The sequence below is a fragment of the Microcebus murinus genome, chromosome 17, assembly GCF_040939455.1.
Source record: "Microcebus murinus isolate Inina chromosome 17, M.murinus_Inina_mat1.0, whole genome shotgun sequence".
NCBI classification, from domain to species: domain Eukaryota; kingdom Metazoa; phylum Chordata; class Mammalia; order Primates; family Cheirogaleidae; genus Microcebus; species Microcebus murinus.
The window spans coordinates 55,895,729-56,039,907 of record NC_134120.1 but is presented as its reverse complement, the minus strand read 5'-3'; the positions used below and the strand labels follow the sequence as shown (position 1 = coordinate 56,039,907).

Here is a 144,179-nt window from a genome sequence, read left to right as displayed (position 1 = left end):
GTAGCGGTCACCAACCTTTTTGGCAACAGAGACCAGTTTCATGAACAATTTTTCCATGGACCCGGGGTTGGGGACTGCAGCCATAGGGTAAATAAAGTCAACATTAATATATTGTATCTTTCCAAAAGCTAGAGAGAGGATTTGAATGTTCTCTCCACAAAGAAATGATAACTGTGCTCGGTGTGGATACGCTAATTACACTGATTTGATCACCATACATTGTATACATGCATGAAAATATCAGTCTGTATCACACAAATGTGTGCAGTCATATCATGTCAACTAAAAGCAAAAGAATAAAAAGACTACTGGTGAGTTCTAAACCATTTAAATATAAAAATAAGACTAAAAGACTAGGAAATTGTGGCAAAAGAAGAGAAATGTTATAAAGCTTGAAAATGGAAAGTTAATAATACAACTTTAAAAAAGCCAGGCTATATTAGGAAAAATGATGCAAGGACAGAAGTTTGTGCCAATTTTTCCATATTTCAGAGCAAGGAATAAACAGAAAGTGTCTAAAAATGCTTGAAATACTTATATGTAAAAGCACAAATAATTCAATCTACTTTAAATTTGAGATGAATCTTATAGTAATGATCTCTTGTGAAGAAACATTTATCTGAATTTCAACAATTCCTTTAGTTTTTTGGTTTTTTTTTCAGAATATTATAGGGGTACAAATATTTTGGGTACATATAATGCCTTTGCTTCGCCCAAGCCAAGGCTTCAAGCATGCCCTTCCCCATACAATGTGCTCTGTATCCATTAGTTGTGAGTTTACCCCTCCCTGCACACCCCTTCCACCTGATGGACATCCAGTGAATATTACTACCAGGTGAGCACCTTAGTGTTAATCAGTTAGTACCAATTTGCTGGTGAGTACATGTGGTGCTTATTTTTTCATTCTTGTGATACCTCACTTCAAAGGATGGGCTCAAGCTCTATCCAGGATAATATAAGAGGTGCTAGATCACCATTATTTTTTGTAGTTGAGTAGTATTCCATGGTATACATATACCACATTTTATTAATCCACTCATGTATTGATGGGCACTATAGTTGTTTCCACATCTTTGCAATTGTGAATTGTGCTGTGATAAACATTTGAGTGCAGGTATCTTTTCTTATACCCAGTAGTGGTATTTCTGGATCAAATGGTAGTTCTACTTTTAGTTCTTTGAGGTATCGCCATACTACTTTCCATAGAGATTGTACTAGTTTTCAGTCCCTCCAGCAGTGTATGAGTATTCCTATCACTCCACATCCATGCCAATATTTGTTGTTTTGAGATTTTTTGATAAAGGCCATTCTCACTGGAGTTAGGTGATATCTCATTGTGGTTTTGATTTATATTTTCCTAATGATAGAGATGTTGAGCACTTTTTTATATGTTTGCTGGCCATTATTCGTCTTCTTTTGAAAAGTTTCTGCTCATGTCCTTTGCCCATTTATTGATGGGATTCTTTGATTTGTTTCTTATTAATTTTCTTAAGTTCTGTATAGATTCTTGTTATCAGCCCTTTATCAGATGCATAGAAAGCAAATATTTTTTCCTATTCTATAGGTTGTCTATTTTTGCTCCAATCCTAGTTTCCTTGGCTGTGCAGAAGATTTTTAATTTGATCAGATCCCATTTATTTGTTTTTGTTGCTACTGTGATTGCTTTGGGGGTCTTCTTCATAAATTCATTGCCTAGGGCAATGTCTATAAGAGTTTTCCCAACATTTTCTTCTAGAATTCTTAAGGTTTCACACCTTAGGTTTATGTCTGTTATCCATAGTGAGTTGATTTTTATGAGAGGTGAGAGGTGGGGATCCAGTTTCAATGTTCTGCATGTGGTTATCAAGTTTTCCCAGCACCATTTTATTGAATAGAGATTGTTTTCTGCAATGTATATTTTTGTCTGCTTTGTCGAAAATTAGTTGACAATATGAGGATGGTTTTATATCTGGGTTCTCAGCCCTGTTCCCAAGGTCTACATCTCTGTTCTTGTGCTTGTACCATGATGTTTTCTTTACTGTAGCCTTGTAGTAAAGCTTGAAGTCTGGTAGACTGATGTCTCCCAATTTGTTCTTTTTGCTTAAGATTGCTTTGGCTATACAAGGTCTTCTTTGGTTCCTTATGAAGCATAGAATTATTTTTTCTAGATCTGCAAAGAATGATGATGGTATTTTGATAGGGATTACATTAGTTCTGTAGATCACTTTAGGTAGTATGGACATTTTAACAATACTGGTTCTGCCAATCCATGAGCATGGTAGGGTTTTCCATCTGTTTACATCTTCTACAATTTCTTTTCTCAATGTTTTGTACTTCTCCCTATATATGTCTCTCATCTCCTTTGTTAAATATATTCCTAAATATTTAATTTTCTTTTATGATATTTTGAATGGTGTTGCATCTTTGATTTGATTTTCAGCTTGACTGTTATTGATATATGTGAATGCCACTGATTTGTGTGTATTAATTTTGTATCCTGAGACTTTACTGAATTCATTTATCAAATCCAGGAATCTCTTAGTTGAATCCTTGGGATTTTTCTAAATATAATATCATATCATCAGCAAAGAGTGAGAATTTGACCTCTTCTGCCCCCATATGGACACCCTTAACTTCCCTCTTTTGTCTGATTGCTCTGGCAACAACTTCCAGCACTATGTTGAATAGAAGTGGAGATAGCAAGCAACCTTGCCTGGTTCCAGTTCTAAGCAGGAATGCTTTTAATTTTTCCCCATTCAGTATGATACTGGCTGTGGGTTTATCATATATGGGTTTAATAATTTTAAGGTATGTCCCATCTATGCCTATTTTGTTAAGAGTTTTTATCATAAAAGTGTGCTGGATTTTGTCAGATGCTTTTCTGCGTCTATTGAGAGAATCATTTGGTCTTTGTTCTTGCTTTTATTTATGTGGTGAATTGCATTTATAGATTTGTGTATGTTGAACCAAACTTATATCTCTGGGATAAAGCCCACCTGATCACGATGAATTATTTTTTTGATGTGCTTTTGGATTCAGTTTGCTAAGATTTTGTTGAGGATTTTTGCATCTATATTCATGAGGGATATTGGTCTGTAGTTTTCTTTTTTTGTTGTGTCCTTTCCTGGCTTTGGTATCAAGATGATATTGGCTTCATAGAATGAGTTGGGGAGGACACCATCCTTCTCAATGCTGTGGAATAATTTCTGCAGTATATGTATGAATTCTTCTTTGTAAGTTTGGTAAAAATCAAGTGTGAACCCATCTGGTCAAGGACTTTTTTTTGTTGGAAGATTTTTAATTGCTACTTCAATTTCTGTGATACTGGTCTGTTCAGGAATTCTATTTCTTCATGATTGAGCCTAGGGAGTTGGCAGTGACCTCTCCTTTTTCATTTCTAATTGAGTTTATTAGAGTCCTTTCCTTTCTAGCTCTTGTCAGTCTAGCAAGAAGCCTGTAAATTTTGTTTATCTTTTCAAAAAACCTTTTGGTTTTATTAATCTTCTGTATAGTTCTTTTGTTCTCAATTTCAATTAGTTCTGTTCTGATCTTAGTTATTTTTTTTATTCTGCTAGGTTTAGGATTAATTTGCTCTTCCTTTTCCAGTTCCTTGAGATAGTTTATTAGTTTGTTGATTTGTCACCTTTCTGTCTTTTGGATGTGAGCATTTAATTCTATTAGTTTTCCTTTCAGGAATGCTTTTGCTATATCCCACATATTTTCATAACTTGTGTCCCTGTTATTTAATATGAAGAATCTTTTGATTTCCATCTGGAACTCCTCCTTGACCCAATAGTCATTCAGCCATAGATTGTTTAATTTCCATGACTTTGTGAAGTGGTGAGTGTTTCTGTTGGAATTGATCTCTAATTTTATATCACTGTGGTCTGAGAAGATACATGGTATAATTTCTATTTTTAAAAAATTTGTTGAGATATGATTTGTGGCCTAAGATGTGATTGATGTTAGAGAAAGTTCCATGAGCTGGTGAGAAAAATCTATATTTGGTTTTATTTGGGTAGAATGTTCTGTAGATGTTTGTTATACCCATTTTTTCTAGAGCTCTGTTTAAGTCCATTGTTTCTTTGCTTACTTTCTTCTTGGAGGATCTGTCCAGTTCAGTCAGTGGGGTATTGAAAGCCCCAGCTACTATGGTATTACTGTTTATCATGTTATTTAGATCAAACAGGTTTTGCTTTGTGTATCTGGGTGCTCCTGTATTGGGTGCATAAATATTAGGAATTGTTAAGTATTCTTGTTGGATTTTTCCTTTCACCATTATATAGTGACCATCTTTGTCTTTCTTTACTCTTGCTATTTTAAAGTTTATGTTATCTGATATAAGAATAGCTACCCATGCTTTTTTGGTTTCCCTTTGCCTGAAAGTTTGTTTTCCAACTCTTGACTTTGATTCTGAAAGCATCTTTGTGGGTATGATGCATTTCCTGGAGCCAGCAGATACTTGGCTTGTGATTTTTTATCTACATATCTATATACAGTCTCTGTCTCTTCAGTGGACAATTCAAGCCATTCACATTTATTGAGATAAATGATATTTAGGGTAGATTTCTGTTCATATTGTTGGGTAAATTCTTATTGTTTTGTTTTACCTCTTGGGCCATTGTGGAATCCAGGTTCTGGACTTTTACTCTTGAGTGATTTTACTTTAATGGGCGTCTTGCACAGTTCAGTGTATAACACAGGTCTGAGTACTTCCTGCAAGGCAGGTCTGATCTTTGCAAATTCCATCAGTGATTGCTTGTCTGGGAAAGTTTTTATTTCTCCCTCATAGATGAAGGTTAGTTTTGCCGGGTAAAGAATTCTAGGTTGACCATTATTCTGTTTTAGAAGATTGAGGATGAGTCCCCAGTTCCTTCTGGCTTGTAAGGTCTCAGTTGACAAGTCTGCAGTTAGTCTGATAGATTTTCCTTTTTAGGTTATCTGCTGTTTTCATCTTAGTACTCAAAGGATTGCCTTTTTCATGTTTACTTTAGCCAGCCTAATAACTATGTGACATGGTGATTGCCTTTTCACATTGAGTCTCCCGGGAGTTCTGTGTGCTTCTTGTACCTGGATGTCTAGATTTCTGGCCAGGCAGGTTTTCCTCCAGTATTCCAAGAAATAGATTTTCCAGGCTTTGTGTATTTTATTCTTTTCTCTCTTGGATGTCTATAATTCTTATATTTGGTTTCTTTAAATAATGCTACATTTATTGTATGTTTTGTTTTGTCTCTTGCTTTCTCTTCATCTGATTTGTTTAGCACATAGGCATTATCTTCAGCCTCTAAGATTGTTTCCTCTGTCTGATCCGTCCTATTCTAAAGGCTTTACACTATGTTTTGTAGTTCCTTGAATGCCCCTTTCATTTCTAATATTTCAGTTTGCTTCTTTCATAATATTTCAATTTCTTTAGATAATTTTTCATTCATTTCCTGTATTGTTCTTGTGGCTTCATTGTGTTGGGTTTCTGTTTTCTCTGCAATTCCATTGAGTTTTCATAAAAATCCATATTCAGAATTCTTCCTCTGTCATTTCAATCATTTCACATAAGTTGGTATCCATTGTTGACATATCCATTGTCGAGGATCTAATGATTTCTTTTGGAGGGGGTGACTTTTCTCTTTGATCTTTCATGTTTCCTGTGTTCCTTTGCTGATTCTTTCTCATCAGGCTACTTGGTCAAGAACTGAGGGTGCTAGGACTCATTTTTGGCCCTATTTCCAAATCCCTAGGTGTTGTTCCTTGACAGTGTTAGAGACAGGCACATTGTCCCTGTATTGCCTTAGAGGTATTTTACCAAGTTGGGTTACCTCTGACCTGCTGTTTTCACCTCTTGCCAATGGAGATTAGTGAGTTTGGTCCCCCAGCTTAAGCTCCTAGGTGGTGGATTGTACTTGTGTGTATGACTCCACTGCCCTCTAATAACTTGATATGTAAAGCAGTGTGTTAAGCTATGGGGTTACCCTCTCTGTCGTTGATTGTTGTTTGCATGGAGTAGCCAGTTATCAAGGTAATCTAATGTCTCTGTGTTAGGTTTTGGTCCCCTGGATGGGGTATCCAAATGCCCCAATCTTTGGGAAGGGTCTTTTCACTCCTGAGGGTTACTTGGACCCTATTCCCCCTTAAGTTGGGGTTAAGGACAAGATAGATCACAGCTGGTGCCTGCAAACCTGGGCGGGTTTGCTTCTATGGTTGCTTGATCTGCTGCTAGGGGAAGCTGCTAATATGTTATTCAGTGCTCTTTCACCATGTTTGGGAGACTGCTTGTGATGGGAGAGGTCAATTAGTGCAATTGCTGAAATCTCTGGCCAGGCTTTTCCTTCCCTGTCCACAAACCCTAATGTTGGCAGCTGCCCTAACGTTGAAAGTGAGCTCTAGAGTTACAATCTTATTAGATGACCTAGGCTGGTCTGGTGAGCTGAATCAACAGGCCACCAACTATTGTTCAGTACCAAAGCCCTGCAGATTGACACCAGTCACACAGAGAAAGTGGCTTTTCTTGCTTCTCCACACCTCTAAGGGTGGAGCCCACCATGCCCAGCACAAAAGTTGCTGGGCTGGGGGAGGGGTGTTGCCTAAGACCTCCATGTGCCCAGTGTTGCCTTGCTGGGGATCCCACAGACGGTGGCCACTCACCCCTGGAGGACTAGCCTTGTGGGGAACTACTCAAGATTCACCCACCAACACTACCCAGGCTAGCCAAATCAACGGGTTGTGGATGATTTTTCAGCACCAAAGTCCCCCAGATTCATGCCAGTGGCACAGAGAAAGCCACTTTTCTTGCTTCTCCCCACCTCCAAGGGTGGAGTCCGCCATGCCTGGTGGGAAAGTCCTGGACTGGGGGCCGGGGGGGGGGTTGCTGCCAGAAACCGCAGCTCACCACAGCGTCTCCATGGCGGCCACCCACCCCTGGACAGCTAGTGCTAGGGGCAACTACTTGGGAGTTGGCAGACACCATTCAGTGAGTTAATTAACAGACCGCCAGCTGTTCCATCTGTATCACAATCCGCAGACTGACGTCTGCCTAGCAGAGCATCCTGCTCTTTCTGTGTTGCCCTGAGCTGACCCAATCTTCAGCAGTTTCCAGGGACAGGGCCCCCTTTTCAGCATTCACCTTCTTTGTTCTGGTCCCACTGACCACCAGAGGCGAGGTGCCTGTCTCCAAACTCTCTCCTGTGGTCACAGGAAGTAAACACTCAGACCAGTCCCTTCCCGCCCAGCCCAGTCCCAGCACAGAGCACTGTGGACTTCAAAATGGTTTCCACTATTGTCTCCTGTCCACAGACCTGTCACCCCGTGCTGTGACTTCGCAATGATTTCAGGTGTGTCCCTGTCTGAGTGGGCGTGAGAGGTCATGGGGGGTGAGAGGTCACTGAGAGGTCATTGGGGGAGCCAGCATCCTCCTGTGGGTCAGACCACACTGCACTGACTGGCTGGGCATGGCCAGCCCACGCTCTATTCTCTGTTGTATTTCTCACACTCTCTAGTCTTTGCCATAGTATGTCTCATTCACCTTGTTTTTTTCCAGTGCTGCTTGTCCCACGCTGTTTCTTTGCAGATTGCAATGCTCAGCATTCTCTGCAATGCTGTTCTAGTGAAGGAGCGATCCACTCATGTGTGGCCATCGAGTTGTTCACCTCCCTCTCTGGGAGAAGAGGGCAAGGAGGTCACTGCTAAGCCACCATTGTTTTTGTCAGTTTTGCTTTTCTTTTGTTAAAGTCAATGGAAATTAAACAGCACAATTGTTTTTTAAATTGGTGAATAGGATCTCATTCTATAAAATGCCTCGTGTGTCTATTGATTCTTTTACCAGTATGCACATAGAAGATTACAGTGACAGTCAAAAAGGTGCCTATTTCTGAATAATGAGATTTGAAAGAACTTTTCATTGTACTTTTTGGGTTGCTTGATACGCTTTCCTTTTTAAATAAACAAACAATTATATAGTTTCTATAAGACACAAACCAACAACAAATATTTACTGAATAGTAGTTATTTTGTGTGTGACACAGAGTGTGCTTAAGGACTGTGGAAAATACTGACGTTAACTACACACAGACTTCTAATTAGAAAGACAAAATTGATGGTGATGGTGATGATGAAGATGATGGAATAACTATAGAGAGATAAATAGATGATAAATAATATAGGTAGACGATGGACAAAAAGATAACCGCCGAATAGATGTAGAAATACATAATGGTTCAGCAGCACTGGACCAGGACGCCTTGCATTTGTATCCAAGTTTAACCTCCCTTGATTTGCTCAGTGAGGAAAACAAAAGCAGAAAGACTTCCTGGGAGTTACTGTTTTCATTCACTAAGGAAGAAGTGAAACATCCCACATGGTGCTGTTATTTATTAAAATACCTTTCTAATTCCTTCCTCTATAATGCCATGTGCTATATGCATCAAACGTCATGCTAATATTTGGGTTGGATATCCTGGATCACTGTGATAAAGAGGGTTTGTTGTTAAGACTGTGACATTTACACGTGGAAGGGGAGATAGCCACTGTTCTTGGAGCTTAGGTACAACTGCAGAAAGGAAGCCTCATTTTCCGGCCAAGAGCAGAGCGAGGGACGGAGGCCGGGGCGCAGGGCAGCCGCTGCCTACAAGGGCCCAGCGGCCTCCGGGCGACTCTTGCTCCCGCCTGGCGCGGAGGTGCTCAGGAAGTTAAAGAAATGAGAGGAGCATTTTTCCTGTGCCTCGGTTCATCTGCGTTCCACTTTGTTCCTTGAATTTTGAGTTGTTCAAAACGAAGAGGCTTCCCTATGCATGAGGAAAACATCATTCTCCTCAGTGAGCGCGTGAGGGCGGCAGGCAACCGGGCACCGAAAGCCGCCCTTGGTCTCCGGGCATGTTTGCTTCCCCGGGCAGGATGAGCAGGCGAAAGGCCGCGGGAGGAGCCTTCTCTCGCGAGTGGGCCGTGCCGGCCGCCTCCCTGCGTCCTCGTCTTCAAACACAGAGACCCCGTGCGTCTGCACCAGCAGGGAAGGCTGCCCCCCTGAAATGGAAACCCAAGTGGACGAATTATAGAAAAGCCAGCATACAGACCTGCTTCCACAACGCCACTTTGAGAGCACATTTGTCTTCTCTTTCTAAGCCCCTCGAGCAACTTTCTGTGGAATTCTGGAAAAGACAAAGTGCTCTCCAAAACCTAGTGCTTTATAACAAAATGCTATCTTTTCTTTCTCAAGGTTTCTGTAGGTCAGGAATTTGGGGACAGCTTGGCAGGGTGGTCCTGGCTCTGAGTTTCTGATTAAGCTGCAGTGACAATATCAGCTGGGCCTGTAGATCTGAAGGCCCAGTTGGAGCTGAAGGACCCACTTCCAGGTGGCTCAGTCATATAGCTGGTGAGCTGTGCCAGCTGTTGGTGCCACCAGCACTTCTTTGCATGTGAACCTCTTCAGGAATCCATTCATGTGTCTTTGGAACCTGGCAGCTGGTTTAGCCCCGGATGATCGATCAGCAGACAGAGCTGGGAGCCGTGTGCCTGCAGACCTCGCTTCCGGAGGTGGACGCCATTGCTTCCATGATCTACTGGTCATACAGGTAAGATTCTTTGTGGGAAAGGACTATGGAAAGGCATGAACACCAAGAGGCAAGGCCACTGGGAGACATCTTGGAGGCTGGTGACCCCAGCATAGAAACCAGAACTATCTGGGAGTGTGGCGAGAGCAGGAAGCTGTGCCCTGGGAGTGTGCAGAAGTAATGGTGAGTGGGAGGGGCTGGCTGGAGAAAGGCCTAAGATTTTGCAGTCATGCAGGTACCATCTAAGAGTCATGGTGGCTTGGACGTTAGAACAATGTGATGTCATTTGTACCCCAAAGCCAGAGAGAGCTGGGACGATCCATTTACATTATTTACAAGTCGGCCTCCTCTGAAGACCATGAGATCCGCAGGCAAAGTCCTCACGGTGTTATTGATCTTGGAATCCCCAAATGGAAAACATTGCCTGGTGCGCAGCGCTGTGCACCAGAGGCTGGTCGCGGGAGGCCCCGCGGTGGAAACGTCCACCAGCCCCACATGTGTCCCCATGGCCAGTTCCAACAGAGAGCCCACACCTAGTTCTCCAGACTCACGTCTTGATCTGGTGAGACTGAGCTAAGCTTGGAGGGGAGACTGTGTCCTGCGTGGGTTGGGAGCGCAGGTACAAGCCGGCAGGGTTGTTCTGACCACTGCCCAGCTTTGCAGCCACCTGTTGGCTTTTCTTTGCCTGGTGAATGGATAGGAACAAAACGGTCCCCAAGTGGGCCAGAGGTCCATTCTTGTCCTGAGAGGTGTGTGTGCACAGAAGGTAGTGGCTAGGCCACCCTGTGGGGTCCCCACCCCTCCGCAGAGCTGGCCCCATTATGCTGCAAGAAGCAGCTTCCTGTGCCCCTGTCTCTGGCCTGATTCCTCATTTGCAGTTATGTAAAACTCACTACGAATAGATGATAGACACACCTGAATTCCTTAAAGAAAGTCTCTTTAGAAATGCTGTCACCCCTCTTGCTTTCCTGCCTCACACCTTGTGACCAAAACAGCCAGGCCCAGAGGGCCAAGCTCCCTCCAGTAACAGAGCTGGCTGGGAGACCTCCAAGGGGAGCCCTTTGGGTGACCTTAGGCAATTCCACACTTCCAGGGCCTGGGCTGAAGCCCCACTGTGTCGCTGCGCAGGGCTGCCTGCTCAGGACCCTAGTGGCGGCGATTCCAGGAACCCTGAATGGGCCACAGACCTGAGGCCATGATGTCTGGAGGTTGAAAAATAATTGAGAAGAAATTTAAAAATGTGTTGCATCTAAACTACACAGTGGCTACATTAATGTGTAGGAGAGTGGCAAGGCCAGGGAAATGCTTAGGAGGTGGGAAATGCATCTCTAATCCGAAGGCCAGGAAACCGTGGCACCGCCACGCCGTCTCCCGTGGGTCGTGGGGTCCTGGCTGAGCCCAGAGCCGCGTCTGCCAGGTCACCAGCGCAGCACGCCCGCGCCGAGCTCTCACTCCTTCGCATCTGCTGCTGCCAGAAGTTTCAAAACGAAGAAAACCGACTCCCCCATCTGCCCGAGACTGTCCTGGTTTTAGAACTGAAAGTCTCGGGTCCCAGGAAACCTCAGACCAGGCAAGCCAAGATGTTTGGTCACCCCAGCTCTTCGGTTGGTTCCAACAGCATCTGCGGCTGTTCCTTTCTTTTCCTGCGAAACTCTTTGTCAATGATATGTAATATTAAAAGTGTAAAAGCAGTGAGAACAGTCTTTAATCCATTTGATCGAGAGATAGAAGCACAGCTTGCTAAGTAATGGAATTTGTAATGACAACGAAACTGCCACAGGCCTTCTCGGTGTTCCCGGGGAAGCCAATGAGTTACGTGGAAACGGCCTCAGGGAAGCTCCCAGACTGCCTCAGTTAGGCATGAGCGTCCCTCTGTATGCTTTCTGGGGAGTCGCAATACAGTTCAAGGTGAGTCGAAGTTCTCTTTCTGAAATGATGATCAACCAATCAGTAAGGAATGGGTAGGCCGAGGGTCTCGGGCCGCTGCTTCCTCCTCACACACGCTGCGTGAGGAGCCTGCTTGCCGAATAAATATAACGAGGGCTGAGAGTATGTTTGACCCTCTCTTTAACATAGGCCAAGACTTACACCAAGACAAATAAAGTCGAATTTTCTCTTCATATACGATTTCTTTAAAGGCTGAAGTTTCTCCATTCACGGCAGTTTGGGTTCACACACAGCTGGGCCTCGCGCCGCTCTGAGCGAGCAGAGATGCCGGGTCGGCGCGGCGCCGGGCGTTTCCCATGATTCGACCTCCGCTGCTCACCTAAGGACGTCAAGGACTCTGCCGCTCCCCTCTGTTCTTCCAGAACTGGGTGTCTGAACTCCCTTTATATGAAAGAGTTTGCTCGGTCGGTCGTACCGGCGGCTATAACTTAGGAGGGGAGATACTAGAAGCTCCTGGAAACAAGCACAGTCCAGACAGAAGTGACAAACAAGTGAGTCCCTGTCTCCTGGGGTCTCTGTGTGCTCAGCCCCCAGTAAATGGGGCGAAATGGACCAGCTCCCAGAGGGCCACGCAGCGTGTGGGGGAGGGGTAGGAGGGGCCCCTGGGCAGGGCACTGGGAGGGGGGGAGCCAGGGGTTTGAGCAAAGCACGTGGGGTAGTGAGAAGATATTTGATGCATGCTGGCACGAAAGCGCTACTCGGGGCGACCTCAGGAACAGCTACATCTTCCCGGACAGGAAGCAGGATTTTAGCACAGGATCTGGTTCTGAAACAGTGCCAAATACACATTGTCCACACCACAGTGACCATGATACACACTGTCCACACCACAGTGACCATGATACACATTGGCCACACTACAGTGACCAGAATACACATTGTCCACACCACAGTGACCATGATACACATTGTCCACACCACAGTGACCAGAATACACATTGTCCACTCCACAGTGACCAGGATACACATTGTCCACACCACAGTGACCATGATACACATTGTCCACACCACAGTGACCAGGATACACGTTGTCCATGCCACAGTGACCAGGATATACATTGTCCAGGCCACAGTGACCAGGATACACATTGGCCACACCACAGTGACCATGATACACATTGCCCACACCACAGTGACCAGGATACACATTGGCCACACCACAGTGACCATGATATACATTGTCCACTCCACAGTGACCAGGATACACATTGTCCACGGCACAGTGACCAGGATACACATTGTCCACTCCACACTGACCATGATACACATTGTCCACTCCGCAGTGACCATGATACACATTGGCCACAGCACAGTGACCATGATACACATTGTCCACACCACAGTGACCATGATACACATTGTCCACACCACAGTGACCATGATCCACATTGTCCACGCCACAGTGACCATGATACACATTGGCCACGCCACAGTGACCATGATACACATTGCACACACCACAGTGACCATGATACACATTGTCCACGCCACAGTGACCAGGATACACATTGTCCACGCCAAGTGACCATGATACACATTGGCCACGCGACAGTGACCATGATACACATTGTCCACGCCACAGTGACCATGATACACATTGGCCACGCCACAGTGACCATGATACACATTGTCCATACCACAGTGACCAGGATACACATTGTCCACGCCACAGTAACCATGATACACATTGGCCACGCCACAATGACCATGATACACATTGGCCAAGCCACAGTGACCAAGATACACATTGGCCACGCCACAGTGACCAGAATACAGATTGTCCATGCCACAGTGACCAAGATACACATTGTCCACGCCACAGTGACGATGATACACATTGTCCACACCACAGTGACCATGATACACATTGTCCACTCCACAGTGACCATTATATACATTGTCCACTCCACAGTGACCATGATACACATTGTCCACACCACAGTGACCATGATACACATTGTCCACACCACAGTGACCAGGATACACATTGTCCACGGCACAGTGACCATGATATACATTGTTCACGCCACAGTGACCAGAATACACATTGTCCACACCACAGTGACCATGATATACATTGTTCATGCCACAGTGACCATGATACACATTGGCCACACCACAGTGACCATGATATACATTGGCCATGCCACAGTGACCAAGATACACATTGGCCACGCCACAGTGACCAGAATACACATTGTCCATGGCACAGTGACCATGATATACATTGTCCACGCCACAGTGACCAGAATACACTTTGTCCACGCCACAGTGACCAAGATACACATTGGCCACGTGACAGTGACCAGAATACACATTGTCCACGCCACAGTGACCATGATATACATTGTTCACGCCACAGTGACCAGAATACACATTGTCCACGCCACAGTGACCATGATACACATTGTCCATGCCACAGTGACCATGATACACATTGTTGATGCCACAGTGACCATGATACACATTGTCCACGCCACAGTGACCATGATACACATTGCCACTCCACAGTGACCATGATACACATTGACCACGCCACAGTGACCATGATACACATTGCCCACTCCACAGTGACCATGATACACATTGCCCACACCACAGTGACCATGATACACATTTCCCACACCACAGTGACCATGATACACATTGGCCACGCCACAGTGACCATGATACACATTGTTCACGCCACAGTGACCATGATACACATTGTCCACGCCACAGTGACCATGATACACATTGCCACTCCACAGTGACCATGATACACATTGACCACTCCACAGTGACCATGATACACATTGTCCACTCCACAGTGACCATGATACACATTGTCCACACCACTGTGACCATGTTACACATTGCCCACACCACAGTGACCAGGATACACATTGTCCACGCCACAGTGACCATGATACACATTGTCCACACCACAGTGACCATGATACACATTGGCCACGCCACAGTGACCAGAATACACATTGTCCACGGCACAGTGACCAGGATACACATTGGCCATGCCACAGTGACCAGGATTCACATTGGCCATGCCACAGTGACCAGAATACACATTGTCCACAGCACAGTGACCATGATATACATTGTTCACACCACAGTGACCAGAATACACATTGTCCACACCACAGTGACCATGATATACATTGTTCATGCCACAGTGACCAGCATACACATTGTCCACACCACAGTGACCATGATACACACTGTCCACACCACAGTGACCATGATACACATTGGCCACACTACAGTGACCAGAATCCACACCACAGTGACCATGATACACATTGTCCACACCACAGTGACCATGATACACATTGTCCACGGCACAGTGACCAGGATATACATTGTCCACGGCACAGTGACCATGATACACATTGGCCACGCCACAGTGACCATGATACACATTGTCCACGCTACAGGGACCATGATACATATTGTCCACGCCACAATGACCATGATACACATTGTCCACGGCACAGTGAGCATGATACACATTGGCCACACCACAGTGACCATGATACACATTGTCCACGGCACAGTGACCATGATACGCATTTGCCACACCACGGTGACCATGAGAAAAATGATTTTCACGATGACAGAGATGGTGGTAATAATCAAGATTTGCAACAAGGAAAGATTGGGAGAACCACACACGGGGTGAAGAAATAGGACTGAGAAGAAATAGGAGGGAGTGGGCCTGGGTCTGGGAGCTTCGTGCCAATGGGATAACAGACAGGCCAGTGCGGCTGAGGTTTTGGAGAAGAGTCACAACTGAAGATGAAGATTTTAAAAGGCACCAATCCTAGGGCTGGAAAAGAAAGCCACAGAACTAACCACGGTTACAGGAGGCATGGAGAGAGATAGAGCCCTGAGGCTGAGTCCCATGGGGGGCGAAGGGGGCAGGTGACCCCAGCCCCTGGCATCAAGGTCCAGGTCTCTGATGACTGTCATGCCATGCCCATCCCTGAGCCCCAGCCTGCACACCCTGATGGTGAATTGTCAACATCTCAGACCCCACTTCTGATCCACTTCCTGGGGTCAAACTGTGGGGGCCAGATGATGGTGTGAGGTGTCCCTGTGCTTGTGACTGGCCAGTGCCTCTGGGTAGGTTGACACCAGCTGGAATTGGGCTGCCATAGGAGAAAATACCTGAAAGAAGGTGCTGCTCAGTGTCCCTCCAGCGCCACCCCCAGGCCTGGATAAAGCCTTCCTGGAAGGGCCGAGCAGGAGAACCTGGGACTCAGCTGCCTGTGTCCTGCCCCTGCCACAGCCAGGTGGAGGAGGGACAGAGCTGCCAAGGTAAGATGGAGGCTTCCAGAGCCCAGGGGACCCTGGACACTGGCCTTCTGTGGTGTGTCCTGAGCCCGGAGCTGGTAACTTTGCTGTAAAACAAACACGAGTCGTCTAGGGGGACAGTGAGACAACAGCCTCCTGTCTCCAGGGAGAGCAGCAAGGGGCTTCCGAGCAGGGAAGCCTGGCTATGACTTGCGGGAGCGGCCTGTGAGCCCGACCCAGGAGCAGGGCGAGAGCCTGGACTGCTCCTGAAAGCCCAGGCACAGGGCAAAGGCGAAATCCAAGGCAGGGTAATCCTGCATGTCGGGAATGCCAGTGTGGACGGAGGACGGCCCCAGGGCCCGCTGGATCAGCATATGTTATCTGGAGCAGCATATGTCGGGTTGAAGAACACATCCTACTAAAGTCGATTTCACCTGTTTCTCTTTTTTAAAAGTAAAAAGTCACTTTTAAAAATCTGATTGCTAGAAAATTTTAAATTACCCGTGACTCACATTTATTAACATATTTTAATTAATCTCGTTCTGCAAGACACAGACGTAGCCGTGCTCAGCCCAGAAGTGGGGGCAGTGGCATCTATACAACACGTACATCGCCACCCACTCGCCTGGCAAAACCTGTTCCCACCCGGGCCTGGCGGGGCCTCACATTTGGAAGAAGGTGGCACAAAATGGGGCTGAAGATGGATTACCCTTGGAAACCTCAATAAGAGGTTGGATTTGTTCCCAAGTTCAAGGAGAGGCTGTCAAGAGAGGGCATAAAGTGATTTCACCCATATTTCCCAAACCCATTTTTTGTTGTTGGGTGGAAGATGGATTGGGGTAGGGAGCTGGGAGGCTATGGCTTTCACATGGGAAAAAGTGGGAGCAGTAGACGGTTAGCAACCAGCCCTTTGGAGGGCCAAAAGAAGAAGAAAAGAAAAAAGACAAGTCCCTGATCTGTAGTCTTTGTCACCTCCATGGTATAGATACCCCCAGCACGGTTGGTTTCAGGCAGAGTTATCCGTGTGGAAAGGCGGATTACGGATGTCAGAGTGGGGAGAGGTGTTCACTGTTGGCTCTCAGGACCCAGAACCCGGTCTCACGTGGCCTGGGCCGGACTGGGGTGGGGACCCGCAGGCAGGGAGGGTGTGCTCTGAAGATGCAGTGGGCAGGACTCACCAAGGGCCTGGTGGGGGAGTGAGGGAAAGTCTTCAGTGGGTGATGTGGGCAGCCGGATGGCAGGGCCGCTGCTGGCTAGGGTGGCAGAGGGTGACACGTGGCAGGTGCTTGGCAGGTTGTCGGAAGGGGACTCTGCTCCACATCTCACCCCAGGGGCACAGAGCGGGGCCCAGCAGAAGACATGAAGGTTTCAGGGCGAAGGGGCGCTGTCGAGTCAGAGTTGGCACAGCTGGACCTCAGATTTTCACCCTTGCCACTGTCCTCTGGGGTAGATGCCAGCTGTTTCTCCATCATCAGTTCCTTTGAGGGAACAGATGTTTTTCTTTGGAATCTGAGATGTGAAACTGCAAGAGCAGTTTTAGCCTCTCCATAAACCTGGTCCCTGCTGTCCTGAACCTGCCAAACCACCACCCAACTTCGGCCCTGCCAATTCGCTTGAAAAGGTCAGGGTTTGGTTCACCTTCCACAGCCTTTCCCGGCCAACCACTTCAGCTCACTGCAACGTGCCAGTGTCACCCAAAGTGAGTCACATGTTTCCTCATTCGAGTCTCCCGACAGCTCGTGGTTGTGAGGACTGATAGGAGCCCCATTGACAAGGGAGGAAACAGAGGCCCAGAGAGGGAAAGCTAGTGGCCAGAGGCCACCCAGCCAGTGGCCCAGCAGGACACCTCCAGAGTCTTTACTCGTAGCCACCGTGTACACTGCCTGTTGAGGACGCATCAGTCTCATTCCCTTTTGGGCTTTTAAGCTCCTTGAAGTACGGACCGTGTCCTGCCCTCTTCCATTCTAACACATCCTGACCACTCTCCTAAATAGGAATTAATCACCAATGTGTAAGTTGAAGCACAGAGAGGTTTATAACTTTTTCAAGGTCACATAACTATGACAAATTTAGAATTTAAATCTTTGTCTATTTAATTCCAAATCTTTTGCTTTTAACCACAGCGACAGAAATAGATTTTCTGTAAATCCAGAGAGCAGAACTAGAGCACAGGACGGAGGAGACCTGACAGCCAGTGCCATCTGCCACCTCGCAGAACAGGTTAGCAGAGAAAAACACCAAGGACTTAGAAGCAAAAGATTTGGATCTGAAATTCTACTCCACCAACTCAATGATCTAAGGCAAATTGCTTAATTCTTTGGATTCCCCTTTTACCTAACTATGAAATGCATGAAAATGTCCTTCTTACCACTCAGGATTATTAGACATTAAAAACAGAGGAAATCCTTTGTAGATAGGAAAGTGCTGTACCGTTGCTATTGCTGACATGGTTGTCAATGATATGATGCCTTCCGTCACCAGAGCGGTGGGGGTTATGAAATGGCCGCTTCTCCCTGCAGTCAAAATTGCTTCTGTTGGCCCCTCTCAGATAGGCCATAGCCCACTGTTGTTACCGAGGGACATGAGAACTCAGAAACGTATCACAAAATTGCCTCTGAGTTCTCGGGTGACGACCTGTGGATAACTGTGTGCATCGTGGTGGTGTCTTCCTGGACTTCATCTGCGGGGTGTGAATGGGTGTTTTATGAGAGGTCATTACACTAGGGAAATGCTGAGTTCTACGATACGCGACTGTGTTCTTGTCCACAGAACGCCTCAGAACCTTTGGTGTGCTCTAGTGTGTTGCGCAGTTCCAGAAATATTACATAAGACTTTCCTAAACATTTTCAGCTGGAGTTTTTGGAATTATTTTTTTAAGGAGCATCTTGTGAGAGTAATGGTCTGTGACTCACCCTGGGACATGCTGCCTGCTGGCAAGACGTAAGAAACGTAGAGTTGAGGTGAAAAGAGCATCGGGTGGGCCCTCAAGCCTTCAGCAGGTTCCTGTCCTCACCAGCGGAGCTTCTAGTGCAAATCTCTCCCTCTCTCTCAGTCTATCTTTCTCTCTCCCCCACCCCCAATTGTTCAGGTATCATTGTACTTGGAAGAGCAAAGCCTGTCTGGGTGGAAGTGCTTTCGTGGATGCTCTGAAGCCAACTCACACAGGATTTTACTGAGCAATGGCCACGTGTCCCCGCCCCCAAGCCCTCACTGCCAAGCGCTCTCTGCAAACTCAATCCCCATCTCCGCTGTCTTCCCCGGCAGGGTAGGGCGATGTCTGTCAGAGAACGTTGAATGCCTCTGGAATGCTAAACTGGAAAACTTTCCTCTACTCCAGTAACCCAGGCTGAAAGAGAAGAGAGAGAAGGAGCCCAGGACTTCGCATTTCGGTGGCATTGTGAACTCTCATGAGGTAAAGAATAAATCCAGTGAAGTCAGAGGAAAAAAAAATCAAAGGTTTCTTGGAGCCCGGACAGTGTGTACCTGAACCAGGTGCGCGTTAGAGACAAGGCTCAGACAGACGGAGCCAAAAGGAAGGCGATCAGCAAGACTCGGCTGCAGCGCTTGAGCGATGGCGCTCAGCCCCGGCCTGTGCGTCGGCCTGCCTGGGAGGCAGGTGCTCGTCCACAGAAGCTACTGGATCACCAGGTTGATTTGGTGGACACTCGGCACTGGATCCCCTAGTGCAAAAGTCTATGGCTTGGAGCTAAATCAGTGCTTAGATGCGCTTCAAAAGAGTGTGCTAGACCAGCACTGTCCAGTAGAACTCTTTGCAGTGACAAATTCTCTCTGTGTGCACTGTCCAATGTGGTAGCTGCTAGCCTTGTGGGGCTATTGAGCATTTGAAGTGTGACTAGTGTGACCAAAGATGTGAATTTTCATTTCACTTTAATTTATTGAAATTGTTATAGTTGGCTGTCCCACAGCTCAGCACAAGTTGGGATCCATGCTGGCCTTGTTGTGACACTACCTGAGTTTAGACGGCAGGGCAGAGGGGTGAAGGGGAGGAATATTGTATTCTCAAATCATTATGGAGGTAGATATTGTTCCCCAAAAGGGGACAATTCCTCAAACCTAGGTGAGACACTTGCATATGTGTGAGGATATTTTTGAATTAACATAATTCTGGGGGGACACACAAGCGTTTCCCTGGCAAGGCCAGGGACGCTAAATGACGGGCAGCAAGAGGAAGATCTGCACAGACAACCGCCCTTGAGACCCACTGCCCAGGGCAGAGCCCAAACCATGGCCCATACTGATTTGTATCTACCACGTGATTTTATTTTGGGCTTAGGGCTGGGAAAGTGACAGCAGGTAAACATAAGGAGGCATCTGCGCGTGGAGTGCACGTGTGCATGCATGTGACTCAGAGACAGCATGGCTACACGTTTTTAAGTATAAATCCTATGCACTCATGCTACAGTTTGTTCTCAGTCTCTGTCAGTAGTGGGTTTGGGATTGGTCTGTGCAGAGTGAGGCCTGCCCTGGGTCACAGTTCCAGCGTCCCCCTCCCCACCCCAGCCTGGGCTCGAAGCTTGCTTCGCAGCGCCACCTGGGGGTGGGAAACGTCCTGAAGCTTGCTTCGCAGCGCCACCTGGGGTGGGAAACGTCCTGAAGCTTGCTTCGCAGCGCCACCTGGTGGTGGGAAACGTCCTGAAGCTTGCTTCGCAGCGCCACCTGGTCACGGTGGGAAGCATTCTGATCCTGAAGTCCCGAGCCCCTTAATAAACCTGAATTCTTTATGGCTCCAAACTGGGGGTGGGGGTGGGGGACGGAGGGGTAACAAAGAGTAAGTAAAAGTGTTCATTACATTTCAATTCCGAAGACGTTGGCCCGGTGGAGCAGAGCATGCAGTGGGGCGGTGAGCTCTGTCGCTAAGAGCTCCGGGGAGGGTCTGAGGAAGGAGGGGTCGCAGGCGCCTAGGAGGCGCCCCAGCCCCGCTGCCGCTCAGGAGAGCCGGTGTCCGGGCTGTGGGACCGCGCTGACGTGGGCCACCAGCTCTCCTCCCCCGCGCCTTCTCCCTCCCGCCTGCCCCTGCTGGGACGTTCTGCGTCGGTCCCGTCTCCTCTGTCGGTGACTGTGGGTCACCACACCTAGGTTTCAGGCAGGGCAGGCTGAGGGGAGCGTGGGTCACCACACCTAGGTTTCAGGCAGGGCGGGCTGAGAGGAGCGTGGGTCACCACACCTAGGTTTCAGGCAGGGCGGGCTGAGGGGAGCGTGGGTCACCACACCTAGGTTTCCGGCAGGGCGGGCTGAGGGGAGCGTGGGTCACCACACCTAGGTTTCAGGCAGGGCGGGCTGAGGGGAGAGTGGGTCACCACACCTAGGTTTCCGGCAGGGCGGGCTGAGGGGAGCGTGGGTCACCACACCTAGGTTTCCGGCAGGGCGGGCTGAGGGGAGCGTGGGTCACCACACCTAGGTTTCCGGCAGGGCGGGCTGAGGGGAGCGTGGGTCACCACACCTAGGTTTCCGGGAGGGCGGGCTGAGGGGACATTTCAAGAGGGCACCCCAGAGAGCCTGCGGCGTCACCAGCAAGCCGCAGGGGCCCCGCACTTTAGAAAGCAAAGGATGAACCAGGACACAGGCGGCTCAACCCGCAGCTCTGAGGCCGGGGCATCAGCTGACGAATGAACGCCTGTCCTGCGCCTGCGCGTTGGGTCTGCGGGCTCGCTACCCGAGCCAGGTAAGACTCCAGGATTCCTCAAACCCTCCTTCTTCTCCCGTAGTTGTATTGTCCCCTCACTCCCAGGGGTGTCCTTAGCCTAATAATCCAAAGGGATCGGTGCTAGTGTGGGGGATGGCATCTGTGTGTGCTGACGCCACAGTGAAGGGCGGGAACCGCCTCAGCCTGCTTGGGGGTGGCGCGGGCACTGAGAGGACCTGAGGGCCCCAGAGCCCAGACCTGCATGGTGCAGGGTGAGCTCCTCTGGGATGGAATAAAAGCCAGCATGGGGTGACAGGGACTCCCAGGTGCACATCCAGACGTGCAAGAGGCACACCGGGGGGCGGGGCTGGCACAGCTCACCTAAAGCCCCCACCACCTGGGGCCACCTGCCAGGGGGTGGCTCAAACACTGCTGGAGCCAGGGTGGCTCTGCAGGCAGGCGGCCAGCGCAGTGGCACAAGGCCCACTCTCGGAAGGGCCGGAACATGGGGGTGGCTTAGATTTATTACTTTATGGGGAATTTGTGTTTTGAAAGCTAAGTCCCCTGGGACGGTGGAGGCTGCATCCTCCTCTGGGGTCCAGGCCTCGCCTGGCCCCAGGGAGGGCCAGGGGCAGGTGCACACCCTCTGCCAAGGTGCAAGGCCAGGCTCCAAGTATCCACAAAAGTCTGCTAGGCATTGCCTAGCAAATGAAGAACTCCATGCAGATCAAGAGAGACTGCAGAAGGAGGACACACTTTCTTCCTGCATTTTCATTTCGCAATGGCCCTGCAAACCACGCAGCCAGCCCTGGCTGGATAGCCCCCAGACGCCAGGGTCACTGCTGGCTGGAGCAGGGTATGAGTCACCAGCACCAGGGATGGATCGCCAGCAGCTGCCTGGAAACCCCTGGCAGCCCCGACATTCCAGGTCATTTGGGGAATGGTGTCTCCACACATCCAGGAGCATGATGCTGTGCGACCCAGAGACGTCAGGGAACTTCCTCCACATGTCCAGGTCACTCTGACTTCCACTGGGTCCCATTTGCACTTGAGTTTGTGGTGAGCATCAGAGCAATCTGTGCCCACAGACTTTCGGTCTCTTCTGCAGCTGTCCACAGGTACACGGATGATGCCAGGGGTGAGGGGACAGGGAGCAGGGCCAGAGTCCGGTACACAGTGGGCCCTTCAGGCCAGGGGCCGCAGCTGGCCACTGTCTATGTCCATATGGAAACGTCTTGGCACACACTCACCAGATGAACAAGGACTGTGGTGTGAGGAGCCTGTGTCTCAGTGGCGGCCGTGTCTCCATGAATCACAACACTTCTGTTCCACTCCTGCCTTCTACACTCTTCTCTGGTAACCCGGATATATCATTGTGAGAATATTCAAGAGTATTCAGGATAATAGCATTAGGTTATTTAAGACAATGTTCAGATCTGAAAAGAAAAGTCTTGGTGTGAGCACTCTTAACAAATGGCCTTTCATCAGTAACCCTGAAACTTTATTGGTGCCACTTTAATTTGATCCTGTCATTCAGATCAACAAGAGAAAAGCATAAGCACCTAGACCTGGTATAGGAAAACAGGCCAGGTGCTCAGAGAATTCTGGACTTTCTCCTGTGAAGACGCTGCAGGACAGGTAGGCGGGTGGGCGAGGTGAGAGATCTGCCATCCCATTCTGGAGGGGGCGCCACCAGACATACGGACAAGAGCACTGTGTTGTTCCAGATAGCTTTGTTCTCAATTATTTAATATGTGACCAAAAATATTCCAAATACTGACAAGATCATGATTCTAGAATGAAAGACTGTTCTTCATTTAGGAGCCTGGAGTAACAGGAGTGGTTGTGGTTTCGTGGTTCTCCTGAATCTACAGTTAAGGACACCTGGCTCAGATACTGCGCAACAAAGCACAGATGCCTGTTTTATTTCCCTTATGTGCTAGAGACTGATGTCTTGAATTCAGACAGAATTCTGAACAATGAAGTTTGTAAAACAGTGCCCACTACTCAAAAGTGTCTCAATAGTTAACAATATTATACTTGATAATAATATAGTTAAGCTACAACAATGACTTCCATTTAAAAATATTATTATTTGTCTACTTTACCACAGAGAAGACTCTTTTATGACCAAAGTCTCTTTTCTGTGGCTGAATTAAAAGCCGAATTATTATAAAGAATCTAAGGAATGCAGTGACACCACGTCCATCCTCCGCCACCCTGGAACACGCTTGCACCCGAAGGTCTAATTGCAAGTCTCCTCAAAGCTTGCCAGTGGTCTGTACCAAGGTGTCTGTGGGGCCCTGTGATGTGATTCTCTCCACATCCTACCTCTCCACCTAAGGAGGCACAGATTTCCTCAGAACGAAGAGCCAAAGTCTGTGGCAATGAGCATTGATACACCAACTTTTCTCCAAGTTTCACGGGATAATCAGCTTCCAGCTATTACGAAAGAAACCTGAAGGGAACATTAGACTTTGAATTGAACTTGAATGACCTAACACATAGCATCCTTGAACTTTCCTCGGATTATTATAAATGTACCTGACTTAATAAAGTTTTCTATAGCCAGAAATTAGAAAAACCACTCAATACAAATATTAGGTACATGCTGTACAGGAACAGGTAAAATGAACAAATAACTTATCTCAGACTTATTCTTAATTATGATAAAACAGGAATGCGGGTGTGGGGCAACAAGAGAGCCATGGAAGGATCCTGTTGCAGTTATGTGTTGTTCTTGATCTTGGTAACCTCGTCCAAACTTGAACACTGGGTCAGGTGTGTTGAAGAGTGGGGCAGGGACTGGATGCAAAGTTTTTTTAAAAACCAGATCTAGGCCGGGCATGGTGGCTCATGCCTGTAATCCTAGCACTCTGGGAGGCCGAGGCGGGAGGATTGCTCAAGGTCAGGAGTTCAAAACCAGCCTGAGCAAGAGCGAGACCCCGTCTCTACTAAAAATAGAAAGAAATGAATTGACCAACTAAAAATATATATACAAAAAATTAGCTGGGCATGGTGGCACATGCCTGTAGTCCCAGCTACTCGGGAGGCTGGGGCAGGAGGATCGCTTGAGCCCAGGAGTTTCAGGATGCTGAGAGCTAGGTTGACGCCACAGCACTCTAGTTTAGGCAACAGAGTGAGACTCTGACTCAAAAAATATATAAATAAATATATAAATAAATAAACAAACAGATGTAGGAGCTCAAAGAATGGGTATAGAGTGATTGCAGCACTACTCTAAACAGGGAGAGGCCCTGAGTCTCTGACTTTTCCCAGCTCCAGAAACCGAGATGTTTCAGCTGAGGAGTTGCTCTGGAAACGGGTCTACTGGGCAGCTGACTAGAAGGAGAGGAGTTGTATAGATTGGCAAAACCCAAAAGATTTATTGGTTACCTTCAACAGCAAAAGACACCAACTTAATCCTACCATATGACAGACTAGGCCTAATTAACATGCCCTAGTTTAATTAGCACATCCCTCTTAAATGTATCTGCAAGACATCAGAATCACTGGACTGCCTTTGCTTCCAGCGGGGTGTGCTGCTGTCGGCATGTACACACATGCCTATGAACACGGACCTCAGGCTGAGCGCTTTTAGAGAGATATGGGTGAAAGAGTCGAGGATATTAAAAAAAAAAAGAAAAAGAAAAACATTTTGAGACTGAGGAAGCTGTTAAAGAAGTTGGAAAAAGCAACTCAGCTATGAATCCGTATCCAAAATCTAAGAACGTATCAAAACATTTCTTGCTAATTCCACAATATTCAAAACATCACAGTCCAATTGTGAGTTCACATAGTAACCTTGACTTTAGCCCTGAAGTTAAAAATATTTATCTTCATGGTTCTGTGAGGGTATAACTCTGCCCAATGAGTTTATAAGGCATCCTTAATTAAAATCATATTTGATCAAATCCTATTTAACATTTGCTAAAACCACAAGAAAAAATCTATTAGCAGCAAGATCGAACCTAAATCAGCTGAAAAAGTGAAGCGCTAGTTCAATTTAGAACAAAATTTTTTCAAAGGGGGGATCCTATAAACGATCTGTGCAATTAGCCATTGTGATGTGCATTGTCCACACTGTCGAGGTCTTCAGTACAGATAATGTAAGCTGAGAATCTTCCACATCCTGAACTGTGAAGCCCAAATTCTAGAAAGGGCTATAGAAGTGCTTTGAGTGAAGAGCAAGTTCTCTATGTATGTATCATTTGAACAGAGTGGTTCAAACCAATTTTGTTTTTGATTTCACTTTCTCTCCTGATCACCACCCTTTCAGTGTATCACTGTTGAAATTACAGCCAAATCTCAGCTTCAGGCAATAAAAGTTTTATTGTTTGGCTCTGAGATTTGGAAAACTTGGAGCCCAAGAGTCATGGCAGAGAGCCACAATGGGCTGTGAGAGCAGGTCGCTGGCCACATTTCCATGTGCTGACACATTTCCCAGAGCACATCTTTCGATCTTAACTGTGTGTTGGCCTGGTGTCTGCCGTGCAGGATTTCTAAGCATCTGCGCAATAGAAGCCCTACTCTGAAAATAAGACTAGTGACGGGCGTGGCTACGAAGCGTATCTGCACAACCCATGCATTTCATCGTGGAGCTGTAAAGAAGACGAGCAGCCCTTCTCATCTGCCCCATGGGAGCTCTATTACTCGACATGAGAGATTGGGGCCAATGGTTCTAAAGTAAATAGAGTCGCAAGAAATTCAGGATGGAATTCGGGGTTTGGAGAGTTATGATGATGTTCCAGAAGATGACTTAACTATATTTGAATAAATGTAGATTGTTGTACCATACTTAAAAAAAATAACACATCCCCTGAAAATAAGCCCTAGGGTGTCTTCTTGAGGAAAAATAAATATAAGACCCTGTCTTATTTTCAGGGAAACGTGGTACTAGGGCATGTGCAGGCTCTAGACTTGGAGGGCTGAGGGAAACAAAGAATTCCGTAAGTTAGATAACATTCTTCATAAACATCTATGTGTTTTTTAAAGTGGTGGATAAATGTTGGTTAACAGATTGAGAGTGGAAGAGCTTTACTAGAGATCTGCCAATTCCAATAAAAATGGACAGAATACCATTTGTTGATTGTTGTTCCTGTGTTTAGTAACAGTTAGTGAATGCCTACTATGTGCTGGGCATCGTTTTGGAAAGAGGAGACCCAGAGCCCTGCCCCAGACACACACCCTAAGGTGGAGGCAGACAATGAACACATGTACACACAGCGTGACTTCCAGTACCGGGTGACCATCCTATCATTGGGAAGTGCCATGAAGTGAAATGAACCAAGAGAACTAGAGAGAGCAACCTGAAGTGGTAGGAGGCAACTGGAGGTAGGGCAGCCAGGGACAGGTGGCATTGGACAAGCAGTCCTGGTGGAGGAAATGGCCAGCACACAGGCCCCTCGGGCACCCTGGCCTTGGCATGTGGCAGAGCGGGGGCGGGCAGGGGAGAGAGAAGGAGGGTGCGAAGGACCTGTAGGCCCAGGGTGGGCGTTGGGCTCCTGTTCCGAGCAGGAGGGGAAGCTGCTGGAGGGTTGGGGTGAGAGCATCCGGTGTGTCTATGGCTCATGTGAGCCACTGTGGCACAGACTGCAGGAGGTGAGAGGAACAGCAAGGAGGTGGGTGCAGAGGCCAGGCCAAAGGTGCTGATGGGACATGGAGGTGACAGGAAGCGCTGGGAGTCACCACCCTCTTGAAGGTGGAGTTGAGAGAATTTGCTCATAGTGGATCAGATATAGCCAGGGAGAAGAGAGGAACTGAGGAGTTTCCTAAGACTTTGCCCTAGGCAACCAGGCAAGCAACACTGCAGTAGGCTACCGCGCTGGGAGGGTGGGGAGGAATGGTTGAAAGGAATCAGGAGTTCCAGTGGGGCAGGTTGACAAAAGGGCAGCCACAGTGGGACACGGGTATGGAGCGCAGGGAAAGGCCAGGGTAGGTGACCAGGGCAGGGCAGGGAGCTTCAGCTGACAGGTTTTCCCCACACCATCCGAGGGCACATGCTCCTGCCCAGCCAGCAGGGTGTGGCGGAGACACAGAGTGACTGCCCAGGCTGAGTCACAAGAGGAGCCACTGGAGCAGCCTGCCTTTCACAGGGGGCACTGCACTGGATGGGTCTCACAGTGCAATCTCTTTAACATCGACCATCTAAAAAAGTAAAATGCTATGGAAAGACTTGAAAGAAATGCAAAGAAGTAACAGGTCCACTTTCTGAAAAACTGATTAATAACCACGGGAATAGGCAGCTGGGGTGGGGAAGGAGGGGAGATATCAGAACACAGACCATCCATTCCCTTGGCCTGAGGAGGTTCCATTCAACAGGTCCAGAGTGAGAAATCACACAAGATTCGGAAACATTCCTTTAGCTCCAGGGTGCTTTACAAAGACCCTAGGACAGGGAGTGTGGGCTTTAGGGTGAGACTGTTGCAGGACTGGAGGGCTAGAGGGGATGGAAGAAACCCAGGCTCCCTGCAGCTTTCTCATTCCCTATGGACAAGAGAGAAACACACCAAGTTTGCAGCTCCTTATCGTCAGCGTGTTCAGGCTGAATCTGGAAAGTGGGAGCAAATCCCACGCTCCCTGGCGGAGCCTTAATCTGCTCAGCTCCAGTCAGAAGCTTATGTGAGCCCAAGTGACTGTGGCCCAGAGGGTGGGGACACACTGTTTAAGCATGACTGCTGGGAGCTCTCCAGGAGCTTTCAACCCACTGCTCCCCACAGGTCCAGAGCCCTTGCCTGTGGTCTAGAGGAAGACAGGTGGAAGCCTCCAAGGAATCCAAGTAGAGGACCCAGACAAAAGTGTGCGAAGGGACCACAGGTGGGGACCTAGACATGCTGCAGTCCCTGAGCAGCACGGGCATCCAACTGGGGAGTACCTTCCAGCATGGGGATAGGCCAGCTCCTAGCAGACTATCCTCAGCTGCCACCATGCCATGATGAAAATAAAATGAAGTCTTAAGACGAAATGACTTGTACTCTGATATGTGTTACGTAGGTTCTCAAGATACTTTGTCAAAACTGAAACTATTAACTGACTTCATACATTTTCTTTCACAAAGTTCAATATCTCAATCACCATCCTATCTAATATTTATTGTCTACTATGTGCCAATCACTCCTTATAAGCTCGTTGCATCGGTGAACTCTGCTGCTCACAGCGCCCGGTAATGGAACCGCTTGTGGGACCCCAGCTGGGAAGCAAAGGCGGGCAGGGCGCCAGGGCCAGGCTCCACAGCACCAGGCAGCACATGGCCACGGCCTTCAGAGAACTCAAACCGTAAGGCCACACATGCCTTTTTAAAGAGCAATTAGAATATTTTACAACAAAATGTCCCTTAATCCAGGTTTATATTACTAAACATGGGAAAAATGAAAAATTTCTTAAGTAGCTAGTAATGGCCAAATTCTGTTCAAATCCTAGGATATTCTTCACACACTAAGGTCACTGGAAGCCATCGTCATTCTATGATGCCCTTCTGCAAAGCCACTACACCCAGCAAAGCACCACATCCTGCCATTTCAGACACTATGGTTTGTTATTGCTTGGATCAGGATTAAGAGAAATGTTAAGATTTGACAGAAAACTTAATGTGAGACATGAAAAAGCAAAGGGAGGAAGGAATCTTAATGACGATAGAGACTCTGCTTTTTAATCTTCTGGATGTTCTGGCCCCTCGGTGCAGGAGCACCTCAGCCCACATAGATCACCCCAGGATGAACATCACAAGCATCTGAGCTAGAAAATCAGCCAGTCCCAACCAAATTGATTGTGGTTTTTAACAACTGATTGTTCATATTCCTATTTAAAAATTAAAAGCTCAAGCTCCAAGTTGTCCTGATGAAGTTGTTTTTCAGCTCAAGTAAATAATAGAAAACCAAGAGGCCAGTTCAAGCAGTATCTTCTGTAGAAATCTTAACACTGAAAACACTGAAAGTATGCCTTTGGATTTGTTCACTCACCTGAAAAGGGGTATAACACAACAGCTGTCAGGGCTAAACGTGACAATTTGAGTGAAATCACCCTGCATAAGTGTGACAGGGTAACAGTGGCTGCTTTAGGATTGAATACATTATTTCCTAATAAAATCCCATCATGAGGGTTAGGAAAAGTTAACCAAAAATAACTTCCAATTTACTGCAAATGCTTTAAGACAGTAGGTTGTGTAGTCCTCAGTATAGCTGCTTTTCCTCTTCCTCTAGGCCCACAGGTGACCAAAGGCTCTGTCCCCTTCATGATTGTGTGAATTCAAGTTAGGTGTCTCATTTCTGGGAAGGGCAGCACGCTGCTGGTGAGACCCTCTCTAGTGTTCCTTTGCCCTGCCCTAAAAGCAGAGCACAAGGGGCAGAGTCCTCAGCTGACCTGTGGTGGACATGTGGCATGAACAGAAAGGAACCTTTTGTCATTTTAAACCACTGAGATTTGGGGGTTGTTACTATAGCATAACATGGTCCTTCCTGACTGACCAACTTTTTATACCTGCCTTCCCTGTAGTCCAGACCACATTATCTGTAATGGCAATTATTTCATTAAGCTTACCAATATAATGCCCTCTGAGTTATGAGTTTATCACCATGACTACTGAATCATGGCCTAAAATCCATGAAATATGAAAAGATGCAGAAATCAACTGAATAGCAAAGATACTTCAATCCAAATCAAGTAGAGGAAGATATTATCTTCAGCTTACTCACAGGGGCAGAATTCTATTAAATATTTACCCAAATCCCATTGAAACAGATTACCAAAACAAAACTCCCGCCTAAGTATGAAGATTTTAAAATGCCATTGTCCACTGTGAAATTAAACTTCAAGCTCAAAGGTAGGAGCTTGGTATCCCCCATTGACACAGTACAAAAACTTGCTCACCTGAGTATGTGTAGAATTATCCTGCAAGTACTTACCACCTGGGGTGCATATCCTAGTCTGTGAATTCTAACTGTATTGTGGTCTTAACAGGATTTGGGCCCTCCTAAGATATATAAGTTTGTGCCCCTTCATTGGGTAAATTAAATGACTTACCCCAGGATGGGTATAAAAATAAGTATTTCATATTGATAAAGTCAGTCAACTTTAGAGATGACAGTAACAATTACGGTGATAAAACTTTCTAGTTAAGTTCAGAAATAAGCTTTACAATCATTGTGACAATCTGTGCTAGTTTATGTTTAAGTTTCTTGAAACATTTAACAAAATCTGACATATCAACCTTTTGATTTTCATTTTAAATGTCTGTGATTAATTTGAGAATTTAAATTCACAAACAGTATTTAAAAATTTGAAAGCTCAATTTACTACATGTGTAAGTTGGATTTATTTAATTTTACAAGAGTTAGTTAAGCACTTACAAAGATTTTAAAAGTTAAGTTTTAGGACTTCCCAAATCAGACCCCTTGAAAGATTTAGGAGAATCAGATACTACAAAAAAAAAAAAAAAAAATCTCTGTAAAGTATTTAAGCCTTAAACTCTGTGGGAATTAACCAAATTTGTTGAGTGGAGCTAATCTAATTATCTAAGGGACTTTTATTCAGTGTTCTTGAATATTAATTAAAAGCCATATAAATTCTATGAACCAAGGTTTCCTGGTGTAAAAACAAACGATCGAATGGAATGTTCGCTCTCATTTCTCAAAACGGATGCTTGCCTTGGCCCTTTTTCCTTTCAAGATATTTTTAATGTCCTTAAAATGTAACTCAGCAAATTAAAGTCAATGTTGACTCTTTTACTGGCACTACCCTGATAAAAACCATGGGGCAGGTTCTAGAAAGATATGGATTTTGTTTATCCTTCCCAACTATCTCATCTTCTGCTACAAATACAACAGTGACCACAGAGTACACTGGGAACACCCCAAGGTCCTGGAAGAAATGCAAAATTGCAAGAGCCACTCTTGGATTCTTTCTTACTCTGACTTCTCCCAAATCCAGGTGTCAAATTATATTATTGATCTCCACCCTATGAAAGACAGGGGTATTACATAGTAAGTATTCAACAAATGTCTGATTAATTACAAGCAAACCCTCCAGTAATTTAGGTACCAATTATGTATAATTGCAAAACAATGCCATTTCACATCAGTTTTCTTAGCTTCCTAATCATATGGTTTTACGTCACTAAACCCAATGCAAGAATTACTCTTTTAGCAGAGAATAGTCTTCCATCTCACCAGGTAGCAGATTTTACAGCAGTACTATAATAACTGAATGACTGATACTTTAAAAAGCTCAAATACTTTAAAGTAATGCCCAAAGGTACCTGATTCCCAAAGAGCAGAAATTACAACTGAAGATAATACACAAAATACTGTTTTTGAGCAATATAGCTGAAATCATATAAATTTAAGAGAATGTATCCTCAGAGAAAAGGAAGTTAACAAGCCAAACAAAATAAATAATAATCATATTTATATAGTTTCAGGTTTTATTTTCATAATTATCTTCCTATAGAAGCAATAATCTGCATTTCTATAACACATTTAATACTCATTAAAGAGCTGAAAAAATAGGAATAGCACAGATTCCATACACAAATACCATACTCTGCATATGTACAAATAAATTCAATATATTAAATATATTTTGTAGACTGATTTCACTTACAATATAAAAGAACATTGACTATTAGATTCTGGGCATATTCATGCAGACTTTCACTTTGGTAAAAGTGATGACACTACAATTCTCGAAAACAATTTTTCTTGCTGTAAACACCAAGTTTTCCACTTTGGTATATACTTTCAGGATAAAAGGCTTACATAAGTGGAAAAATAAAATGTACAAATGTGAAACAAATGTCCTTTACTACACACCACAAACAATAACCCTAACATCAAAGAAATACCCTAGATCCTGCATATTCAATCTTAAATGCAGGCTGGGTGTGGGGGAGGTTGCATTTGTACACAGCCTTTTATGTTGTTTAAAGCTCAGCTGCATTACGGTTACGGAATTCACTGTACTCTTTTGCTTTAAGTTTTCAATATGTAAGAATAAAATTAAAAATTTTCCCCCAAGGCTATAATGGGTAATATGGTCTATAAACAGTCAAAATATCTTTACAGTGCTGCCAAATCTGTATTAATTAGCTCAAGTGAACATTAATGTAAGACTCAGGAAGTTTCTGATGGAATCTAAAGGGTACAAACAGCAATGATGGGATTTTTGAAACATTAATATGTCTTTAAATGCAAACTCCTAAATACAGTTCTATTTAGATTGTTCATAGTTAATCTCAACACAATTAATGAGAATGAACTGTTACCTTCAGAACTACGCAAGTAACTTAAGGAATCAAAACACTAAATTTCCCAGTGTTTTGTATCAGGTCTACAATAAAGACTGTGCACTAACATCCACCCCTCAAAGCACTTGCCAGAGGAGAATGATACTCTGTCTAAGCTCTCCCACAGGACTGAGAATGAATTACTTACTTCTGATTCTACCTTAGTGTTTCTAGGAAGTCTAGCAAAACTAAGCATACTATACTCAAATGAGGTCTGACCCTAAAAGAGATAGAGACAGGGCACGAACAAACAGGAAACTACTTTGCGTAGCAAGTGCCTGTGTAATGCACACTGCTGGTGTTTGTAGGTTCTTTCCAATTACCAGATTATGAAATGAGTCTGAGCCACACAGGATTAAAGGATTAATATACTGGCAGTACAGTGTTTTAAATATATGTCTTTCAAAAATAATTCTTCCCTTTTGGCTAAGTTTTTTTTATAGTATATGGCATTTCCCGTGTAAAGTTATAGCATAGTTGTAACTCAAAATAAATCAGAAAATATTCTAGAGGGAAAAATGTGTATATATATACTAGACTGACAGAAACATCACCTCTTTCTTTGAATGCATAAAAAAGGTCTTCATTAGCTTCCATTTGCTCAAGAACCAAGTAGGTTTGGAGATAGCCACTGTATGTGTTTTTTAGATGGAAGAAATACCCATTATTCAGAGAAGACTGAAGACATTTACAGAATCACTTTAATATGCTACCTTCAAAATTTTGCAAACCTACATATAAAAGCTTAAGTCCATCTTTTATGGGGCTAAATAATATTTTGAGGCTCAAAATAGCTTCCTGTCCCAATCTCATCAATTAAATCTCAAGATTTAATAATTTAAATGTATCTAATAACATGAGGGATAAATTTTCTTTTCAAAACAGAAATTTTTAAAGCAATTTTTTCCCAGTAAACCTTTTAGTAGCAATTATTAAATTAAATGAAAAACAAAATGCTCTAACAATAGATTACAAGAGCCCAAGAGAGAAGACTATCTGCCTATTGCCTCTTTTGTTTAGAATGTAATTTATCTGGAATTTGGCTTGCAAACATCAACTGTATTAAAAGGTGACAGTACATTTTCTGTTAATTCCTACTGGTGTCTTGGGAAAGCTCTTATCATGGAAAGAAACAAAATACTTCACAGATGGTGGATACAATGAGTGATTTGGGGGAAAAGATAACTAAAAATTACTTTTTATTAGTATTTACAATCATGACTGCAACAAACCGTGGATGCCCTTAAACAAGTCCTGAGTCCATGAAATTGCATGTCAGGATTCTCCCTTTTTTCCTTTTCTTTTCTGCAAGCAAAATACTAGCACAGTCCTCCTGAGTACTCATCTTCCTCTTCATCAGCAGCTGCAGCGGTGATGCCATCAGGCTTGGCCTGCGGTGTTGCAGGCGATTTCTTCTTGATTCCCCCTCCTGGAACCATCAAACTCAGGCCCAGCTTAGCATACTGTCAACAGTAGAACATGTTCTCAGAAGCTGGGTAATGAGAATCCTGACATGTTTTAATTAGCTTTAAAAAGACAGAGCCTAGCTCACTACCCTCATGAACACAATACCAACTTTCAAATGGGAAAACAAACCAAGACATGATGTGACACATACACAACTAGTAAAAATATCAATTAGGTCTTAAACTGACCTGATACTATGATAAGACTCTAAAAGTCCTAAGACCAAACAAACAGGTGTTCATAAATCTACTGAAAAAAAATTAGAAAAAAATAGAAACTGACACACAAGGTTCACGTTATGTGTAAGGCATTGTGCGAGGCTATTTCTCATACGCTGACTAATGTATGCTTCACAGCAGTCAAGCAAGATGGGCACCACAGCTCTATTTTTAAGCATAAGTCAACTGAGGCTTAGACACAGTTAATAACCTGCATCACACAGCTAACTGTCACAGAAGTAGGATCCCCACAGGTCTGCTGAATTATGAATGCCACACAATCAACCCCTTTCAGACAGTGAGCCTAAAATAACTTAATAAAATGATCAATCTGCAGAGAACAACAGATGGAAGGGGAAGCCGAGAAATGAGGTTGACTTTAAAAATATGCATGCGGTCCACAGAGTTAGATGGCTGTAAACTCATGTGACATTCAATTATCTAAATCTATGGTGAAATTCAACGCAAGTGGTCAATTTCTTTAAGAGTAGTAGTTTGAGAAGAGAAAGAGGTAGAAAATCTCACGAATCCATGGGAGAAAAACAATCTCACTAGAAGCTTTTCCTTTCAAGAAAGAGGAAAGCTATCCAAATAGGCCCACTTACGTCATTGTCCATGTACTTGAAAAGCGGCGAGTTGCAGACCTCTGACACTTGATCTTGGTCTTGCTGGTCGTAACCTTCAAGAAGCTGTTCGAGTGCAGCACAGTCTTCACTGCCATTGAACCCTGGTATGCTACAGTAAGCACAAAGCACACTTCTTCACTTTTTCCTTAAAAGAATACTTCTCAACCAGGGATGATTCTGCCCTTGGCAGACACCCCACATTGTCTGCAGACATTCTGGTTGTTACAAGTGAGAAAATATACTAGCATCCAGTGGCAGGGACTGGGGATGTTGCTAAAAACCCTGCAGGGCACAGGATAGCCCACACTACAGAGAGTCAGTTATCTAGTCCAGCCTCAATGTCCAGTGTGGAGACTGAGAATGCTCACTTCAATCACCCCTAATGAGATCCTCCTGCAACGTACAATCTAAGAACTTTTATTTTTTTTCCCTTTTTTTGTGTTGTCTTTTCTTAGAAAGCAAATAAAGCAAAATGACTAGTCATTCACTCCTGTGAAGGTTCCCGAGAGAAAAACACAGGAAAGAAAACAACTTGTAAAAATCCTACTGTAAAAGTTAAAATCATAGTTGAGTACTCCTATCACTAATGAAGACTTATTAAAAAACCAGTTTCATGGCCAGGAACATTTGCCTAAGCAGCAATCTTAGCTAAAGAAACATCAATTTCAACTCTGCAAGTCAATACGGCCCAGATGATGCCTTACCTGTAGCTCTCCCGGACACATCTTTCCGCAGCCACATAGTCATTTCTGTGTAGATGAACTAAGACTTGAGCAATTGTTTTCTAAAACAAAAAAGGTGATCATGGTCAAATTTATATCTATTTAATAAAGTCAATTTCCTAGCAATATTAAAAACACCTGGAATTTAACTTTCAGAGTCTTGATTTGTATAACATATAGATAGTAACTTCTACAGGACACTAAGGGAAAATATCCTAAAACAGTACTTCTCAAACTCTGATATCCTAGGATTTGGTTGACATGAAGACTTTGGAGAGGAGAAACTGAGGAGAAGCTTGGGTTCAGCCACTTCTAACAAGTTCTCAAGTGCTGCTGCTATGCTGGTCTGAGGACCACACTTTGAACATAAGCCTCAGAACACAACCACCACGTTTAAGGGAATTTCTTTCAAATATCCATAAAGATTTAATCTTGAAAAGAGAATTTTAAAAAAGGAGGTGGGGACACATAACTCTACAATTATATTTTTGAATTCTTAAGAAGATACTAGGAAAAAAAATGTATGAATGAAAATGTCAGAAAACATAAATGATAATATTTATTAATCAACACAAAAGCAGTAATAAGATCCAGGACATGACTGATAAAAACTTATCAGCTAAATAGCTCTTCATAAAGAACTTTTCAATCTTTTGGATCTCTATTCTTCAGATAACTTTTACTGATCTATCTTCAAGTTCACAAAGTCTTTCCTTTGTCATCTATATTATGAGATTAAGCTCATCCAGTATTTTACTTCGGATAATGTGCATTTCAGTCCTAAAATTACCATTTAGTTCATTTTTAGTTTCTATAAAAATACAATTTTTTTCCTATAAGAAAACAATAGGTCTCCTTTTTTCTTCATTTCAATTGGTTTACCTTTACCTCATGGAGCACCTAAGACAGCCACTCCAAAGTCTCCATGTGATAATTTCAACAACTGGGTCACTTCTGAGTTGGCAACAGTTGTCTTTTCTCCTGAAAACTGGTCAGTTTCCTGGTTCTTGCATGTTGATTAACTTTAAACTGTACTGTGAGTGTTCTGCAGCACAGCCTCTGCTGTGATCTCAGGAGGTGTGGGTGCTTTTAGCAGGCAATCAGCCCCGTTAGGTTCACACTGCATACTATGTCTTACTTTTGGTGGACAGTGGTTCTAATCTTAGTTCAAATCAGCTTTGGGTAGGTCCCTTCAGGGGGCTGGGTGAGACTTGGATAGTGGTTTAAATCTTATTTCAGTTTTCAAAACTCTGCACTCCTACTTTGGGCCTGTCCCCCACACACACAGCTGAGGAGTAAACCCAAGGCTTGTATGGGCCATGCACACACTCAGGGGATTCCTTTTTCTAGCTCTCTCCTTTCTGGGATTTTCTCCTCACTCTCTCAGTTCATCTTCCCAGATCCTCTGGCCAAAGAAACTGGGGTTCTTTTGGAGTTTTCTTGCCTAAGCCACCATTACAGCTGTAGCTCCATGACTAGGGTTCAACCATGGAGCAACACCAAGGGAAGAAAAAGGGAGGAAAACAACGGGACTTCTTTTCCCAGTTCCTCTGGTTAGAAAAATGGGTTTCCCTTTGGAGTTTTCATTGTACTATGGCCTCTGCTACCCAGCTCCACGGCTGGGGGCTTCTCTCAGTAACACTGCAAGAGGAAATAGAAAAAAAAAATGTGGGAAACTCATTCCCATGTTGGTTGTTTCTCCAAGGGCTTGTTCCCCCACTCTATCCATCTGCTTTTATTTACTTTGCAGAGTTTGAGGGTAGCTGTTCTTAAATTTTATCTGGTAAATTAGCTGTAATCAGCAAGACAGACAGGCCTTACTCTGTCTTGGTCAGAAACAGAGATTCATAAATATTATTTTACAAAAACATAGAACTATCCATACAATCCTATCTTAGGTATTTATCTATACCAATATGAAAAATGATATCATGTAAAGCCACAAATGAACACTTTCAAAGAATACCTTATAACAAGTTGGATAATTCTCAATTTCCTTATAAATATTTTTTTCTTTCTGAATAGAGAGGGCCGCCTCATCAAACCTAAAAACAAAACAAAGAAATGTAAAACAAGGCAAATCTAAATGATCTATAGTCAGGTCACCTTTGTAGTGATATTTATAATATTTGATATTTTAGATTTTAGAGAAACAAAGAGGACAGATGTTGCTAGCAACTGCTCTATGAGCCATGTTTCCATGAGCTCTGCTCACGTGGCTTGTCTTTTAAATGCCTAACTCTGCTTTTAGGCATCAAGGTGACAAAAGAACTTAAGGATGGGTGAGTTAAAATGGAGAGTTTTCAGTCTGGTAAAGATTGTCCAATAATAAGAAACAAACTACTTTGTGAAATGTATTAGAGCGACAAGCCTTAATTTCATCATCCCAGATTTCTTTCCCTTCAGCTAAAAGAACATTCAGATGCTCCAAGAGCACCCCCCACCCCCTTCTTGTACTCATTATCACATATTCCTGCTGCTGCCTCAGTAGGCCCTAGTAAACTGCATTCTGCCTAAGAGGGCTACGTAAAGGGGAAGCAAGTTCAAGGGCTAAACAAAATCCTCCCTGCACCTCCCATCTGCAACATTCTTCTTTGTCTTTCCTTCTACTCTCACACATTCTGCTTTTCTTCCATTACACCCAATGGCAGATGAGAAGGATGGAGTGGAAAGGGATCACCAAAAATTTCCCCCAAAACCTTCCAGGCACTTACCTTTTTCTCACTCCCCCTAAATTCATCAAATCCTAATCAGATCCTCCTCTCCCTGAAAAGTTGTAGTATACTCTGAATTCCAGAACTCCTTTAGTAGCACCTAACTAAGGACTGGATGAATTATTCAGTCTTCACCCATTTCTCCCATCCCAACGGAAACCTGAGGTTATAGAAGCAACTACCAGTGGCCTGGCATTGGGAGTTCACACAGCCCAAGATACAAAGGGAGAGATTTGTGATTCAAAATAAAAATGCAAAAATGTTATATTACATGCTCTATTTTTCTGTATGTTAGTTATCTTTTTAAAAAAAATAATTGCATACACACACACACACACACACAGTGGCTTGGTTTATGGTAATATAACCAATACTTATATCATGAGTTAAATTTCTGTTAAATTACACTCTGGCAACTTAGTGTCTCATAAAATAACATTCACTGGAGAAATGCACTCGGAATTTCCAAAGATCAACTTGATAAATTTTTGGAACAAAGCTTATAAGCTGGTTTTACAGTACTAGAATTCTAAAATTGCCTCCAAGATTTTCATCCTCCATATACACTCTCCGTATAATCTCCCTTTGAATGCAGGCAGGACCTCTGACTATGATGGGACATCACTCCTGTGTTTAGGATACTAATCAGTTGACTTTGAGTGAATCACCATCTGTATGAGCCTGACATCAGGTGAGCCCTTACAGGGCCTGGGCCCTTGCTGGAGTTAGAGACTGGAAGTCAGAGATGTGCTCCCGATGCCTTCGATCAGCAGCAAACTACCATGCTGTGAACCACCTATGGGCACACGTCCAGAACTCAAAGTGCACTCTAGAGCTAAAGAGTGGGCAATGGCCGAAGGCAACAAGAAAACAGAGAGCTCTGTCCCACAGCTGCAAGGAAAAAAATTCTGCCAACACCCAGGGAGCTTGGAAAAGGACCCAAGCCTTGGGTGAAATCAGGGCCCCATCAGACCCCTTGATTTCAGCCTGATGAGATCCTGAGCAGAAGAACCAGCTACACTGTGTGTCCAGATTTCTAATCTATAGAAACTGTGAGGCAATCAGTGAGTGTTATTTTAAACTGCTAAGTTTGTGGTAATATATCATGCAGAAATAGAAAATTAATGCAAGGGAGAAGCAAGGGAGACAAATGTATCCATATCATTTGTAATTGTGACCATGAGCTTATCACAGATCCTGTTTCATAAAATAAATTTGTAATTCAAAATAAAAATGCAAAAATGTTATAGTATATGCTCTATTTTTCTGTATGTTAGTTATCTTTTTCTGTATGTTAGTTATCAAAAAACAGTTGCATATACACACACACACACACACACACACACACAGTGGCTTGGTTTATGGTAATATAACCAATACTGATATCATGAGTTAAATTACATTTCTGTGGGCTACACTCTGTGGACTATGTCAGAATATTCTGTGACTGTAATGTCCAGCTTTTATCATTCTAGTAGGAATCTCAGTATTTTAAGCTTTTCATATATTTCACTTTAAAGACTACATTCTTCACACATGGATTATTTATTTCCTTGGCATAAAAATAGCATTCCTATGTGCTAATATCTACCTAACAAAAAAACCAAGAGAAATAGTCTGCATTTATATGGATTTATAGTCAAAAAAATTGATCAACTTTCCTAAAAGTCCATGAAATTGGCATGCAAAGCCATCTGTTTTCAAAATGCATTCAGGAAATTATCCATTACTCATTATAATCAATTACAGATGATCTCAACTTTCCCATCAGGTAGTTCTTAATATTCCTAACAAAATAAAATGTATCTGGTTTTGCTGAAGACAGATACAGTTTTCATCTTCTTGTGATTAAAAAAAGGAGAACCAAATAAAATTAAAAATGTAAACTTCCCAGAAACTATGTACATGTGGCAGGAAACTGTCATAGAATGTCATTCATCAGGTGTCACTCAATAGACACCTCCCTCGCTGTGACTCGAACTCTTGCTCTGGCCCCAACTATTAATATTTCCTGAATGAACTCCAGAATATATGTTTTAAACTATCTACAAAAATCTTTGGCCTGTTTGTCATAGTCCCAACTAAGCCTATAATCATCAGTGATAAGCTTGTTTCTATATTCCTCACCTCAGTTATTAATGGCATCATGGACGGGACAGTTACCCAAGACAGAAACCCAGTGACTCTCTTAACTGTACACACCTCCAAACACATACACACCCAGCCCTCCCTGCGTTTAGGATCCAGTGACTGTCTCAGATGACGGGTGCACTTTTCTTAATGTGTGGGATTTGCTTCATTTAGGAAAAACGCACAATGTGCTGGTCTGCTCCCTGCCCCAGAACTCTGGAAGGTCAAGGGATGTAAGCCCTAAGCCAGGATTAACTTGCTGGAAAGGCCCTTCTAAAAGGCAATGACAGCACTGGTCTTAGACTGACTGAGGCCACCCCAGATGTTACCCAAGTGAAATTCTGAATCACTACTGAGTTATGGCTCTCCAGAATTGAAGGAAAAGCAAGAGACCAATATATTAAATACAATAAGCATAATTGTAAACTTTATGCCACATACTCTATTAACAGATGTTACTTATGTAAAGTATAAAATTGCCACCTGTGTTAGTTAGGAAATTAATGCAATCAGATTATAATCTAAGTATATACTGAAGATATTCAAATAACACTTAAATTTTCTTAATTATCTTTCCATTAGTATAAATTCCCCATGTTTTTTCTTACTCTGCACTACTTAAGTTCCTGATAGAAGTACTATGGCAGTAGACTTTTAATTCTTTCATACGACAGTCACCCGGGAACACTTATCAAAATATCATATTCCTTCATATTCCCAAATAAATTTAAATCAATTTTTATATTGTTATACAACTCAAAAATATTATTTCCATAAAATTTTTGTTCAAACACTGCAGAAACTATTTTAAAATGTGTTTATTAAAAAGAAAAAAATAATAAAACAAAATCATGAAGTAATAAATAAAAGACCCAATTGGTTGCTCTAGATTTATAAATTTCCACTGTCCACCTTTCAAGCATATCCACACAACATTCTCACTTATGCTGCTCATTCAGTTCACACCTTCCCACTCCACTGCAGCTGTAAAGAAAACTCAGTTCTTGTTTTAGAACAATGGTTTTCATTACAACAATGGTTTTCATTACACGTGTCAAAACCAATCTGCAATGTTGTCAGAATGCTGGTGGCTACCAGCCCTAAGGGAGCTCCCTAGAGGAACAAGTACAGGTAGCTGGAGACAGGACTCAGCCGACCTCCAGGGGAGATCCTGGCCCCTCTCTCCTCCTTTGTTCCTCCCCTAAAACGCATTTTTAGATAATCTGTGTTTGGGAAACAAAAGGGCAAAAGACGACATGAAAAGGAGAAATACTTTAGGGTAGCTGAAGCAGAGTGGACCCCACACAGCACTGTCCTCACCTTCTGCAACTTCATGTTTTCCACCTTCCATGGGGTCCTACATGAAAGGCCCTAGTGCTCTATCAAGGCACTGGGAGCCTTAGGGGAGGATCATTAGGAGGTGGAATGGATGGGAAAAGGAGGTAAAGATATGCCACGACTTGACTACTGTCTGCCCTGTAATAGTAACAGTCAAGGACACTATTCTCTGTTTCTACCATGTGGGCCTCTGCTCTCAAGAGTCAGAATCCAGGTAATACCTTACAGTTCAGCTATTCTACAACAGCCTGGGAGCCACCACCAGGAACAGCTTAGTCTCTGTCACAAAACATTTTCAGGGACTAAAATGAACCATTTATAAGTTGGGAATGAGAATGTTTAATAGTTATTTCTAGATTAATGTATTCTCATGTTCCTCTAAACTTATTTTAATTATATTTTAGAATCTGTAGTCTTCACGATGAAAAAATTTAACTGAGTTTCGGAAAGGAAGAGACAGATTCATTAGTCATAAAGTATCTTGGGTCTTTTCTGTCATTTGAAAGCTATGGAAAAATTTCCAATTAAGATACCTACGTCCAGATTTACAGTCTCCTAAAGGTGTTGGACCTTAAATATTATTGAGAATTTGGCAAACAGAATTTTATTAATAAAAGAAATTGTTTACTAAGTATAAATTGAGGTAAAGTAAAAAACAAAAGGAAAATCCAATAGGATTCTAGCTTTCTGGGGTTCACTATCTATGCCTTAATTCATATGTTTAAAGGATAAAAAATGGATAAAAAAAGGATAAAAAATTTAATGACACTATTTGGCTGTCAAGAACTGTCAATTTAATAGGTGAACATTTAGGGCATCTTTGCCATTTATCCTAATATTCTTATTTTTCCTCAAGAGAGACATACTACAGCTGATCTTGGACAAGAAGCAAAGAGGGAGACATTATGATCTAACCAAATAACAGATCAAGAAAACCATTCTCTCTTATGCTGCTGAGCCATGTCTTCATGAATACTGTGAACTAAAATAAAATTTTAAGGCTCACTCCCCCCGCCACCAGCTGACTCAATGGACCTCCTCGTGGCCAAAGGAATATCCTAAACCTAATTGTATGCCAGAAGGGAGGTCAGACAGGCCTCATCATGCCCCCCTCCCTTCTTGGAGACATCCTTTGTAACCCATTAACAGGTCTAAGGGTATGCAAGACAATCCTGCAGGTCCTCAATTTACACAACAAATCTATGTCCAGTGGCTTATCTCCTTATGTTAAAACATTTCAAGCCTTTAGACAAAGCTTCAAGTCTTTAACCAATTACAATCCAAAGAATCTTTAAACCCACCTATAACCTGTAAGCCCCCCCCCCCAGATGTCCCACCTTTTTGGACCAAACCAATGTATGCCTCCCATGTATTGATTTATGACTTTACCTGTAACCCTTGTCTCCCTGAAATGTATAAAAACCAAACTGTAACCCAGTCACATCAAGTCCACTGCTCAAGGCCTCTTGGGAGTGGCTCCAGGTCATGGTCCTCAAATTTGGCTCAGAATAAATCTCTTTAAAATTATTTTACAGAGTTTGGCTTTTTTCCATTGACAATACAAACACAATGCATGATAAACTTTGGTATTACACTTTAGAAAAAAATATCTTTTAACATTTAATTCTATGTGTCTACCGACTAGTAGATGTCAATTTTTCCACTAAGTGGCCTGATGTTGTCTATAGCTCACACCAAAAAGATTAACAAGTTATCCCCCACATTACTCACCAGTCAAATGTGGATTCAAAGTATACACAGACACACAGGAATACAGTTTTGAAAGACATACCTGCGTCCTCGTACTAGCAGTCTGGAGGCTTTTCCTAGTAATTCAACTGCCTGTCGTAAGCGTTCCTCATTCTGAGGCAATCAAAGAAAAAGAAATATTGGCTGCATTAATGCAGAAATCTTTTTATCTCTCAATATTTATTTTATAAAGAAGTAATGGCACTGCATCAAGAGGGAATACCAAAGCTGCTAGTCCACTTCACTATTCTCTAATAGAAAAAAAGAAATATGGTTCAGTTATAAGCATGGAGAAAACATTTCTGTTTCCCTACATATTATGAGTATAAACATTCTAAGTAATTAAAGAAAAAATTAAAATTCCAACTTACTTCAAACACATTAGCTGTCTGTTGATACAACTGTACAGCCTTTTCCGGATTTATATTTTCTATAAGCCTGAATTAGACAAGAAAATTTGACTTATATGAAAAACAGAAAACTTTTTCAAAGGACATTATTAGAACAAAAAGATAATGACTACTATGCAGAGACGGGTGGTTCTAACAGCAGTTCCACACACTCACTTTCCGGCTCGCTCCAACGCCATGGCCGCGGTGTCAGGGGTGCCGTTTTCTAGATACATCATGCTGGCCTTCTCAATGAGCTGAACAGCCTCTGGTAGCTTCTGCATCTCCTTTAGGAAAAGGATACAGCACAGATCAGAAAACGCATCCATTTAAGAAATACAGAGTTAATCTGAAGTGCAATGATTTTATCCCTAATTCATGAAAGTATATGACTCAAAAATGTTACACCACAAGTATATTTAAAATGAAATGCCTTCGCATGGTTACTCTCCCAATCAAGCTTCACTTAACCAAACCAAAAATGTACCAGATAATTTCTACACAGAGTTCATCATCACTTGACAGACTTTCAGAAAAACTATATAAATAGTAGAAACCAAAAACTTGCTCTTTACTGTTTTTTAAGCATTTACAATTCTTTAAACACTTACTGAGCACTACTATATATACAAGGCCTTTGCCCAAAATCACAAACTGGAAACCCAAGGGCTATATCTCATTTCCAAGTGTGTTTTGCTTGAACCATGCAATATTTTTAAATTAGATATTTTTCATAAAAATTCTGTTTTACGGCTTCCTTCAAAAAGATATACAAATCTATGGCAACAGTGGGCATGCATTCCCACATAGCAATCAATAATGAGCTGGGGCTGACCAGTGGCTTTCCCTGTTAGATAAGGCCTCCTGGAATTGGCTGCAATTCTTCCCATTCCCCATTCCCGACTGCCCTACAGCCAGGCCGGCCTCCTTCACCTCAGCTCTCCTCTATGCTCTGAGTCCATCTGAGCTTGCAACCTTCTTCCATGCTGATATAATCAGCAGAATAAATCCTCTATCTTGCCATTATAATTAATCTATTAAGTCTCAGGATCTTATAGTCCAAATATTTAACATCTCTAAATCAAAAAATTTTAAAATAAATTTTAAAAACTTAAAAAAATCATTTAAAAGCAAGTTATAAAGTTTTACAAGAATTACTTATTTAGGGGTGACTTCTGTATTTTAACGCAGGCTCCACACTGACATCTTATGGGTTGTTTTAAAATCTGCCTATTCAGTCCCTTGCTAAGTGACAAATTCATCATGATATCCCTAACAAAACTACTAGTCTCATTCTCACCAACTCCAAAACATAACTTTTGATTATTTAGTTATGGAAATTAACAATAAAACAGACTGAAAGATACTATAGAAAATAAAGTTGCTGTCATTCACCCAAGTGGAATGTGTTTATATATCCAAACTTCAGTGAACAAATAAAAACTTTTTTGTTATAAAACCAAAGGTCAATGAAAAAAATCTAAGTCTGTGGTATTTGTTGGAGGCTATTTTGAGTAAACAGTGAAGGTAAACCTAACAATATCACCCACTTTAGCCATGAGGGACATTTTGGCTTTACAGAATATAGGTGACCCTTGGATGGCATGGGTTTGATCTGTGTGGGTCCAATTATTCACAGATTTTCTTCTGCCTCTGCCACTCCTGACCAGCTTCTCCTCAGCCTACTCAGGGTGAAGAGGATGATGAGGCTGATGACCTTCATGATGATCTACTTCCACTTAATTAATGGTAAATCTGTTTTCTCTTCTTTATGGTTTTCTTAAAATTTTCTTTTCTCTAGCTTACTTTATTGTAAAAATACAGTGTATAATACACATTACACGTAACATACAACATACACATCAATTAACTGTTAATGTTATAGGCAAGGTATCCAGTCAACAGTAGGCCACTGGTAGTTAAATTTTTGAGGAGTAAAAAATTATACATGGATTTGACTGTGCAGGGGGTCAGTACCCCTAAACCTCCCTTTGTTCAAAGGCAAACTGGGTATTTCTTCCCCTGATTCATCTATTCATAATTAAATACATAGTAAGCATCTACAATATGAAAGCATCTGGGGGAATAAAAGAAATAACACACGTACTATCCTTCATGAGTTTTACCTAGTAGGTAAAATGTATAGAACTGTAACTACAATATGCAGTAAGTACTATCTAAGGCCTATGTTTAAAATAGACAACTACATCTCCCTGCTTTTGCATCAAATCAAGTGAGCCTGTGAATAACAGAGGTCCAACCACTATACTGACACTTCTCCACAAAAAACAATGGCCTGCCTACTTAAAAGTTATACCATTCACCGTAAATATGCCTATTTTCAATGGCTTGTGTACCTATGGAGCAAATAGGATACAAAATCACAACAATCATAAAATTACAGAACCAAAGGTTGATCCAACAAGTCCCTGTGGTTTCCGTTATGCCTGTATCTAATGCCACTCCATAAGCCTTACAGGAGGATAAATGTGAAGGATTGTATGACAAATTGTGGACATTTTAGCCCACAGAATTAACTGTAGACCAGGTAGCTCAGGACTCCTAATGCTGCTCAGGATTGTTCAAAGGCATTTAATTTAAATACAAGATCATGCTGAAAGGCAATATCCTTCATGTGTTTCCCTATCAGTTAAGTTTATTTGCCTTCATACAAAGTCATGCCTTTCTAATCCTCTAATTCAGGGGTCCTCAAACGTTTTAAACAGGGGGCCAGTTCACTGTCCCTCAGACCGTTGGAGGGCTGTTGAAAAGTGCGGCACACATTCCACACATGTGCACTGTGGGCCCGGGACAAGTCGGCCACTAAGCAGGACAGGCAGCGGCGGCAAAAACACTGGGCAGGCCAGATAAATGTCCTAGGCGGGCCGTATGTGGTCTGCGGGCTGCAGTTTGAGGACCCCTGCTCTATTTAAACAGATATTTGGGAAATGTTTCTATTGTTCAAATTGATGCCTTAAATAAATGCTCACTGATACCTAAATAACTACTGAAAAAGACTCAAGTCTTAGCACAGCTGTTAGAATATAACTGAAACTGAGAATTATTAGTGTTCTAGCATTGCTATGCTAAGATAATATACCCTAATAATAGCCACCTAGGAGCTTCCTAGTTCTCAGTGGAAACTAAGACAGGAGAAGGTGAGAGCAGATCCCTGGCTTCTTAGGCTATAAGAAAAATTCTAGTTGCCAAGGAATTGCTGTTAATAATCCAACTTGTATCACCTAATATCAATTTAGTTGCATGCTTGGCCAGAAAAGCTTTACCTCAACGGGTTTATCATAGCATGGTTTATCATGCCATCGGGTGATAAACCCATGCTAATGGGTTTATAAAAGCATCATAATTTAAACACTGTCCCATTATTAAAAATTTAGATAATTGCCATTTTTTAAATAAATATCCTTATGTATAAATCTTTGCTATCTCTATTTCTTTATGATAGACTCACAGAATTGGAATTTCTAGGTCAAAGATTATGAAAACTTATAAATTAAGCATGTTAACAGCTGTTACTAGCATTCTTTAGTCTTTCCAATGTTTCTAAATGTTCTACAATAAGCATATAGTCACTGAAAAAAATCAGTTAAGTTCATATTATAAAAGTTGCAGAAATTAAAAAGCTTTACTAAAGTATAAGTTCTTAAAGCAAAGCTATATAATAAATAATTCAATATAACTTTTACCATATTAAAAAACACAAAAATGGCATACTTTGGGAGTGTCATAAATAAAATGTTCCGTCCCACTACAACAGGATATTAACTCCCAACCTGCTTTTAAGCAGAAATATAAAAAGTGGCATAGGTACATTAGTCAGAATATCCCATTTAAAAAGAATCAGTTAAAGTAGCAAAAACTTAAGTCAGTGGTTCTTTTTGCTGCCAACTGATATTTATAAAACAAGCAAAAATCTCTCCTTTTTATAACCCATGAATAAAAAAAACTTGTAAATTTTTACTATATTAAGATGTCCTTAAGTTTTGAAAAGTAGGGAAATCTCTCATATAGGTTTTTTCCGTTTGTTTGTTTGTTTGTTTTTTTAAGCAATACACATCTGTCCTGGATACAGAGCTCAGAACCTTGCTGCAGTTTCCAGTTTCCTCCAAGACATTTTCTCTTAAATTTCACTTTTAATACTCCCTATTTTAAAACACACAGGACATCCCCTATGGGTCCAATTAGTGTTACTCTGGTTTTTTTTTGTGTGTGTGTGTGTTTTTTGGAGACAGAGTCTCACTTTGTTGCCCAGGCTAGAGTGAGTGCCGTGGCATCAGCCTAGCTCACAGCAACCTCGAACTCCTGGGCTCAAACAATCCTACTGCTTCAGCCTCCCAAATAGCTGGGACTACAGGCATGCACCACCATGCCGGGCCAATTTTTTCTATATATATTAGCTGGCCAATTAATTTCTTTCTATTTATAGTAGAGATGGGGTCTCACTCTTGCTCAGGCTGCTTTTGAACTCCTGACCCTTGAGCAATCCTCCCACCTTGGCCTCCCAGAGTGCTAGGATTACAGGCATGAGCCACCGCGCCCAGCCTAGTTAGTGTTACTCTGGACAGGAAGTCTTAACTTAGCATCTCTTGCCTTACAGTTAGGAAGCTTTTCAAGCTCAACATAAATTCTACTTTAACACCTTGTAATGAATTCATTTTACCTACACAACAGCTGTGACACAACACCATCACTGACCTTCAACATCATGCCGGCTTGCTCATAAGCTCTGCAAAGAGAACATAATTTCTCTGATGAGATCTTAATGAAATAAGGGAGAGGACAAACTTTCTGGTGAGGAACTACAATTAAAACTGGTTCATGCACAACATATCACTTTAAACTTGTATAACCACACAACATAATTTTTTCTACATCTTATTTTCATGGACAATAATGCCTTAGGGATCAGACATCTGAGCTGAAGAGATTGTGCAGATGCAAAATTAAGTAAGGCTCAGAAAGGTTAAATCACCTTCCACTTGCCAAACTTAAATCTAAGTTTTAAAACAAATAAATACTCTCCACAAAAGCAGGAGAAAGCAGGCACTATTAACTATCAAGAAAAAGGGGAAAAAAGAGATTCTAACTTACATGTTTTTTATAGGCTACTGAACAAAATAGTCCTGAAAATACTATGCCAAATTTAATTTATACACTGTATATTCCCAGAAGAGTGATTTAGTTTTTAAGGTTCAGGTAAAGACTGAAGCAAATGGAAATGATTATTTTATTTAAATCAATACAAAATTAATTCACTATTACAAATTTATAATTTGAGAAAAATTTACTGACCTACAGAAAAACAGCAACATTTAAAACACAATCTGCAAATACATGAGATCATAGAGAATATTTACTTACTTGGCAGCATGAAAAAGACTGAATGGATGTAATGAAGTCAAAATTAAGGAAAAAAAAGGATATCAATAGTTTCTAAAGATCTGCTATTTAAAAGACAGTTTACTAAATCACTGACCAAGTTGGTTTTAAAGGATAAATCCTACAAACAGGTAAAGAAGAAATAATTCAGTGCCTATTGGTATCTCTTAAAACACCATAATTCACAAAAACACTGACAAAACACCAGATAGATTTTAAACTATATTATGCCTTAATCTGAAGAGTTTTACTAAAATCCAAAGTTATTTGACTATACTCTGTAAGTAAGATAAACATTTCTTAATCACTAAGCTTTAAAATACCTTAGGACAATTTATTGTTTCTAATTACTTATAAATCTTATTTCAAATACCTAAAGAAGACTGTATTTTAAAAATCTGATATAGCAGTGCATGCATTTTCAATACCTGTGCTACTTCTACATTCTTCAGCAAGTCTACAGATTTCCCTCACTTCATCCCAAGTAAAACCATCATAAGGAAAACCAGAAACGATGGAAAATAAATTCCCAAACGTAGCTCTGCAAATCAGTGTGGACCTTATCATCAAACGTCACTATAAATGCTCCTTCAGAGTTTAACATGTAGAATTTTTCTAATCATTTTCTATTTTAAAAACACTTTATTTCACAGGTAGCAAATGTATAGCAAGAGAAAACAGTCTGTCAAAATCATCTGTTTAATTTCTTTTTAATGGCTGAAAAAGATACGCCCTATTATTTTCATGGGCAACAGCTTCCCTCAGGCAGGCATCTTTTGCTTGCTCAAACTGTTTGGCATTTTTAAAAGCAACAGCTGAAATAAAAAAAAAAATAGACTTTCTATTTCCATCATTTAAAACCCTTAAATGAATCATTACTGAAATCTGTGTTTTGATTGAAAGACTGAAATACTTGTTTCAATCAAATACTTATGAAGTTTCATAAAACTATAAAATACTCTTTTTATAAAGTGATTTCTTTACAACTTTTCTGATTATCAATAATTTAAAATTTTCAAGTTTTTCTTTTTTAATTATTGACCATTGGCAAGAAATCAGTGCTATGTCCATTCAAAATCAAGAAGTCTTTCTAACACCAAACAATCCCAAATAATAGATAGGTACTTCACCAGTTTTACATTTAATAGCAAAATTGTGCTTTAGTTATAGCTCATTAAATTATCTAGAAACTGAAAGACCAACCAATAAACACATTAAATAATTCTATAACAAATCTTCCTTTTGGCACAATTTTTAAATGTCTGACAATGCATTTTTTTTTTAAAGCCAAGTTTTTATACTGGTTAGCCATCTATGAAAAAGACATCTCACTGTTCGAAGAGCTAAAGTGCATTGCTAGCTGTTTTAAATGTATAATCATCAAAGCAAAACAATTAGGAGTGGCTGTAAAATATGATCTTACAAATTTTGGAAAACTTACCAAAGGTTGCTTACAAAGAAGTAAAAAGCATAGTGCTATTCGAAAAGTGTTAAGTGTAATTTGTTAAAAATACTTAAAATTCTCTTTAATAAAATGTTGAAAACAAAAGAAGTGAAACTTTCTCCCTGCTTTTCCATCTTAGCTTTATAAAACATTTATTCTACTGATTAAATGTATTTTGCATAAATCCTTAAAGAAAATAAATACAAGATGCTTTAATGAGAAAACCTGATCTAGAATATTTATTTTTGAATGTAGCACATGGTCTAAACAAATACATGTTAAATTTCCTTCATAGAGGAGACTTGCAAAAAGTTGTACACTCCTGTTACAAAAGCATCTTCATATGAAGTATCTATAAAATCTACATAAAGTTTGAACTTTTAGTAATTTTTAAAATGACATGTAAATAATTTACATAATACCAGAGACAGAATTCACTCAGATTTAAAGTGCTAAAGACTCATTTGTCATCATTTATATAGAAAATAAACCCTATATTATGCTGATTAGTTTCAATTGACCTTATTTCTCTTTTCTTTGGTGATATACTAAAACTAACGTCTGTGCAAAAACACTTGTCTTAGGTGATCTCTAAGTTAGGCTAACAAATGGCATCAGGGCTATTGCTGAAAATATGTGTAAGGTACTTCAAAATTGTATTATACTTTATTTATACCCAAAATGAACACAAATATTCTGAGAGCTATCATCCTATAATTATTAATAAAAATGTTAAACTTTTAGTAAATTCCTTTACTGTTACATATTTCAGATTTTTTACATTGTACATACAGATAAATTTATTAAATTATGTATACAGCTTAACGTTTCATGAACATTTAATGTATATCCCGAACACATAATGTGACAAACAAACATGGTTTGCAGATAGGCTTAGGATGAAGCTAAGCTAAAAAAAAATTTAAAAGAAAACTCTTTATTCACTAATAGGAAGTATAATATAGGAATATGGCAAGACTTATGGATGTAGTAAAAAAATGATTGACACTCAAGAATACACAAACAATGCCAAAAATATGCAGCTGTGTACCACCAACCCTAACCATCTCCACTGTTATGAAAGACAGGTGCCAGGATCTACAACTCAGCCCTCAACACATCCAAAAACAAATGGAAAAAAACACAACGGCTTGTGTTGTTTTGTTGCGTGTGTTTGTTTTAACTATTGAAGTCCATAGGAAGCATAAAAGTATCATGCTGAAATGAAGTTGTCAGAACACTTTAAGATTATACGCTGGAGCAACAAGACTATGGTCACAAATACCTGCTTTTCCATATTCAGAAGCAGCACTGTCATAATCTGGCTTCCATTTTAAAAAACCAGTTTTCAGGCTAGAATGAAAGGAAGACAAATTTAACAGAGTTACCAACTACATTTATACGGCAGATCCTTAAAGCCATCAGGCACAAACTCCCCATTTTGCCCACCTACACCCAAATCTATTAATAACAAATACCACCTCACCTCTTCTACCCCATCATGGATGTTGTTTCCTCCTAGAGGTTCTCAATGCATGGTCCCCAGACCAGCAGCATCAGCATTACCTAGGAACTTGCTAGAAATGTAAAGTGTTCACCCCACTCCAGACCTACAGAACCTCTGAGGTTTAACAAGCACAGAGATGCATTAAACTGTGAGAACCTCTGAAGCACACTACTGTTAGCAGTTGTATTCATGAGATTTACGTTCAGAAGAGAGGCTAAAGACATAAATGGAGGACTCACCAGCATATGCCACAACAAGAACACGGATAAGATTCTCTAGGGAGACTGGACACAGGAGAGAAATGCTAAAGAATACAATCATGCCATGGGACCACATAGGAAGTAGGCAATACAGGGTGAGAATTAGCTACCAATGAGCAGGAAGTACCAGAAGCATATTATGAAAACCAAGAGAAACTGCTTTCTAGGATCATTGCCTTCTCAGATGCCAAATCAAAGTATAATCAAATTTGAGTCCCTATCAGGCTTGCTTTTTCTGCAATAATTTATTTATTTTTTTTATTTTAAAGTAATTTCAGATTTAGTTTAAACTAATTCAGAGACTATCAAACTTGGGTTTGCACAGAATTGCTGAATGCCATCTTAAATTTACATAAAACACTGTTTGCTTCAAATGAATCAGGGGAGCAACTTAACTGACAGGGAATCTCCAAGACCCCTCAGGAGTACACCCCTCATTCTGTGACAACTGTGTGAGCTGCCCAGGAGCCCTAACTATTAAGTAACATTTTTTGCCAATTAAATTTAATATGTCTAACATCTAAAATTTGTTTATATCTATACTATTACAAGATTCAAATTTGTAAGCAATTTTTCAAACTTACCAAGCACTGCATTGCTCAGAAAAATAAAATCCTTAAATTGTGGTGTCTATTCTAATCCACAAAATTGAGGAAATATGCAATAAAGCAAAATTCTAACCTTCCAATCCCTATCCCAAAACATTTGTTACATTCTGTATGTTAATGTAATTTTTTAAATCCCACCAAAAACAAGATACATTCAAACATGGAAAGACCCAGATATTTTAAAACACAGCAAATCATCCCCCATCAACTGAGCACCAATAATTAGTAAGAAAGAAGTCAACACAGTTAATTTAGGTTTAGTGGCTATCCCTGTTAGTGTTTTTGACTTTTTGTCCAAAGAGTCAATAAGGAAACTGACCAATTTCCATAGGACAAAAAGAAAACAAAACACAACACAAAACCAAACAATAAAACTACCATCTATGTTAGGGGATTAATTAAACAACTACTTGGCAATATTGAGCTATAATAGAAAATTGAGAAAAATCAACACTTTTCTCCTAAGCTCCTGATCAATTTTTCAACTGCCACCTACTGAGCAACTCTGTCTAGAAAGATTTCAAACTAACACTTCAAGCTTGAACCCAACACCCCTCTGCCCCAGCCTTACCCACCAACCCTGTACATTCACTTACATCCCCTATCTTGGCTGAAGGCCTCTTCCAAGGTAGAAACCCTGGAGTCAAGCCTTTACCTCTAAATCCAGGCAGGTCATTAAAGCATGTCAACCTTATTTGATTAATGTCATTCAATCTGCCCCCTCACTGTTACTTGAATTCAGGCCATCAATACCTCTCCCATGTGGTCAACACCTACTAACCTGTCTCACAGCACCTTCAAGAGAGTGTCACATTTCCTGCTTTACCCTCCCTCTTCCATTCCCCCCACCCTGAAGATACTAATTTTTCCTTGCTTTGTATCTCCACCATGCCCACTGAACACCTTACTTTTACTCATCTGTTCTCATGTGCCCTCCTGTGAGCATGGGACCACTTTTGGTTACTCCAGGCTCCCCAGTGGCTGACACAGGTACACAGCAACAACTTCATAAATCTTTGCTTACTGAAAATGCCAAAGTTCTCCCTGCTCCCCTTCCCCACAGTCCAGTCTCCACATTACTGCCACATTTTATTTCACCAAAAGCAAATCTAATGAGGTCTACTGGTTATTCGATGCCTAAAAAAGCCAACATTCAGGGCCATGTGAGGGGCTACCTCTTCAGTTTGGCTCCATCTTTTCTGCACTCTAGCTCATCCCCAGACACTGCAACTGCACTACTTTCAGTGTTTCCTGAGCATAGAATCTCTCTCATTAGATTCTCCCTCTGTCTAAAAACTAATTATTTTTCAGGCCCTGTTCTGAAATCACCTCTATGAAACCTTCCTAAATTTCCTTAGGACGAATAAACTTCTCCCTCTGTGTTACCAATGCACAGTTGATATATTAATAGCTTTATTTACTCCACACACTATTCTAATTACACTTTTGTGTTTGCTTCCACTAGAAAGTGAGATTGTTTTAGCAATCTCCTGCACCAAGACAGCCCCAGTACCTTACACATTGCCTGGAAGAAATATGGTGTAACAGAAAAAGCTTGAGTTTTTCCACTGTTTGAAAACTGGCTTTGACATCTTTCAACTGTGCAGCCTTGAAGCTCCCCTAAGCCTCATTTCCTCTTATGTAAAATGAGAATCAATCTGTAAAGTTGTTGTGAAGATCTCAGATGATGAAATTACGTATGTGAAGTACCTACCACAGGGCACAATGTGGATGTTTCCTTACCCATAAATGCCAGATAGAAATTTGTTGGAGTAAGAAACTGGGGGAAAGAGGAGGTCAAAAGGATAAATTAAGGAGAAGCAGTTCAGTTTCACAAATATCTGTTGGTGCCTACTACATGCTGTACCAGAAGTTGGCAGAACATAAAAAGGATTAAGGAGGCACACAGCTTCTGCCTACACAAACAGTATGATGGCAGATAAGTGTTCACCGAGCAATTTTCAGAGTAAATCTATAGACCCCCCCCCTCCAAATACAAGGGACTCTTTTAGAGCAGTGGTTCTCAACATGACAAATTTTTTCCCTCAGGAAACATTGGGGTTGTCATAAATGGGGAGTGAGGTGGGGGGTGCGACTGGCATCTAGCAGGTAGAGACCAGGGATGCTGCTAAAGATCCTACAAGGCACAGACAGGACAACCCCCACCACTAGGCGCCATCTGGTCCAGAGCCTAAGTCGACAAACCCTTTGTACAGGAAAACCAACCGAACACTGCGCCGGAACCCCCTTCCCACCGACACCAGATCTGACAGAGACTTCCGGTGGGGCACACGAACTCCGCTTCTCGAGGTGCAGCCGCAGCGCCCCGGCCCCGGCCCTGGGAGTCCGCCGCCTCGGTCCCACAGCCGCGCAGGCGTCAGGGCGCCGCGGCCCCTCACTCCCGGCGCCCTCCCACCGACCCGCCAGGGTGCTGACTAAGACCGGGCCAGGCGGGCCACGGACCCAGCGTCCACACACAGCCCCACGGTAGGCTCCCTTACTCACTATTTCTCTGCTTTGGCCATATGCTCCAGCCCCTCGTTTATCTTCTGAGCCGCCATCTCCACAGCCCGGACCCTGACGTGGGGAGAGAGCGAGGGCGCTACAGTCCAGGAAAGAACCGGGCCGAGTAGGCGTGGGAACGCCGAAAAGGAAGCCGGGACAGCGCAGCAGCCGAACGGCTACGGAGGGCAGGAGGGCGCAAACCTGCTGCGGCGAAGCGGACCCAGAGTTTGCAGGATCATCTCGCTGGAAGACATCGCGCAGGCGCAGAACGTCAAAGCTGACCCGACCTGGGGCTCTTAGCGCAAGCGTGGTGAGATACTGAAGAGATGTTCATTCACTCAACGGATATTTATTGAGCACCTACTATGTGCCAGCCACTGTTCCAGGCCCTGGAAAATAAACAGGGAGTATAACAGACAAAACCTCCCTCCTTCGTAGAGCCTTGTTTTCTCATGCATGTGAAAACGCTGTGGGTCCTTTATGTAGTTAGTTGGCCTTATAATTTATTATATCTGAAGTTTTGCTGTACCACAGCTAGAATAGTATTTATTCATTCATCCATTCTGCCTTCTGAGCGCCAACTGTACATCAGTCAATAAGCAAAACAGACTATAAGCCTGATAACTGTCAAATAATCACTTGACTATTTCAAGCTGTGATAAGTGCTCTGAATGCCAAGTTCAGGGAGTTAGAGTCATGTGCCAGTAATGCAATTGGCTCCATTCGTAGCTTATGGTGATTTTAATATCTACATAGCTGGCTCCTGCAATGCCTATACAGCCTCTCAGTTTCCAAGCTCCAATGATCTTTGCTTACACCCAGCTCAGCCTCCTATTCCCAGCATCCTATCTTTGACCTTACTAATAACTCCATGCCCTCCATAGTGTCAGTTCAAGCAGCCCACTTTACTTCTTTCTGTCATCCAGCTCATACCTCCTAGGGCCAATAAGGCTTTGCCTTCAACAGATTCCTTACCTTTTCCTTATCCCTCTGTTCTTACTCACACTGCCCTCTTTTCCCAGCATAAATTCCACATTCCACTATTTTATCCATTCTTTTTCATATCCTTTCAACGTCCTTGGCTCTCCCTCCCTCCTTTCTCCTAGCCTGGAAAAACCCCAACTCTCCACCTACTCTGGAACTTCTTGGGCAAGCGAATTTAGCTGGAGAAAAACAAAGCAGCATACCAACGTGACTCATTTTAATGATCATAAACATCAAGCAGACCTTTAGCTCCTCTGAGCAACTGTACTACATTCCCCTCATCAAATCACTCACCCACTCACTCCAATGGCTATTCACACCTTCCTTCTCCTCAAACCCCACCACAGTCTCTCTGTCTGTCTGCCAACTCTCCTCATTTAAAAGAACAATTAGAATAGTTCTTCCATTTGGCCTCACTACCCAATCTACCATATACCTGCATCTATTTGCCAATATTCTGCCTTTTATCCAGCGGCAATGAGTGAACTGGCCTTGGATTTTCCTGTCCATCCTCACTTCCTTGTTTAGTCTCATGGGTATAAGTGCCACCCACAAGCAAGGTCCATCATCATTTGCTTGGGCTTCCTTATGTAAAGGCAGCAGCATCTCAAGAGGGTGAAAGTGGAACTTATAGGCTCCATGAGGCCTAGGCTCCAACTGAACATCACTTCTGCCACATTTTATTGATCAAAGCAAGTCAAAAGGCAAGTTCAGATTCAAAGAGTGGGAAAATAGAGAAGTTGCAAAATATTGGGGCCGTGACTTCCATTTTACCAGAACTCTGAGATCACTAAATATAAGAGGACTGATGGCAGTGGAAAGCCTTATATTTTAAAGTGAAATTAGTGCTAATAACTACCCAGTGCCATCATCCTCTAAAATCATTGAAAGTCCCCAGAAGTTTTTCTAAGAGATCTGCACCAAAAGCCTATAGCCTCCTCCTCATTCTCCCTATTCACTCATTCGTTATTCAATGATTACTCACTGAGCAGGTGCTCTGCACAGGACATTGGGCCTACATGTCCAAGACACAATGGTGGAGCAAGAGACATAATGCCTATTTTAGCATCAACAAAGAAAGAATGAAAAATAAAACAAAAATCATGATAGCCCCCCTGGCATTTGAGGGTTCTGTGATCTGAAAGACCTTTGGCCAGGGAAGCCATATTAGTATGTGCTATTTTGCATCCTCAGTAAAGGGGACAAGAAGAGGGACATTGGGGACATTAAAGGACACAAATGTACCAAGAAGAGGAAGCCCTGTAGAAGAAAAAAAAAGAAAAAAGAGGCCGGGCGCTGTGGCTCACGCCTGTAATCCTAGCTCTTGGGAGGCCGAGGCGGGCGGATTGCTCAAGGTCAGGAGTTCAAAACCAGCCTGAGCAAGAGCGAGACCCCGTCTCTACTATAAATAGAAAGAAATTAATTGGCCAACTGATATATATATGTAAAAAATTAGCCGGGCATGGTGGCGCATGCCTGTAGTCCCAGCTACTCGGGAGGCTGAGGCAGAAGGATCACTCAAGCCCAGGAGTTTGAGGTTGCTGTGAGCTAGGCTGACGCCACGGCACTCGCTCTAGCCTGGACAACAAAGTGAGACTCTGTCTCAAAAAAAAAAAAAAAAAAAAAGAAAAGGACACAAATGCCTGCACATTCCTCCTTTCCCCTTCTCTTCATACAATAAGATTGAAGTAGGAAGTAAGCAAGGGGAATTTAAACTGAGAAGCCAGCTTGGATGGGCTGAGAGTGGAAAACCTGGCCCCCGTGACAATAGACTGAGATGTTAAGTTTTCCAAGCTAGACCTGCTAGCATAACTCAGACAATGGTGACCCATAAAACTAATTCTTGGTGTCACAGCAGCTACCACTAGAACCTGAGCAACAGTTGTCTTTGTGACTTCCACTCATCTTTACCTCCTCTCCTGGGTCTCTTCAGACACTTAATGTGCCCCCCACCCACCTACCTACCCCAGCTGGCTGGTGACCCATCTGAGCCAACCTTTTCTTCCAGTTCTAAAAATTCCTTTTCTTTATACTGTCTCAATAAAAATGTACATTCCCAAGTGTTCTATTTGTTTTGGGTGTGACTAAAATGATTCACATCAAAGTATGAATGACACTTAAAACAGAGCCTGTTCTCTAATGGTGAGTTTAAGTTCTTTGAGCCCAGGTTACCAGATTCCTTGTCTACACAAACCCACTTCCCTCCCCTAGTCTAGTCTGCTGCCAGGAAACAGAATTCATGGACCCACCTCCCTCAGCTGAATATTCAGTGAAATAAAGGGTCTTTGTCATTGCTTGGGGAGAGGGTTTTGTTGGTCAAATGAGTTCTATTTCAACCTGCAAAGCATAAATGGGAAGCATAAGAGCTCCCTTATCAATATGTTTTGTTTGTTTGTTTAATTGCCAGTTCCTTGACAGAGTTATTTAATCCTCTTCTTTTCCCCCAAATACACTGCTGCCTTATACATTAGATGTACTTCTGTGACCTGGCCCAAAAGTTTAGGGAGGAGTCTTAAAATCATTTCTCTGGGAAAATATATTCTGAGTTATAAATAACAAATTTACAAATACACTTTGGGAACAAATTCTATTATAATTTGATGGGTTCATCTCATTGGAACAAGATTTTAGAAAATTAGCCTTGGCTTTTGTTTGGAGAAAACCAATAGAAGCCATTATGATTGATATATATATATACATATTTTTTGATGAAGTATTATTGAATATGTTGGTTTAAAAAATCACCCTTGAATCTCTCTGAGATTGCTATGGAGAATTCTTTCTCCAGATTCTTGTGCCAGTGCCCACCCAGCCGCCCTGCAGGGACATCTGAGATGTCAGGCATTACCTGCCCAAGCCTGCTCTCCCTTTAGTCCCACCACGTTGGTTCATGGCAACTTCATCCTTCTCACGGCCCAGACACTTGGAGACACCACAACCAAATCTGTAGGAAGTTCTGTTGACTCCACCTCCAAAAGGTGCCCATAACCAAAATTGTCTCCCCCTCCAGAGCCACTGCCTGGCAGGAGTCCCCAGGGACTGTTACCATGCCAGCGTTCTGGTGAAGAGGCCCTTCCTGCCCTGCCCATCTGTGTCCTCCTGAGTTATCCTTGACCCAGCAGCTAGAGGCCCTGTTCAAATGGATCCCATCATGGCACTCGGCTCAGAACCCTCCAGGGACGGGCACTGGCCTCCCAGGCCTGAGCTGACCTCAGCCCCTCCCACACACCTGCCATCTCTCTTCCACTCTGACCACACTGGCTCTGACACTTCTCATCACACCAGGCACCTGGGCTTTCTCCACATTCCCTCCGTCTCTCCTGCTCTAACCTTTCACAGTATCCTCATTTTTAATTTCTTCTTCTTTTCACATGAATTTCAAAAACAGTAAAAGCGAACGTATGAAAGGGAAGAAGGATGAATGGGGCCATACCCACCGGAGCCAGTCCTCTCACCTCAGCTGTGGATGGCGCAGACTGGTGTCAGCTGACCACAGCTTCCGCACAGCCAGGCCACAGTCGTCCCTCCCTCGGTGGGGAGGAGGGGGCTGTGGGCGGTGCTGGCGTGCAACCTGCACCTCGGAGCCTGCCTTGGCTTCCAGGCTCCTGATGGAGGCCAGCAGTTGAGGCCCCACGACACTCTGGGAACCCTGGGAACCATTTTCCAGAAACTCTACTGAGTGCTTTAGAAAACTATTATTATCCCATTTCATATATGAGCAGACTGAGGCTCGGAGAAGCTAAGCACCTTGCCTAAGGTCACATGTCCAGTCAATGGGAAGGTAGGGACATGAACCGAGAACCATCTGACTACAGAATCTATACCTGGCCCACTGTGATGGACTGAAAAATGGCATCTGTTTTGTAGCAGTTTAATAACAATTCACACAACACCTCTGCTTAGTTGCATGAACCAATTATAGATTTTCAAGTGTTATTAAGGAAAAAAATCACAGTGTATTTACTACATTCCTGGTACCTTGCTACTTATCTAGTTTGAAATTTTATTAGGTTTGACTGAGGTAAGTTACCAAATGAAAAATGAGAAAGAAGCATCCCTAGCAGGTCTAACGCGCACGTTCTACTGGGAAGACCCGCCTGCCAGAGGGACGCTCTCTGTCCTCGCCGGGAGTCTGTGATTCTCGCCAGCAAACACACGGTGGCACCACGTGCACACGCCTGTACAAGCCACGGGCTGTCCAAGCAGAAGCGGTTACTGCTACTTGGGATTACCGAGCCAGATTCTGGCAACATTTCGCATTCATAATTGAACTTTCCACATAAAAGTGATCTCTCTCGATATTTTGTACACAAAGTTAAGCAGCATTGCCCAAGTACATTGAAGCTGGAAAGAGCTGATGCATTCAAAGTGCTTAACAAAAGATTTCTGTTACATGCACATTAACGAACACAATTGTTTTGATGAGTATTATTTTTAAAGAGAAAGATATAGAACTTCCTGTGATAGTTATCTTTGAGTAAAAGATAAAACCAATTTACTGAATTGGCTTAGTGGCATCCTACAGTATGTTTCATTAGACTACTTGCAGATAGCCTAGTTTCAACCCATAACTGTTCTCTTTTTAAAAATACGTATCTTAGGTATACCTGTGAAAAGGACCTTAGCCTTAAATGTAATCATTTTCTTTCAAGGAGAATATATTCATATAGTGACATTTTGTACACGTAAATTATGCAAATTTGAAATAACACAACATAAAATATTACTTATGCCTAACTTCATTAGTGAAATTTTTAAAATAACATGTATCTTCCAAATTAAAAATTCCTCAAAATTCCACACTTTGGAGTTGCCAGGAATAAGGAGCTAAGTGCTGGGCTGTGCTCTTGGCTGCTCAGGCAGTCATTGCACAAGCACGCCTGCAGCGGCCTTCTGTGCCCGCACTGCTCTGGGCTCTGGGAGACAGCTGTGAACACAGCAGATGGGCCCACTCAGCAGATGGGGCCCATGCAGCTTTCATCCCAGTGAGGAAGGGTGTGGGTTCCAGGGGGGAGCAACAAACTGAAAACCGGCTAATCTGCGTAGACAGAATGTGGCAGGAGATCAGAGCTCTGGGGAAACAAAGGAGGAAGTGAGGGTGGGACAGCGCACATGTCAGGTCAGAGAGAGTTTCTTCAAGGGCAGGTGACAACTGAACAGAGACCTGAAGGGAGTGGGGCCTGAGTTCCAGGCTACCTGGACAGAGAGGGTTGCAGATAAAAAGCGGCAGCGTGTTTGGGCAGTGGCGTGTGTGCCTGGCCCACCCAGAGGACATGGGAGGCAGCGAGGCCGCAGGCAAGTCCGGGAGAGGAGAGCGACTTCTCTAGCAAACCAGCGTGTGACTCCTCTGTCAAGATCGGTCTAAAATTATGGAATGCTTGAATTAAGTTTAAATGTTGATAAAGAAGCTGAAAAAGCACGAACAGTCTGGGACACCAAGTTCTCAAAGCCCACAGAGTGTGCTAGGATTGCAAAAGCAGCCGCGGGCCCCTTTTCTGTGAGATTCTTGTGTAGCAGAGGAGACAGAATCACAACGCTATCACGGGCAAATGCTAGAAAAGCTACAGCAGCGCGTGGAGCCGACGGCTGGTAGGTGCACAGCGGGACCAGGGCCGCACAGTTCATAGGGCCCCTGGATTGCACATCAGCAGCCACCAAGCTTGACCTCCCTCATCTTGTCCTTCCCTGTCCCCCACTGCGGGGAGCTCTTGGCCCGCAGTTATGGCCACTGGCGGGTGTGGGTCCAGAAACGCAGTTGTGGACAAGGAAAGATTTAGTACTGCCCGCGGATGAAAAGAGTCCTTCCAGATTTGGAGAAAAGGGAAAAAGCAACAGAACAAAACAAAACGAAAACCCTCTTTTCTCCAGCCCCCAAGAAAATCAGAGATGAAAAGAGGATAGTTTTAGCCTGGCAAATAAGAAAATAAACAACTGCTTGAAATGGATAAGTTTTTCCTTTTAAATTTGTTTTTGCAAAGGGTTTTTCTGCCCTGAAAAACAAAATACTAAAATAGCAAGTTGTGTTTTCATTTATAAATCCTTCTCAAGAGGAAATCTAATAATAACAAGGGGCCCATTGGATTCCAGCTTATTTTATAATGTAAATATATTTCTATCCTCTGGGGGAAAGAAACCAACCCTGAGCCAGGTACTTCTCATTTAAATTTGTGATTTTATTCGTTTGTGATTTTTTCCTCCTCTTACCTTGAACAACCTCTCAGACTGCAGAGACGTTTTCCCCACGGCTGTAGATTGGACTGGACCTCTAGGGTCAGTTAGTTATACAAAGTAGAAAAAGAAGGTGGTGTTTGTTTTGTTGTTTTTCTATGAATTATTCTGAATCCTGTCAGAAGAGTGGTTTGTTCCTCAACAGGTCTTATCTTATTCGACCACTTGTACTTACTTTAAGAGGGCAGCACTGAATACTGGAAAGAGAAAAGGATTAGTGTTAGTCATACTTTCAAGCCTTCGCTGTTTTTCTTATAAGACATAAATTATTGGCTTCTTTCCAATTTAGTTTCCTCTTCTATAAAATAGGAATAATAATAATGTGGTAGATTAAAGGTGGCAACCAAATCTCTGATCCTCCTCCCACTGAGAGATGGAGTCTTTGTCCCCTCCTCTGGAATCCAGGTGGGTTTTGTGACTGCTTTGACCAGCAGAACACAAAGGAAAAGGTGCTGTGCCAATCTCAGGGCACAGGAAACCCACGCTCTGGAAGCCCTTTCCAGTATGACTCCCCCGAGGCCGCCATGATGTGAGGAAGCCTAAGCTACGCAGCAGGGGTCTGTGTGTGGAGAGAGGGAGACACTCAGCTCCCCTCCCCCTTGCAGGCCCCACCTTTAGAGCCAGCAGTGGTCTCAGACATCACCAAGCCGAGTGGAGCTCCTCTGACAGCACCATGCCTGAATTCCTCATTCACGCTATCATCAGATACAATAACAAATTGTTGTTTTAATCCACTGAGCTTTGGGATAGTTTTTTAAGCAGCAATAGATAAACATACTAAATGCCTACCTTGTGGAGCTATTGTCAGTTTTGTGAATAATACCCACAAGACACCCAGCCCAGATCTGACACATAATGAACAGTCAGTAAGCAGTAGCTGTCACCATTCCTGTTCTTTTTATTACCTTTAGATAAGACAGTTTACTGGCAATGTGAGCAGAGAATCCTCTCTGAGCTCACAGAGGGCATGGAAATCCCTGGCAGCTGACTTTCGTGGAGCCCACTGGCTTCAGGATTGCAAATCGTCCCTCGCTTGAGCGAGTCAGGTGCAGGAGAGCCACTAAGCCCGGCCAGTGCTGGCCCTGCCGTGGGCACACCTGCTCTCAGCAAATGGACGTGCTGCCCCTGCATTCCGGGGACCTCATGGCTCCAAGTCATCTTTTGTTTATTTGCCTATAAGTCTCACTGACTAAATAAATGCAACAGACAGCTAAACACAATTGGGTTTAAAGAAGGCACGGTGGCCTAAGAGAGCCTCTTGACATGCAGTTGTTGATGCCCAGGCTACTCACAGGCCCCAGAGCCCCAAGTGACCTTATCTTTTGGGCACAGGTATTTAGGGGACACATCCCATGATGACAGTCCCCTTTCTGGGACCTTTGAGACACTGGTAATAAAGTACTCTCAATGTAGTGAACTTGCAGAACGCAGAATACCAAGACCCCTCGATCTCCCCGTGCAGGTCCACGCACTCGGTTCTTGCCCCACTAGCACCTTCTCTCACCCAGCCTGCTGGTTGCGCCGTCAACCCACGCTTACTGATTACTCAGCCTGCCATGGTCTGGCCTCTGTTCAAGCCATCATCCTCTCTGCAGCACAACCTTCTGAAAGCATGTCACTGTGTGGTCACACCCCTCCTTGCTTTGGCTGTTCTCCACTGATGGAAGAAAATGTGCCAACTCCGGGTGGTTGGGGCCCCAGCCCCTGTGTGCTGCCGCCCTGGCTGGTGGGGTTGGGGGAGGAAGGCCAGGCTGGGTGTGGGTCCTTTGCCGTAAGACTTAGTCTATTTCTCACCTCTGCCTCTGGGTCTAACCTGGGAACCTCAACATCAGTCAAGTTACCAGGGCAAATACTTTTGAATGAGGTGCCTTCCCTATAGGCCCTTTGGAACTACTTGGGAAAAGGGAGGAATGGCTAAAAGTAAAAAGTAAGAAGGCAAAACAAGTGAGGGGAGAGACTTCCGGTGGGCACGCACGTGTTCCCAGGCAAAGCTGGGCCCAGGCAGTTCAGTGTGTGCTTGTGCTGACACTTCCAAGCCAGCTCTGTTCCCTAGGGAGGACAGCTTAGGATGTCCATGGAGCCATCATGACCTCCCAGCGTCCCATTAGGAAACCAAGCCCTGACTTCCCTGCTCTGCACCAGTTGTCTTCCTGTTTCTGGGTGTCAGGTTCCCCTGCCTCAGTCCTCCAGCTCGCCTTGCTTTGCATCCATAGCCCACACCTCCGACATTCCCATGGGAACCTTCTGCTAACCTACCTGCAGGCCCCAGCACACCGCTGGCCTCCCCACTGGCCTCTTTACCTTTAGAAGGACATTCTATGCACAGCTTCTAGTTGCCTCAGTTGGCTTTCTGCCACACACCAACTACTGTTCTCAAGACAGTATGACACATGGGCTGGCAATTTCCAGCCAGTGGGCTACGTGCAAGACACCAAGTGCCACACAGACCCATGGGACCACAATGAGGATATAGTGTTTGCAGATGGTCCAGGAAGAGTTTCTACCTTAACAATGACTTGCTTTAACTTCCTCCATTTCTGGGGTTCAGTGTGATCCGACAGACAGATAAAAGTTCCCTCCATGGCGCCAGGCGAGGAGACAGCAGCAGTGCACCCGAACAGGTCTGCCATCCTTAGGCTTTACTTCCAGAATCATTCTTTAAGCTGTGGCCTTTACCATTACAGAACTTGAGTTTTATGGTTTAGATTTTTAAGTCCAAGACCAGACCTATACTTTAGATAAAGACTGAACAGCAGATGACTTCTAGTTTTGGCTACAGGGCATACCTTTGATATTCAATATAGGTTCTCACATCAATCCTCTTGCTGAATTATCATGTTCTACCTCTTGCTTCTTAAAAATACAAATTTATGAAAATGGCAAGATTTAGAGACTTTAACCTCTTTATCAATTTACCAAGACTCTTCGGTTGTCATCAGAAGCCATTACGGTTAGTGTGACCTCCTGCCCTGGACTGGCTCAGGGCAGGCAAGGTGGCACCCTTAGCTCCCAGAGACCAGTTCTGGGCACCAGCCAGTCTTAGTGAAGCTCCAGGAAGGGGTCTGCCTGTCTTTTTTTTTGAGACAGAGTCTAACTGTGTTGCCCAGGCTAGAGTGCTGTGGCATCAGCCTAGCTCACAGCAACCTCAGACTCCTGGGCTCAAGCGCCCCTACTGCCTCAGCCTCCCGAGTAGCTGGGACTACAGGCATGGGCCACCATGCCCAGCTAATTTTTTTTTTTATATATATATATTCTTAGTTGGTCAGTTAATTTCTTTCTATTTTTAGTAGAGACAGGGTCTTGCTTTTACTCACGCTGGTTTCGAACTCCTGACCTCGAGCAATCCACCCACCTCAGCCTCCCAGAGTGCTAGGATTACAGGTGTGAGCCACCACGTCAGGCCTCTGCCTGTCTTTTGATGTTCACAGTACCAAGAGTTTGGCTGCCTTGCCATTCAGGCATTGAACTAAGAAGACATAGATCTTCCCACGAGTGGCTGGGACTATCTGTCTGTAATTTCCCCAGACTGGATTCTTTTGTGAAAAAGGAAAATTGCCAGGTAGACAATACTTAGTAGAAACTTTATGTTAAATACAAAATATTCCTCAAGAGAATGTAGCTAATCAGCAACTCACATGAGGATGTAGCTAACTGCGAATCTCCGGCTTCTGTAACCGACTTGCTTTGCAGTGCAGGGTCAGCCCAGGGGCATAAAACCCCCAGACTGAGAAACTCGGGGGCTGCTCTCCTCCTTGCACAGAGTGGTGACAGCCCCTGCGCAGGAATAAATAAAGTTTGGCTGATTGGATTTTGGTGTCCGAGTCCCCTTGATCCGCTGGTTTATACTTTATTCTGTATCTTGAGTAAACCACGCCCTTTCGATTCTTAAGCAAGCATTCAATCTTTTTTGCAAAGAGCAGCATTTATGATTTAACTTTTCTCAGGATAACAGTTTTAAATAGAGAATTAGAGTAACATTCATATTAGGGGAAAAAGTCTATTTGTTTTTTACAAAACTGAATCACAAAGTTTTGAAGCTAAAGTTCTGCTAAGTTTATTGCTACAGCTATGATGAAATCTGTTTACTCTTTGTTAAAATTTTGTAATATTCTGTAACTTTGAATTCTGTCTAGAGCAGCTTTTAATGAAGCTGGGCTTTAAGCTCAGTAGGGGAACCAGATGACACATTCAATGTGTACTTACTCATCAGAACATATTTTGCCAAAAGTGTTCCATGTGCAAGGTACTGAGATCTGCCAAGGGCACCAGCAAGGGACGAGTCGGGCAAGGAGCTCACTTTTGAGCAAAAGAGATAAATAATAAAGCACATTTTTAAAAATTATAAATATCAAATATGGAAAAGTGCTGCCAAGAAGAGAGAACCCACCATGGGGTGAGGCATGGGTGTGTTGGGGAGGGCTGGCATGAGCAGGATCCCAAACAGCTCAGGGAAGAGCGGGGGAGATGACATTCTAAGGAAAGATTCGCAGGCAGAGAACGAGCTGTCAAGAGCATGGGCCTCTGGTGCCGAGAGCGCCACCTGCACTCCAGGTGACTCTGCGAGCAGCCAGCACAGCGCTGTCCACAGACACGCCCTCGGCACCACGCGTGTCCACTGAGCAGGTGCGCCTCACCAGCATGTCACAGGGCTGTCTCCAAGCTTGAAAAGGTGGCAAAAAAAGTTGAGGATTAATAATATAAGAATTAGGAGAAAAGATCTATTCAGGTAACTCTGGTATGTTTCACATGTGGAGGTTGTTCTTTACAATGACCCATTTTTGAATGATGGTTAGTTATGTGTGGCTATTATAATTACAAGAATATGAACTGAGGAGACACTTTTATTGGGAGAAAAAAATTAAGAAAGCAACATGATTAGAAATTCTAAAAGAGAATATTTGGGGTTGATTCTTGCAAATCCAGGGAAGGGCCAAATGCTCTTAATGTCAAATGCTTCTTAAAAACTACAATGGAAAGAAGAGAAAAGGAAGAGTGCTCATGTTGTTGTGCCTTGTTGTGGCGCTATTGCTTCTAGTGGTGAAGTCAGCCTCAGCTCAGCTGGCGCGGGAGCTGAAGAGGTCGTGGAGGATGCTTTTGTGAACTCATTTATAAGGCCACGGCCCATCTCCTGTTTGGGAGCAGGCTGTGACCTAGCAAAGAAGGAGCCTGCCTCAAAGCCCCAGTGCTAGTTTGTAAGGCAAAGGCAAAGACCCAGAGGAAGCCTCCGCCCAACACACACACACACACACACATGGACATATACACACTCACATACCCCACATACACACACACACACACACACACACACACATCTCTTAAGGAGAGCGGGGATGTATTTCCCAGAGATGTTGGCCTGGATTTAGGACTTTAGAAAACATGGCTCTGCGAAAGGATAAGGGAGAACTGAAAACAGAGAGAGAAGTCAGGAGAAGGCAGCCTGTGAGGCTCACGCCTGAAGGCCTCTCGCTTCCTGGGCAGCACAGGGAATGGTCTGTGGCCGAGAGAAGTAAGAATTCTCACCCTGAGTGTCTCTAACGCTGAGATCTGCCTGACTCCAGCCACCCGCTGTGGTCTGCTGGCGTTGATCAGGGGTACACTGGCTAGGCAGGGGGACCCTGGAGAAAATGACTCTCCACTCCCAATAATTGGTGAGAGCTGACACGAAGGTGGGAGACACTGCCATGATTGACTTCAACAGACAGAGGCACACGGCTGGCCACACCAAGACCCTCCACACTGAGGACAGTAAGGTAAGCTCCCTCTTGGCCACCCACCCCTAGTCCTCCCCAACAACAGTCTATCCGAGAACATCTTTGGATGTGTATTTTAAAAGTCAAGGACCCTTCCACCTGGAAGTTACACAATAAATGGTATTGCTATAAAGAAGTAGAGCAATTTAGAGTTTTACACTTGGATGGGCTTTAAAAAATCATCACACCAGATATCCAGCAAAATATACTCTTTGCACACAGACTGTATCCTTTGAGCATTTATTGACACCTAATAATAGTGTACTATAATTGTCTGAAAGCTCTGGGGACAGATAATTAAGACCCTTTGATGGGAAGGAACCTGGGAGTTTATGACTTGTGTAACTAGGAGACTTGCTCCATCAATCTGCCTTTCATTAGCACATAATAACATCTCATTTTTATGGGAAGTTCCTTCAGTTAATGTGCTTAATTAGATTTAACTGAAGGATGAAAGTCAAATTTTGCGACACCAAGCTCTGGGCAGGAAGATGACTGCGTTTAGCAGTAATTCAACATAAAAGCCACATACATCAAAGATACATGCAAATAAGAGAATTATGTTTTCTAAAGATCCCTGGAGTAGAGAAGGCTCATTTCAGACAGGCCCAGGGCTGTAAATTTAACTGAAAACGTCCACACTAGGACTGAATGTGCGGCAGACGAGGGTATGTGGCACTGGTATCCTTCTAAGAGATGCGCCAAATGGCCTCTGGGATTGGTAGGGGCCTGCAAAGACTGTCTAGCGCCAGCGTTCCTGGCTGCAAGGGGCGTACCATGCTGAGGAACACACAGCAGAATCTTTTTATTGAATACGTTTCCCAAGGAGATATCTCTCTCTGTTGCCATAAACAGCTGTTCATTTTCCTGAGCAATTAACTTGTTCAAGTCATGTGAAATTTTAAGCCATGTTACCATTTTAGCGTCTAAACGTCCTGATATTAAATTAAGTACTGCTCCCGTTTAGCTAGGGTTCAAGACTTGACAGCACATCTTCAGTACACCAGGACCACAGCTGGGCTGCTCTTGTCTTCACAGCCCTGCCTTCCGGCTGTCCAGATGCACTTGGCTATTTTTATATTCTCTTTGGTCTTGCTGAATTGTAGGTATTTCCGTAAGCTGCCTTGAATCATTTCAGGAACAAAGTGGAATATAAATAAGTAAATAAAGAAATGCTGATTGCAACTTAAAGAACTCAAACAATGTAACCATAAAATATAAACTAATGCAATAAGATCAAAGCCAAGAATTCAGGCCAACCATTCAAAAGCACAAACAATAAAGCACTAAGATAGTGAAAACATAAGTTTATAGTCCACTCCTTTGCTCTAAATACTCCCACTATCAGACCAAGGTAATGTTCCCCACCTTATCCTCCCTGGAAAAAATGTCCAACTCTTGAAACTTCTCGGTCCTTCCTGGAAATAAAACCCAGTGGTCCTGTCTCCAGCAGTCCTCCTGACAGTGTCCTAACATCTTGCTCTGAAGACTCAGCTGGTTCTTACCCTGCAAGTAAGTATCTTCTGTGAGTTTCAATAAACCATAAGCCTGAATCTGTGGAAGGGAAAATATTTTAACAAGTATCTTCATGCAATATCTGTTATTTTGTGAATTATATACAGCACTTACCTTAGATACCAGACCAGAGGGAGGGAAAGCTGATGTTATACTGGAATACCTTCCAGACAGACACAAGTGCATACATAAATTATTTCTGAGAAACTTTGAATCTTCTCAAGTTCTTATAACAAAGGTTCATTGAATCTTTGCATTGCTACATCGTGTAACATAAAAGAGACAACCTTGATGTCTAAATCTTTAAGGCTATCAATTCCAAAAATGAATGTAAGTTTTATTTTAAAAACTATAACTCATTTATTCTACCAGAATAGGTCCAGGATAAGGGAAATGGTAGTACTGATACTATTTTCATTGATTCACATACATCTATGATATTTTATTCAACATTTTCAGAGAAACATTAATTTATCAAACTGGAGCTTGACCAGAAGAGCAAGACTGGAACAGTGACTTGAAGTACCGGTATCCAAGTGGTCCTAGGAAAGTGTGAAGGACTCGGAAAGCTTAACCTTCAAAACAGCAGGGAGAACAGTTCTTTGGAAGCTTACCAAGTGAAGGAAGAATCTAATTTATTCTGATAGAACTAGGACCGTGGATTAAAGCAGACTGATTTCAGTCCAATATGAGGAAGACCTTCTTAAAAATTGCAAGTCTTTGAAAATGGAATGAAATGCTCTGGAGGTTGGAGAGATGTCTCTGTGAGTCTTCAAGCTGACACTGGACATCTTCTATCAGTCATAGCATTAAGAGGATCGCTGCATTGGGTGTGGGGTAAGACTACATTCAAAAGTTTCTTTGAGCATAAAACCCTCTGTTTGTTGCAACATATTTGCTGATCTTAAATAGTGGAAGGGCTTAGCATCATCAGTTGGTTTACTTAATGTTGGTCATGTAAAAATTAGTGAATAACTACCAAAATAGATATTTGAACTCCAGAACAATTGATTTAGGTCATGCCATCGAGGATTAGCTAAAATCTGCAAATGCTACTGCATCTTAGCATGACTCCTACTAATAAGCAGTTAGACCATGAAATTATCATGAAGAACAATGCTGGTACTTCACAGACCTTACAAGAACAGGTTGAATAACTGTGTTTGTATTGTTTGTTAGAAGATGTTGGTATGTGCAGCAGAATTTTGCAGTTGAGTGCTTTTATTTTACCATAGTGCCTGGTAATAAGATTGTAGAATCACAAGTTATGGGCCAAGGTTGTGAAATCACAGGTCTTCCAAATGTGCCAAAATAATCTGACAATTATAAAGAGCTTCCCATTCCCAACAGTTGTTCTTGAATCTTTCCAGAGAAATGGAACCGAGTAAAACAGAATTAGTCTCCAGTTCACTATTTGTAAACATATTATTTTAAAGAAACATTGCAAGTTCTTCATATGGCTTCCAGTTACTATCTAGTGTCCTTTCATTTCAGTCTTTCATTTCATTTCCATTGCAACATTGCAACAGTAAAGGTTGTTCTTTACTACATAGGTTTATATAAAGTCTAGTATTGTATTTTTTATTTGTAATGCCTCTTCTTTCCTATATAATTTAAAAGACAAATGCATAAAACAATGATTTAAAATCTGTGTTCATAGGCACACTGTGTATAAAGATGTAATTTTGACAATAACAGCATACAGTGTGGCAAGTGAAGCAATATAGAAGCAGATTTTTTGTATACTATTGAAGATAAGTTGAACATTAATTCAAACTACATTGCTATAATTTTAAGATGTTAATTGTAAATCTCAGGGTAACTGCTAAGAAAAGAATAACAGATAGAAAGGAGAATGAGAAAAAAATTTAAATGGTTTACTATAAAAAATCAATTAAACACAAAAGAAATCAGTAATGGAGGAATTGAGGAACAAAAAAAAAAGAAATAGAAAAAATTTTAAACTAGGGAAAGAAAGTCCTTTCTTATTAGTAATCACTTTAATGTAAACAGATCAAATTTTCTAAGCAAAAATCAGAGATTGACATTATGGATAAAGAAACAAGCTCCAACTATGTGCTATCTATAAAAGACTCACTTGAGATACAAAAGGATTCAAAGTGAAAGGATAGAAAAAGATATTCCAAGAAAATTCTAACCAAAAGAGAGCCGGGGTATCTATTCTATACTAACATAAGACAAATAGACTTTAAATAAAAGTTACAAGAGACAAAGAAGAACATTATCTAACGATAAAGAAGAATAAAGAAGATATCATAAACATATACACACTTAACAGAGCTCTAAAATATCTGATGAAAACATTCACAGAATTGAAGAAAGAAATAGACAGTTCTACAATAGTAGTTGGAGATTTTAATACCCCACTTTCAATAATGGGTAGAACAACTAGACACAAGATCACAATAAAGAGATAGAGAACTTGAATAACATAAATCAACTAGACCTAACAGACATATACAGAACACTCTACACAAAAACAACAGAATATATATTCATCTCAAGTACACATGGAGTATTGTTCAGAATAGCCATATGTTAGGCCACAAATATCAAAATATTTTAAAAGATTAGGCCAAGTGTGGTGGCTCATACCTATAATCCCAGCACTCTGGGAGACCAAGGAAGGAGTATTGCTTGAGACCAGAAGACACAAGATGTCAGCTATATTTCTGTACACTATCAATGAACAATCTGAAGAGGAAATTAAGAAAACAATTCTATTTACAATAGCATTAAAAAGAATAAAATAATTCAGAATAGACTTAACAAAGAAGGTGTAATATTTTTATACTGAAAACTATAAAAAATTGTTGAAAGAAATTAAAGACCTAAATAAATGGAATGCATTTTATGTTCATGGATTAGAACGCTTAATATTGTTGAGATGTCAATGTTCCCCAAATTGATCTACAGATCCAAAGCAATCCCTATCAAAAATCCCAACAGCCTTTTTTTTCTTAGAAATATAAAAGCCAACCAGGAAGTTCATATGAAATTACGGGGAATCTCAAGTAGCCAAAACAATATTTAATAAGAAGAACAAAATTGGAGGGCACACACTTTCCAATTTCAAAACTTACTACAAAGCTACAGCAATGAAAGCAATGTGGTACTATCATAAAGATACACCATAGATGAAAGTATAGATGAGATCATGGAATATAATTAAGACTTCAGAAATAAACCCATACATCTATTGTCACTTGATTTCAACAAGTGTGCACAAATCATTCAATGGTAAAAGAATAGTTTATTCAACAAATAATGCTGAGATGATTTGGATATCCACATACAAAAGAAAGATGTTGGACCTTTCTCTCATACCATATATAGAAATTGACTTAAAAGACATCAAAGATCCAAATGTAAGAACTAAAATTATAAAACTCTTAGAAGAAAAGATAGGGGAAAATCTTCATGACCCTGAATTGGCAATAGTTTCTTACATATAATAACAAACATATAATGTACAAAAGAAAAACAGATAAATTAGACTTAAAAATAAAAAATGTTGTGCTAATGGACACAATCAAGAAAGGGAAAAGACAACCCACAGAATAGTATAAAATGTTTCCAAATCATATATTTGATAAGGGTGTAGGACATAGAATATAAAAAGAACACTTACAACTCAACAACTAAAAGACAAACAACACAATTAAAAAATGAGTAAAGGACTTGAAAAGACATTTCTGCAAAGAAAATATACAAATGGCCAATAAGCACATAAAAATATGCTTAATACCACTAGTCATTTGGGAAATGCAAATCAAAAACTCAATGAGATATTATTTCACACCCACTAAGATGGCTATAATTTAAAAAATGGAGACTAACGAGTGTTAATAAAGATGTAGAGCGATACACTGCAGGAGAGAATGTAAAATGGTGGAGCTGTGGTGGAAATGGTCTGGCAGTTCCTCAGCAAGTTAAACATGAAACTACACTATGCCTAGCAACTCCACTCCTAGGTATACACCCAAAAGAATTGAGAAAAGCATATTCAAACAAAAACCTGTGCATAAATGTTCATAATAGCTCTATTTGCCACAGTCAAAGCAAGGAAACCACCTAGATGCTCATCAGCTAATGAATGGGCAAACTCAGTGTGGTCATCCATGCAGTAGAGCACTACTCAGCCATAAAAAGGAATAAAAAGTACTGATACATCTACAACACGGATGAACCTAGAAAACATTATGCTAAGTGAAAAAAAACAGAAGAAAAAAAGCAACACAATGTATGATTCCATTTAAATGAAATATCCAGTATAGGCAAATCCACAGAGACAGAAAGCAGATTAGTAGTTGCCTAGAGCAGGGTGAGGGGGCAATGGAGTGACTGCTTAAAGGGTACAGGGTTCCCTTCCGGGTGATGAAAATGTTCTAGAACTAGATAGTGGTAATGATTGCATAAAGATATAAATGCACTAAATGCCACTGAATTGTATACTTATCGTTGTTACAATGGTGCATTTATGTCATGTTATTTTAACACAATCAAATCATTATTATTCAAATGGTTATTTATAAACATTGTTTTTGTCTACACCCGACTGTATGTCAGATTTTTCTAAAAGTGAATAACTATCAAAATGCACCAATAACACATTGCTTAAATGATTATTATTTCTGCTATTATGGATACTTGATTGCGACCTCTTTGAAGTGTACTAATCTCTTTGTATTTCTCACAGTACCTCTTTCAAAGTCATACATGTAATAGCTTCAAAAGCGAAATGCCTCGTGGGGCAGAGTGAGGAGTCACAGCCACAGGATGGACACCGACAAGCAGCGTAACACCGCCCTCTAGGAACAGCAGGGCGGCACCTAGTCTGTCCCATGCACACTCATCTTCTCTGATCTTTGTGACAAGTCTGCATGCAGGGCCACCAGCATGCCACAGGGAATAATGGTTGGTCTGTTAATACAAAGAGTAAAATACAGTGAAAATATCATGAACAATGATCCCGATATACTCGAATATTTAATTCGATTCAAGATGTATATTTATTCATCAATCTTTTCGTAATGATGAACAGGGACTATTTTTTCTCACACATAAACCAATTTCTTGCATACACCTCACTTGTTACACATGGCCTACAATTTCCAGTTTGGGTTTCTTTAACAAGAAGGAAGAACTTAAAGACACTTGGGAAATCATTAGAGCTCAGATTCCTTCTATGTTTTTACGTCCCTCCGCCCCAACCAGTAAATCACAGTTGTCTTATTTATATGCAATAGTGATAATTTAAAGCCACTTTTTATGTTACCTTTCCAACACAGTCAACTTGGGGTTTTGTGAAGATAATAGCTCTCTTTTTAAAAATTTTTAATAATTATTTTGTTTGTTAATGTTCTTGTCTCATTTTTAAAAAATAAACTTTAAAATTATTATATAGTTACAACAAAAAGAACAGCAAGCATAAATAAGTTTGGGAATTAAAGAAGCGTATTATCAGCAGGAATTCAAATGTGGGTGTTTGGCTCCAAAACCCACTCTGTCCACTGCATGTCTAAGGAAGCACAAAGCAGAAAACGTGGAAGGGCCAAGTCACCCACGGAAAGCTGGAGGGCGTGGACGGCAACTCTGCCCAACCTGTTCAGCACAAACAGCAAAAGGAGAAAGCAGATTCCAGGACAATATCTATGACTTTCTGGCCTCCTTTCAAATTATTACAAGGGTCAGCTAAAGGTAAGAGACTTCGCATCGACTTCTTAAATTTACACATTGTCACAAGAACTTTGGGCTTCCAGAGTTCCTATCAGTTTCTAATTATTTTTATCACCACCATTCTCGCTAACATCCTGGTGTTTTTCAAGTGAATTGGAACTGAAAAGTTAACTTATTAGCTCTCTGTTGTCTGGAAAAATGACCAGAACAAAGTGCAAGCGAAAAACTGGGCACAGTGCAGCGGTGTTGGTGCCTGCATCATTGCCTAGGAGGAAGGTTGCTCCAGAAATAGAAAGTATTGTTATTTTTTAAACCAAGCTGATCATATGAATTCATATTCAATGCTTTATTATACTGAAAATTACACATGAGTTCTTCGGATCTTTGGCTCAATAAGCACTTTGATGTTTTATTTATTGATGCAAAAAGTACTTGCCTTTCAAGTTTGTTATCTCTCCTTTCAATGGAATTTTTCAAAGTATTAAGAAACTAGCTCCACAGTTGTGTCTACTCAGTTAGAAATTGGCACGAGATTCTGAAGTGTTACTGGTGCCCCTGGGTGTTTCCTGCCATTTAGTTTCAGGCTAATAAGGAAATGCAGAGGTTGGCTAGAATCTGCTATGAATGCTTTAGATAGACATTTGTGCTGGAACACACTCAAAGAAGGTTCTTGAGAGAATGCATATTATCGTACCAGGGACTTTGTTTTTTTGGCTATTGAAATGATTTGTATTTGGAAATCAGAACTATTTCTCATATTTGACCAAAACTTTCATGAAGTCTGAACTTCCATGTTTATGAAATCCAGCTGTGACATCATTAAGTCATTTACACTATAAAAAGTAGTAGTCGAAGAAATAGTATAAAATGTAATATATTTTGGGGAGAAATGGCTATTCAAGCCTCTTGCTCATTCTTTTCCACAGAGTTATTTGGTATTTTGGGGGGAGCTCATTTGTTTGTTTTTTGGGGTGTTTTCTCTATTGAGTTGGAGGGATTCCTTATATATTCTGGATATTAACCCCTTATCAGCTATATGGTTTGCTAATATTTTCTCCCATTCTGTTCATTTTTTTCTTTGCTGTGCAGAAGCTTTTTAGTTTGATGTAGTCCCACTTGTTTATTTTTGCTTTTGTTGCCTGTGCTTTTGATGTCACATCCATGAAACCATTGCCAAGACCAATGTCATGTAGCTTTCCCTTATGTTTGCTCCTATGACTTCTATAGTTTCAGGATGTAATTTCAAGTCTTCCATCCATAGTCAGTTCATTTTTGTATATGATGTGAGATATCCACATCTTTTTGCATATGGATATCCAGTTTTCTCAAAACTCTTTGTTGAGGAGATTATCCTTTCCCCATGTGTATTCTTGGTAGCCCTGTAGAATGAGTGGTTGGCTCAGATGTGTGGATTTATTTCTAGGCTCCCTATTCTGTTGCATTGGACTATATTTCTGTCTTTATGCCAGTACCACAGTGTTTTGATTACTGCAGCGTTGTTATATATTTTGAAATCAGAAAAAGAGATAGCTTTAGCTTTGTTCCTTTTCAAGATTGTTTTGGCTATTTGAGATCCTTTCTTATGAATTTTAGGTTTGTTTTTTTAATTTCTGTGAAAAATGTCATTGGGATTTTGATAGAAATTGCATGGAATCTGTAGATCAGTTTGGGTAGCATGGACATTTTAAAAATACTAAGCCTTTCTTTCTATAAATAAATAATGCCTAATGCCTTTCTATTTCATTGTGCCTTCTTTAATTTCTTTTGTTAATGTTTTGTAGTTTTCAGTGTGCAAGTCTTTCACCTCCTAAGTGAAATTTAGTCCTAGAATGAAAAGCCAACCTAGAGAAGGGGAGAAAATATTTGCAAATCAAATATCTGATAAAGGGTTAAATCCAAAATATACAAGGAACTCCTACAACTTAATAGTAAAAAAAAATCAAATAATTTAAAAATGGATAAAGGACTTGAATAAACATTTCTCCAACAAAGACATACAAATGGCCAACAGGAATAGAAAGGATGCTCAATATCACTAATCATCAGGGAAATGCAAATCAAAATCACGATAGGATATCACCTCACACCTGTTAGGATGGCCTTTATCAAAAACAAACCAAAACATGTGATAAGTGCTGGAGAGTCTGTGAAGAGATTAGAATCCGCATGCATCGCTAGTAGAAATGTAAAATGGTGCTATAAGAAAAATAGATGTCCCTCAAAAAACTAAAATAGAATCACCATATGATTTACCAATCCCCACTGCTGAGTATATGCCCAGAATAAAGGAAATCAATATATCAAACAGATATCTGCACTGTCATGTTTATGGCAGCACTATTTCACTATGGTGAAAGCTATGGAATCAACCTAAGTGTCCATCAGTGGATGAATATATAAAGAAAATGTGACATACAAGGAACATTATTTATTCTTATAAAAGAAGGAAACCCTGCAATATGTGCCTACAGGGATGGAAGACATCATGTTAAGTGAAATAAACCAGACACAGAAGAACAAATACTGTATTATTCCACTTACATGAGGTATCCAAAATAGCTGAATTCATAAAAACAGGAAGTAAATGCTGGTTCAAGAGGCTGGGGGAGGAGGGAAGTGGGGAGGTGCTGTCCAATGGGTATAACCTTTCAGTTATACAAGATGAGTAACTTCTAGAGACCTGCTATACAACATCATGCACTGATCAGAGGTGACCTAGAAGCACTAAGGTGATTTTCAGATGTTCTCTTTAATAAAATCAGACATTCTAGAAAGAGAGAAAATCAAACTCAAAAGTTCATCATATAAAAGGGAAATGAAGATTATTTCCAAAAGTATGTCCCAAAAATTTAGGAAAATCAAGAAGGGCTAGTGCAGTTTTCCAGGGCTAGCAACAGTGGGGAGCCCTTATCCCAGCCCTATGTATGTGTAATGACCAGACTATGGCCGGGCCGATACCACCACCTCGTGGATGGAAGCCATGCCGGACATGTGACTTAGGTACAAACATTGGGAAAAGTATGAAGAGTCCAAGTGAGTGATTGACAGGGTGTTGGTTACTTTATTAGCCACACACAAATGTGGCTTTGCCCGGAATGTGGGCCAGGGCAGCACCAACACGAGAGCAGTGTACTGGAACAATTCACTAAAGGGTACTGGTGGCCTGAAAGAGTGCAGACAGCAAAGTGTACACACTTCTGCTCCGAGGATCCCTCAATTCCACAGTATGTTTCTTTGACGAGTTTCAAGGGCATTAGATATCTCTCCAGCTTGACCTGAAATGTTCAAACATTTGTCACTTGAAATTGAAACAGCAAGTGTGTGCTTATGTGCACAGGAATCCACCCTGAAGGCACCTCGCTCACTAGCCTGGAGACCTTGGACAGGGAAAGATCTGGAAGGAGTCATTCTTGGACTGGCTGAGGAACTGAAGGTCACTCAAGCCTGAAGATGTATGGAAGTGGAAATCACACACTTGCTAGAGGGCACCCATTGTCCTGTCCCGATGATTTCTGGAAGGAAAGAGAATCCTAAGGCTTTCCTAAGCCAAGATTGGTGAGTCCCACTCTCAAACTTAAAAACAGAGACTGACACCCCGCTAATTAACACTTTCTCTCTCCCCTAGTCAGGACCTCGGCCACATGCTTTGTGAGCTTCCTTGTGCCACATGTTCTGTAGGGGTCAGTGATAAAGGCCTTAAAAATTAAAAGGTAGCTGGGCACAGTGGCTCACACCTATAATCCCAGCCCTTTGGGAGGCTGAGGAGGGAGGATCGCTTGAGGCCAGGAGTTCAAGATCAGCCTGGGTTACATAGTGAGACCCTGTTTCTACAAAATATTAAAAAATTAGCCAGTTGTGGTGGTGTATGCCAGGCATAAGCAGGAGGATTGCTTGAACCCAGGAGTTGGAGATTACAGTGAGTTATAATCATGCCACTGCACTCCAGCCTGGGCTACAGAGTAAGACCTTGTTTCTTAAAAAAATAAAAAAGTAAAAAGGTGTGTGTTTGTAGTGTAAGATACTGGGCTATAAAGACAATGGACACCTTCCAGCTTCTATTTACTGCCTGTTTGCTAACCGCAAGGCATTATGGGTACATTATGGGATACAGAGGAAAAAGACAAAGAACTCGGAAACTGGAGTCTCTCAGCTAGGACCCGGAACAGGTTAGAGCCTATCAGGGGCAGGATGAAGTAAGAATCACTGTGGGGGCAGATGCATGACCAGTGTGTAAACAACTGAGTTATAAAAGGGGACTAACACACAAAGGAGGGTCCCTACCCGGAGAAGAGGCCACTGCGCTGGCACTCTGGGGGCTCGGACCCTAACTTGAGCTAGACAATAAAACTCCTTTTGATAATTACAGCTTCAGTGACTCTGTCTCTCTGTCCTGCGGCCTTGTGAATCTCGAATATAACATTTGGGGGCTCTTCCAGGATTCCCGAGACCGCTGGATAAGACGCAGAGCCAGGGAAGGAGTGCATACATTGGAGCCCCGGACTAGTGGACTGGCATTAGGACCTAGGCAGACGCGTTGGTGGCTCGCTGGTGGAGGCCAGACGGAGACATCTGCTAACCTCCTTGGAATCCCCACGGCTGACCTTGGAGCTGGAGGCTGGGTCAGAAGGGGACCGGAATAGGTGGGTCATTTTGTTTTGTTTGTTGTTTATTCATCTGTTTAATCATTTTGTTACTTGTGCCTCATTTGTCTAGTCTTTTCACCTGTGCAATTGTGCGAGTGACTTTTGTCCTGTGTCTAGGATTTCCTCTTCTTTTCAGGAATGGGACAAACTCTGATGACACCGTTGTCTATCCTTGTGAGTCACTTTAAGGATGTGAGGGAGAGGGCACAAGATCTGTCCTTGGAGGTTAAAAAAAGAAAGCTTATCACTCTTTGTGAGGGGGAGTGGCCTAAGTTTGGGGTAAGATGGCCCAAGGAGGGCTCTTTTGATGCCTCCCTCATCGAAAAGGTAAAAGGGGTGGCGTTTGGCCACCATGGCCATCCCGATCAAATTCCTTACATTGTGGTCTGGCAGGGTTTTGTCCAGGACCCACTACCCTGGCTAAAGACCCTCCTGCCTGCCCCTAAGGAAAAGGCCAAGATTTTGGCTGTTAAAGGGGTGAAGATGGGCAAGATGCAGGACTCATGGCCCTCAAGGCTGCCCTTTGCTGGCACCTCCCCTGTGTTGCTGGACTCAAATCTGTACCCAGATTTAACAGAGTTGGAATGGAATGCGCCCCTGCCCTATAATTTCTCGGCGGTGGTGCTCGCCCCTGCCCCCTTGGTGGCGGCGGCAGAGTCCGCCCACTCGCTCCTCCCAGCGCCACTGGTGCACGTGGGCCTCCCCACAGAGCCCGAGTACTCACCCCTCCCAGCACCCCTCCCTGCAGTGCTCGTGCATGCGCCCCTCCTGGCAGTGCTCGACCCCACCTCCCTGGTGGCAGCAGCACCTGCAGTGCCTATAGCCACAATGGAACCACTGACGGGGGGATCAGCTTACGGAACTAGGCAGAGGACTGGACGGGCTCCAGATCCGGAGCCTGTGAGGGCGCTCCCCCTGAGAGCGGTGGGACCCCCTGGAGCAGATGGGGAACAGACATTCCAGTACTGGCCCTTCTCCACCAGTGACCTCTACAATTGGAAATCCCAAAATGCAAATTTTTCTGAAAATCCGAGGGATTTAATTAACCTTTTACATTCGGTCCTTTTTACACACCAGCCCACTTGGGAGGATTGCCAACAGTTGCTCAAGGTACTTTTTACAGCTGAAGAGAGAGAGAGAATCCAAGCGGAAGCACGGAAGCTGGTTCCAGGAGAGGACGGCAGACCTACCATTAAGCCCCGAGTCATCGACCAGACCTTTCCTCTTGAACAGCCGCACTGGGATCACAATGAGGCTGAAGGTAGGGCACGTCTCCCAGTATACCGCCAGACTCTGATGGCCGGTCTCCAAGCAGCGGCACGGAAGCTGACCAATTTGGCTAAGGTAGGAGATGTCCGTCAGGGGCCTGAAGAAAGTCCAGCAGCTTATGTAGAGAGAATTATGGAAGCCTTTTGGCAGTACGCTCTGATAGATCCCACCGTAGAAGAGAGTAAAGCAGCCGTCATGGTGGCCTTTGTAAATCAGGCAGCCCCAGACATTAGGCGAAAGGTGCAAAGGATAGATAGGCTGTGTGAGGAAACTCTACAGGACTTGCTAGAGGTGGCAGAAAAAGTATATAATAACAGGGAAATGCCTGAAGAGGAGTTAGAGAGACTAAGATTGGAAGATAGAAAGTTTCAAGTGGATGAGGCGCGCAGGGTGAACAAAGAAATGGCCAAGATCCTACTCGCAGCTATGGGAGGAGGTCAGCTAGGGGCAAGAGGCCGGGAGCGACCCTGGAGGGAGAGGCTAGGCAAAGATCACTGTGCCAATTGTAAGGAGCATGGGCACTGGGCTAGGAATTGCCCCCAAGAGAAAGGGGGAAGGTAGAGCTGAATCCTCTGAGAAGATTATGGTGGTGGGGCAAATAGAGGATGAATAGGGGGACAGGGTTCGGTTCCCCTCCCCGAGTCCAGGGTAACTTTACTAGTGGAGGGGAGCCCAGTCAATTTCCTGGTAGACACAGGGGCAGAACATTCGGTGATTACTGAGACCACGGGAAAACTGTCTAATAAGACTAGCTGGGTGCAGGGGGCAACTGGAACCAAGCCCTACCAATGGACCACACGGCGAAAGTTGGACTTAAGTTCGTGACAAGTGAGTCATGCCTTCATGGTCATTCCAGAGTGCCACACCTCATTATTAGGGAGAGACATACTCACAAAATTAAGAGCCTGTATTTACTTTGAAGAAGAAGGAATAATAACTGATGATAAAGGCAACCTTATTAGCAGCCCCCGGGTCACTCAAATCTTGACCTTGGCACAGGCGGATGAGTGTAGACTATACCAGCCTGTGAGGGGTCAGGAAAAGGACATAGAGCACTGGCTCCATGAATTTCCCAAAGCCTGGGCTGAAACGGGGGGTGCAGGGTGGGCAAAGCATCGGCCACCTCTATACATTGAGTTAAAACCAGGGGCTGAGCCAGCCCGAGTTAGACAGTACCCCATGCCCCAGGAGGCTAAAGTGGGAATAACGCCCCACATTCGAAGGCTCCCAGATGCCGGGATTCTCCGGAGGTGCCAGTCAGCCTGGAATACGCCTTTGTTGCCAGTGAAGAAACCGGGTGGAAAGGATTATCAGCCCGTGCAGGACCGCAGGGAGGTCAACACGCGTGTCCTAGACATCCACCCTACGGTTCCTAACCCCTACACCCTACTAAGCTCCCTTCCTCCAACTCGGATTTGGTACACTGTCCTAAATTTAAAGGGTGCCTTTTTTGGCCTAGCTGTGGCCCCGCACAGCCAAGAAATATTTGCCTTTGAGTGGCAGGACGAAGAGAGAGGGATCCAGGGGCAGCTGACTTGGACAAGACTGCCCCAGAGGTTTAAGAACTTGAACACCTTGTTCAACGAGGCCCTTCATGAAGACCTGGGTGAGGACCGTGCCAACCACCCAGAGGTGACCCTGCTGCAGTATGTAGATGACTTACTATTAGCTGCTCCGACCCTTCAGACCTGCCTGGAGAGCACCAAACACTTACTCAGAGTGCTAGGGGAAATGGGCTACAGGGCTAGTGCCAAGAAGGCCTAGATTTGCAAGGATGAAGTCACTTATTTAGGATATAAAATTAAGGGAGGCCAAAGGTGGCTAACAGAAGCAATGAAACAGACTGTGCTTGGAATACACACCACAACCTCATGTCGGAAAGTACGGGAATTCCTGGGGTCAGTTGGGATACTGCTGCCTCTGGATTCCGGGGTTCGCAGAGAAGGCTAGACCCTCGTATGAAGGGTGCGAGGCAGGGAAAATGTGGCAATGGACAGTGCAGATGGAGGGTGCCTTTCGAGCCTTGAGAACAGCTATGTTAGAGGTTCTGGCTCTGCCGCTCCCTGATCCCACAAAAGAGTTCCACCTGTTTGTAGACGAGAAGAAGGGAATAGCCAAGGGAGTGCTCACACAGGCACTAGGACGTTAGAGGCGCCCAGTGGCGTACCTGTCAAAAAAACTAGACCCGGTACCGGTGGGATGGCCGGCTTGCCTGCGAATCATCGCAGCTACTGCCTTACTGGTCAAAGACACCGATAAGCTCACCCTGGGTCAGCATTTGCAGATGACCATGCCTCACGCCATAGAGGGGATCCTGAAGCAGCCGCCAGGATGATGAATTACAAATGCGAGGCTGACTCACTGCCAGGGGCTTCTGTTGGACACTCCTCGCATTGAGTTCCGGACTCCTGCCATCATGAACCCGGCCACACTCCTGCCGGATCCCAAGCCGGAAACACCTGAACATAGTTGCCTCGAGATCTTGGCTGAGACCCAGATGGCCAGGAAAGATCTAAAAGACCACCCTCTTCCAAACAGCGACCTGACCTGGTTCACCGATGAGAGCAGCTTTGTTCCGGACGGACACAGGTATGCGGGGGCGGCTATAGTGAATGAGCGGGGCAATCTTATCTGGGCATCACGCCTCCCACAGGGGACATCAGCCCAGAAGGCGGAACTGGTGGCATTGATGGAAGCCCTCCGCAGGGCCCAAGGAAAGAGGCTGACGGTATACACCGCCAGTCGCTATGCCTTTGGGACAGTACACATACATGGGGCTCTCTATGAAGAGAGAGGTTTCATCATGGTGGAGGGCAGAGAAATCAAACATAAGCCTGAAATACTTCAGCTGCTAGAAGCCATTTTGTTGCCAAAAGCAGTGGCAGTAGTCCACATTCCGGGACACCAGAAGGGGGATTCTTTTGAAGCCCGGGGCAACCAGGCTGCAGACGCTGAGGCAAAAAGGGCTGCAGAGGAACCAGCACTAACAGAAGTTCTATATTTGAGCTTGCCACCTCCTGGGATGGGAAAAATGCCCCCCCAACCGGATTATTCCAGCACGAATATAACCTGGGCCAAAGAAAAACTGCAGGGGACACAGAGTAAGGACGGCTGGCTCCAAGATGGAGAGCATCGCCTAGTAGTCCCTGAAGCCTTGGGGAACCACCTGCTAGGACACTTGCACCAGACGACGCATCTGGGAAAAAGGAAGATGCTACAGTTGCTGGACACTGCACAAATCAGATTCAAATCACAAGGAGAGATAGCAGAAGACATTGTCCGGAACTGCCGTGTCTGCCAGGTTATGCAGCCAGGGAGGATCAGAGGGACCCATGCAGGTACCAGGGAGCGGGGAAGGCAACCAGGATTATTTTGGGAAATAGACTTTATAGAAGTAAGACCCGGAAAATATGGGTACAGGTATTTGTTGGTCATGGTAGACACCTTCTCAGGGTGGGTGGAAGCTTTTCCTACTAAAGGAGAGACTGCCTTAATAGTAGCAAAGAAAATATTGGAGGAAATAATTCCCAGGTACGGGCTGCCGGAGAGCATAGGATCTGACAATGGGCCAGCCTTCACAAGTCAGGTCAGTCAAGGGCTAGCCCGAGCACTGGGGGCAGATTGGAAGTTACATTGTGCATATATTCCCCAGAGCTCAGGGCAGGTAGAAAGAATGAACAGAACCCTAAAGGAGTCCTCAACTAAATTGGTCCTAGAGACTGGCAGGGACTGGGTGACCCTCCTTCCCTTCGCCCTGTTCTGAGCCCGGAACACCCCTTACCATTGGGCCTGACCCCCTTTGAGATTGTATATGGTACCCCTCCACCTGTAATCCCTAGGGTGAGCCCTGAGGCTCTCCCAGAACACCCTAAAGAGGTACTGCAGGCTGTACAAGCTCTGCAATGTGTTCACAGCCAAGTGTGGCCGGCCCTCCAGGCCATCTACCAGACAGCTGGGCCAAGGAGTGAGAGTATTAAACACTTGTATCACCATCACCAGCCAGGGGATTGGGTGTGGGTAAAACGGCATAACAGTAAAACCCTAGGACCCTTTCAAATTATTCTCGTTACCCCCACTGCTCTTAAGGTTGACGGAGTAGCAACCTGGATCCACGCGAGACCGGCTGGTGAGGATGAGCAGAAGCAACGGCAGGACGAGTGGAGGCGACGGCAGACCTCACACATCCACTAAAGACCAGGCTGACCCATGTGGCGTCTGCAGAGTAAATGAGACTATTGACTCAAATTCTGGTAGAACTGCTGATTGCCCTTCTAGGACTCAAACTGGGACTAGTTACCCCAAAGATTGGGACTAAGCTGCAAAGATGGGGTTTGGTATTGTTCTATGTTTCATATGCAAGCGCATTATGGATATCCTGCTCTTAGACCAAAGTTTTGCAGTTGTAATTAATAATGATAATAACCCACATTAATAATAATTAATTAATTATTAATAATTAATAAATAATAATAACCCACATCTGCCATATAAACTTACATGGAAAATAACGAACTTAGAAACCCATGAGGTATACAATAGCACCTCAAGGGCAGAGCCACTAAACACCTGGTGGCCAGATTTATATTTCAACTTAGAAAAAGTCAGTCCCCTAGAAAAGCCAGCACAGACAGTAGTGATATCCCCAGGAGTCCCCGCTGCTGCCCCAATCCCCAGTTCTTGGGTAACTGGACCATGGAGGGAAGACGTGGAACAGATCTCTATGAGCCAGAATGGGTTTTACGCCTGTCCGGGATTCCGGCCCCCTCAGGAAAACCGTCAGTGTGGGGATATTGGAGGTTATTATTGTGCCAAATGGTGGTGTGTGACCACAAATGACAGGGAGTGGAAATGGCAGGTACAATCTCTTTTCATTAAAATGTCCTATGTCCAACTTTGTACTAGAAACAGGTATGTCAGAGACTGTAACCTGATACGGGTAAAATTTACAAAAGAGGGAAAGAAAGATAAAAGGTGGAAGTCAGGGCTGTCCTGGGGAATATGCCTGTATCAAAGGCCATCTCTCTGCTCCATAATACAAATCAAACTTAGTGGCTCCCATTACAGGTGCTGTAGGGCCTAACCCAGAGGTACAGGTAAAAAGGAAAAAGCAGAACAGACCAACTCTGCAACCAACAGTCTCCTCTCCACAACTCGTCGGGGCAGAAACTGTAAGTCAGGTCATCCCCAGAGGTCAGAACACCCCTGAAGCAGAAGAAACCGAGTACTCCCTATGGAACATGCTGACAGCGGCATATGAGACTTTAAACCACACTGAACCAGCCCTCACCGAGGCGTGCTGGTTATGTTATGATATCAGATCTCCTTCTATGAAGCAGTGGGAGTAGCTACCCCCTTTAGCCAGTCAGGAGAAGAAATTCCCAAGTCTTGTAAATGGGACCACAAGAGACCAAGACTGACTCTTCCGACAGTCACCGGAAATGGAACCTGCATAGGAAAGGTGCCTGCTAGCCACTCGCAGTTTAGTGCCGAGGTTCACCCTACCATAGACCGGACCAGTGGAATAAAATGGCTGGTCCCAGCACTCAACGGGTGGTGGGTCTGTTCAAAGACAGGCCTAACCCCTGCCTAAGCCTATCAGTCTTCAATGAGTCTGAAGAATACTGCATTATGGTACTAGTGTTCCCAAAGGTCATCTATCATCAAGAAGACACCGTCTATGCTGCTTGTACCAGAGAAGGAAAGGACTCCAACTTAATTAAAAAAAAAAAAAAAAAGGAGCCTTTCATAGCAATAACCTTAGCTACTCTTTTTGGCCTGGGGGCAATAAGAGCAGGGACAGGCATCTCATCCTTGGCAGTGCAGCGTAGGGTGTTCAATAGCTTAAGGGCTGCCGTAGACGAAGACATAGCCAGAACTGAGGAGTCCATCTCCCATTTAGAAAAATCCCTAACTTCATTGTCCGAAGTAGTGCTGCAGAACCAGAGGGGGCTGGACTTAGTATTCCTCCACCAGGGGGGGCTATGTGTGGCCCTAGGAGAAGAGTGCTGCTTCTATGCAGACCATACTGGAGTAGTTAGAGAGTCCATGGCAAAGGTCAGGGAGGGACTTGCCCGATGAAAACCAGAGCGGGAGCAACAACAAGGATGGTTTGAGTCGTGGTTCAACAGTTCCCCGTGGTTAACTGCTATCTATCTTGTTGGGACCTATAATAGTGCTCATGCTCATCCTCACCTTTGGGCCATGTATTCTGAATAGGTTAGTCACTTTCATAAAGGAACAAATAAATACTGTGCAGTTAATGGTACTGCAGCAGCAATACCAAAGGGTGAATCTTAAAAAAAACAGCTTAAGAATAGAAGAGATACAAACCCTGAATACTAGCAAGAATGCTCATAAGAACCAAGAGAAAGGGGGAAATGTAAGATACTGGGCTATAAGGACAATAGACACCTTCCAGCTTCTGTTTACTGCCTGTTTGCTAACCGCAAGGCATTATGGGTACATTATGGGATGCAGAGGAAAAAGACAAAGAACTCGGAAACCGGAGTCTCTCAGCTAGGACCCGGAACAGGTTAGAGCCTATCAGGGGCAGGATGAAGTAAGAATCACTGTGGGGGCAGATGCAGGACCAGTGTGTAAACAACTGAGTTATAAAAGGGGACTAACACACAAAGGAGGGTCCCTGCCCGGAGAAGAGGCCACTGCGCTGGCACTCTGGGGGCTTGGACTCTAGCTCGAGCTAGACAGTAAAACTCCTTTTGGTAATTACAGCCTCGGTGACTGTCTCTCTGTCCTGCGGCCTTGTGAATCTCAAATATAACAGTAGGAAGTTAGGGCAAACATGCTGAAAATTGTAACTAGATGTTTTGATCATAATTCAAAACTGTAAAAGTACCATGCTAGGTTGTTGTGAAAATTAAACAATTTATGTAAAGAACCGAGCAGAATGCCATATATTCAGTGTCATTCAAGAAGTGACTGTTGTGGCTGTTGTTGAGAAAGCCAGGCTAAAATTCTGGGACAAGGAAAGAAGAGCTAGATACAAACTCTACTTCCTCCCCCTTTGCCTCAGGGAGCTCCACGTTTATCATCTATAGCATGAGATTAATAATACCTTCTTGGCTTACTCTAGAATTGGTTGAAGTTTCTAAGGAATTCCATGCCCTGTTCACTTGCCTTATTTTACCAAACATTTTAACAGCTGGTCAAATTTCTTGGGCAATGTAATCTGGAACATGTAGTGTAAAAGACTTGTTTTGAACATTGATAAATATATACACAACTGAAAAAAGATCTTTGCACTGAATTAAAGGTCTAAACTGGTGGTCAGATCCTAGTTGCTGCTCTTCCTATGTAAATGGCACAGAACTCTATAAAGAATATTATTGCTATAGGTCTTCGTATTTGTGGGGGCCTTTGTGCTCTCCATATGTTAGGAAGAGAATACATTCTAAAATCTGTGCAAAAGCCATGCAAAGGACTCTTAGGGCAAACCAACCCTGTGTTTTACTAAGGTGCCTTTTGCACTAGTCAGGTATAGCAAGGTGGCAAAGTTGATGGAGAGCTATTTTCTTGTTACAATTCTTTTTCATAAACTGCCTACCCTATTTTACCGTGCCAAGCTGCCAGCTTCCAATACAATGCAATATACTCTCATAGGCTTTAGAACTCATAACATACTGTAGGTTCTTTTAAGGGACTTTTTAAGGTACTCTACTTACGAGCTGTGAGTTAAGGATACTATGAATCTATTTTCTTTTACACAAGTAATGCTGGAACCTAGATCTAATACAGCTTCATTTACCAAATAAGATGGAAGCTAAAACTTCAACATGCAACAGATACCTCAATTTTTCAAACTCTGTAAACTGATCCCAGGGCAGATGTGTTACCCTGATCCTACCCTGAGAGAACCTGGGCTGTCTTATTTAGGAGACAGAAAGACATTCTAAATATGAGTTCTCTTAGTAGACTGTGGCCCTCACTTGTTTACTGTAATCTGGATTTTCTGAAGGTCAAAGTTATAATATTCTTTTGAGTTCTCTACCATTTACATAGGAAGAGAAGCAAATAGTATCTGACCACCAGTTTAGACCTTTATGTATTTTCAGTGCAAAGATCTTTTTGTTTTTCAGTTGTATATATATTTATCAATGTACAAATCAAGTAGGGTTTTTTTTGTACATTCCAGATTACATTGCCCAAGAAATTTGACCAGCTGTTAAAAATGTTTGTTAAAATAAGGCAAGTGAATAGGGCAGGGAATTCCTTAGAAACTTCAACCAATTCTAGAGTAAGACAAAGGTTGAAGCTTCTCAACCATCTTGCATATGTCACCTTATCAGCTGCAGAAAGAAGACCAGACCTCAAATGCCTAAAGTCCTTGCAGAATACAATTTTCAACTTCTTGGAGGATCCTCCTCTGCCTTTAATTTCTCTAGAAAGGAAGCAAATTAATGAAAAATAAATAGGCTGGAGCAGTTCCTCAGAGGCTGACGAAATTGCCAATTGCTCCTCGAGTCAGGAAGACGAACTAGTGTGATCATCAACACAGCTCCGAGGCCAAGGCTGCAAACTGCACAGCTCTCTGTGCCCACAAACCGTCTTGTGCTTCTGAATTCCAATGTCATGGCTACACGGGATTCATTAAATGAAGAAGGGGCGGAATTGTTCAGGGGGTTTCAGAGGGGTATGGAGGTGGCTATACAATAGATGTCTGAAACAGAACAGACTGAACCCATGGAAATCGTGACCTTGTTGGAATGGGGGCCATGAGTCAGATACTACACCCGTCTTTCAAGGGGAGCTGAGTAAAGGAGACAGGTGTGCATCCAGCCCCACACCTTTGGTGGCAAACCACATGGCCTCCGGTCTCCCCTGATTGGAGACCTTATTAAGTGCAATATGTCGATTTGATCACATCCCAGCTAACAGGGAAGTTGGAGGCCACATATCTCTGATTTGTTCAAGGTAGTGTTACTTCTGCCTATTGAAACACCAGGGAAATGGGATTATGATCAATGAGGGGCTGAATTTGATATTCAGAGAGAGATTACCCTGCAAGCCAGAAACACTCTTGGATCATTATGAGGAATTGAAGAATTTGATTTGTTTATTTAGGACATGTAATAATGATTTGCTTACTGGTAAGAAAAGAATGCTTATGCATTTTCACATAAATCTAGAAAATCAGTGGGAAACATTTATCCAAACTGTCTTTATTTGTTGATGCAGATGTATCCGTATGAAAGATGTTTGGAATCGTGAAAGCTCTGCTGTCTCAAGGAGGCCAGAGGTCTGCGTGGGTAGGCAAGGCATGTGTGAGTGGACCCGCTCTCTGTCTCCACCACCTGGAAGTAGCCTCGCCCCAGGCTCTGAGGCATTTTCCTGGGGGCAGTGTCCCGCAGGGCCTAACTAGGTGCTACTGCTGGCCTCTGCATCCCACTGCCACAATCCTAGTGTGTTTTATAGGGACTGCAGAGACCATTTTCAAACAAAACATTGTAGTGTTTGTGTGCACTATGCAAGCATCATTTTTGTTTTCAGGATATATTGAAAGAGTTGGCAGAGTAGAGAATGGCTCTTCCATTATCATCAAAGCTTTTCCTTCACCGAGAAAGCACAGAGCCTTACAATCCAGTTGCACTCACAGGTTCCTGTGAGGCCCTGCAGGGATGTGCCAGCTGCCAGCCTCCCCAACAGGCCTTGGTGTCGGCGAGGCTCAGTCACCCTCAGGGGCTGCCACAGGATCAGACCCCTGCTGGGGACCTCTAAGACGCCACCGCCTGGAGGTCACAGGCTACTGCTCTCGCACATGGTAGTGGACTCACCATGTCTGAGCAAACTGACCTTTTGTTGTGCACCACAGAGCTGGGAGTCCAGGAATTTCCCTTTTGAGATCAGGATCAACTTGGATTCTAGAGTGTGAAGTCTGATTATGCCCAGATTTTACTGTTGCCCAGAGGACAACTCTCTGAGCCTGACCCTCCTTGCCTGCCACCCCGTGGGCGAAGGGGCCCAGTCCCAGCAGGGCCTGGAGTCCAAGAGGGCCCTCTTTTATCACTCCCCACCCTGCCCCAGCCTGGCATATCCAAGTGGAACCACCTGCCTCTAACTTAGGGGGAGACTCACCAGCCCTGGACTGCATAGGATGGAGTTTTTTTAAGCTTGTCATGGAATATTGTAAGGTCAATCATACCTTCCTCAGAAAAAGCATCTTGGTCTTGAGTTAAAATTCCCGACTCTCAAACCAGCATGACTCTTAGAGACCGATGGATGTTTCTTCAAGGTGATGGCAAGTCACATAATATGAAGATCTTCCTGGGACCCAGGGACGTTAGTGTTAGACTCCTACTCGTGTTGGCATAGCCAGGATAAGATGCAAATGTACATGAGTGATACTGTGACGGGCATAAATCTAAGTGTGTCAAGACCTGTGAATACATTATATTGGTCCTTCTCTGTAATGATTCATCTTGCATCAGAAAGTGATACAGCCACATAAATTTCACATCGTCTCTAGCATATACGTACATGTATGTCCATTGTTACATGTTAGTACCTATACATTTGGGTACATGCGTGTGTGTGTTTGTGTGTGCGCGCGCGCGTGCAACATACTTTTCAAAACCACGCATAGTTGTCTTGGTGAGTGGCTGGGAACTGAGTTATGGTAAATCACTGAGGGATTCTCTAGCAGTGAATATGGTTTTTCACATGATGTTATTACATGCCATAAAGGTAATATTGGTGTTAATTAAATAGACCCATAGATAAAATGCCTCTTGTGAGAGCATTTTTGACATCTGTTTATTAACTTGGCAGACAAAATTTAAGTCAGTATTTTCATTTTAAATGCACCTCCCCAGTAAGCACCACAACTTAAAATACAATCTGAATATAAAGCACTTTGGTACTCCAAGCCATCCTTATAATCTAATACCACGCCGAATGCTACAGCACTTCACAATATTAATTCTTAAATACAAGATGACTCTTAACCTCAATCAGGGTTTGCATATTTGCTTTTAGCTCCATCTGGGCTTTTGGGTACTCGCCGTTTCCCTCCCTCCCCTTCAGCGATGACATTTGGTGTGTGATGGCACTGTCTGCAATACTCCAAACGGGTGGGTCTCTAACGTTTCTGTGAGAAGGAAGCAGACCTGAATAGGGTGACCCTGAAACTCACTGTGGGGACAGAGCCAAGTCATTGGCAGGAAGGACACTGAGGCAAGCCGGCACGTCCCGTGGTGAGATGGTCTTACACAAAGCCTCAGCTGCATGGCGCGCCAGGGCCGGTGGAGTAAGCACCATTGTGGACACCCCCCCCCCCGCCCCCGGCCGTCTGAGCAGCCAGCTGCTGTGTCTGCGCGCGTTCACCTTCTGTGTCTCTGTGCGTGCTCTGTCTTGAGGGCACGGTAGCAGGGATGCCAGAACGCAGCTCCCTCTGCCCACCCCCAACCAGACAGAGAGTGCAGGGCTGGGGCTCCCTGCGAAAGGGAACTGCAATGAATGGGCACTTTTGCTGTCATTCACGTGGCATTTCACACCTTGCAAGCAGCCACCCCATGTACCTGCTCCTGTGTGTCTGCAACAGGGTTGTTTTGCTGTTTTCCCCGTCACCCTGTCTGCGGAGAGGGTCAGGCATGCTTTCTGCTACCACCAGAAACCGGCATGCAACCAACATTTCTTCTTTCAATAAGGTAAAACAACTGTTGGAAAAATAGCTTAAATTACTTTGAAACTTTAATTACAAACACTTTCCCACTCGACCTTCCTGAAATGAAAGCTTTGATTCTCTCCTGTTTTGCACATAGGTTGTGAAGGTGGTTCAGCCGTGTGTGTTCATATGTACATATCTACACCACGTCATTTCTTTGTTAATAAAAGGTGTCTGGATCCCAATCCTAGATCAACTCTGCATCAAATTCCAGCATATACAACTCAGAGAGAAAAGCAGTTTCAGAGGAGGACAGGATGCAACCACAGTAAAATGGCAGGAAAAGTTGTAGCTTGGTATTTGTTTCTTCTAAGTTCAACTCAGAAATACAATAAAGAGGAAAAAAATAAGAGGCCCTTGCTCTCAGCCCTGCTTCCAAACACGCTAGCCCGAAACTCTCTGCTGTCTTAAAGTGCAATTACTGCTACGAAGTTGCTCAGGCCAGGGATCAGGCTGGACGGAGTTCAAAGCAGAAACTTCAAACACTCGCTGTTCATGACTCAGGGGCAGGGAGGGAGGGAGAGGAGAAAGAGAACGACAGTTCTCGGGCATTCAAGTGCATCAAAAGAATAAATGTCCTTTCTTTTGGTAAAGAAAATCTGTAAGTTGTAAGGAATCCTGGCTTGAAAAAATATAACTTTCTAAAAACTTCTATCTGAGGATGTGCCAACACGGTACAGTCAACAGGCAGGCGAGCCCGGCGAGCAGCAGGGCCCGGGGAGCGCGCGCGGGCGCCCCGCCGTACAGGCGGCTGCCGCTGTCTTCTGAGAGGTCATCAGCTCTGGGCGAGGAGGAGGCGCACTGGACCAGGGGCATCTGGTAGGACGTGGCTCTCTTCTCTGGCCTGTCGGGGCTGGAGCCGTCGCTGGGCCTCTGGCCGTTGAACAGCAGATAGCGCCCCCGGGCGTCCTGCTCCATCTTGAAGATCTCGTATTCCGTGTGAGGCAGTTTGATTCCCAGGGCCACGCAGCCGTTGGTGTGCGTCACGTCCTGCTGGACGCCCACCTGCCAGGAGCCCTCGGCCCCACACTCATTCCCGTTGAAGACGTTGAGGAGCGAGGCTGTGGCCGCATCCATGGGGGTGACCTTCATGTGATTCACTGCAGGGGAGAGAGGAGAGCGGCATGACTGAGGGGCTGGCATGGGGACAGACACCCACCCGGCAAACACAGGCCACGCTCCCTTCTCCACAAGGCTTTCTATTCAAAAGGCAGGCCCACCTACGACCCACACACCCGACCACAGCGGCCTTCGGAGCATTCTCTGGTGGGAGGAGTCCCGCACGTGGCGGAGCACGGCGGTCACCCCAAACACACACCGGTGTGGCCAGAACGTGCACTGCCTGGGGTAAACGCCAAGCCCAGACCCCAGGTGGCCGCGCTTCTGAGTGTGGAATGAAACTACAGAACCGAGTGCTCCCAAGGAGTTGTATTTGGTGACACCAACTCTTTAAGATTGAAAAAAAATTCAGTAGAGGCTGGAATATTGTTTTTATGAAAAGGTTTTGAGGTTTCTAAAAGTGTTAGTGTCATACACCTATCCTAGTTAACACTGTCACACTAACACAGGCCCATACAATTGGGCATCTAAAATAAGTTAGGATGCAAGCAAGAAAAGAAAAATATGAGTAAACCAATTAAATAAAAATCCCGGGATTTGTAGAGAATTGCTTTGGAAGGCCTTGCCAGGGGACACAGTGCGTGTACAACACGAAGGGCTCTGGGGTGGCATCAGATAAAGTGTCTTCTCTTATTGATCTGTCACAGGGCCCGTGTTCCTGGAGCAAAGCTTCCTTCCTGAAAGGACGGCCGAGATGCGCTAGGACTCGCCTGGTCACAGACACACCCTGTGGCAATTGGGCTGAATCATGGAATGCCATCCTGGAGGCGTCACCAGGGCTGAGGCCATCCTTTCTTTATATGGCGTGACAGGGCTGATGCCGTGTTACTAATACAAAGATGCTCAGACTTAAGGAAAAAAGCACTTCTAAAAACAGCAACCAAAAGACTTCCTTTGCTGACAGCTGGTGGGCAGCCGGGTCCTTCTCTCCCAAAGATGCTCCCACCTTCAAGTGTGTCACCACCTTAAGTGCAGGGCAAGCTCGGGTTGGAAACAACCCCAAGCACTGGAGCTTTCACTAACACCTCAAGAAGGCACATGGCACGCGGGCAGTGTGCTGTTATCGGAGGGGCAGCTCAGCAGGCGCCACAGCTGTCTGCAAGAAGAAACCCACAGACTTGAGATTTCACTCGCAGTAGCGACCTCCTTGGGCCACCCCCAACAACTGCTCGCGTGCAGGCAGTGGCTCCGCCAGCGCCTGGCCTGCAGGCCGAGGCTGTCCAAGCCCGCCCGGTACTGGCAGGGAGGAACTCAGGGGCATGTGGACTGCCTCGAGGCAGAAATGGCTCCCCAGTGCCTTCCCCAGCACCTCAAGCAGAAAAGAAGTCCCTTCCCTCAGGCTCTGCCCCCACAAGAGTGTCACAGAGCTGCGCCCTGGCCACTGCTGGGATTGGCGGTGGAAGTCCTACCTTTGAACACGAACTCCGTGCCTCCCATGACCCTGGAGGAGAGCACGCCACGGCTGTAGCGGCCTCGGGCGTAGATGGTGAAGGTGGGGTGCTTGCACACAGGGTCTGAGTAGTGGTAGTAGTGCCCCTCCCAGGTGTTGTTGTTGTCGTGGAAGATGAAGTGGCGGGTGAGGAAGAGGACTTCGGGGCGCACCTCGCAGCGCTGGCTCACCCACTCGCCGTGCAGGCCGATGGTCAGGTCAGCCTTCGGGGGCAGGATGGGCGGGTGGTGCTCGTCCGACCGGTAGATGATGCGGCAGGCTATGCAGGCGTGGTCGTGGTGCTGCGCCAAGACACACACACTCAGGGATCCCTGTCTTTCTCGAGAGCAGTGTGCACGTGCTTGCTTCCCTGCAAGTGGGTCTCACCGGGCTGGGACTGAGCAAGGCGCCCGGGCCACTGTCACTTATAACCTGAACACCAGGAGGCAGCTGGAGCCCTGCTCTGGGGCATAGAGAGGAGCACGTGCGTACACAAGTGCACACCTGGGTCTGCCTGACGGTACCGACCTGCCTAAACAGTTCAGCTGTGATATGAACTCCATTAGAATGCTATTACGTTTTCAGACTGCATGTGCCAGACACTTGATTTCAATGAGAATGGCAACACTTCACACCCCTCAGGATGGCTACTATCCAAAAACCAAAAAATAACAAGTTGGTGAGGATGTGGAGAAATTGGAATCTTTGCACACTGCTGGTGAAAATGTAAAATGGTCCATCTGCTATGGAAGACAGTATGGTGGTTCCTCAAAAAATTACACATAGAGCTACCATATGATATAGCAATTCCACTTCTAGATATACCATATACCCAAAGAACTGAAAGCAGTGACTCCAACACATATTTGCATACCCATGTCCATAGCATCATTTTTCACAGTAGCCAAAAGGCAGAAGCAGCTCAAGTGTCCACAGATGGATGAATAGGTCACTAAATTGTGGTCTATCCATGCAATGGAATATGAGTCAGCCTTAGAAAGGGAGGAAATTCTGACACATTCTACAACACGGATGAACCCTGAGACTAAGTGAAATTAGCCAGACACAAAAGGACAACACTGTATGATCCCACTTACATGAGGTTCGTGGAGTGATCAAATTCACAGAGAACAAAGTAGACAGGCAGCTGCAGAGGCTGGGGGAGGTGGAAAGGGCCATTGGTGTTTCATGGATGCAGAGGATCAGTTTGGGAAAATGAAAAGTTCTGGAGATGAATGGTGATGAATGCACAACAGTGTGAATGTATTTAATGCCACACAACTTAAAAGTGGTTAAAACAATAAAATTTTATGTTATGTGTATTTTTACCACAATTAAATATTTTTTAATTAAAAAAATTACAGGGATGGGCCTGGTAGCTCACATCCGTAATCCCAGCACTCTGGGAGGCTGAGGCCAGAGGATTGTTTGAGGCCAGGAGTTTGAGACCAGCCTGAGCAAGAGACCCTCCCCCAGCCCTGTTCTCTATAAAAAATAGAAAAACTAGCCTGGTGTGGTGGCATGCACCTATAGTTCCAGCTACTGAGGAGGCTGCAGCAGGAGGATCACTTGTTGCCCAGGAGTTTGAGGCTGCAGTGAGGTATGATGTTGCCACTGCAGTCTAGCCTGGGCGACAAAGCGAGACTGTCTCAAAAAATAAAATTAAAATAAAATAAAATAAAAAAAAAATAATATATATATATATATATATATATATATATATATATAACAAAGGACAAAAAGGCCAGCACTCTCATGGCTGTGGATGAAAGGGAGCTGTCTAGTAAAGGCAGGGTCCTTTCAAAGGAGGGTTTGCAGGAGGGGGCCCACAGGAAGGTGGGAACCGGGGCCCCTGCTGTGAGGCAAGCTCACCTGCACACCTGCCACCCATTTGTGTGTGCCGCCTCCAGGTTTGCAAGGTTTCTGGGCTCTTCATTGGCTTTCCTGCTTTCCTAGCCTTAAGCAGTGTAACTAACGCACACGAGCTGCAGCTCTGTCTTCCAGGACAGCCTCCCTTGCCAAGCGTGTGTTGTCACACCGACAGGCTGGGGGTGAGGGCAGTGCAGGTCAGTGGCACAGAAAGGCCCCACGAGGGAGTGAGCATTCCGGCGAGCCCACTGCCTCGCTGTCTGACTGAGGTCACAGGACATCTCCAAGCCTGGGCTGCCGCACCCTGCATATGGGGTCACCTCTCTGCTCTTCTCCTCCCGCTTGGGGGGTTCCAAGCCCACTGGGCTAGCAGAACACTGGCCCCAGCAGCACGTGCCGATCTGATCAGGCGGTGGGGGGGGTAGTGGAGTGTAGCTCAGTGTACAAGGGGTGCTCGGCCACCCCAGCCCCACCCCCATATCCAGGTGCAGCCTGCTCGGTGGCTGGGGCCCAAGGGCAGCCACTGTCTGAGGAGGCAGGCCCTTGTTCTCCAGCGTTTCTTTCCTAAGCTCAGAGATCTCAAGCATGAAGGTCTTTGGGTTTACAGCCCTCACTGAATGTGATTTTGTCGTGGCTGCTACTGGGCTGAACACTCGGCCTTCGTGGGTGGGGGTCTGGGAGGAGGAGCTGGGGGCTTTCCAGCTGCCCTCTCGCCGTTCTCCTCCTCTGAGAGCTACCTTGCGCTGCTGCTGTGTTCATCAGATGAGTATAAAGTTGCAATTCATAAAAGGGAATGTTTCCTCTGCTAACATGGTTTGTGGCTTCCAGACAATGGGACCAAACGGCCACAGCCGTGAGATAAAGGCCAAGTCCTTGGCATCCCAGGTTTGGGGTGCATTTGTTAGCCTGTGGTTCCCCACAGAGAGCTCTGGGGCACACAAAGAAACTGCCCTGCAGCCTGGGCCCGCAGCGAGCTGGCCTCTGCAAGCCACAGGAGTGGAGAGGGGAGAGCGTCCATACCAGGCTGGGCCTGCGCTTAACTTCAGCACAGAAAGAGATGGCTCCGGCCAGGTCCTGAGGGCCATGGGCCAGCTCCAAGCCACTTCACAGCTGGTGACCTTGGGCAAGTTATTCATTTCTCTCCATTTCAACTTCCTCATTTATACAATGGCAATATTATACTTACTTGTATAACTGCTGCAAGAAATGCAAGGTGGTTCCCACTAGGGACACCCACTTGGTATAGCAACTAAACAGATGGCCTGTCTACCACAGATGTGCCACTGTCTTCTGAATGCACATAGTGTGAATAAAATACAGATTCAATTAAAAGAAAGCATCACTGATTCAGTAGCTTTGCCATTATGTTTCCTTAGTAAACTGCTATGGAGCATAGGTTCTAAATTTTTCACCCTGAAAGGAGGTTCTGGTATTCACAATCCAGGATAGAAAGTTAACATGATGTAACATGCCCAGCCCAGGGCTCCTCCACACAGCAAGCAAAACCCCAAGTGCTAGGACCACTATCACTGAAATTGTGCCTGTGTCCTGACTAGGGACATCGCCATACACACTGTGACTGACGCCATCCCGGAACCCGGATTCAAATCACCTGGATTCAAATCGCTGGGGCTTCAGAGATGGCCGTGGTGTTCTCTGCCACTGCCCGTTAACAAAGGCATGGAGGCTTTGCAGGGTCGCCTGGCGCAGTGCCACGGTCAGCACCACCTACGGGGGAGCCCAACACATTGTGGGGGCAGAGAGGGCCGCTAGGAGCACTCGGTCAGTCAGGGCAGGGAACTCGGAGCCAGACCATCTCCAAACTGCCCCCTGGGGCTACGTGCTGCTCCCATTTGGAGCTCATCGCTGCAGTGTTGGGCTGCTTCAGTGACATTCTGCTATTCTGCCTGCTGGCAAGCAGGTCCCCAAAGCCTGAGGGGCAGCTCCATTGCTTACACCAACCCCAACCTCCACAGCCCCCTTCATGCCATTCCCCATAACTGGGTTTGCTATCTGTAATTTGGGAATTTAAAAACATCAATTGGCCATTTCTGCCCATTCTGAGGTGAGAGTCTCAATTCCTGAAAAGTTTGTTTCCTCAAATGCCAGTATCGATTCAGGAAAGGCTCAGAAAGCTTATTAGATGGAGGCTGGGAGGAAGGGAAATAAGTTCCAGCTACGGATGCCACTGGATGCCACGAAGGGTCAACTGCTCTGTCTCAGGCAAGGCAGAGATGCAAGGGGAGGGCAGGTGGGCACGGCTCTCACCCAGCTGTTCAGAGCAGGGCCACGCCAGGCTTTCTCTAAGAACAATGGGGCTGGGGTCCCGTGCTCCGCAAGGAGGAGCTGGCAGGACTTGGTCACTTCAGGTGAAAGATAGGCCTGAGCCGAAGCAGAGAAAGCAGGCCAGGCAGTTTAGGGGGAAGAGGCTTGTTTTCCATCAGTGGGGCCAGTTAGAATTTAGGGTGGGTGCAGGGAGTGGGAAGAACCTAGCTCTTAGGTATTGGTCTTGCCAAATTCCTACACTAGTCACTTTTGTTTTGTTGTGGTAAAAAACACATACCATAGAATTTGCCATATTAACCGTTTTTAAGCGTACACACAGCTCAGTGGCATTAAGTGTGTTCCCACTGCTGTGCAGCCACCCCACCATCACCTACACAACCTTTTCATCTTCCTCAACTGAAACTCTGCCCCCATTAAAGACTATATCCCATTCCTTTCCCACCAGCCCTGGGTAACCACCATCCTGCTTCCTGTCTCTGGATGTGAATATTCCAGGAACCTCACTTGAATAGACTCATACACCATTTGTCCTTTTGTGACTGGGTTATTTCACTTAGTGTAAGTTCCTCAAGCTTCATCCTAGTTGTGGCATGTGTCAGCATTTCCTTCCTTTTAAAGGTAAAATAATATTCCATTGCATGTATATATCATATTTCGTTTACTCATTTACCTGTCAATAGACACTCAGGTTGCTTCCACCTTTGGCTATTGTAGACAATGCTGCTATGACCAGGGGTGTATACATATCTATTCGAGTCCCTGCTTTTAATTCCTTTGGGTCTATACCCAGAAATGGAACAGCTGTAACATATAATAATCGGATATTTAATTTTTTTGAGGAACCACCATACCATTTTTTGCAGTGGCTGCACCATTTCACATTTCTATCAGCAGTGCACAAGGGTTCCGATTTCTCCACATCCTTACCAATACTTGATATTTTCTGGTTTTGTTTTTTATGTTGTTGTTGTTTTTGTAATAGTCATCCTCCTAATGGGTGGCTTGGTATCCCACTGTAGTTTTGATTTACATTTCCCTAATGATTATTGATGCCGAACATCTTTTTATATGCTTATTGGCTATTTGAAAATCTTCTTCAGAGAAATGTTTGTTTAAGCCCTTCGCCTGTTTTTAAATCTTTTTGCTCTTGTTGAGTTGACTAGCTACTTTTTGAAACAACTCTTTAGCTGTCATGAAAGCTAAACCAAAGATGTCATAAACAAGGGAAGTACTTTGGCTTCTTTGTGGATTCTGTCAACAAGGGAACAGTTTTAGCCATGGCACAAGGAGACACCTCTGTTTTGTAGACAGGTTTAAGGAAAATCACTCGTACTCCTAATTCTCACAATATTTGTCTTGAATCAAAAGTACAGGTACCACTACAAGGAAGCAGAAATTCAAGCCTCTATTTTGTACTGTCTCTAACACTTCTCTTTTCTAAGATGCTTTTCTTAAGTAGTATCCTTCCAAGATGAATAAATGGAAAGAGAATTACACGTAGAGTTTTTAAATGTGAAGAGCGATGTGTGCTATGCAGAATCACTTGCTTTATTGAATTTCCTTCTCTCTCTTTAGATCCCTGTTCTACATGCGGTTCTCACTTGGGAAGTGTCCTTCTCCCGCCTCACCAACCTGCTGCCCTTCCCCCCAGTCTTAGCAAGAGCAATGTAAAGTCAGAGTTCTGTGCACAGATTTGCAGGTCAAAGCAAGGGGACCAGAAATTGTTTCCTTGTTGCAATTCTTCACACTCACTATAAAAAGCTTGAATTCAGAAGGGGGAGGGGAGAAAAAAGATTCCTATACAATTAATCTCAGAAAAGAAAAAAATAATCAAGCTTATACTAAAAATGAAAAATAAACCTTAGACTTTATAAGTGAGCTGTTCTCAGCAAAAAGTGAGGTTGTGACTACTTTGCTCTCTGATTCCTGCCCGACTCCCTGGGAACTTGGACGTTTGAGTCTTGGGGGGAGGGGCTCGAGTCCATCATCTCCCTGAACCTTACCACCCCCAAAGAGACCATGGGTACACTTTGCAGATGAGGCAGCCAAGTCCAAGGGGAAGAAAATAACTTGGCTCAGTTGACTTTACAAACCCAAAGTAGAATGAGGACTCTAATTTGGTCTCAGGACTAGCTGGGTGCCACCTCCTGGGCCTGGACTGCCCCTCTTTGCCGGGGTCCTACAAAGAACAGACAGTCCCCATCCAGGACTCCAGCCCCAGGGCAAGGTCTTCTCTGGGTGCTGACTGATGGGGATTCTCCCGCTTTACCCTGTTCCTGCCAGTATTTATTTCTGGAGAGTCGGTTCGTCAACATTTGCTATAGTATCCGCTTGTTTTCACTGTCTTCCCAGAATGGAAGGAATTACTTGATATGATCATGTTGTGAACAAAGCAACTAAGGAAGCAGGCTGGATAAAACACGAAGTCTTCAAAAGCAGTATTCCTTAGGCTAAAAGTTTTGTTCAAGGAGGAGGAGAAATGGGAACAGATGATGGAAGCTTCTCTTTGTTCCCTGAGACAAAAAACACATGAATGTTTCTCAGGAAGAAACTGCTGTGGCTAATGGCTCATGTTAAAAGCTTTCTTTACAAGTACGATTTTCCATGTGTTTGATTAAATTTCTGCTGTAGATAATCCTGCAGGTACATCCTTCCGCGTCTTCACGGCATTGGAAGTTCTTTGAGGCCAAGACCGGGTGCCCTTTCCCATGACATCCAGGAGAGAGCGGCACATGCAGTGGATATCATGAGGGCTCCAGGCTCACAGGCTGGCGGAGAGAAAGCTGTCACCGCACACTGGACGAGACGGAGAGAGTAGCCAGTAGTCATCACACTTGACAAGTGTTCATGTACCGCGTGCGAGGTACCTCAGGGTGCTTTTCTGATCTGGGATTCTTGGAGCTTATGAACTCAAGCTCACTTTGATCACTTAAAAGGATCTCAGTGATTCCACTTTCAGAACAATTAGGGTGAACAGGTGTGGCCACCCACATTATGTCACTTTAACTGTAGCTTTGAGTAAAGGCTTCCCATGCTGGCTGGCCGACTGGCTAACCTGCTTGAATGGACTGAATGTTTGTGTCCCCTCAAAATTCATATGTTGAAGTCCTAACTCCAAATGTGAGGGAATTAGGAGGTGGCCTTTGGGAGGTGACTCAGTCATGAGGGTGGAGCCCTCATGAATGGGATTCCTACCCTTATAAAAGAGGTCGGAGAGCTCTCTGGCTCTGTCCCCACCACATGAGGACACAGTGAGGACTCAGCAGTCTACAGTCTAGAACAGGGCCCTGACCAGAATCCCACTATGCTGGTGCCTTGACCTCAGGCTTCCAGCCTCCAGAGCTGTAAGAAATAAGTGGCTGTTGTTTCTCAGTCCCTTGGTCCATGGTGCTTTCTTGCGGCAGCCCAGGCTGAGACATCTGCTCCTGGCAGGCAGGGGCGGCACCACAGTACAAGGACTCAGTGCAGCCCAGTCACCCGGCCAGGAGGTGGGTACAGGCGCAGGGCACACGGCATTCAGAGGGACTCAGAGAGCCTCGGGGACACACTGCACAGCAACCCACAGCCAGACACAGACACCCAGGAAGGCGCATGGACCAGGAGAAAAGTACGCTGCTGGTCCCCAGGTCTGCAGTTGGCCACTGAAGCTCAAGGGAACAAAACTCCACAGAATACTCTTCTGTGTCCTGGTGTTCAGAAGGGGCACTTGATGGGTCCTCTGGAGCCACATTATTTCTCTAGACATGGGCTTTCTATGAAGTTTTAGAATCTAAGAATTGAACTGACAAAGGCCTTTCCTGTTTTAGGAGACATCAGTATTCACACAAAAGATCATCTTGCTTCCACCTTGCCTGGGCATATACATGACTACAGACCCAACAGCTAGATAAAAAGGACCACAAGAAGCTGGTGTTTTAAAAGAAATGACTTTAAGAATGGTTTCCAAAGAGAATTTTTATTTATTTTTACTTGTTTGATTGCTTCTTCCACTCTTATGCATTTTGATTCACTTAAATAATTAAAGTAGACTAATTTAAATAATTAAATTGAATCTGTTATAAATCCAGTAGCCCCCTGGCCTGGCCCATCCTTCTTCTCTCTCCCTGCAGGGAGCTGACACTCCCTGTGATAGGGAGGCATATATTAAATGGCTGTGGGTTGAGGCCTGATTTCCTGCTTTTGCAGGCCTTGGTTGCATCCTCTCAGCTTTCTTGCCGTTTAAGGGATGAAATGTTTACCACTTGCCTTGTCACTGACAACAAATATTTTCTGGTCCTCTAGCTCCTTAAATAAAGCAACCTTGCCTGCCTGTTTATCTGCTGAAACACTCTGGAATCAAGAAATATCATGAGCTGTTTCTGCAATAAAACCATAAGCCAGCAGCTTTGTAGGCCAGCAATCGTCAAACCTTGGCCCAAATAAAATGTCCACAAAAGCAACCCTTTCAGGTTCAAGACCCCTTCATCTGACCCCAACTGCCAGCTCCATTATTTCATAAAATATGCAACATTTGCTGCCTTAGAGTGAACACTTGGACTCTAGTGAGTGATCAGTTTTCTTCTGGGGTCCTCCTTCACAGAGGACTAGCTTCTGAAACTGTTTTAGGTCATGCCTTTTTGAACTTCTGGTCCTCTGCCACCTCTTTCATCTCCCATCACGTCTGCAAATCCCTCTGCCCTCCCTATGCGGGCACAAAGAGAAGGGCATGGAATTCTTCTGCAAGCACCTGGCCCCTTCCACACTCTAGCGACCCCCCTCACCCAGCCATCCAGGAGCTGAGCCAAGCACATGCATAAGGGAACCCTCCCTGCTGCAGAGCCATCTCCAGCAGCTGGGCTGAGAAGTCCACTGTCCAAGACCACTTGACCCACTGTCCCTCTGGTGTCACAGCTATCAGGAGGTCTCACAGTTACCACATACTATAAAGGCTCTGCAAGGCAAGCTATCTCCAAAACATACGCTGGCTCACAGCTTAGAGGCTCCTACGGATTTCAAGAGAGAAAGTGCAAAAGCATTTCTTCTGCCACAATGCTCACTCTAAAACCTGGTGCTTTTTCCTCCCTTGTGCAGCTCCCCTGCTGAACATGTGCAGGACAGAATATTTAATATACATAGCTCGGGGAAAGCTGTCTGGTTTTCAGACAGCCCCTTTGATTTACAACCCTGTGGTTAAATCAGTGCAGAATTTTGGAGAAAGACCAATTCCATTTGCTTACAAGTCTGATCCTGAGGCACTGGTGTTTCTAACGACCCTGGCAATCATTTGCTTTTAATAATCATTTGATTCCATCACTGAAAGAATGAACCTGGCTGCCACCCCTCCGACTGCCCGGTTCTGAGGAATCTAGGCAGAGGGTAATGGCTGCCCTGATGCTAAACTCGACTCAGGCAAATGATCTTCTTTCAGGGTTATTTTAAGCTATCTCCACTTTTTTTTTTTTTTGTAATTAAGAGTAGCCAGTTCCATCCTGAAAGAACTCTCCCAGCACACCTGAAACTCTTCAAACATAACTTATTTGCCAAAGGACTATAAACCTCACAGCAAAGCTGCATAAAACTTAAAAAAACAAGTTGACTTAAAGTTTCTATTTTTATACGGTATCCTGTTTCTAGAGGGGCTGAGACTCGTGGTTTCAAACTCAATTTAACATTTAGATTAATTTTCGGCCAGGTCTCTATGGACCAGCAATTAGGGAAGGCGAAGAGTTCAAAGGAGGAGGTTCCAGCCTCCCCCGAGCAGCCTGTGCTGTCTTTGGAGACGCTCTCCCAGCCCTTTTCCTGTCCTGGCCGGGCGGCCACGGCCAGCTCAGACAACCTGTTCCTGCAGGGCCCTCGTGGGCAACACAGCAACCCGGCTCTGCAGTGCCCAGTGTCTGAGAAGACACCAATGGCCAAGTGCATTTATTTCCTCTCTTAGCTGTCCTGGGGAAGGATCTAAAAACTTCCTAAAGACTCCACTGCACACTGCAGGCCAAGAGGTACAAGGCGAGGGACAACACGAGAAGAATGGGCCCTTTCAGCTCCCAGAGCCATGCGGCCTTTGACTGACCCCCCAACCATCCCGCTAGGCAGCAGGACAGGCTCTGGAAGCCTGGGTCCTCCTCCCAGCTGGGCTGCCACCTCTATCTGTGGCCACAGCATCCCTCTGAGCCTCAGAGTCCTAGCTGGGTTTTTTTTGTTGTTTTTTAAATTAAATTTTGTGTGGTAACTGTGTTTAAGTAATGTAAGATCACAGCACAAAATGCAAAAGATATAAAAAGTGAAAAGTCCATACAGTTCCCTTAGAAGCAAACAGGAAGAACCTTCCAGAAATATTCCTTTGCAAGCTCATCTTCTCCTTCTTCTTTCATTAATAGTTTTATACAAGGGGGAGAGGGGGCATGGACAATATATATAACCTTAACACTGTACGCCCATAATATGCTGAAATAAAAATAATTAAAAAAATAAATAAAAATAGTTTTATGCAAACGGCACCATATTATTCATGCTATTCTGTACTTTCCTTTATTTTTCCCCCCACTTAACAGTATGTCCTGGATAATATCCAAGGTCCTAAGGTTCTTTCCACCCTTAGAAGTTCTAGAATCAGGGAATCAGGTCTGGACTTTAAAGAATCTACTTCTTCAGAATATGGGCAAATGTTCCCACAACTATCTTAGCAGAGGAGGGAGGAAAAAATGGGCGGAAAACGTTATATGGTAGGTACCATCAAACACTGTCATTCCTGTACTCTGCTAGCCATCGGCCCAGAAGGGCTACTTACTCCAGGCTGCCAGAGACAGGAGCTTTGGGGAGGGCCCCTTTCCAGATGCTGTACAGCATTCTACACATTAACCCCATTGATTTTTATATTTTTACCATTTTGTAGAAAAAAATAAAATGAAGGCTACAATAGGTCAGATAACTACCACTGCCACATGGCTGATGACAGCAAAAGTATTGAATTTCAGGATTCGCTACCATTTCCAAAGCTCATATTCTTACCAATTTACCTAGACAATGTTAAAAAAAATCTAAGGTCAGCTTTATAACTGCCATCCTTAATTCCCATGCCAGTATTTAATATAACTTTCACTTTCAAGACATTTTCCCTCCAGGAGCCATGGGCAGGCTCTGTTTAGACAGAGGGACACTAACCAGAATGAAAAGTCTCTCCTCCTGGAGAGGGTGAGAGAGAGGGAATCACCGAGTGAGCACTGGGAATGTCACTTTGACCTATCAGAATGCCACAGGAAGTTGAGAGGAGAGAGACAGAGGTAAGAATAGAAAGGTGTTTATGGCTAATCCCTTTCCCCTCAGTACTAAAAAGAGCTTAAGAGATCAAAGAGCCCACGCAGGTGCATGAGGGTGCGGAAATGGAACCAGAACCCGGGTGAGCGCCAAGGACCAGCCCAAGGTCAGGTATGGAGCCAACAGCCGGCCCTGCCTCTGCCCTGGCATATTCCCTGGCTGCACCTGCTCCTCGCTCAGCCCTGACTCCCCTCTCCCACTTTTTGGGGTTTCGTTGCTCATTAGTGTCTCTGTTGGAGAGGGAGCAGGGGACGAGAAAGGTGTTACTATTTAGCAGATCTTCACAAAGGCTCAGGTGGGGCACTCTTGGCTAAGGTGGTCTCTGGATTATCTCTGGGCTGGATTTATTCACGACATCTGTACGTGTCTCTTATCACTGAGATCATCTGAAAGCCAGCTAGACCTTGCTCAGGGAAGGCCAAATGTATGTGTGAAAATCCCCTTCCCAGCTCAAACCTGAGATTCCAAAGAAGCGCTATGCAGCTCCAGTGCTCAGCGCTGCCTCTGGATAATGTGACCAACTGGAAAGGTCCCAAAAGGTCAGCGGAAGCACAGGTTTCCCACCCACTCTCCCAAGAGACCCACTGACGCCTGGCCCAGGTGTCACCCGGAGGGAATAGATTCTCCTCTGGATGCCTTTGTTGGAGATTCAACTTGCTGAAGAGGCAGAGCTGTGGGCCTCTTTCCCTGTCGACTGTTCTAGAAGAGCCTCTGGGACCCCAACAGCAGCCACAGTGGAGCGGAGTTAGGGGCTGCCCCTCCCTCCCTGCCTGACTCACCTTCACCTCTTCAGTGCGTCTGAAACTTTGAAGGCAGGACAAAATGAGCCTGGCTCCCATTCTGTGTCGGCACAAGGACAAGGCCCAGTGGCACCCTCAGTCCCCAGAACCAGACGCCTGTGCAGCCTCAGGGCAGTGAGTGTGGGTCTGAGGGCGCGGTCCCGCGGGCTTGCGTGCACAGGGAGCACGTGAGAGTTGGCGGGACTGCACTCAGAGACCGCACACCCGACCAGGGCAGCCAGAGGCGGCAGCGCCCCAGCTTCCGCAGCAGGTATCTCATCATTACAGCAAGGGCTGCTGTCATCACGCGAGCTCACAACGGCGTGGGCAGAGAAAGACAACGGTGAGCCGTCTCTGGCAGAGGAAGCGCCCTGTGGTATCTCCACCAGTCATGAGTAACGTCAGAGGGGAAAACAAAGACACCTCCAAACAAACAGGCAGGCGGGCTCGGCAGTTAGAGCCTCTGTGCTAGAGAACGTCCCCAAGGCCGGCCAGGACAGCCGGGGACCCTCCAGAGCTGCCCAGCCACCCACGGCACATGGCCGCCCTGCTCGCACCGACCGGGAGCCCCCACGGCGACTTCACAGGCTTCCGCGGTGGGGACAACCGGGTTACACGCGGACATACATTCTGAGCTTGTGGGAAGGAATGCCTTGTGAATTCCAAATTACTGGAATATCATTCAAAAGCAGAACATTGTCAGGTGTAATTGTTTCCTGCCCTCCTCAGTCCCCCATCACAGTGACTTTACATTTCTCACAGTAAAATGGAAAGAATGTGGGTCTGGAGGAAAGAGTTTGGGCTTACAGGCAGGCGCCAGGCCTCGCCGTCAACCCGCTCGGGCCTCGCTGCCACCCCTCCCCTCGGGCCTGGCCGCCACCCCCCCTCGGGCCTGGCCACCACCCCCCCTCAGGCCTGGCCGCCACCCCCCCTCAGGCCTGGCCGCCACCCCACCTCGGGCCTGGCCGCCACCCCTCCCCTCCGGCCTCGCCGCCACCCCCCCCTCGGGCCTCGCCGCCACCCCTCCCCTCGGGCCTCGCCGCCACCCCCCCCTCGGGCCTCGCCGCCACCCCTCCCCTTGGGCCTCGCCGCCACCCCCCCCCTCGGGCCTCGCCGCCACCCCTCCCCTCGGGCCTCGCCGCCACCCCCCCCTCGGGCCTCGCCGCCACCCCCCCCCTCGGGCCTCGCCGCCACCCCTCCCCTCGGGCCTCGCCGCCACCCCCCCTCGGGCCTGGCCGCCACCCCACCTCGGGCCTGGCCGCCACCCCCCCCTCGGGCCTCGCCGCCACCCCTCCCCTCGGGCCTCGCCGCCACCCCCCTCGGGCCTGGCCGCCACCCCTCCCCTCGGGCCTGGCCGCCACCCCCCCCTCGGGCCTCGCCTCCATCTCCCCTCAGGACTCGCCGCCATCTCCTCTCAGACCAGCGCCTCCGCCCCTGGCGCTGGGAAGACTGAGGGTGGCGACCCAGGTGAGGATCTCAGTGGAGTCTAACCCGGGAGAATCCCACTGCCCCCTCCCCTCTCTGTCCCGCTGCCGCCTGCGGTCCCTGCAGTTGTTCCTTATCTTTTCCGAGTGTGGTTGTAGTATCTCCACATTTCCTTCCTGCTTTCCCCTTGGAATCACAGAGCGGGTTCCTAGGATGTGAGAACTGAAGGAGCCTTAGGCGTAGGAGAACCAGGGACCCACATCCCAAAGCGGGTTGGTGGCAGACCCAGGTCTCCTGTGGCTAGTGCCCCCAACTAGCCTTCCATAGCTCCTCCACTCACAGCAGCCCCCCTCGGCCTGCCCCTGTGAGACACGGAATTCTCTCTTTCCCAGGTCCCCTTCCCTTTGTGACATCCATTTTACTTAAAAAGAGAAGGCAGGGTCTGAGGGCGGTGGCAGAAACCAGTACCTTGGCATTTTGCAGCGGGGGCTGGTAACTGGATGGCCGGTAGAACATCCTCTGGGTGGCGTCCGTGTGAATGTCGCCAAGGAAGAGCTCCTCGACAAGGTGGTCCAGATTGTGGTGCAGGTACTGCTTCTCCACCCGGATGAGCTGCAGCTCATGCATGGCAAAGCTCACGGCCTTGGTGCACTCGCAGCCATTCTCTTCCCGCCACAGGTCATAAGCCACGTCCTGCACCCAGGGGCCGCCGGCCTCGAGGAAGCCCGGGCAGGTGCGGTTCACCAGCTGGCTGAGCTTCTCGGCTACCGCCTCCGTGTGGCAGATAACCTGTACGTTGTGCAGCTGGTAGTCGGCTTCGGTGCCCCCTCGGATGATCCAGGAGGCCTGGCGGAGGCGGATCTTGCCCCGGGTGATGAGCGTGTAGGTGGGGTTTGTGCACCGGTTGCTGCCATAATAAAATTGGTAGGCCTTGAAGGTGTTATTGTGGTAGAATCTGTAAGACCTTGTGATAAACTCTGGGCCTGACCTTACTTCACAGCTGAAGAAGAAAAGGGGAAAGAGAGACCTTTATAAGCCGAAGACCTGAGGGAGAGATTTATTACAGTGTTAAGAAATTATAGAAATAATAACTATGGGTCAGACATTGTTGTAGGCCCTTATAGATACCAAGCCCCTGAATCCTCACAACTTAGGAGGGAGGTGGTATTATCACCCACACTTTACAGATGTGGAAACAGAGGCACAAGGCCAAGGAACATGCCCAAGGTCATATAACCTGCAAGTATCAGAGCCAGACCAAGAATCCAGGTTGTCCAGCTGGGCTGATGAGCTCCTACTCACTCTACTCTGGAAAGTCTTCCATTCCTTTGATGGACAGGCCAGGAAAGCAGACACCTGCTGTCCTCACCTCCACCTGTGGGCCTAGTGTAAACAGAAATTTCTTTCTTTCTGCATAGGGAAGAGGAGTGTAGTGCTGGCCTATAAAAGAAGTTCCCTTATGCTAATTCAAAAACAGCTCACTTCCTGAACACCTTTATGGGCCCTGTCTAGGTGCAGAATGTATGTCATCCTGCAATGGAATCCAGTCACGTAGTGGCACATGGACACTTGCCCTCTTATCAATTCAAAATTAATCTTCCCTCTAGCAGAAAAATAAAGGGGTAATTAAGTGAAAGCAAAGCTAACCCAATAGCAGAAATAAGGGTTTCTTTTGTTTGAGCTGGTTGACAGTGTGGCTTTAGATCAATGTTAGATTCTTAAGTCAGAAGCACTTAGACTGGATTGACAGAGCACAGCAGGAGTGGGTTTTAATTCAGGGGTGTTCTCACACCACTCTGAATGTCATCAATTCATACATAACCAGCAGAATCCGTACAGGGGAAGGGAGGAGGAGTTCTCCAAGCACTGTTCAAAGAATCTGCCCATAAACTTTTGTTAGATCTTAGTCACAGATACATTCATGACTTTTAGCTCATCAATTTGGGCTTTCTAACTGTGCTCATGTCTACAGTTTTGACACAGATTCCGGTTTGAGCTGACATTGTATTACCAAATTAAGCAGTAAGGCTAAAATTCCAAACATAATAGGGTCTCAAAATGGCTAACACTTTAATTTTTAGCCAACAGGTTGGTGAAAGACATATACTACTTAGAAACAGGTACCTGTTGCTATGTAAAGTTTGATAAGTGATGTCAAATATTAGTAACATCCTATGGATGAAAAGCACTCAGCAGTACTTGGAGCATCCTTAGTCTGAGAAAAAGGAGAGAAAACACTCCAGATTTCTCCCTGAAGGCAAGAGAAGTTTGGCGTAAGCAGTGATTCGTGTCAGCTGAGGTTTAGAAAAGAAGATCCCATATTTTTAATTTTTTTATCTAAATATCAACAACCTGTTTCTTCTGCCTCCCACGTACAGTGGATCCCAGGTCTGGCCACTTCTCAATCACCTCTGTATTCCTCCTCCCTAAGCCTCTTGGGCTAGAACAGTTGCAACAGTCTTTTAACTGATTATCCCCAAATCACTTTTTCTCCCATCCATTTGCCACGGAACAGCCAGAATGCCCTTTCCTACAGTTGGACCACGTTTTAAGTGGGGCCCCTGCTAGAGACCCTTCCATGAATTCTCAGTCCTCTTCAGTTAGAAGGAGACCTGGTCTGCAAAGAGCACCTCACCTCCTCTGGTAGTTCTCCCTGCTTTACTGAACCCTGGCCCCAGGGCTCTCTAGCACCCCTCCTCCAGTCTAGCCAGCCTCTGGGCATCTAGCCCTGCCTCTGCTCCTTCTGCTAGATACAAAGCTCTTCCTGCAGCCTTTGCACAGACAACCATGTCTCAGCTCAAGGGTCCTCTTCTTTAGATGACTTTCTGGACCCCACCCTGATCCTAAAATAGGGTCCCCTGGCATTCTCCTTTAGCATCTGTTGCCCACCACCCCCCTTCACAGCGCTATGTGTGTTTACTTGTAAAATCCCTGAAGCTAAGGATCATGTCTGTTTTGTCCATTGCTATACACACACACACACACACACACACACACACACACAAAATGTAGACTAGTGTTTGGCACACAGTAGGCACTCAATAAATATTTGTTGAATAAAATGATAAATAATTTTATAGAACATAATATTAAGATTGTTTATGCAAATTATTTATCATATGGTCATTTTGAGAGACCTAATTTTTTAGAAAAAAAATCTGGTTTTCCATTACATTATAAAATTTCTTTTTTCTCTTCTCCGTATTCATTTGATCCCTCCCCATGGTACCTGGAGGCTGCTATCCATATCCCAGGAATAGTGGATCAGGGAGGAGTGATCAGATCCCAAAACTAGTCTTGTTAATTCTCAACAATTTAATGGGTAGAAAAAAAAAATCACAGATCTGCCTCTAGGCTATTTTTAAAAGCTCTAATGGAAGATAAGCCAGAGCTCAAACTGGGATAAATCTCAGCTTCACAGCACGGAAAAGAATCCAAGAACTACGCCCTGGCTAGTAGAGGTAGCTTTTAAATTACTCTTAGAACCCTGGAGCTGTATATTAAATTACCAGAATATGGCTAGAATATTTAGCCCATAAGAAGCTTGCAAGTCATGTTTCAGTGTAGGTGAAACGCAGACTCTTAATTTCACTTGCTAATGGTTTCTTTTTATACGCAAGTGGCCCCATAGAGTTCAGTAAACAAGGATCTATTCACTCATACTGTGTGGTTAACAGAGGTACAATATAATCTCTGCCTTAGCATAAGATTTCTACAGTACTTAGCTCTGTTTCTTAACCAACTATAATTTCAAAGAGTGGTTTGGTTCTTAGAACTTGGACAACACCTAAGTCACTGTAGATTATATAAAGTCTCTATGCATCTGGAACCCATAATAAGGGTCTTACATGGAAGTGTGCTCTCTGATCCCTCCCAGACTCCACCTGTCCTTGCTGCTCTTACCCCGTGGAAACCCAGTGGCCCTCGATCGTAGGTGGCATCTGCACAGTGATCCGTGCACCATTGTGGAGATGTTTCAGCATGTGATGGCACTGCGACTCCTTGAAAGCCCTCCAGGCACTTTTCTCTAAGGACCTAGGATGGGATCTGCTGTCCGGATGAAGGAGGGCAGAACCCTCTCCCAGCCCTAAAAAAAAAAAAAAAAAAAGCAGAAAGTTAGCCAAGAGAAGAACTAGCAGCAGATGTGAATCAGGCCAAACAACTGCCTCTGCAGCAGGGAGTGGCTGCAGGTGGGAGATATTCGCTTACTCTACCAGGTTTCATCACTGTGCATGCTTTCATAGGGTAGACATTTGAAAGTAGGAACTGTCTTTGGAGATCATTTCCCTGGTGAGAAAACTGAAGTCCTTGGAAATAATGAACATAGTTTGCTCGAGGTCATTTAGTTCCTGGCAAAGCCAGAGCTCAAAGCCATGCATCTATGGAACAGCAAAGGTCATGCATCTAAATGAGTACTTGCGTGGTGTGGGCAAGTGAATGGAACAGGCGTTGTAGCAGAGAGAAATGGACATAGACATGTTCTGGAGTCACCAAAGAGGAAGAGGTGTGGTTGAGGGGGGGGGTTGAGAAAGGGGACATCATGAGGGCGAATGTGCAAAATGACACATTTAGGTGAGGAAAGGAAAGAGCAAGGAGACAGCCTTGGTAAAAATGCATCCCAGGCAGAATGGAAAGAAAAAGGCCAAGGGAATAGCTCAGAAGACTCCAGGCTGGGACCTGCTCCCTGGATTGGCTCCCATAGGCCCACACCAAGTCATGCATCCTCTGGTTCTTAGCCCCCAAACAGATGCCCTCTACGGGGCTGCTCACCAGGGGTGTGAGCCATATACCCTCCTGCAGTGTGGGAGCATGTGACCCTCCCTCCAATTATCTTCTAAGTCCAGCCCTTCACCCCCACAAAGCCAGAAACTGCTAAACATACAATATAAAGTTTTAAATTAAGAATAACTGTAAGATGAATGCATATTTTTATTTCCCAGGGGTAAAGGAACACTAGCACTGAGTTTATCTTCAGTATAATTAGTTTAGGTTGGCCAAAACCTACCAGCCTGATGTTCAGAATAAAGTAATAAAAATGAATGGAGTTATAATATGAAAGCCCACTGTCTCCTATGAGATTTTGAAATGATGAACAATCCTGAAATGATGAACAAATCATAGGTTTTTATGGTGGACCTACTACGTATTCAGCACTGTATTAACAAAAAAGACACTAGTTAGACAAATATATACAATTTTTAAATATACACAAAATAAACAAAATGCACCTGTTAGAGTATTGCTTATAAGAAGGCAATTACATATTTTTTAATGACCATCCAAGTAACTTCACAGAGAAACCATGGTTTATTAGATCATTTGAAAATGAAAGTTAGATCCAGAATATAGTGACTTACAGCATCATGATGAAAATCTAGCTGATTTTCATCATGGCCTGCAGGTTGATAACATTCAAATATCTTTAAAATATTCACATATTTGCCATCATGTGGCCAAAATATTCAGAGAATCAAACTAATTTTCATGAAAGTCTTGGCACTGAGAAGACAGAAGTTTTCATGCCTGAACTCTCAGGTTTTTCCTCTAAGTAAAATGCTGGCTTTGGGATGGAACAACAGGTTCTGGTTGTTCTTATAGATCTTACATGCAATGGTCAGTGAGGCAAGGACACCTACCAGCATTATTCAACCAACTAAAAACTATGCAAAGAGATTTTTGACACAGAGGACTGTGCCATGTTCACATCAAAGGCAACCTCACCACTTAGCCCAGCCCACTGGTTCTGGCCCAGGCTAGATGGAGGAAACTCTAAAATGAAAAATCTGTCTGGTGGTGTCATTTTTCATGGTCACGGTTACTAAGTGAGGGCTCCCTACCTGAGGCCTCAATTTCCACTGAGGGAAGGCATCTCCTCTAGAGTGGTCATCCTGGGCAATGCCTCCTCTCCCTTAATTTACCCTCCCCAGGTGCAGCAGTATGAGTTACAGAGAAATGGACATAGACAGAGGAAGAAACAAGCACGCTTGATTCAGTCATTTTTCTTTCTCTTTCCAAAACCAGCCTATTTACAAAATATTAAATACATGCATTCTGATTAGCTCCCCCCCCCCCAATATTGTGAGGACCTGGTCTCCCAGTTGTTCAGCTGTGGCACTGGGCCAGGTGGAAAGTTCGACACACTCAGGGTGACCTGTGAGCACTCCTATCATGGACACACATTAACACTGTGTCTTCTGATCGAGGTTGCTATTCTAATGTTTTAATCCCCATTTGCCTGACACCAGTGCTGGTGTCTCAGGTGGTTCTGAACGAGAGGAGGGCAGAGGGGAACTCTTCCTCACACCTCTGCCATCCCCAGTAGTTGCAATTGTCTCGAAGACTGTAAGCATTTCCTCCATGTCCCTGTTAGGCAATCAAGGAATGAAACACAGTATAACCTGCTGCTGTCTGATAGGTCAATGGAGTGATCAATTATGGCTACCTTAAAATAGATTTTAATTAAGGCCACCAGGTAAATGGCTGGCAGGTATTGGAAGTTGGGAGAGATTCTGCTTTAAATATGGGCACTAAGCATTCAGTAAAGAAGCCATCATCTCACTATCAACTAACCTGTGTTCTAAAACTTGATTTGTAAGCCCCTTTATACCCTGCTAACATTTTCCCATAAAGATAATAAAACCAGGAGTATAGTGGATGTGGAAATCCCTAGAGCTAGGCTGTTTGAGTTTGAAACTGGATCTGCCACTTGAAGGATTTCATCAAATTCAACATCAATGATTATTCAGATGTACCATGATTTTATCATCAGTGACAAAAAATATTTGCATTTAAATGATGACACAATGTCTTAACAACAGCGCTGAGATGTCCAGGAATTGTTCACATCAGTCTACGATGACTCAGATGTTTCTTTTGTCTATTCAAAGAGATCTGGTCATTTCTCTTGCCTTCCATGGCATTGCTTCATGTGAGACAGGTCATCCGTTTGCTCTGTACATATCTCAGTAACAAAACACAAACACTGCCTCCTTTTTTGTGCAGGTATCATCCTTTCCAAGAAATCGATTAGTGCTGTGCGAGAAAATACGGAATTGAGGTTATTCTTCCAGTGACAAATCTTTGCTTCACTAATGTCAAATGAACACTCCAATGCTCTGTTACAAGATCTATGTGATTTTCACAGTGATTTGTCTTTTCAGTGCTGACATAGAGTATAATTTATAAGTAAGTTATGGAGAAAAAAACCAAGCATGCTGACTCCAAAGTTTACTCTCTTGATTTTCAAAACCAGACTGTGTGCAACTAAATTCAAGACATGAGTACCAAAGATGCACATAAAGGAAGTGATGTAAGGACAACATGAGCATCTGTGTCCAGGACCACACAGGCAAAGGCTATGTCCCCCCTCATGACTCCTGCCTGCAGGCCACCAGGGACTGGAACTCCCAGGCACCAAGAAGGGCATACCCACTGCAAAGATCTCAGAAAAAAAAAATGGGTAACTTGCAATCAATGACATACACTATTAGCACTGTGACCTTAAACAAATTACTTAACCTCTCCAAGCCACAGGCTCCTCATCTGTAATGAAGGGATAACAGCATCACCCAGCTGTATTAAGGTCGGTCTCAGTTTAGTCCAGTTCCTTTCATTCCATGTTAGCTGCTATTATTTGAAGTAGTAATAAGGCTCTTAGAGCACCCTTGAAAAGTCCCTTCTAACTAACAGAACAGTTAAAATAATGATGAAAGTCACCCAGAGTCAGATCTCACTCTGGGCTCTGAGGAAGACAAAGTGCACAGAATAAAGACACAGGGGCTCCCAGGCAAAGTTAAACAATGACCCTCCATGAAGACGACAGTGGGGCCCAAAGCACCAGGCTCTGTGGTTGTCAGTATAACAAATACCTATTAACTATTACTTTGTATATTTTAGGGGCCAGGAGTACAAAGACAAAGATGTCTTAAGTCTGAGGCTCTCAAGGTCTCCCTGGCCTATATGTCAAAGGACAAGAATAGGATGACGAAGGAGGGCTCTGGGCAGGAGGCCGGGAAGTTCAGAGCCAGAGGAGAAGGAGTGGTGGTTAGCATCGTGTGGGTCATTCGTGAGACTAGAGTTGCATACTTTTGCCTAAGCAGTGGTGGAAGAAATAAAATCCAAGAACCGCGAACATGCAAGTCATTGGAAAGCTGTTAAAATTAGCATTAAATTGCTTACGGTTTCTAGAGACAAACTCCCATTTTGCTACTGGTCTTATTACAACGAGCTAAGCTCAGGAAGCTAGCCAGGCTGTCAGCACAGCAAGAGCACCCACGTGGGCGGCCACAGAACTCCACAGGTGGCACAGTTCACCAGGATATGGTGATTGAGGGCTCACTCTAGAGTGATATTGTATTTTTAATATGGAAAAATGGGGTTGGTATTTTTTTTTTTATCTTTTCCCTGAAAATAGCCATCACCTTGATTACTCCTAAAGAGCAAAATTAAATGGGGTAAAGCAGGAGAAACTGTTTCAGGTCCTCAGTCAACCGTTGTGCGTGGTCTCTAATATCTACTTGGATCGTCTTGCTGTGGCGAATGTGTAGGGCCTTCTTAGGAGCACTAGTTGTATTCAATGGCTGGGAATGAAAAGGCTGTTTGCTGCAGGAGAGGCCAAGCACAAAAGTGAAACCTTATGCTTCAAGGCTTCCTTCTCGAGGAGCAGCCATGGTGTCCCCTCCAAGGAGACCAGCCTTAGACCTCTGGCCAACCAGGGACCCTCATGTTTGCTGCATTGCCTGGAATATGTCAACCCCAAATCTGAGGCTGAAACTAGCACATCATTCATTCAAACAGGAAGCATGCTCTGAACAGGCAGGCACGGTTCTAGGCACAGAGCACAGATGCCCGTGGGAGTGTCAGTCGGGTGAGAAACCAGATGGCTTTGTAGACGGACTCCACACAGAGGGTGAAGTGTCTGAATTCCTTCCAGGGAAGTTCATGAAAAGGCACCTATGCCTTGAAGACTCAATAGAAGTGGTCTAGGCAGAGCACACAGCACATTCAAACATAAGGAAGCAGGACGAAGAGATTCGTGTAGGAAGAACGGGATATTTAGCAGCTCAGGGTGGAAAGAACACAGGGTGGTCCAGGATGAGGTCAGAGGCAGGTGGAGCCATGATCAAGTGCACCATGCACAGGTGTCGCACTGAGTGGAGACTACACTGGAAAGGTGCAGAGAATCCACGAGAAGATTTTATGCATTATAACGGCATGACAAGAATTCCATTTTGCAAAGATTGCTTTTCCTTTTTTTGGAGGGGTATGGGAGACAAACTGGAAGCAGGACAATCAATTATGAAATTATGAGGCAACTGCAATGGTTCAGTCATATCATTTTTGGTCAAATAAATGAGAAAGATAAGAAGGGAACTGCTTTCAACAGATAGTATATAATAGTAAACCTTCTCTGTAGTCTTGAGAAGTACTGAACCTTGGGGGAGGTGGGGAAGTATTACCAAAGTTATATTTTAAAAATGAAAGGAAGGGAGGGAGGAGGAAGTGGAGGAGGGAAGGAAGCAAGCAAGCAAGTAAGCTACACTAATTTAGCACTACATCTGAAAAGGAACTTTTGTAAAATATTTATATGTCCTACTTTAATATATCTTAAATTGCATAAATCAATCATCCTGCAAAACTCAAGGATGGCAGCTAATAATAATTCCTGTGAGCATACACTTATAATTTATAATAATAAATGTGCTTATATATGATCATAATCTTTAAACTCTTCCACTTAATTGGATTATTTGTGTAACTGGAAGTGTTAGTTAATCACAATATCTGGTTGTTGAAACTTTTGCTATTTTATATCAAATGCAGTTGACATTATGATCTTTCTTTGATGATTTAGGTTCATAAAGGGGCTCAAGGTCATCATTAGGAACATCAGTCCCTGTAGGATGGTGCTGTGGATAGAGGGGTATGGAATGAATAGGTAACAATACTGGGGAGGCCATGAAAGATTCTTTCCCCTGACTTTACTTATAAAACAAGAGTGAGAAGGTGCATGCTATGTATATGAGTGTACACATAAATAACATCAACATTTTGATTAATTGAGGATTCCAGATGTTTTCATTAATTGAAGGATCTAAGTGTTGGGGTTCCCATTCAACTAAAATTTTGTTGAAAATGAATCCAGGAAAAACAGTATCTCAAAGAAAAAACAAATGGTCAGTAACAAAATGGCTATGAGTTTTTAATCTTCAAGGTGGCTTTGGGTAAGTCATCAACTACGTGCCTTTCTTTCCCCCATATAAACTAAAAATGATAATAGTGATAACTAAAGCTGGTATGACACTTGACAATTCACTTTATGTATATATGACCTCATTTGATCAAATGCTGGCACTATACAGGTACAGAGGCACTCTATTGTGAACCTAATAGTCAGTCCATGATACCAACTAAACTGGAAACTCTCCATAGTACTGTTGCCAGTCAAGAGGAATTCCCAATAGGAGGTTATCAAAATGACTTCACCATAAAAGGGTCTCATACACCAGGAGTCCTATGGCCTGGGCCCAGATAAAATCATTATGACAAAGGGGATGTCAGAGAAAAAAGTAAACTCTGAAAGGGAATTGTTCACCTGTTAGAAACAAATCAAGTTCTATGGGCTTTAGGGTACAATTTTATAGATTACCACTTTCAGTGCATTAAATGAGATCCTGGAGGTCTGGGGGGCTTATTCACACGTGTGTAGTATGTGCCCCTGAGTGTGTGCACAAGTGATTTCTACTACTACTCCCAAGGAATAAATTATTCCACAGCAGTAATCTTAAATGACAGTACAATGATCTTAAATATAATCATAATCACAACAGTCTACTGTTGAAAAAACTAAAAATTCCCAATGATAAAAAAAAAAAAGAGTCCCTAAATGAAAGGAAGCATAGGGTTGACCATTTACACAGAGCTTTATGCCCCTAAATAAAAGTCTGTATGTCCAGGTTAACTGTTCACATCACTCGAATTTACCAGATCATGTGTACAGAAAGCAGTCCTTGGAACAGTTTCAAAGGGAACACATACAGTACTTCTGCCGCAGTCTCCCACACAAGGTCTCCTTCTTAAACCCACAGGGCTGTGAGCAAGCCTTTCCAGACACAAGCCTCAGAAGAGAGCGGCAGAGGGAAGAGGGCAATGCCTGCTGGCCTTCTGAGTCAGCCTTCATTCACTCAACAAATGGCTGAGTGCCTACTGTGTGCTTAGTTATGTCTTAGGCATGGGCCATTGTTGACACACTAAGTGAAAAAGGACAGCATACTCCATGTCCAAGTCTCTGATTTTTCAATAACATTTTAAAAATCTGAATTATATCGATAGATATATTCCACAGCTTTTTACTCGCCTATCTAGACTGACTGGTAAATCAAAAGTTCCAAAATACACATAAGAAAATGTAAAATTCATTGGGAAGGAAACAATAAATTTTCAAGAACACTTGGAACTAAACTAATCTTTGATCAGGTTAATCTCTATATATGTATTCTAACACTTAAGAAAAAATCCTTAATTTAAAAGAGGCTAAATAAGTATAATGTCAAAATATTAATAACGGTTATCTTTGGGTAGAAGGTTTTGCATGTTTCTGTATTTTATGTAATGTGCCCTATATATTTTGATGATCAGAGTGAGAAAAGTGTTCTCAAGTTAGAACTGGCCTGATACATAAAATGTGACTGATTAGATTAGATGCATGTAATTACTTAGCCATGAAATTGCCCTGCCCAATTAAATAAGCAATCCTTAATGTAAATGTGTGCTTTGAAGTGGATACTGGTAGATAATCTCCAACAGAGCTTTCCATTTTTCAGAATAAAGCATGTGTGTATCACAGACAGTATTGGATTTTACTACCTGTGCTTACCAAATTCTTGGTTTTATTTCCAATTTTTTTTTCAGTAAACAAAAGCTAAGAAAACTGCTTTTACCAATCTTTAAACCTTCATATCTAGAACTATTTTCCCTTTATGAGAAATATAATAAAGTCAAGATTTTAAATTCCTGGCTCCATTTAACTTTATTTGAAAACAACTTCCTTTTCTATGTCATCTTCTTAGGCCTTAGACTGAACATTGGGGCTGAACCAGAGGTTGCAAAGTTTGCCTGTTGGGTCTGCAGCTGATTGCTACCACACCCACCCACTTTAGCACACTTGTGTGTGTGTGTGTGTGTGTGTGTGTGTGTGTGTGTGTGTGTGTGTGTGTAGGTGGGTGAGTGTGGGTGGTGTGTGTGTATTCAGGTTGGTGGAATTCTCAGCAGGGAAAATAGTATATTGGTACAATCAACCACACTGTGCCATCCTCCCTTGGTCTCTGTCCCTAGCACTTGGCACTTAGTAGACCTTCATAAATGAACTTATTGAACAAATGGCTAGCTCAATGAATGAAGCTAGAAAACACTAACAGAACAGAATACTCTTAATAATTTTACAGTGACACCATATCCTTTCTCTAACCTAGATATGTACTTACCTGTCACATGACTATCCAGAATAATGTTTTTCCTAAATTGGAGCAAACTAAGCAATGGCCTGTACACACAAAATCAACACAGTAAGAAGTCCTACTTAGGGGATGGCAGAAGATTTTTCTCCCTGCTGTTTTCTATGTCATCACCTCAACTCAAGGTGAAGTCTATGTATGCTGTGTATGCTTTCAGGATACAATCACTAACGTATCATTTTCTATTTCTAGTCTGAAATGTTTTATGCTTCACCTTGATTGATTATATCAAGTTGTCATCAGCCTGTCCCTAAATAGTAGTATGTAATTACATAGTCATACCACCCACCTATATTTAGTTCTCTTCTCATTTAGGGGGAAAAAGAATGAACATGGCCATTATAAAACTCTTTAGCCACATGTTTGAGGCAAGTCAATTTATTGAACAAGAGAATATTTAACATCTGTCTAAGTCAAGCCCCTTGCCCCTGTTGTGTATAGATGAGTCATGTTTCTTTACAAGATTTCATTTTCTTCCTATGACTAAGAAGGAAAAAAAGTGCAGGAAAGACAATGTTGTCGTGGTTACAAAAACTGTCTTCAGTAAAAGGGTATTTCAAAGATTTCTATTTTACCCTATTTAAATGTTCCCTCACATTTTGTCAGGTAAGCTCTCATTTGGTAATCTACACAGTTTTTTAAAGTTTTGACAGAATAAGCTCAAATGAAAGCAAAGAGCTGAAAGAACCTTTACCTCTCAGAAAAGTCAATGAATTCTGCAAAAGTAAACTGCATTTGGGAATAGAACATTTCTCCCAATGTCAGCTCCAAAACTTAAAATCAAACGCTTCCATTAGCAAAAAGAATTAGCATTTCGCTGTGCATTAAAGTCCGACTTGTTCTGGAGACCTTATGCTAATCGGTGTTTTTGGAGCTGAATGATTTTTAGAATTTGACATCTGAAACTTTTGTGGCTTTTATCTAAGCAAAGAAAACAGTGATAATGGACATCTTCCAGCTGCATACCTTCGTGACATTCAATAGGCTTTATTTGGATTAAGAAATGCAATTGTTTTCAGAATTTGAAGGGGAGGGAAGTAAAACTGACATGTATACTTTTATGCCATCAAATTTTGAACGTGGGTCTCTACATTTACAGTCTTAAAAAATAGCAAAAATAAACAAGAGCTTTGAGTCTTGCCAGAGCCTAATTTACTCACTGATAGGATTTAGGGGTGATTTATAACTTGCAATGAATTGAAATAGAAGTAGCCAAAAAACTGAACAAAGACTGGAGGCCAAACAATGGTATCTATAGCATCCTCACACAGGATGCACTTGGTTTTTGGTATAACAAATAATCTGTAAGTTGTATCTGAAAAAAGTGTATTAAAGTTTATTACAAGAACATTCATAACCATAGAACATATGCTTTTACCTACAAAGTTGCTACTATAAACAGACAAAAGGTATTACATGGTTAGCAAATAAAATGCCTACTTTGTAGGAAAAAACCATTAATCCATTCTAAGATTTCAGGCAATTTCTTCAGATTTATAACTTCTTTTAAATATATAATCAAGCTCCATCTGTTACTATAGAATTTTTAAATGCCTGCAAAACCCCTATTTGTCAAGTAGGACCTACTCCTCAAACATTCTCTTAGGTTAGGCTGTTTAATGCCCATTTGCTGTTAAAACTACTTCAATCAAGGAAAATTCATGGGGTATGGGGAAAGTCTGGGGGGAGGAAAGACAGAATATCCAATTCTTTTCTAGTGCTTTACATTATCCTATCTAATTATGACAAACCTTTCTTAAATCTTGAAGATTTATAATTTGAACAACTATTCCCTCTGTTTATTTTCTGCACTGAAGTTTGACACTCCCTGCTGGATTTAAGTAGATCTTTGGGCAACTTTAGTTTTAATAATTTTGCCATTGCAGACTCATTTTGAAATTGGATTGACTTTTTATACGTTTATCCATATCACCCAATTAAACTTTGCAAAACTCCCTTTTCATCTTATATTCCCTTCATATGCACACGTGTGCATACACGAAAGCCAGCACACACATGGCCTGGCTTCACTGTGCTCCCATTTGTAGCTCAGACTGCCCTTTCTGGTTACTCCTTGGCTCCCCAGCCCCCTCCCAGGACCAGTGGCCTAGGTAACCCCCTAGATCCCAGGGAGTTACCGCAGACTCCATACTCAAATTTGGGAGATTTCTGGCTACACTAGACCCTCAGTGAGGATATACTTGGGCTCTTGTTACCTGCCAGCTATTATTATCCCAGCTTGGACTGGTAGGTAGGAAGTATAATTACAACCCCTGCCTCTCCGTTGAGGAAGAAAATGTTCAGAATTAGACCAGGTTGCATCTCTGAAGATAGTTTTTGTAATTTAAAAGGCAATGATTTTTTACGCAAACAAAAATCTTTTTATGACAAATGTTCAGGTAATTTTTTACTTTAAAGTCATTTGACCATACTACCTTTTTCTACACAGATATTACGATTTTTTTAAAGGGGACAATTTTCCCTGTTTCATCTCTCTCTTCTCTTTTTTCTTGTGTGTGGCAGCTGCTGTTTGATCTGTTCATTGGCTCTGATTTGTTTCATGTTTCAGCCAAAGATTAAAACTGCTCTGTAATTCTAAGCAGATGGGCCTAGGAGTCCAACCCTGTAATTATACCTTCTCTCTTTTGCCCTGGAACTGCAAGCCTTCCATCCTGACTTTTAAAGTTATGGGATCGCTGGAGCCCCGAGCACACCTTGGCAATTGGGCAGTTCTGGCCCAGCCAGACAAGTTCACAAGGCCTGCCGAGCTGCGAGAGCCACCCACACCGGGCAGGACTACAAAGAAAACAGCATCACAGCAGCTTGTGCGTTAATATCTCTTCCCTTTCCTTGATCCTCTGGGGGGTCCACAGCCCAATTTTCAGTCATGGCTACAGTGCACTCGGAAGCTGGAGCCAGCTGCAGGTTTGGAGTGGCTGTGGTGGGTGTTGAGGAAGGAGAGCCGCGAGGTCACTCTACAGAATGTCAGTGTCTGGCCATTAGGGACAGGACACCTGAATCAGCACAGTGCGCTTTGCCGCGGCCTGTCATGATTAGCAGCCCCATCTCCCATAAAGGCTGCCTTGCCCACCCTAAGGCAATTCTGCCTTATTTTTCTCAGAGCAATTCCTGGAACCCTTTCAAAGTGCTTAAGTTCTTGAGCTATAAAAGTTTACTAGAACTCCTGAGAAAACGTGGCACAGGAAAGTAAGGCGTCAAGTTCTGGTGAATCTTAGGAGGACGGTTTTAATGATGACATCTTGGCTACTAGGAGTCTCTGTTTCTTGAAACTGCACCCAGAGAACCCAACAGCCCACTTGGGAGAAAACCCCACATCACCCTCTTAGCAGGGAGCCAATGTGCAGGCAGGCAACAAACTCCAGTCCTCAGAAGGCAGACAAACACCCGCGAGCTGTGTCTCCCCCTTACATGAACAAGTTTCTCTTTACAGTCTTGTGAAAGCTTGGACCACATCAAGGGCCCGGCTGCACCCTGACACTGTGGAAGTGACTCGCAAAGCCTGCCATTCATGACAGGCTACATACAAACGGTTAGAAAATGCAACGGAGTAGGTGAAAGTTCCGCCTAAGACTATGCAATGGATTCTGGAGATGAAAGGTGTGGCATGGGAGAGCTTCAGCCCCTTCCAGAAAGAACAGTCCTGCAGCAAAGCAGCTCTGGGCGCCGCTGGGGGAAAGGGGCCGAGCCCAGGAAGCTGGGCACAGCCCCCTCCGCGGGCTGAGCACGCGGGCGTGGGGCTCTCCTCGCACCCACCGAGGGGCCAGTGCAGACCGGGCTGCGACCCAACCCAACTCCTCGGGGGTTCCGCGCGGCCCTGGGCTCGGAGCTCGCAGCGAGCCGCCGTCGGGAACTCACCGTGAAGCAGGAGGGCCGGGAACAGGTATCTGAGCAGGAGACGGCGCAGACAGGACATCTCCGGTGCTCCTCGGGGCCTCCGCTCGCCCGCCTCCGACCGGTGCCCGGGAAGCTCGGCGGCGCGGCGGCCGCGACTGCCCTCCCGCCCGGGCCGGGCCCGGCGGGCGCCGCCACAGTCCGCGAGTGGCCCGGCCAGGCCGGCTTCAGGCGGCCGCGGCGCGCCCCATGCCCGGCGGGCGCGGCGCGGGGCTGCGGGGCGCGCGCTGGCTGGGCGCCGTCGGGTGGCTGTCGGCGCCCGGCCCCCGTCCGCGTCCCGGCCTCGCCGCGCCCGGCCCCGCGTCCCGGCCCGGCCGCCGCGCACGCCGCTCCCAGCTGCAGTGGCCGCCACCGCCGCCGCAGCTGCAGCGTCTCTTCATATTTCCAGAGCGCCGCCGGCGGGGCGGCCGGGCCGGGACGGGGGAGGGGCCGGGGGAGGGGTCGGCCGGGAGGCGACGCCGCGCCACCGCCCCGGCCGCCCCGCCGCTGGGGGTGGGGGCGCGGAGACTTGAAAGCGCGCGTCGCCAGCGCCGCGCCTCCGGCCCGCCCCACTCCTCTCCCTCTCCCGCCCCCTCCTCACCCCTCCCCTCCCCTCCCCTCCCCTCCCCTCCCCTCCCCTCCCCTCCTCCCGCCTCCCTCCGCCTCCCCCTCCTCTCCCTCGCTCGCCGCCCGCTCCCCTGCGCATCTCCTCCCCTCCTCATTCCTCCTCTCCTCCCTCAAGGGCCCCCTCTCGCCTCCCTCTGCCTCTGCGCGCCCTTCCTCCCCCCCCCCCCGTCTTCCTCCTCCTCCTCCTCCTCCTCCTCCCCGCCACCTCCCATCGAGGGGCTCCAAACCCTTGGCACTGCACGACGCCGGCAAGGAAAGAGAGTGTGCCTTTCGCCCTCCCTGCCTCTGCCCCGGGCAGCTCGGGACCCTCCGCTTCCCCGAGGGCCTGGGGTCACCACTCGTGAGAGGTGGTAGGAAAGGGGGCGCGGAGCGGCGAGGCTGGCCGTCTGGGGGGTTGGAGAGCGTGCTCCCCCGCGGATGGAAGCGAGCGCCAGCGAGGAGAGGGGCGCCAGGCGGTTCTGGAGGGCTGCTCGGGAGGAGGGTGCTGTGGCGCTGGGCTCCTCACGGCTGCAGCGCCCGTCTTCACCACGAGTCCCTGCCGGGGTTAGTGCCTGGGCTTCTCTGGGGAGCACGAGGAGCCTCGTCGCAGGCCCCAACCTGCGAAGGGCATGGCGTAGGTTACTGGAGCCCTTTCACTGTTTCCTCCCCCTTCCAGGAGGCAAATGACTTGTTGAAACATGGGAGAAATCTCAGAGACACTCTCCCTGCCAGTCTGTAGGATCGCGCACTTAGGCCCCTTCTCTTTCTGGGTCCTCGCTCCCAGAGCACATCTAGTAACCATGATCACGCTGATTTTATCAGTGTTATCTGGTCTTGTGGGGGAGGGGAGAGGTTGTTCAATTTTACTTTGGTTTTTAAGAAAGAGCCGCTTCCACTCAGGCCCTAAATTCTCCAGGGCCTGGGAGGAAGCAGCCGCAGTAGCTGTCTGATTTACCCTGAGGGCCAGGCTCTGCAAAGGTCCTGCTTGGGCCCTTCCGCCTCCCAGCAGGAGGGTTACCCAGTCTCCTAAGCTAAATGTCACCTCCTCCTCACACTAGGATAAAGAGCAGACACCAGGAGACCCCGTGGAATCTAGAGAACATTTCTCAACTCTGCTAGTGTTTTTCATTAAAAAAACAAACACTTAAAATAAATGCTTGACTTCCCAAGAGAGTTTTCTGCCCCTTTGAACAATGCAATAATTCAACTCTTTATGTGTTAGACTTTCAAAACTAGTTGGATCTTAGCAACGGTGTATTAGTAAAATAGATGAGACATCTGACAGTTTCCACTTTCCCATTTTTACCCCCTGAGAAAGCTATGGGTGTCTTGATGTGATGGTGTTGATACCATTTGATGTGTTTTCATTTTTATCACCATCATTAACATCTTTCTGTCATTAACATGGGGGACCAAAACATGTACCAGCTGCCTAGCTCACAAGGGTGTTGTGAGGAGTAATGTGCCTCTGTTTGCAAATATTGAAGATGAAAGGATCCCTGTGTGGGCAAGAGAGATCAGCAGCATGATGCTTAGGAGACAAGCTTATCTTGAGTCAGCCTAGTGCTGCCACATCTTCCTGCACGGACTAGCTCCTGCTCACTCGCTCGTCCCCGGTTGCTGGCCTTGGTGGCAGACTATCATTTTATACAGTTTTCACATTAAACCAAAACTTGATTTCTTCATAGATGTTGGGCAGTTAGAAATGATGTAAACAGCATACTTGGCTGCTTAAGCAGGACAAAAGCCTTGTCACTAAGAACACATACGAGGCGGTGTTCTGTTTTTCTATGTCTTTTATTCCGTTGGGGAATATCTGAAACAAGCAAACAACATAAGCGAGTGTTAGGGAGGTCGCGTTTTTGTATACGTAATTTGGTTGAGAGTAATTGAAAAATGTTGGTCATTCATCACATATGAGCAGAATAATTGGGGTAATATATTTACTTAATTATTTGATTTTGTTGTTTAAAAAAAAACAAGCCAGTCATCATTGATGTCATTTTGATGGTCAAATTGTTTCAATTTTTTTTTCCAACTAGTTTTATTGTTGTGGTATAAATATAGTCAGAATGATGTCAGCAGTTTGAAATTTGTTTTGCCCGTTTATTTTCCACATGGAATGTCATAGATTTCAATGCTCAACCCTCAACATAACATCCTGCCAGAGTTACTACTCCTAGGAGTGTCCTCATCACCTTCTGCCTGTAGAGGAGTTCTACATTTTTCCTAAGGATAGGGTTCACTTTCTGCATTACTTTTTACTTTTAGTGTACCTGCTTCTGGAGAAGAACAATGAAGGAGAAAAGAAAGACAATATAAATCTGTCTTAGAATGATTATTTGTGGATCTATGCTTAAATAAATAAAATTGGGAAGAGGACATTGCTAGGAAGGCACTAAAGCAGTTATTAAATTCGGCTCAGAATCTGGACCCCTGAAACAAGCATGGGGAATGCCCCAGGCCACTGGTAAGGGCCCATGCCTCAAGCAGGTGTGTGTGTACCCAGGTCATGGTGATAATGGGAGAGTCCCTGGCAGGGGCAGCTGGAAGGATTCCCTTAGTAGCATCGACAAGTGCATTAGAATATTCAGAGCTGTTCATAAATAACTTTTGTTCTGTTGATGTAGAAGAAACACAAAGAGGCTAGGTTCCTAGCCACACAGCAGATCACAACTACCCTTGAAACACGCGTGAATTGTTCAGTCACTAACTCGTGAGGCCACTCACGTGTTTACCAAACAGTCTTTTCCCACAAACACTATTGATTTTAACTATGGGCCTCTGTAATCAACTCTGTCTTTGAGGCAGAACCAGTCCTTTGCTCTTCCTTAGGAAGTCTGAATCATGAACGAGTTTCCTGGGATGTCCTGTGCTGGGCACAGAACTGGAGTAATCACCTTGCTTGATTTTCTTAGGAGGGTACCTGGATTTCCAGTGAACACAGGACAGTTGGACAGCTCGATTTCATTGTTGTCCTGGAAAGTGCAAAGACCAGTGTCCCTTAAAATCTGAGCCACAGTGTGGTTTTCTAATGCAGCGCTTGTGAAAATAGATCTAAAGTTGTGCCTTCTTATGAGTCATCTGGAGTTTCTGAGATTCTAGGTCTTTTGGTTCTTGAAGAAAAGGATAGTTTTAAGAGGGGTCAGACCAATTAAAACATGGATTCCAAAGTGTACTCAACTGTGAATATGGTCGAAAGCGTTCTTAGAGGCTGGAAAATGCCGTCAGAAATAGGCTTTTCTTAAAACTCGGAGGATGTCAGTGCCAAGCCTGTGATGTTATGGAACATTCCTGCAGACTGGAAGCAACTGAAGGCCAGGAGTGGCTTAGTCATCTCTACACCCCTTTCAATACCTAAACCCGCGTTTCCAGCATTTTGCCCACAGCAGGACCTTGATAAATGTTAAAGACATAAAATTTCAAAAATCCTACCCAGCTTCCTCAGAGGCAAGGATAATAAAATTATCCTGAGAAATCTTTAGAAAGGGGCATACTTCAGAGTTATGTTTTAAAAACATGCTAACTAGAACAAGCTCTATTTGGAAAATAAAATGTAGTTTAGCTGTATCTCTGAGCAGTGCACTCTCCTGAGCTTAAGAAATTAAATGTTACAGTCTATTTTATACTTCTGGCATTTATCAGAGAAAAAAAAATAAAATACTTGTGAGCTTAGCATTTGTTCATTCATTCACCCATGCATTGACCAATAGCTAAGTACCAAATGTGTATGTACAACCATCTGAAATAGGAACAGAAAGGTATGATTGGGATGTAGCTGAATCAGCCGTTCACCCTTTGCCACAAGTGTTTTTGGGGGGCTGCTGGGAAGACTGAGGACCCTTACCACTGGAAGAAAACATGAGACCCCTCAGGGCCAGCAGCCAATTAAGGACCTCAGTAGCATTTTTGTCTGTATCTCCATGTGACTTTTAGAATATTCTTTCTTGCAGTGCTGGTTGCCTTGTATGTCTAATTGCTTTATCTGACCAACTAAATTATTTGGCTCTTTGAAGGCAGGAAGAAAATTGAGTATTATGTTTGTGTCCCCTCCCCCAGCCCCTTCACAAGTGCTTCCATAATGGGCATTTGTTGGCCTGGCAAATGAGGCAGGATAAGATCAGACCATCAAGAAAGAGTCTTTATGAAACCAACACCACCCTAAGCCACTGTGGCACACAACTACAGAAACAGGAAGATACAAAAACTCTGGCATTCAATCCAAGCACGCCCTGTGTTGTTATGGCACTCATAGCAACGCTCAAACACATTTGACAAATGACAGGCCATATAGCAGGATCGTTACTGAGCCGGATTCGATGGGGGCTGTGTGACTCCGGGTAGGTTACTTGACCTGGCTGTGCACCAGTGTCCCCACCTCTGAAATGGGGATAATAGCAGCACGTACCTGCACGTGGTTAAGCACCACATAAGTGTACCCTAAAAAATAACTCCCTGACAATAATGAGTTTAGACTAAACCATATATTCTCAACAAGACTGCCCTCAAGAAGGTGAAAATTGGTTCTTGGTGGAGGGAGGAGGGGATAAACTTAGATATTACCATGATCTGTGGCTCTCCAAAGGAACACAGTACTTAAACAGATGTAAAGTATATCTATGGTACCTACAATCTAATGGGGGAGGGGAATTAGAAAAAAATGTTTAAAAAGCCTCTTGCCTCCTGGGGGGGGCAATAATGAAAAAACGTTTAAGAAACACTGTACAAGAGGAATAAATTACAAGATTTGTCCTAGTATAATTAATCACATATCAAACATTTTAATAACTTTGTTTCTTTAATTCACTGAATATGTTTTGATTATATGAAACCAAATATGTTTTACTTCAACTGACCATCTGGAGTGGCAATCTACCATCTGATTACCTCATCGTGACAGCAGTTTAATATTGTTTATCTTTGATTTAGATGGTTTAGCTATTACTAGCCTCTCTTTGCAGATGGGAATACTGAGGCCAAAGAGATTGGGTGGTTTGCCTAAAAGTCACAACTTTATAAAGGCAGAATCATTAGGTTTCTGGTGCTCAGGAAGGTGCTATTTTCATCTCTATGGCAGTACCAAAAAAAAAATCTTTCACATCTCAGAAGTAGAAAATTTATTTAGATGTGTCTTAAAAAATTTAAGCTAAAATGAAAGGTGTGGATGTTGTTTAGGCTATTTGGACACTTATGGCAGTTGGTGTCTGGATGCTTGGTGCTATAAGTCACTGATTTTAAAATATCCAAACATTTTAGTTTTTAGAACAGATTTTTGCAAATCAATAAAATAGGCAAGTAGACCAGCTAGTCACTCCCATGCTGCCCACTGCAGAGAGTTTCTGAAATTTCCAGTATTAGGACTGGACCAGTCCTTTTAGGATGTACAAATATTGTGTGATTGTGTTCTGGGTCATACATATTTAGAAAGACGAACGGTATAGCAATGGCCATATGCAATCACATTTCGTCTGTTTGAAGCCTGGGTCTCTAAAGCAGAGTTGAGCATAAACAAAACAGTCTGCTGAGCCACCAAATTTGACATCACAAAGTCCACATGATGCTTAATCTCCATAATTGTGTAACATTTTGAAATTCTTGAAAGACTTTCAAATGTATGGTCTCTTTTGATCTTCACACAGTTTTGTGAGGACCAGAGGACAGTTGAGGCTATTCTGATATAGAGACACCAGCGGGAAGTTCAGAGAGGCTCACGATGCCTCTGGAGGCACTGAGAATGTGCACTCCGTTCTGTGAGAGGCTATGAGGCTCTCATTTGCAATCTTTTATTCTCACATACAGAACTTGGTGTCTACGTGGCATCTGTCCTATGCAGAGAGTGAGGGGGAAAACTTTCACAGACACAGCAGTGAAAATGCACGAAAGGTAAAAATAAATTAACCCTATAAATTTAGGAAAACCTTAAATGCTTATGTAGCTTATTTTCTCACAATTTATCTCTATACTTTTCATAGGCTTTAGCCCAGTGCCAAAATTAGCAACTATTCAGGGACTCTCAATTGATTGGATGGCATCAAATGTTTTATTACAATGGACCCATTGGGTCAAGTGAGCAACAGCAAATATGGTGGCAAATTACACTGGGAATGAGACAAGGAGATCCAAAACTGGGTCAAGACACCAGCCACGCTCTAAGACAGTTCATGTAACAAAAAGTCAACGTAAGGATGAGCTTATCTGGAAAGAGCTACAGGGCCAGGGAGTATGGGAAGGTTTCCCTGGGCATAAGAGGCCAAGGCTGACCAGTTGGCAGATCTCAGGTCAGAGGGGATGGCCAGACCACTGTGGGCACACAGTATCTCCCCCAGCGAGGACAGCTGGACAGAGCATAGTCTCCATCAGATGCAGTATCTGCAGATGCTCCAGGGACACAGCAGGTGGTCAAACCGGAGACTCGTGCTGCCGGCATCTAGGCCAGACCTCAGTTCTTTCTTCTTGGAATTGGAGAAGGGTTGAGCAACTCCAAAAGAGTCAGTAGATGTAGATGTAAGAAATGCTGAGGCGACACTCTTCAACCCAAGGAGGTGCAGTCTACCTGTGATGGGTGGCAGAGAGCCTTGGGCCACAGCAGAGGGTTTAGGGCCACAAGGAAACTGAAGCCCCTTGAGGTCAGACACTCTCCAGGTCACACAAGCTGGGGGCCAGGCCTAGACTCCAGGTCTCCCCATCTCATTTCAGAGCATCTTCCACTTCCACTTGTGCTTCAAGTCCATATTCTCTCTCTCATAATGATTAAAAACTTGGAAAGCAGGGACCTCATGAAGCATTATGTTTGTTAAAATAATTATATGCTGAATTTCCTCTTAAATGTGTATTCCACATCACTAATTCTTTCCTTTATTACATCAATTCTGCCTTTACTGCTTCTGGAGGCATGTTAGGCTCTTCTGCTCTAGTATCCAAGTGATTCCTACTTCACTACAAGCTCCTGATCTGCAATCATTTATAATTTTTTAACATTGTCAACTAAGTGATTCAACCTTGTCAGTAGCACCAGTGGATTTGTTTTGTTTTGTTTGGTGTTTGATCTCCTTTGTAGTAGCTGTTCCCTTTGTGCCCCTCTGTGCAGGGTGGCCTCTGTGCTTCTGTGAGGGTGAGCCATGGGGAGAGACCATCCAGAAGAATCCATTCACGGTACAGAGCAGACCTAAATGGTCTGGGAGAGAGATGGACAGCAGAGAAATTATGGACTACATTCCCATATACATTCTGCCATGGCTTTCCAGATTTTCAGGCCCATCTGTCTAGTATTTGAACACAGAACGAAACATGGAGGAGTGATCCTTGCCACTGCATAGCTGTATGTGCTGCCCTTGCCAAGACTTTGCAGCGCTCTGAGAAACTGGCGGGGCGGGGCGGTGGTATCGGGACAGCAGTTGGTTCAAGCTTTATGAAAGTGAGGTTAAGCCATTCCCAGCCCAAGCTGAAATTAACGTTGTCACTAATTCTATAGAAGCCACTGTGACAGACAGACCACATGAAATCTGACACTTTCAGAGATGGGATGGCTTGCTGTGAAGCCATTTAGAGAGGGTTGATGCAGCATATTTTACTGAATTCGGTAGATCAGGTTTGACATCTTGACCAACTGCCTGCACAAAACTTTGTATAGGAGACCCTCCCCTTTCTCCTCCCACACACCCTTCCCTTACCCCTCGCCCTGCCATGGCACCCAAGCGTTGGTACAGTTCTGAGCCCTGGGGTGCACAAGGAGCTGGAATGGAAGCGCCACAAAGTGCTACCCAGTCGGAAGGGGTTATTACATCTACCAGTGAGGCACATGTCCATGTAGGCAGTGTCCGGCTCCAAGACTTTTAAAGTACTCACCTTGCATATAATGAGCGAGGTGGACGTTGATGCCCTAGTTTACCTGCTGCGGCCAAGTTCACCCAAAGAGATTAAGTCAGTGGTTAAGCATGTCCGTGAGCACAGACTCCTACACAAGCAAAAATTGAAATCATATTGTAGCTAAATCATTTGAAAAAAAAATATTAGTTCTCTCCAATGAGCCAAAAAAACAGAGAAAATCTAAGAAAGAGAAAGAATAAGGAAAAAGAATATTACAGAGCAATCTTAGAATAAAGCCATCAGATGCAAAGAGCCAAACAGCAAAGAAAGAAAGACATTTCAAACCATTGTTTGCTCAACAAATATTTATTGAGAACCAAGGCTTATTTCCCCTCTCATGCATGTATGTTTTAGAAAATTAAAATCTCTACCGTGACAAAGCTAGTCACATGCATGTGGGATCTACTGCTAGCAGATATAAGCATTTGAAAACCAGTGGTTTATAAAATTTCCATGAGAATCTACTGAATTATAGCTTTCCAAACACTTGTGATCAGAGTAGAAAGAATCATAGTGATACACACGAGAATGCATTTTCACTTTTTCAACAAGGGAGGAGGCAGCATCTGTAGTTAAGGGTGCAGGCCTCAGGGTCTGTCAGAACCAGATTAAAATTCGGATGCTATCACTTGCTGTCTGTGAGCCCCCAGGAAACCCAATGGTCCTAATGGTGATGAGACCTGCTTCTTGGAGCCGATGGGGGATTGGGGAAGCGGCTTATGTAAAATAAAGCACTTAGCGCAGCCTGGTGCATGAGGGGCCACGTTCACAGCAAAGCTCCAGGAGCCAGGAGGGGTGGCCGAGGGGCTGCAGCTCGGACTTCCTCCTTTAAAATCCTTCCATACTCTGTGCCACCAATATTATGACTATTGCTTGGGGTATAACAAATGCCTTCTGTGTCACTTTAAGTCGTTCATTCATTCAATAAATATTTACTCAGCATCCACCATGTTTCAGACACTATGTACACGCGGGCACCATTATTTTCACCAGAAGACCACGAAAAGCATGAGGGTTGGATGAGGATTCTCAGTGAGAAATGTGTCCTGGCTTCTCTGCCCCCTGGCATGCCCTGGGCTGCGCTCTGCTTTGCTGGGTGAGAAAGTCATCTCTCTGGGCTTCCTTCTTTGCCCAGCCCGCCTCAGAGATGCCAGTGTTCTCATGCTCTCTGCCTTTCTTCCTTAGCAAAGCAAGACTTGATTTCAGAAGCTCATCCATGCTAAAATGTATATAATCCATCCATAAGTCCTAAAGCATTAGCCTTTATCTGAGTTCTTGTATTTAGCCTGCAGATGAAGCCCGGAGCCAGAGTGGCCCTGGAAAGGTGGAAGTCCCAGGACTCAGAACACAGCACCAATAACCACCCCAACCCCAGGCATTGCACCTTTACCAGCATCGAAGGCTGCAGTGAGTGCTGTGCTTGTATTCCAGAGGCTGCCCACCCCTGTGGGGGTGAGTGGGGAGCGAGTGGGGGAGACTTGGCTTTACTCTGTTTATCTTGAGCCCTGGGGCAGCCAGATTTCTCTTTCATTTACATTATAGCTCTGGTCGTTTGATTTATTAGTTTTAGCTGAGGGTGGAGAGTTTGGTGATGCCACTGAATGTTGTCTTTTGGTTCTGTTCTAACTTGTAAATGCTATCTAGTTCTACTCTATTTCCACCTTATGTAATATAGATCCAGTATCTCAATTATCTGAGTCCTTAATCAGGTTGCAAAACTCTTCCCTTTCCCACGTGAAAGCAAAGAGGAAAAGCTGGACTTGTCTCCAAGTCATCACCTATTATCATAGCCAGATTTTTAGGATTGTTTGTTTCTCACCTATGATTCCTTCCCCTTCCCTACTGTCTTCTCACTATCCTTTGGCCAGTCACTATATGTCTGGAAGGTGTTAATGCGTAAGAGTCACATGCCAGGCAGTAACTCTACCTACTTTTCATCCCACACTTCGCTCTGATCTTCCTCTCTCTCACTTCCTGGTGGTGATTTCTCCATCACCAGCAAACTGGGATCTATGATGCCTAGTGCCTGTCCCCTGCTGGGTCTGCTCCAACAGATGGGCAGTCAGTGTGTTCAAGAGCAGGCAATGGTCCTATTGTTAAATATGCCGATGAAATAGGAAGATGCTGAAGACACCTGGAGGTAGCACATTGTGCCATGATGGACTTTGCAGGCTCTAGATGGATCTCAAGATGAGTCAAAGCTCCCAAAAGTGGTGATGGTGGCCTGGGGCTGTGTGGGGTGAGGGACGCTCACCCAAGACCCAAGCAAATTACTCTGGTATTTCAGTAGTACCTAAGGAAAAGATGAGTAATCTGTCTCTACATTTGGGACTTTTATCTCAAAAAGGACAGCTAAAACAAACTTCTTTATAGCGCATTATGAAAATTAGTGTACTTGGCTTAAATAAACAAACAGTCAGACTCTGACAGACACCTTTTGATCGCTGCCGCAGAAACAGGCTTGCCATTCTCGCAGATGGAAGCAGAGAGATTTTCTTACCAGACTTCCCAAGCAATTTTTGCCACTTTCTATTCCATTTGGATACAAAACTCTTTCAAGTTAAAATAAGTAGAAATAAAAGGACAGAAAACAAACAGTAAACCTAAAAAACATTTCTCTGAACTGCAAAAAGCCTCATGACTCTTTAAAGAGATAGGAAATGCAAAGAAAAGTTTCTTTTAGTCCTATCAAGAGGTGCACTGTCCCTGTTTATTTAAAATTTCCCCTTTGTTTATTTTCTTCTTCTGAAGTGGACCAACTTCATCTAGTAATATGAATATGTGACATCTTCACCTTATTAAGTTAATTTCATTACAAGTGGAGACAGAAGTTGTTACAAAACTTCTGTTACAAAAGCAGAAATGCAATAATTTAGCTTTCATTTTCCTTTTAGGGAGCAGTTTAATTTACAGTTCATAAAATATAGAGAATGACTAAAATATGGCATGAATTTGCACACACAAAGAAAAATAATAGTAATATTAAACAACAGTGTATCTTATTACCCACATGAAGCCATGTTCGGGCAGCTGATAAACAAGCTCTGTGTGTGCGCGCGTGTGCATGTTGGTGCCTACCTCATACTTATATAAAATGTACATAGTAATGTGAATAAACTGGAGACAAAGCAGAACTGGACACAGTTAATACTGCCAGCCAGTTTACAATCTTTGAGCATTTTTACATAAACATTCATAGAAACAAGGACAATATTAAAACTATGGAGTCCAAAACTGACTCCTTTTATGCATAAAGTGGAGATGGTGTCACTAGATTAGACAACATGGCTTTGTAAAACTAAAACAAACCATCTGTTCACAAAAGCCAGCGCACAGGCAGGCATTACTGGAGCTGTGTCTTCATTGAATGATCATTCAGTGCACTGATTTTCTATTGTCCCAACTCCCTGATGGCTTTGTCCAGCCTCAACACAGATGACAAAAGAGATATTAAATTATATAGCAGCAACATGGTTAGGACCAACAGGACCAAAACAGAGGGGCAGTTATCAGGGGTGCAGGGGAGATTCTGATAGTGTTTCACAGTGTTTCATACCTGGGCCACTAGACTATATTTTTAGTGATGGGGTCTCTGGCCTCTAAGGCAGTATGCTGCAATGGGCTCCCAGAGGAGAATGCCACAGGCAGCCAAAGGGTGGAAAAATAGTTTCTATTCTGTTACTTAATGCTATGGACTGGACACATTTTTAGGCGATTTTTTTTCACACTGAAGCTCACAGCTGCATCCATCATGACTCGACCATTCTGATAGCCATGTCTCAAACCAGTGCTGTGGGCAGCAGAGGTCTGAATGTCTAGGCTGAAACCTGCTCCCCATTAAAATTAGCTCATACTGGACCAAAGGTGAGACCCCATCAGGGTCAGAAATGAGTTGCTGATCTGCATGGGAATGAATACTTGTGAGGGGATGGCCAGTGGGATTGGAGTGTTGCAGTGGATAGGAGTGGGGACATTAGTGTCTGGCAGGCTCCTTTGAAATCTTCACTGTAGCAATGTGGCCTGCTGCCTGGTACCTGAGCTCCACATACCTGCATCTGCCGCAGTCTTCTCTGCAGCTCACATGGAGGAAACTGGTGGGCCTCTTTGTAGAAGGCATCTAGAACATTAAATGAGGGAAACAAGTTGGGACAGAAAGCAATGCGTGGGGTGTGACTGCAGAAGCAGAGATCACTGGATGCTGAGAGGCCAGCCAAGAGAACTGGCTCCAAGTCCTGATACCATGGGACTATGGTCCCGAGAAGTCGTGCAGCACTTGGGTCACTGGAGGTCTGGGCAGCACGTCATACGTGTCATCATGGGCTCTGGCCTGGACTGAGTCCCAACCCTGTGTGCCGATGAACGTTGCAGAAGCTCCTCATGTCCCTCCCAGCGCTCAGGGAACTTCTTCTTTGAGGTGAGCTGCTCTGGGAAAGTTTGTGGAAGATCGTCAAAGCTCTTCCTAAGCCCAGGTCACTTTCTAGGGAGAGGACAGAGGTAGCTGCTGCTTTCTCAAGGTGTCACTGGCATGTGTTGACGTGACATTATCCAATGCGGTTCTGGTTTCGCCTCTATCCAGTTGGTAGGTTGGAGAGAGGACAGAACCGCAGGAACACGGCTGGGGCTGGGGAAGCCAGGGACGGCTGTTTCCTAAGTGGTGCGTGTGCACTTCCTGCCGTAGTGGGGGCAGGAAGGAAATAGTAGAACTTCTACTTATTGTTATTCTTATGTTAAAAATAAGAAAAACTGAAGTTTTCCTAATTTTGAATTCATAGACTGGCCCATCACCCCATTTGGTCTGTATGTCAGGAGGTGTCAAGTCTCACATCAAACACCTGGTCCCTGTGGGGACCCCATGGCAGTGGGAGGCACCCCACACACATCCACCTACTCCTTCCCCCCCATGCAGGTTTCTAAGAACTTTAAATGGGAAAAACTCACAGTACTGTGTAATGAGATTTTGAGTTAACATGAAAATCTTTTGTACCACACTGAGGTTTACTGCTATCTTGTGGTAAAGTTCTTAGAAGAGTTGTCTAACATACACATAAGTAGCATATTATTTCTTATAAATAAAAGGCAACATGTTTCAGAAATTCTGACCTTTTCTATAACAGTAATACCATGTCAGTGGAAAGCTACCTAGCAGGAGTAAAGGGGGAAGCTGTGTCTTGAAGAAGCAAGCCTCAAAAATAAGTATTAATAACAGCAAAAGCAAAGGTAACAAAGAGGGAGGGAAGGAAGAAAGGAAGGATGGAAGGCAAGCAGGAGGGGGTTTTCAAAAGAAACACTGTGGAAAAATGAAAGTAGATATTTGCAATTATTTCAATCATTATATGACTTTGTTACTAAAATAATAAAAAAATTCATATCTCTACTCTTAAAAAACTTAGAAAGAAAATTTTCTGAAATGTCTAATTTAATGTCCAAACATTAAAGTGCAAGAAAACCTTCTGATGTTTGCAAAGAAACAGAACAAACAGTACAAAATGTTGATTGACATAAGGAAATGAAAATATTTTAGGCAAATTTCTATGGAAACACTGATAAAATTGGTGGATGGGACTGAAAAATAAGTGTCATGATTTAGGACACCTAGCTGGATCCAGGTGATGCAGGTCTTGCTGCTGCTGCCTTCGATCCCCAGAGCTCCTCACAGCCGAGTCTCAGACAAACCGAGAGCCAGACATTTAAATCACTTTATCACAATGTGCTAAAGCAAGATTTTCAAAGACTTTCCCAAGTAGCATAGTCAATCATCAAGCAATGAGGGTTTTATACCATTAATAAATGTTCAAGAGATTATTTGGTTTATTTTTAATTAGAGTCATATGGACATAGTATCACAATACATCAGCATTTGGGTTTTCAATCTATTACCTGCTTACTTTTGACCCACCAATATATTGTTATTTCCAACTAGTTTCTCATTAATCACCACCCCAACATCTGTGAATTTTTTCACATTATGTCTCTGTGAACATAGCCAAACCGAACAACCCTGAAATATTTGCTGTGTTCAAATATTAACACAAGTTAAGTTAAAAAGGCAATATAATATAATGTAATATCTTTTAGGGATTTACAATAGTTACTGAACACATATTAAAACATTTACTCTACCAAGCATCTATGATGGACCAATCACAGTTTCAGATGAATAAGTGAATAAGTAAAAGTGTTCAATTGATCCCTCATAAATATAGAAAATTTTCTCTGTTAACGACAATGTAGTTAAGCACAGGACTGTACACGAGTTTGTTTTGTGTCTATTCAGCAAAATGGGACAGCTGAGCTATTTCAACAAATGTGATTGATGAAGATGTTCAAACAGAACGAATTCCAAACAAAAATCCAAACTTTGCTATTAATGGTTTTAAGATCACTTTAAAAGAGAATTTTCCAAGTTAGGGCCTTAAAAACCATTTACTTAATTTTAATTTCTGAGTCCTGGGATTTGCTTCCCAGTGAATACTGACAGGCCTCCCCTAACTGCTTCCAGGTGCCTGTGCCTGGCCCATCCTGCTCCTCTAGACCTGTGCTTGGCCAAGGGAGAGCAAAGTCCTTTTGAATCAGAATCTGTTTTTTAAATGTTCAGTGCATGAAACTGGACTATTAAAACTTGGACATTTGATGTGGTCAAAATCATATCTCTTCTTCTTATGTACTTGGTGAATGTCAATTAGTTTTTTTAGGTTTTCTCCTAATGATTTACATAAAAAATCTTTTCAATTGTATGCTCTTTGAAGACAATACCATATAAAACATACATCTGAAGTTTCACATGTGTTTTGCTGAAAACAATTATGTTTTTTCATTGCAAATTTTTTTTTCCTTTTTCATTAGTTTCACTGATTTTTAACATGTCAAGTAAAAATGCTAGGAAAAAAATCTAGTTAAATTATATTCACAAGAACAATTACAAGCTGCCTCAGAAGGCAGAACTATTTGTTTGACCACAACATATAAATATAAATATCAATACACACCCATATGCATATACATTTGTGTGTTTAGATCTGTATCTTCAGACACCAAATGGCCATGAGGAACTTTGAAGATTAAGTCTATTTTAAAAAACAAAGAGAAAAAAAACCTATAAAAGAGAAGAAAGCTTTGAAATATGTCTGTAAACCATGTGAAATGCATTTAGGTTTTTCAAAGTGAATTGAAGGCTTTCAGTTTCAACAGAAGTAAATTGCTGTCATTATTAATAGCAGACATGTGGTAGTGTTTTTAATTGAGACCAAAAGTGTGGGTTCTTCCTAGTACAAAGACAGTGCAAACTCAGAGGCTGTGAAATGCTTAGGAGTGATTTGGAGTTGCTCAGGTTTTGTTTCATTTTTTCTTTGTCAATTTAGTGTTTCAGCTTTAGAGTTCAAGAGATAAGATAGTTTTAAAAGTGGTGACAATTTACAGCACGAAGAAAACATCTATCATTCAGATATGAAATGAGAGTAGTCAAGATTTGTGGCTTTTAATGAGAATTAGGGCAAAATGTACCCGTACAGATACTTCAAGGAAGCATATGAGCACCTGTTCCTTTTCATTCGCTAACATTCTCCCCCTGGATTACATATTTCTCTCCAGCATCGTTTGGCTTGGGAAACTAAATATAACTGAATAAGTATGTTCCCTCAACAAAAGAGCTAATAAAACTGCCAGAGATTTATAAATGTAGACTAATATTACCTGGAAAGCAACAGAAAGTGGCAACACTGCAAAGAACTTGTAGTTGGATGAGGGAGAAAGACATGTTAGCAAATGATTGTGACTTAGTGGATTGAGGACAACAATAACAAGAGGGAAGAGGCCCGTGTAGCATATGGAAGGGAACTGGCAAGGCTGTTTGGGGGCAGGCGTTGCTCAGGGAAGGTTTGTGGGAGCAGCAGTTCTCACACTGAGGTGTGCACTGGGATCCCCTGCAGGGCTGTGTTAAAGCAGATTGCTGGTTCCCAGCCCCAGAGGTTCTGATTCAGTAGGTCTGGGATGAGGCCTGAAGATTTATATTTCTAGCAAGTTCTCAGGGGATGCTGAGGCCACTGGTTGGGACCCTTCGAGAACCACTGTCCCAGAGGAGGAGATGCTTGGTTGGGTTTTGCAGGACCACTGTGGGCACACCAGGGGAAGCCCCAGATAGGGAGCTTTGGGGAACTGCAAATAGCCCTTAGGACTGTAAAGGAGGACCCACGTTTGCCAGAGGCCGAGAGGTTTCCCAAGACATAGGACCCAAACCAGGACAGTCCTGAGAAAAGCGGGACAGTTGGTCACGTAGGAACAGCGAGACAATGATCCCAGACAGGTAAGCATCACTGTTCCTGTGACAAGTTAAGGGGCATCAACTCTAACCAGAAAGCCACAGGGAGCCATCAAAGGGTCTTACACAGGCGAGAATCATAAGAAAGTTTAGGTTTGGGGGAAATCGCTTTGAAAGTCATATGGATGATTGATTAGAACAGGGAGAACTCAGTCAGGGAGGAAGCTCCCGAGGTGGCCCAGGTGGGAGCTGGGGTGACCCGAGGCAGGTGTTTGGAGTGGGGCAGGGTGGGGAGGGAAAGAGGCAGAGTGCAGTAGACCTAGTGGCCCATTGGAGAATCTGAGCATTGAGCCGTCTAGGAAAACTGCAAGACTCGTGGTCTGGGGCTAGAGGATGGTGCTGACCAAGGGCACCATTTCACAGATGAGGAAACTGAGGGCTTGAGTCTGCGTGACTGGCCGAGGCTACGCTGTCAACCAGTGGCTCCTCCACTGGTTGCTGAAACTCCATGTTCAGCCCATGTCTCTTCCCTCTTCACTCACCAATCATGTTTCTGTAGTGTTTTCTGGGCACTCACAGCCATTAGGTAGGCAGGGACGTTGTCTGCCTAGTGTTCTTTACAGGGATCATGCGAAGCGGTTCTCAGCGGCTGGGCTCAGAACATCTCTTTGGTCCTTGACTTCCTTTAAGGGAAACATCTTGCCTCTTTTCAGAGGAACACTATTCGTTACATTTCATTTGTGGCTAGTTTTTGTTCCAAGTTTCACAATAGCGAAGCAGTGCGCACTTGGCCTTTGTCAGTCTTCGGGCACACACTACAGTGACTAATATTGGTTTTTATATGAATTTCTATTGCTTGATATTAATCCCTTCTCCTGCTTTGGCCCACTGTGTCATGGTGTTGCCAAGCACAATCTGTGTGAGCCCTGTTGACAGAGTGGGCGTGTTTCAAGGCTGCTAAAGGAGCACCTTCTACTGAACATCATTACTAATTGGAAATAAATCCCGAGTTTCAGGGTGAGTCAACTAGCTTACAAGGAGCTTGGTGCAATTTCTATACTGCCGCTGTGCAAACAGGGGCCAAGCAGACTGTTTGCTTCTAGCTGGGGCAAGCCAGCTTAACATTCAGGAGGTGAGAGTCGTGGTAGCGTGTGCATAGTGACCCGCACAGATATATCCCCTCACCCTGATCCCAAGGAGCCCAGCCGCTAGCTACCTGAGTATACCTTTGCTACTGGTTCTTTGGTACCTTTGTCTGCGCTTACTGCAGGATGTTCGTCCTGTAGTTTCAACAGGGGCAAGAGCAGCCATACACAGAGGACAGTGCAAAGATGTC

General features: G+C 44.2%; 2 protein-coding genes across 3 annotated transcripts; both read right to left on the bottom strand.

Moving 5' to 3' along the window:
• Window positions 1–33,354: 33,354 nt before the first annotated feature.
• Window positions 33,355–93,363, bottom strand: NAPG (NSF attachment protein gamma). Of its 2 annotated transcripts, XM_075993689.1 has the most exons (13): window positions 93,359–93,363; window positions 55,746–55,862; window positions 52,151–52,218; window positions 50,152–50,236; window positions 49,404–49,421; window positions 48,738–48,768; window positions 44,202–44,311; window positions 44,007–44,073; window positions 43,679–43,749; window positions 37,671–37,749; window positions 35,687–35,766; window positions 34,962–35,091; window positions 33,355–34,134 (listed from the first exon to the last, which is right to left on the bottom strand). In XM_075993689.1, the coding sequence occupies exons 2-13, from the start codon at window positions 55,799–55,801 to the stop codon at window positions 33,991–33,993; spliced, it is 939 nt and encodes a 312-aa protein (XP_075849804.1). In that variant the 5' UTR covers window positions 55,802–55,862; window positions 93,359–93,363; the 3' UTR covers window positions 33,355–33,990. The 2 variants fall into 2 exon arrangements, with proteins under 2 accessions (XP_075849804.1, XP_012601689.1); XM_012746235.3 differs by lacking the exon at window positions 93,359–93,363 and having other exon boundaries at window positions 55,746–56,006.
• On the bottom strand, window positions 92,580–126,319 carry APCDD1 (APC down-regulated 1). Its single transcript, XM_012746274.2, has 5 exons — window positions 126,103–126,319; window positions 113,618–113,801; window positions 110,183–110,714; window positions 96,043–96,364; window positions 92,580–94,614 (listed from the first exon to the last, which is right to left on the bottom strand). The coding sequence occupies exons 1-5, from the start codon at window positions 126,158–126,160 to the stop codon at window positions 94,166–94,168; spliced, it is 1,545 nt and encodes a 514-aa protein (XP_012601728.1). The 5' UTR covers window positions 126,161–126,319; the 3' UTR covers window positions 92,580–94,165.
• Between the last annotated feature and the right edge of the window lie 17,860 nt (window positions 126,320–144,179).

Coding starts and splice junctions, on each gene's coding strand:
- APCDD1 (XM_012746274.2), bottom strand. CDS start 126,160: ATGTCCTGTCTGCGCCGTCTCCTGCTCAGATACCTGTTCCCGGCCCTC. Junction 110,715..113,617: donor GGCCACTGGGTTTCCACGGG/GTAAGAGCAGCA, acceptor TTTCTTCTTCAG/CTGTGAAGTAAGGTCAGGCC. Junction 96,365..110,182: donor CCCCGCTGCAAAATGCCAAG/GTACTGGTTTCT, acceptor GTCTTGGCGCAG/CACCACGACCACGCCTGCAT.
- NAPG (XM_075993689.1), bottom strand. CDS start 55,801: ATGGCGGCTCAGAAGATAAACGAGGGGCTGGAGCATATGGCCAAAGCA. Junction 50,237..52,150: donor TTCTGAATATGGAAAAGCAG/GTATTTGTGACC, acceptor TTTTTATTTCAG/CTGTTGCTTTTAAAAATGCC. Junction 44,074..44,201: donor GCGTTGGAGCGAGCCGGAAA/GTGAGTGTGTGG, acceptor TGTCTAATTCAG/GCTTATAGAAAATATAAATC.